At 41.4% G+C, this 137,388-nt stretch overlaps 2 protein-coding genes across 3 annotated transcripts in view; both read left to right on the top strand.

Moving 5' to 3' along the window:
- Nucleotides 1-42,788: 42,788 nt before the first annotated feature.
- atp8b1 (ATPase phospholipid transporting 8B1) lies at nucleotides 42,789-127,918 on the top strand. 2 transcript variants are annotated; one of them, XM_060935420.1, is made up of 28 exons: nucleotides 42,789-43,126; nucleotides 77,649-77,803; nucleotides 78,637-78,734; nucleotides 80,601-80,714; nucleotides 82,598-82,696; nucleotides 82,803-82,864; nucleotides 87,842-87,914; nucleotides 88,608-88,678; nucleotides 90,721-90,803; nucleotides 93,660-93,818; nucleotides 96,272-96,360; nucleotides 98,970-99,160; nucleotides 103,475-103,683; nucleotides 106,321-106,364; nucleotides 106,524-106,680; nucleotides 107,058-107,246; nucleotides 110,743-110,855; nucleotides 110,998-111,162; nucleotides 111,434-111,545; nucleotides 111,633-111,708; nucleotides 113,403-113,529; nucleotides 115,212-115,497; nucleotides 115,596-115,819; nucleotides 116,143-116,226; nucleotides 116,331-116,576; nucleotides 116,705-116,843; nucleotides 121,398-121,528; nucleotides 126,197-127,918. In XM_060935420.1, the coding sequence occupies exons 2-28, from the start codon at nucleotides 77,665-77,667 to the stop codon at nucleotides 126,416-126,418; spliced, it is 3,702 nt and encodes a 1,233-aa protein (XP_060791403.1). In that variant the 5' UTR covers nucleotides 42,789-43,126; nucleotides 77,649-77,664; the 3' UTR covers nucleotides 126,419-127,918. The 2 variants fall into 2 exon arrangements, with proteins under 2 accessions (XP_060791403.1, XP_060791404.1); XM_060935421.1 differs by lacking the exon at nucleotides 42,789-43,126 and adding an exon at nucleotides 46,076-46,132.
- Nucleotides 127,919-135,648: 7,730 nt separating this feature from the next.
- The window catches only part of dym (dymeclin), a 213,472-nt gene continuing 211,732 nt past the window's right edge, over nucleotides 135,649-137,388 (top strand). Inside the window, exon 1 of the mRNA XM_060935419.1 lies at nucleotides 135,649-135,834. The gene's annotated coding sequence lies outside the window, so the exon portion shown is untranslated. The remainder of the gene's footprint in view (nucleotides 135,835-137,388) is intronic.

The raw sequence follows: 137,388 nt of genomic DNA, 5'->3' as shown, positions 1-137,388 counted from the left end.
GAAACGTCTTCAAGACTTTTCAAGCAAGTCCAGTTGCTGTCTTCTACCAACCACAGATTACTATCAGACAGAACTGAGGATGCCTTTCGGATGAGAGGTGAAACGTCTTCAAGACTTTTCAAGCAAGTCCAGTTGCTCTCTTCTACCAACCACAGATTACTATCAGACAGAACTGAGGATGCCTTTCGGATGAGAGGTGAAACGTCTTCAAGACTTTTCAAGCAAGTCCAGTTGCTCTCTTCTACCAACCACAGATTACTATCAGACAGAACTGAGGATGCCTTTCGGATGAGAGGCGAAACGTCTTCAAGACTTTTCAAGCAAGTCCAGTTGCTCTCTTCTACCAACCACAGATTACTATCAGACAGAACTGAGGATGCCTTTCGGACGAGAGGCGAAACGTCTTCAAGACTTTTCAAGCAAGTCCAGTTGCTCTCTTCTACCAACCACAGATTACTATGTACCTGGATGACTGAGTATCTTCACAGATATGTTTCTATGCACTTTGGGATGAGTTCCCTTCACTGGTGCGGGAGTATGAGAGGACTTCCAGAAAACTGGCAGACATCTTAGCCAGAGAGGATCGTTCATTTTTTGTCAACCTGGAACGACCATCACTGAACAGAGGTGGGTGTCTATGACATCTATCAGCCACCTACAATGCAGCCATCAGCATTCTGATTCGGATTCTATGATGATCCATGAGAGGATAAATACTTGATACTCCCTATTAGACAGACAGAACTGAGGATGCCTTTCGGACGAGAGGCGAAACGTCTTCAAGACTTTTCAAGCAAGTCCAGTTGCTCTCTTCTACCAATCATAGATTACTATGTACCTGGATGACTGAGTATCTTCACAGATATGAGCCTATTATACATTCACTGGCCACTTTAAGAGGAACTTGTTCCTGATCATAAAGGTGATGATACACGGGGCAGCTCTTTGGGCAGTGTTGCCGGGCAATTGCGCATCGACACTTTCCCACTGAAATCGGGCAACATAATTTCTATCTGAACGATTTTGATCGTTTTGGGCAACTTGTTATTATTAAGCTCATCCAATCAGAGTGCTAGCAGAGAATCATATGACCACCTGAGTGAGAGCTTCTGAAAGATGGCGGCATCTCCAGCAGTGGAGCGAATAAAAAAAAAAAGACACAACTTATATCTTTTTATGGCGGTAAGTTATGTGTAAACCCAAAGTGAAAGTGGGTGGCACGGTGGCGTAGTGGTTAGCACGGTCGCCTCACAGCAAGAAGGTTCCAGGTTCGAACCCAGCGGCCAACGAGGGTCTCTCTGTGTGGAGTTTGCATGTTCTCCCCGTGTCTCCGTGGGCTTCCTCTGGGTGCTCCGGTTTCCCCCACAGTCCAAAGACATGCAGTTAGGTTGACGTGGGGTGGCCTTGGGCTGAGGTGCCCTTGAGCAAGGTACCTGACCCCTAACTGCTCCCTGGGCGCTGTGTATGGCTGCCCACTGCTCTGAGTGTGTGTGTGTTCACTGCTTCAGATGGGTTAAATGCAGAGGATGAATTTCACTGTGCTTGAAGTGTGCATGTGACAAATAAAGGTTTCTTCTTCTTCTAAAGTGGTGAATTTACCTCATCAAATGCTTAGACGTCTATTTTTATCTCCTCAGGTTGTAAAAGACATCAATTTTTTTCAGCGAAGTGCAAACTGCCGTTAGCTAACCACCACTCCGTAGAGATTGAACGGGATTTTGTTAACTAGCGGCAGTTTTTGCTAACATAGTTAGCGGAAAGTTATCGCTAGCTATGTAGGGATAACGTTAGCTCTCTTGCGTCAAGTTAAAATTGATGAGCAGCTCATGATTTTATTTTGTTTGTTTGTTTTTTTGAGTTGCTCTTACCTGATTGGTCGTTGCCCTGTGTCTCACCTAGTTGCCCATTGCCAGGCAACATTGCCCAAAAAGTTGCCCCGTGTATCATCACCTTAAGACTAAGACTCCTGTTCTTGGCTGCAGGAGTGGAACCCGATGTGGTTTTCTGCTGTTGTATGCTGAGATGCTTTTCTGCTCACCACGGTTGTAAAGAGTTGCTATGAGTTGCTATATCCTTCCTGGTGAAAACGCTCGAACCATTCTGTCCATTTTATCAACTCTGACCTCTCTTATCAACAAGGCGTTTGTTTCCACCCACAAAACTGTCGCTCCCTCACTTGATGTTTTTTTGTTTTCCACACCATTCTGTGTAGAGACTGTTGTGTGTGAAAACCCCAGGAGATCAGCAGTTTCTGAAATACTCAAACCAGCAGTCCATCTGGCTCAAACCAACACCCATGCCACAGTGAAAGAAAGTCACACTTCACTGTGAGATCACAATTTTTTCCCATTCTGATGTTTGAACCTTAACTGAAGCTCTTGATTTGTATCTGCATGATTTGATGCATCGTGCTGCTGTCAAGGGATCGGCTGATTCGAGAACGGCATCAAACAAAACAGCAGGTGGATGGATGGGTGTTTCTAATAAACTGGCTGGTGAGTGTAAATCCTCCAGCATATAAACTTGCTTTATAAATGTTTTCAGAACCTTGGAATTATAAAGGACCTGACGATTCTTATGACAATTTTTGTGTCAAGTCAGAACTTTTCGCCTTCAGATACTTTTAAGCCACATGATGATTTTGGTGTGGAAACCGCTTTCATATATTCAGTGCCAATTGCAATTACAAGGTTTTGGTTTACAGTGGGGGTGGCACGGTGGTGTAGTGGTTAGCGCTGTCGCCTCACAGCAAGAAGGTCTGGGTTTGAGCCCCGTGGCCAGCGAGGGCCTTTCTGTGCGGAGTTTGCATGTTCTCCCCGTGTCCGTGTGGGTTTCCTCCGGGTGCTCCGGTTTCCCCCACAGTCCAAAGACATGCAGGTTAGGTTAACTGGTGACTCTAAATTGACCGTAGGTGTGAATGCGAGTGTGAATGGTTGTCTGTGTCTATGTGTCAGCCCTGTGATGACCTGGCGACTTGTCCAGGGTGTACCCCGCCTTTCGCCCGTAGTCAGCTGGGATAGGCTCCAGCTTGCCTGCGACCCTGTAGAACAGGATAAAGCGGCTAGAGATAATGAGATGAGATGAATGAGATGGTTTATAGTGCTCATGAATATATAATGAAAAAGAATGAAATAGAAAGATTCAGTAATAGTCATTAGCACTATTGTATGCCAATACTTTTACTATCAAATGAGGCAAAATAGCCACATGATGATGCTTCACGAAAACACAAGACATCGTATCTAAACCCAAACTCGCTCTCGGATGTTTTCCTTGACTCCTGTTTGAAATAATAACGTGCTGCATTTATAACGCCGCTTCTAAAGGACATTTTACCACCACCCAGTGGAGGAACGTGTATGTGCCATGAGATCTTTATGCTACCTTTATGCCTCTAACCTTTCTACAAGTTCCCAGGTCAGGTGTTAGGGAAAGTCCTGTTACTCTTGCTTTCAATAAAATCCCTGTGTGTTAATCAGTGGGTGCTGGTGCTAATTTTGGTTGCCTGGGTTTGACCTGGCACTGATCTGATGTGCCATTGGAAGGCACCAGCAAGACCAACCACAACAAAGCCTAATAAACCAGCAAGCGAGTGATGACTTTCCCCCATGGAAACACTTATAACTACTAAACAGCTGTTGGAGCACACAGGCAGGCTGTTGGCTTTAATTACTAACAGATTTGCCTTTGAACTCGAGCGTTAAGCCATCACTGCTCGCTCTGGTGCAAGAGGAACCACAGACAGTCTGAGGCATGTCAAATGACCATAATAGATGGCTTAAGAATGAAAAAAACCAATAGATATAGGTTTTTTCTGGCCCTGTGATGACCTGGTGACTTATCCAGGGTATACCCCGCCTTTCGCCCGTAGTCAGCTGGGATAGGCTCCAACTTGCCTGCGACCCTGTAGAACAGGATAAAGCGGCTAGACATAATGAGATGGGATGAGAAGACAGTCAGGTCAACAGAGAAGATGTGAGAGCTAAAAAATAATATCTAGCGATGTGATATCAATAACTTTACAATGATACACAGATAATCAGGGGCAGATCCAGGAAAATGGGAAGGAGGGAGGTGGGGGGGGCGTCAACCCAGTAAGGCCAGGAGTCCGGGTGGCCCCTGGAAGCTCTGCAGATTTTAAATCCTACTTTTTTTGAAAGTAGGAACTTTCAAAACCATTTTATTATCACTGAAACTGATATTGTCAGAGTTGCAGGTATATGCGTAGAACATAATTACAACTGATATATGGTAATATTGATGAAAGTTGCATTGTCATGTAATGCATTACCACATGACGCACTACAGTATAGTACACTGACCATAAAACACTGTAGATCAATAAATTATTACGATTTTAGCAACTGCAATCTGAACTCCTGCTCAGGACATTCAGTGTACATATAAGACAGTGAATATACCCAGGTAAACTGAGGGAATGTAAGTGGCCACTTAAGACAGAGCATAATACCGAGATAACTATAAACAAAGACTGCAAGAGCTGCATGTCTATAATACAAAGTCAGTAACTGCGATCTGAGCTCCTGAATCTAATAGACTGAGATAACGATACAATGATTGTGTGAGCTGCATGTGAACAAGTCCGATAATAATAAGCCTTAGTTCCCAATCTCTCACAGACCTCACAGAAATCAAAGTGAGGCTCGTCCCCCCCAAAGGGCACGTATACCATGTACATACGCCAGGTATAGTGAGTACAGGGATACCCTATGGATGAATACGAGCAGTAACTGGACAGCCGACACATGTGTGTACGCAGTAAGCCTGCTGCAGCGTCTTATCATTTTGGCTTGTGAACATGAGTATTAACAATACCATAAGCATAAAAGGATGACACAGACCCTTTACATGTAGTCTACAGTGCAGTCTGGGAATACAGTATGTTATTATGTCGGTGCATGAAGTTCCCGCACCCTGTTAAAATCCAACAGTAGCTAGGACCTACTATTAAACATAAATTTATACCATAAACTCTTCAGCTCAGTCCCATGTAACGATTTATTTAGTTTACTTTTTTAAACTTTATTAATTAAAAAACGCCAGGCATATCCCGGTATCTGCAATACAATCAAGTCACAATTCCAAGTAGCCATGTACTAAAACTTTTTTTGTGTGTGGGGGGGGTGCTTATCCTGGCTTAAATCCACACCAGGATAGTGGCAGATGCATAGCTGCATTTAAGTGTTAAAATTTTTTGTAAGTGTTTCAAGTCTCTGTACCGCCGTGCAATCTTTCATACACGATAAACAGAAAAGTCGTAATTTAGAGTTCTTACATCTGTCTTTTTATGCAATTTGTACTTTTTTGAGACAGTGTGTGTCGTCAATATGATTTTAGTTTCTCATCCAAAATCAAGAATATGTTCTGAAAATATTAGTCACAATGGAGATCGAATCTAAGGGGCGTGTCACTCTGTAATCAGGTAATCACGTTACACAACTGTCATCGAATCTACAGTCTGGGCTAGAAAGAAATCAGCCGAAATCTCTGGTCTTTCTTCATGCAATTCTGTGCATTTTCCTTGTGACCATAGGTGGTGCTATGGCAGTGGTGGCTGGTAGTCTTTCAAACAGGGGAGGCTGGTCGGTTACGATATTTCCAGATTTTAAAAGAAAAAAGAAAAAAACACATCAATTTTGCCCATACTCTTGCCTCTGATCTGGCTGATTGTTGGCAGGGTCACAAACTGTGAAATAACAGGTTCTTTTGGCCCATTAGCCTACTGTCCAATATACATGATGGTGGGGGGGTATATTTTAAAATTTTATATTTTAAAATTGTGGCATGTTGTTTAAAAATTGATCATTATTGAAAGCAGCTCTTTGTCAGGAACCTCAGCAGTAACAGCAGAGTGTTCTGGAATAGGCACAAGCACTGACCTTGGGGAGCCAAACATAGAGCTGGGTGCCACACATTTCATTCAGTGACACTTTCCCTATATTTTACTTATTTTGACTGAGAAATGTTTTATTGACAATTTTGATAACCCTTCACTTTTAATCCAGGTCTGTAGTGTGAAATGTTCTCGGCTGTGTTTTTGTTTAAAACTGTTTTCCAAATTGTAGCTGTGTTTAATTCATATCCAGAAAAACATATATTCCAATATAATATACTCAGCATAAACATTTTAAATAGATTCTATATTTTTGGTCCATCCATGACATATTACTAAAGTAGCCTATTTACTGTTGTTGATGTGGGTCACTTGCTGTTAGCCAATTCACTTTCTCGTACCAGGAGAGCTGAAAGGAACGAGTATTATTCCCTACCTTTTTCACCAAGTCAATTTGAGGCGTTGGTCTACCCTGCTCTTTAATTTTAATTTTTTCCTCGAAAGGAAGACTGGCAAATGGCTTCGCCAAAATTAAATCAGCAATGCTTGGCATCCGTGCGCAGCTTTCTTGCTAGCTGACTAGCCCCCTCAAGTTCAAGTTCAGTCACTCAAATAAATGAAATTTCTGGAACTAAGATAGCAAACTTGACAACACTATATTTACAATGAAAATATATACAAACTAAAAAAGCTGGTAGAAACCGTATGTAATGAATGAAATCGAAATGTAAGCTGATCTCTTACAATACACCACAGCACTTGCGAATCCGCATGGGACTGAACTGAAATTCACCGCTGCCTGTCTATATTTGAAACGAGCTGTCAATCAAAGAAAATATCCGGCCACTTTCATCAATCACCAGTCTCCTCGCTGAAACTGCCATGTCCCTCCCACTGTGAGGCTTGGAGTCCGTAAGCGGGCATTTTCACAGTATTTGTCCAATAATCGTCTTGCATTTTGAGATTGAAAAGCGCATAGCTCCCAAATGCCATTGAAGTCCACTGAGGCTGGGAGTCCGTGGGACTCCATGGGTGGGCGGTTTTGCAGTATTTGTCCAATAACCGTCTTGCATTTTGATATTGAAAAGCGCAGAGCTCCCAAATGCCATTGAAGTCCACTGAGGCTGGGCTGCATCGCGCTGTCACGAGGGGGAAAAACTCACGCACACATTAGGCGAACTGGGGAAAGTTATAACGGAATGATTTCGCACTGTAGTTGGGTTGAGCACATATATTTCTATGATTCTGGATCTGAAATAGCAATGTTATAAGGTCGGCTATATAACATAAGCCTAGCGCAATTCATCCTACACGATGTTCGTCATTTTTAGAGGAGGCTGAGCCTCCCTCGTTGTCTTAGAGCAATCGCCCGTGTGCTATGGCACTCATCCATCCATTATCTGTAGCCGCTTATCCTGTCCAACAGGGTCGCAGGTAAGCTGGAGCCTATCCCAGCCGACTATGGGCGAGAGGCAGGGTACACCCTGGACAAGTCGCCAGGTCATCGCAGAGCTAACACATGGACACAGACAACCATTCACACCCACATCTATGGTCAATTTAGAGCCACCAATTATCCTAACCTGCATGCCTTTGGGGGAAACCGGAGCACCCGGAGGAAACCCACGCGGACAGCATGTAAACCCCACACAGAAAGGCCCTCGCCGGCCACTGGGCTCGAACCCAGGACCTTCTTGCTGTGATGCGACAGTGCTAACCACTACACCACCGTGCCGTCCCTCTATTGCGCTCAGGTCCAATAAATAAATAAATAAATAAATAAATAACACACTTTTGTCGAGAGCGAATGATCTAACATGGATAACATGGATGTGTCGGAAGCCTGTGTTTCTTTTTGAGTGATAAAGCTGAGAAGCCTAAACTCCCCCCACATAATGCAACACCTTTGTGTAATTTCACTTCCAAATGAAACTTGCTTTGTTGTACGGTTTTATTCTAGTCCAGAATTAAAGGGTGTAAAAGGAATAAAGCTCACGGATGCAGCAAATTACTTCTCTCACTCTAGATTTATCTCTCTCTTTCAATGCGAGGAATAAAACACTGTAGGACGTGCTGCTATAGGAAAATAATCAACAGCAGGGTGGGGTTAATATTTTGGAGGTTAATATTTTCAGTCATCCTGAAGTGTTTTATTCCTTTTATATCACAGGAACTTGCCAGTGATTACAATTTAAAAGGATGAATGCACAACATGTCGCACTTTTTACAATTTCATAGTTATATTTAATGTTGTGGAATGTCCATCAAGCAAGCTAATTCCAGTTATCACTTACATTATAACAGCGATAACATTATAATTCTTTCTTGACACTGGAGACTCCTTACATGAATATTACATAGAAAAAAAAAGCACTTTTTGTTGTTAACATGTAAATGTCACTTTAAAAAATAATAGCCTCAATGAGGCTGGAGCTCATACCAGCCACTGTTGTGTGTGAGTTTGGAATAGCTGTTGGTTTGTGATTGCAATAGCTCATCTGGCTTTTGGCTGGGCGAGCTAAAAATCCTGGGTGAGTTTCAGTTAAAAAGTCCCAAATGTCCGACAATGGCGGACAATAGATGCGTGATCGCATAAGTTCATCCAGCCTGGCCTGCGACCGGATTAGCTAAAAATTGGTTCATTGTTAAGCTTGGATGATGTGGAGAGCCATAGAGGTCCCTGTGAATTAGCTATAGAAACACTTTCTGGCCAATCAGATTAGAGAATTCAACAGAGGTATCAAAACTGATAAAATGGCCGTCATTTATTGCAGCTACTGTCTAGGAACTAAACACGCTGCACAAACTACAGCATAGTGGAAAAAAGTTTGATTTGTACCAAATTGAAACACGTGACTCTGATTTTCTTTGCACCATGCTCCTTTGGGCAGCAGTGGTACTGCACTCAGTCAGAGATGTTGATGGAAATTCGCTAAAGCTACGTAGCTGTTTTGAAACTCAAACTCCAAACAAATGCCGCCTTTCCGTTCAGCATTCACACCTTCAGCAAGTTCGACCTTCACATCTGATGATAGTGCAAAAACGTGAGCTGAGTCGAGCTGCTTCCTGAACTTTAATCCTGATTCATTGGCTGGATGTTTGTGCTCTACATTCATTTTTCTTTGCATAGTCTCGGTCACCAAAGAGACCAGATTGCTCATCTCATTATCTCTAGCCGCTTTATCCTGTTCTACAGGGTCGCAGGCAAGCTGGAGCCTATCCGAAAGGCGGGGTACACCCTGGACAAGTCGCCAGGTCATCACAGGGCTGACACATAGACACAGACAACCATTCACACTCACATTCACACCTACGGTCAATTTAGAGTCACCAGTTAACCTAACCTGCATGTCTTTGGACTGTGGGGGAAACCGGAGCACCCAGAGGAAACCCACGCGGACACGGGGAGAACATGCAAACTCCACACAGAAAGGCCCTCGCCGGCCGCGGGGCTCGAACCCAGGACCTTCTTGCTGTGAGGCGACAGCGCTAACCACTACACCACCGTGCTGCCCGAGACCAGATTTTTGCTGGATATTACAAAAAAATTAATTGACTAACCACCTTTAAAGGGGAACTGAAGGCAAATTTTTCATTCATCTCATTATCTCTAGCCGCTTTATCCTTCTACAGGGTCGCAGGCAAGCTGGAGCCTATCCCAGCTGACTACGGGCGAAAGGCGGGGTACACCCTGGACAAGTCACCAGGTCATCACAGGGCTGACACATAGACACAGACAACCATTCACACCTACAGTCAATTTAGAGTCACCAGTTAACCTAACCTGCATGTCTTTGGACTTTGGGGGAAACCGGAGCACCCGGAGGAAACCCACGTGGACACGGGGAGAACATGCCACACAGAAAGGCCCTCGCCGGCCATGGGGCTCAAACCCAGGACCTTCTTGCTGTGAGGCGACAGCGCTAACCACTACACCACCGTGCCGCCCGGCAAATTTTTTATTATCAAAATTCTATTTCTCTCATTTTATTAAATATCGGAATGCATTAATGAGCGCTATTTTGTCACTGCTATAGCAAGTTACAGTATGAGTGTTTGAAATATGCTCTGTAATATATCAGTCCGTATGTCAAAGCAATGGCCGTAAACGAGATTCGTCGAGACCTGTGCGAGACATCGTAGGACGGAAGTAAAACGTACAGCGGAAATCAAAGTGACCGACATCTGCCAACGTTGTCAAAAGATGCACACGCCCTCTTTCGAATGCTGACGTAATCAAGCTGGAAGTTTTGTTTGTTTTGATGGCAATCAGGAAAGTTTTTGAAAAAAGTAGGCAGTAATCGTCATTTAAACTTGTTTTTGTGCAATATTTCATTTGGAAAACAGTTTTCAAAATGGCGGCACTGACACCTGGCTGACACTTGACATTTCAAAGTCTCGCACAAGTCACGTGAGGATTGTGTGGATAAGCGACGCCTGCCGTGGACCAAACGAACTAAATTCAACATGGCTAAAGACCGGATAAACCGATAAGTATAATATTTAATTGCAATTAGTTGCCGATATAAGGTTACTAAAGCCGAAAACGTAATTGAATAAGACGTTAATTCAGAAATTAAGCAAGTTTAAAAATGACTTCAGTTCCCCTTTAAGGTTCTGCATATGCAAATAGAAGGTTATGTGCTCAAATCCCAAGACTGTCATACAGCCAGTTTAGCTCTTATTCCTTTTTTGCAGCGTTGTCTTCAAGTCACTAAACCTCAAGTCCGAGTCCAGTCTTGAGTCCCAAGTATTCAAGTCCAAGTCATTAAAGAACATTTTGAGTTGAGTCCGAGTCGAGTCCGATACAAATGACACACTCTCTAAAACACACTGATAGCTTGAAGTTCGAGCTTCATGATTGTAGTTCGAGGTCGTCCCTGTCGTCTCCTCAATAGTTCTTCTACATACGGAACACATAGCAGTGCATTTTTTCCCACTGCATGAGAAGTCTGTATAAGCAAAGGAGACAATCCTAGCGGCGTTCTCTCCAGGCATTTTAGCGCCATTAACGTTAGTTTGTTCCTGAACATGGCGTATGAACAGGTGAATGTGCATTCTCTTGCACAGAATTAGTATAAAAATTAATCTCATCTCATCTCATTATCTCTAGCCGCTTTATCCTTCTACAGGGTCGCAGGCAAGCTGGAGCCTATCCCAGCTGACTACAGGCGAAAGGCGGGGTACACCCTGGACAAGTCGCCAGGTCATCACAGGGCTGACACATAGACACAGACAACCATTCACACTCACATTCACACCTACGGTCAATTTAGAGTCACCAGTTAACCTAACCTGCATGTCTTTGGACTGTGGGGGAAACCGGAGCACCCGGAGGAAACCCACGCGGACACGGGGAGAACATGCAAACTCCGCACAGAAAGGCCCTCGCCGGCCACGGGGCTCGAACCCGGACCTTCTTGCTGTGAGGCGACAGCGCTAACCACTACACCACCGTGCCGCCCATAAAAATTAATGTAGATATAAATATAAATAACTTATGCCAAATTATTATGGCATGTTACAAAAAATAAAGAAAACATCCAAGTACAGTTTACAAGTCCGAATGCAGTTAATGCACGAGTCCGAGTCATCAGTGCTCAAGTCCAAGTCAAGTCACGAGTCCTTAAAATTATGACATGAGTCAGACTTGAGTACTACAAGCCTGCTTTTTTGCAGCACGTTGACGTTCCCTTGTGTCAGCAGAATTAGATTAGATTAGATTAGATTAGATTAGATTAGATTAGATTAGATTAGATTAGATTAGATAAAACGTTATTGATCCCTTTGGGCGGGTTCCCTCAGGGAAATGAATGCTGTGTTCACACTTGTACCGGTACGAAAGTGGTATAAGTGTATCAATACAAAGTATACCGGTACAGTTTAGTGCATCTGTCCACACTAGCGAGAAATGTTTGCGGTTTTCTTTCACGGTAGTTGAAATGCGCGTGCGCGAAATGTTTCCGTGGTTACCAAGTAACTTCCTTCCGAGAATATATGGCATCCGTTATTTCGAGATCTCGAGATAACAAAACCGTTATTTCATGATCTCAGCTGGATCACTGTATCTCCGTCGGTAGAGACGAAGCCGGGCCAGTCTTCTGCGGAGGTGCCGCGGACTAATTTTGAAATTATCCCTTATTAAAAGACTTAAAGCAATCCCTGATCAAAATATTGCCTTATTAGGTGATCGATTATTCCAGACATTCTAATGACCAAAGTTGCGTCTATACAGAATGAGAAATAGCCCCAAAGTCAGCATATCACAAGTCTCTTGGCGCACCTGAATGAACCATTTCTTAGCTGTTTACTCGAGATCATGAAATAATTGTTTTGTTTTCTCGAGATCTCGAAATAACAGTTTTGTTTTCTCGAATTAGTTGTGTTGTTTTCTCGAGATCCTGAATTAATTGTCGTTATCTCGGGATAACAAGGTGAATAAAAAAAAGGATTATATGAAGGGCCTCTCGCGGCTTCCGTACGGATGAAAGAACGTGTGTGTGCTTTTTGTTGTCAGTGTACAGTCTGTATTTCTGGTGGTCATTTATTCAGTCGAATCGTATAAAACGCGCGAGGCAGTTGAGAAAGAAACAAACGAATCTCCGTTCTTCACTATTTTATTCAGCGAAGACATCGATTGAGGTGTGTGACTTTGCGCATGCGCATTATATTTGTATCGATACAGAGCCGCTTCATCTGTCCACACTACAGTGAAGCGCTACAGTACCGATACTGTACCAGTACGAAACCCATACATTTGTGGGATTCGTACCGATACAGTTATACCGTTACAGTACCGGTATAGTTGCTAGTGTGGACAGGTGCTGCGGTACGAAAGTAGTTTCATATCGGTACAAAATCCCTAGTGTGGACAGGGTATCTGATTCCAGCAGCATCATTACAGATAAACAGAGAAAAGAAATAGAAAAAACTTCTAGATAAATTAAAATAAATTAAGTATTTACATATACAAATATAAAAAGAATAAGATATGGGGAAGAGAGGAAGGGGGAGGGGGTAAGGAGGGGGAGAAAGGGGGGAGGGGCACGGCGGCAGGAGAGATATTGCACATTATATTGCACATTGTCCGGTATTGCTTATTGTTAGGCTAGGCTACTGCTCCTTCCCGTCCTCTGTCCTCCTGTTACCCCTCCTCCCCCCCAGAGAGGAGTTGTACAGTCCGATAGCGTGAGGGACAAAGGAGTTTTTAAGTCTGTTCATCCTGCACTTGGGAAGAAGCATTCCGTCACTGAACAGACTCCTCTGGTTGCTGATGACGGTGTGCAGAGGGTGACTGGCATCGTCCATGATGTTCAATAGTTTGTCCATAGGCCTCTTCTCTGCCACCGTCACCAGAGAGTCCAGCTTCATGCCGACCACAGAGCCGGCCTGCCTGATCAGTTTGTCCAGCCTGGATGTGTCCTTCTTGGATGTGCTGCCCACCCAGCACACCACGGTGTAAAACAGGACACTGGCGACCACAGACTGATAGAACATCCACAGGAGTTTTCTGCAGATGTTAAAGGACCGCAGCCTTCTCAGGAAGTACAGCCTGCTCTGTCCCTTCCTGTATAAGTGTTTGGCATTGCAAGTCCAGTCCAGCTTGCTGTCCAGCCACAGCCCGAGGTACTTGTAGGAATCCACAGCCTCCACCTCGACTCCCTCGATCAGAGCTGGTCGTGACCTTGGTCTGGACCTCCCAAAGTCAATGACCAGCTCCTTGGACTTCGAGGTGTTGAGCTGCAGATGGTTCCTGTTGCAAAATGACTTATCAGCATAAATAAATGAATTATTTTATCGCTGCAAGTCTGTTCTAAGATTACATCAGGACACTGTTGTGTTTCTGCTTGTAGAGTATCATGACTGTGTTTAGCTGCTCATGAACAGGCCAATGAGAAAAAGAAGGGGTGTGCGCCCCCTGCTGGGCAAACAATAAATACTCATCTCATTATCTCTAGCCGCTTTATCCTTCTACAGGGTCGCAGGCAAGCTGGAGCCTATCCCAGCTGACTACGGGCGAAAGGCGGGGTACACCCTGGACAAGTCGCCAGGTCATCACAGGGCTGACACATAGACACAGACAACCATTCACACTCACATTCACACCTACGCTCAATTTAGAGTCACCAGTTAACCTAACCTGCATGTCTTTGGACTGTGGGGGAAACCGGAGCACCCGGAGGAAACCCACGCGGACACGGGGAGAACATGCAAACTCCACACAGAAAGGCCCTTGCCGGCCCCGGGGCTCGAACCCAGGACCTTCTTGCTGTGAGGCGACAGCGCTAACCACTACATCACCGTGCCGCCACAATAAATACTTATGAACAAATTCTTAAAACCCTGAGTGTCTACTTTCATACGAACCATTAACCTTTACTGTAAAACAAGATATCACAAATACGTTCAATGCTGAACATGTGCACCCCAAAAACAGGCAGAAGTTCCATATTTCCACAGGGAAAAAATATTTAAGCAAACTCTTAAGTCTAAACTGCTTATTTTGTACATTTTCGCATGTTGTATTTATTGCCTCAATGCTCGTAAGTCAAGGAGTGCCATTATTTTTTTCCATTCAAATACCATATATATTTTTTTTATTTTTAAATTGTCTTCCATTTGACAGCAAAGGAAGGAAAAAGAAACCCTTTTTGCTTCTTCAGTCGGTATTTTCTATCCCAAATGCATGTGTTTAAAGCTGGTTGCCAAGACTATACTGAAAAAAAGAACATCTCTGATGCATCTCCTGAAGATAAATCCGACAAGCTTGGAGCTGTGAACTACATCCAGGTGATTTACAGACTCTGATTGAGGTGCCTGTGTAATCTGTCTCTGAATACGACGGAGTTAATGTGCATAAATATCGGCACGACGTTTGGTCTGAATTCAAACGATATGAAGTTGTGTAATGTATCTATTTTTTTTCTGTTTGATCATCATATTTGTAATATTTTATAAAATGCCAATGTAATGTGTTTTTCATAGCGAGGTTTCTGATTGGTCGGTGACAAACACTGTGATGCTGAAGCTTCTGAAGGAAAGCGCTTTTTGTTAGGAAGTAATTGTTCTCTTGGGTTTTTTTTTTGTACTTAAGATGAATCACTTTTAATGGAATGAAATCACTCTGTAAGGCTGCGAAGACGAAATCCGTAACCCATCTAATCTGAAGATGGGCCGGCAGATAAAATGTTTTATCCTGTTGCTGGAATTGTACATTCTACAGCAACACTGGATTAATTCTGGTTCTGTTTTAAAATATACATAAAACCGCGATGTCCATGTGCATCATGTTTCTTTTCGAATTCAACATTATTTCAACACAACATCTCAATATAATTGTAGCATTGGTGAATATGTTTCACATCACCAGGAAGTATTTCCTGTTTAGATGGCTGAACTTGATAGATATTCTACTTGGAATTAAAAGGAAAAGGCGTAGGAAGTGCAGGAAGTTAACATTCATAACTGATAGGATTTCCTCTGTGTTTACATTTTCTTATAACTCTATCCACTAGAATGCAAAAAAAAGTTTTGATTTGTTTTCATTTTTACACTTCATATGAAGTTGTGGGGCGGCACGGTGGTGTAGTGGTTAGCGCTGTCGCCTCACAGCAAGAAGGTCCGGGTTCGAGCCCCGTGGCCGGCGAGGGCCTTTCTGTGCGGAGTTTGCATGTTCTCCCCGTGTCCACGTGGGTTTCCTCCGGGTGCTCCGGTTTCCCCCACAGTCCAAAGACATGCAGGTTAGGTTAACTGGTGACTCTAAATTGAGCGTAGGTGTGAATGTGAGTGTGAATGGTTGTCTGTGTCTATGTGTCAGCCCTGTGATGACCTGGCGACTTGTCCGGGGTGTACCCCACCTTTCGCCCGTAGTCAGCTGGGATAGGCTCCAGCTTGCCTGCGACCCTGTAGAACAGGATAAAGCGGCTAGAGGTAATGAGATGAGATATGAAGTTGTATCTTTCCATCGGCAATGTTACTGGCATGGAGATAAAAATGAAATCATGAGATAAGTCGCACTGTTCTGACTTTCATTAAACAATTTGCAAATTACAGTAACATCCATCCATTATCCGTAACCACTTATCCTGTGCAGGGCTGTGGGGCGAGCTGGAGCCTATCCCAGCTGACTACGGGCGAAAGGCGGGGTACACCCTGGACAAGTCGCCAGATCATCACAGGGCTGATACATAGACACAGACAACCATTCACACTCACATTCACACCTACGCTCAATTTAGAGTCACCAGTTAACCTAACCTGCATGTCTTTGGACTGTGGGGGAAACCGGAGCACCCGGAGGAAACCCACGCGGACACGGGGAGAACATGCAAACTCCACACAGAAAGGCCCTCGCCGGCCACGGGGCTCGAACCCAGGACCTTCTCGCTGTGAGGCGACAGCACTAACCACTACACCACCGTGCCGCGCGCATATATATATATATATATATATATATATATATTTTTTTTTTTTTTTTTTTAAGCAAAAGGGTCATCTCACACCAAATACTGACTTTATTTCATTTATTATGGATATTCATATTTATTATTATTTCATTTCGTTATTTCTAAGCCATTTTTGGTCAACAGCATTTCTTTACACATGCCTAAGACTTTTGCACACAGTACTGTATTAGTTTCTCGAAACATATATTTGTGGTTGTAATCATGTGCGTGCAAACCGAAGTGTTTAGCTCGATGTGTGGAGGCATGCTGATTGGAGATAGTCTAGATGTAGAATTTGTTTTGTCCCTAAAATGCATCCTCGGTAAAAAATTTGTGCTGCCGTCAGCCTTTTTTTTTTCCTTTTCGAAAGGGCTAGAGGGAGTGTGAGGCTCGTCCATCTGATAAAAATGGAAGCCAGACTCCCTAAAAAGTCCCAACACTACGAACGAGATTTGGGTAAACACACTCAGGCTGTAACATGAAAGCGCCCTGGGGTGATGAGTCACTCTCTCACCCCCTTTTTCTTTCTCTCTGTTGTCCCCCTCCCATGAACCACTGACCACAAGAAAGGTAAGGGGAGGATGGGGGTCGTTCTAGGACAGTTTATTTTTATTTTTTTTAAACATGCTAGTCTGAGGATAGTGTGGTGTGTGCTTTTTTTTCCAAATACAGTATATACTGCATGACAAAAAGAAAAAAGAAACTCGTGATTTTTCTTCATCTTTTTCATATCACATTGGCGAAACAAAACACTTAATGGGACGACAAAGGAAGGATGTTAATTTAAAGCTTGACACCATGTTTATTACCCTGTCCATAGAGCAATAATTAAGAGCACAAGAACAGCTGTGAGTCAGGGCAGGTGACCTCCAGCTGCATGGAGTTCATGGAGATACTTCCTGCATGCATTTCAGGCATTATTACGTGCTGGAGTTTATCACGAATCATGTGTTCACCTGGAAAGACTCAACATGGTGGACTTGGAGCTCTGAAACGTGTAATAAGTACCGTGTGAAACCAAGAGACAAGAATACAAACCATTGCTCCATCATCATCATCATCATCATCTTCTCCCTTATCCAGCGCTGTTGCCAGATCGGGGCCCATGCGGACCCTATTGATCCACATGTCATATGCATAGTTTTACACCAGATACCCTTCCTGTCGCAACCCTCCCATTTCTGGAATGGAAACAACCATTCACATACACATTCACACCAATGGACAATTTAGAGCCACCAATTATCCTAACCTGCATGTCTTTGGACTGTGGGGGAAACCGGAGCACCCGGAGGAAACCCACACAGACACAGCAAGAATATGCAAACTCCACACAGAAAGGCCCCCATCGGCCACTGGGCTCAAACCCAGAACCTCCTTGCTGTGAGGTGACAGTGCTAACCACTACACCACCGTGCCACCCAAACCATTGCTCGATATGCTGCAAAAAACTGATATCGTCATCAACAGGACTAAGAATACTCCTGTTACACACTTACTGATGTGCTCTTATAGGAAAACGAGACCGTCAGTGATGGTATAGCTCACTCCGGCCCCATCTAGTCCAGAAGGAACGGTCTAAAGTGGGCCATCTTGTGCAATAAATGTTGCAAACTATATATAGAAGCAATATCCACCCTAGGAACACCAACCTATTTGCCAGAAAGAATCCAAAATGGTGAGGAATTGACTGAGAAGAAGCGAATTTGTTGAACTGCTGTTGAATTAAGGCTTAATTAGTCCATAACTTCATTAATAATTGCAATGAAGCAAATCTGGGTAGAAGTTCTATGCACCCTAGGTACCCCTACCTTCATGCCAGAAAGAATCAAAATCAGAGAAGAATTTAGGGAGAAGAAGTGATTTGTGTAGAAACTGCTCGTTAGGGATTGATTAATTACTCCATATTTTCATTATTAATTGCAATTATGCAAATTTGGGTAGAAGCCATATGCACCCCAGGCAGACCTACCTTCCTGCCAAAAAGAATTAAAATCAGTGAAGAACTGAGACAGAAGAAGTGATTTTCGTGAAACATGGATGACGCCGGACGGACAACACATGATGGCATAAACTCATCATCTGTCGGCTGGATGAGCTAATAATCAACGACAGGGTGGAGAGATGAAGCAGAGTTCCTCTTACCACCAGAAGTTGATTATTTTCCAATAGCTGAACAAATAGCGCTATTCGTCTAATACCACATAACATCGATTTGCCAACTAGTCCGTTTGTTGTTTTTGTTTTGTTTTTTCAAATAAATTCATGTAATTCTTTTTTTTTATTTAGCCATTTACAGTTACATTTAACATTGTTAAAAAGCCCTTACAAAGCACTGACGCTGGAGACTCCTTCCATTAAGTAAGTATCTCATCACATTATCTGCTTTGTTAAAATTAAATAAGACAATTTCTAAAATGATATGAACATTTTTTCAGGCTTAGAGCAGCACATTGCTGTATTGTATAAAACCCTGTGCATTGATTAACAATCAGAACTACTGTCAGGAAATGACTCAACATTAGGGTGGTCCCGAAATGTATGGGAAAAATTTTTGTACCAAAACATTCCAACCACCCTACCATTTTTTTACATAGGCTAAAAGAAGGCAACAAGCAAAATTTCAGAAAAATTGGTTAATATTTAGAGGTGCCACACGAGGTTGCAAATCGGGTTAAGCCATTAAAGGTCCCATGGCATGAAATTTTCACTTTCTGAGGTTTTTTAACGTTAAAATGAGTTCCTCTGACCTTCTTAAGTCACCCCAGTGGCTAGAAATTTCATAATGTGTAAACCAAACTATGCCCAACATTTGAGAATGGCGTGTCAAAACGGCGCGTTGATAAGCTCTTCCCTTTACTACGTCAGCAAGGGAGATGATCCCCACGCCCCCCCTCTGGATTCCCACCCACTGTATTGGATTGCCCGCCCAGCTCAAAAGTTGCCACCAAACATGGAAGTTGCGCTGTACATGGATGTGACAACACAGAAAGGAGTCTGTTTTTACTGCCGACGGGAGAGCCCCTGAAGACGCAGTGGCTTAATTTTATTTACTTCAATAATACGCCGTCGAGTCTACCTAAGACGGTGTATGTTTGTCGGAAGCATTTTCCTGAGGAATGTTTCCACAACTTGGGACAGTACAGGGCAGGTTTTGCACATCAACTGTCACTGAAGCCTGGGTCCGTACCAAGCATCCCTGCCGCATCAGCCACAAACACCGAACAAGTAAGTGTATAACTGTTAAGTCGTTTTGCCGTGTTTTAAAATCAGTGCCACGTTAGCCTTGCAATGGCTACATTAGCTGTGCAGCTAACCGCTTCCTGCAGTTAGCCAGGTACTCTGCGCTACAAAACCAAAAAGCATGCAGCATGCTCTGTTAAACCGAGTTTAGTCTGGAAATTGACTGTAACTTATGAGCTTATGTTTTGCCGTGTTTTAAAATCGGTGCCACGTTAGCCTTGCAATGGCTACATTAGCTGTGCAGCTAACCGCTTCCTGCAGTTAGCCAGGTACTCTGCACTACAAAACCAAAAAGCATGCAGCATGCTCTGTTATAATAGCCAATCAAAACAGTTTTTACAAAGACACCCACATTCTTTTTTTTAAGTCACTCGTTCATTTTATTTGTTTGTTCAGTAAAAACCCAAACATTTGTTGAATTTATTTTATTTCCTCGCGTCGCACCTTAATGACGTCAGCGCGCGGTATTTTTCCCTTCGCGGTTTGTTCCTTCTCTCTCGCCATAGTAAGACACCCACATCCGCTTGTTCTGACCCACTGGAGGTAGCGTCACAGTGCTGTTAGCCAATCAGAGCTAACACGTTTACATGTCATGAATATTAATGATAAGACCTGCCCCCACGCTCTACCCTTCCCCGCCTCCTGCTTCTCATTAGCAAAACGACGCACTGGGAAAAGTGCTGAAATGGGGCTTTCTCCCAGGAGGCTATATCTACGTGCCGAGGGTTCATCTCGAGAAAGGCTGCGGATATAACATCCGGAAACCTCCACGAGCCCGTTTAAAGCATCAACAAACCACCATGCCATGGGACCTTTAACATTAGTTGGTGCGTAGACTGTTGCAGAGAAGATCTCAAACCCCCCAAAAAGTCACAGTTCTAGAGGGAATATGCCACTTCTATGAAAAAGAAGAGGCAGGAGGAGTTTATAGACTGATAGAAGGTTAACTTTCATGCACTAAGGGGTTCTTAAACAATGAGCACTGATCGTAATATGCTGATGAAGTTGTGAATGTTTTTCTTTCTATGTTTTTCAGATGGCTAGCAACAGTAATACAAGTAGTACCGGTGGTGCAAAGCACCAAACCAGAAAGGACGATTATGTTTGGTTAATTGGTCCCACTTCGAAGGAACTGTCTGGGAGAAAGCTTCCTTCTGCTCAGGAAGTCCTTAGTGTGTTCTTTCATCTCCACAAGATACCATAATACCGAAGGGTTTAGAAAATCACAGACAAGTAATAGCTATTGTTACTTTGAACACAGGAAGTTATATTACTGTATTGTTTGTATTAATATGAAACAATTATTAAGCCACATTATTTTATATTCTGTCTTGAGTGAAAACTTTAATGGCTTTGTGGCACCTCTAAACATTGTCCAAGCTTAACCAAATTTCGCACAATAACTTCTTTTAGGCAATGTAAAAAAAAGGTAAGGTGGTCGTAACAAAATCCTAAAAAAAAAATTTTGGGACCACCCTACTCAACACCTTCTGGGCAATCAGAATCAAGAATTCAACAAACACCAATAGACGTAGAATGTCAGATTTAATTGAGCTGAGTGTATAATAGGGACACAAACTGATCTTATTTGTGTTAATGACTCCAAAAGAAATAATCATCTGTGAATGAAATGTACCGTTACTGAACCATGTACTTAAACTCCATCTACAGTCAGGGGTGAGGAATACTTTGGGTTAATTTTGGTCAAATATAAGTTATATACTAAGATATCCCATGTATATTGTATTTCTCCATGCTAATTTAGCATTATTTGGTATATTCTGCTTCAGTTTTGTCTGGATTTTGCCAATTTAAAAGTTCAAAATCTCTTCTGGACTTGTCACGTCCCAAAATGTTTTAATGTTCCTCCTTCTAAAACTGCTAGCAAACAACCAGAAATTCTTCCAAACGCAATGAGAAAGATTGAGCAATTTAGTGATCGAGTGAATGTTTACGAGTTCTGTTTAATAGTCTGAACGTATTACAAGGGTTTTCTTACTTGAAAGAAGTCTTTTGGTTGGTAAAATATACTGTTATTGTCTTTCCTCAATGGAAACCTGTTTTTCGCACCATGGTATTCTCTTTGTGAAGAGTTCATATCTCCGCCAAGGCACATATTATCATCATCAAAATCAGATCACTTGAACACAGGATCATAATAAAGCTATCCACCAAATTTCATCCAAATCCGTTCACTACTTTTTGAGTTACGTTGGGAGACTTCCGCTAGGGCTGAGTCTATGTCAATGAGGAGACGTGGGGAGTGATTTACGTCATTTTGATAGAACACATTTTGATGAAAACATATCACGTGTCCAGTCAAATCTCCACTGGGCCATTCTGAGGAAATCAGGTTCACAAGCAATAACTACTATGCATCCATCCATCCATCCATCCATCCATCCATTATCCGTAATCGCTTATCCTGTACAGGATCACGGGCAAGCTGGAGCCTATCCCAGCTGACTATGGGCGAAAGGCAGGGTACACCCTGGACAAGTTGCCAGGTCATCGCAAGGCTGACACATAGAGACAAACAACCATTCACACTCACATTCACACCTACGGTCAATTTAGAGCCACCAATTGCTGGGTTTCAGTCACGTGACTTTTCTTAGCAGTTTTATCAGAAGTGAAATAGCCTGTGGTCTAAACGGCTGCTGTAGTGCAAACAACTAGCGATGATTTATCAGCGTACGCTCGGAATCTAGAAACCACTGCTGGCTTTAGATATATTCAGAAGATTACTATGTGCAATGGAATCGACCTCTACAGTCTGGGAAAGAAGGATGTGTCATACGATCTCGAAAACTACCCTTCAGTCGAGTTCCCCGACATCTCAAACTATCTGGTGTTGCAGACGTCCTTCTACACCGCAAAACAGATGAAAGCATGGAAGAGTATGGAGGCTTACACTTTTTTGTATCTGGCTGGGTAAAGGACCTCGGTATCAAGTCGCTGCCGAATGAATCCTGCATTGTTTTGCCCGTGTAAGTATGTTTTTTTTAAAAGCTTTTCATTCAAGTCTTTACAACAAAGTGCTAACAAACAACAGTTTGCTTGGGTCTCACTTGTGTTGGCTCTTATCTCTCAGGTAAATCATTCACAAAGATCATCAGAAACCCCTTTAAAGACCTGGATCTTAGTTAAACAAGACGGAGAAGTGATCACGGCGCATTGTAACTGTACGGCTGGGGAAGAATTTTGTCGCGACCTTCATGCATATGGACTTTGTGAGGAGGAAACAAAGAAACAGCTGGGGACTTTAGCGCTTCATGACTAATAAAAGTACCGTAAAATAACGGCACATAGCAAGGAAAGTACTTGGAAAACACTAAGGACAGAGCTGAGAGGGAAATACAAACCTTTCACCAAGTGATCACTGCAAACTCGAGCATGCTTCGACTCAGCTCCCTTCAATTTCACTGAGAGGTTCAAAAGCCACCTTTCTCCACGTCTTTTTGTGAAATCCTGGGTTCCTTCACCCTTTTTTATTAGTTCATGGGGAACCCTGAAGAAACTTTTATCAGTTTCACGGTTTGATCGATTAGAACAACCTAAAACAATGCAAGCGTAAGGCATTTTTCATGCGAGCAATGCACCTTCTCCGTACAAACGCTTTGTCAACTGAGCTTTGGTAAAGTTAAAGTTAAAGTTCTGAATAACTAATGAGGCGGATGTCATGTCACGTGAAACCCAGCAATTAACCTAACCTGCATGTCTTTGGACTGTGGGGGAAACCAGAGCACCTGGCAGAAACCCACACAGACACAGAGAGAACATGCAAACTCCATACAGAAAGGCCCCCATTGGCTGCTGGGCTCAAACCCAGAACCTTCTTGTTGTGAGGCAACAGTGCTAACCACTACACCACCGTACTGCCTAATAAGTCCTAGTATATCCATCCATTATCTCTAGCCGCTTTATCCTGTTCTACAGGGTCGCAGGCAAGCTGGAGCCTATCCCAGCTGACTACAGGCGAAAGGCGGGGTACACCCTGGACAAGTCGCCAGGTCATCACAGGGCTGACACATAGACACAGACAACCATTCACACTCGCATTCACACCTATGGTCAATTTAGAGTCACCAGTTAACCTAACCTGCATGTCTTTGGACTGTGGGGGAAACCGGAGCACCCGGAGGAAACCCACGCGGACACGGGGAGAATATGCAAACTTCGCACAGAAAGGCCCTCGCCGGCCACGGGCTTGAACCCGGACCTTCTTGCTGTGAGGCGACAGCGCTAAGCACTACACCACCGTGCCGCCGTCCTAGTATATAATAAAAATTAAATTAGGGTTGAGGGAACAGTTGTTCAGCTTTGTAAATGAAGAAATGTATGGATCCTGTCTTGTGTTCTGCTCTCGTTCGTCTCCTTCACAAATCATTTGTCTTCTAAGATTATCTTTGGTGGATTTTTTTTTTAATATCTCTAATCTTTAAGATTCGCTGAAAAAGGAAGAAATAAATTAAAGGCCCCATTATGGAGACACGAAAGAGCATTTATCCGGTCTAAAGGAAACCGGACCATACACAGTGCAAAGTGTGCTCTGAATCACTAACTTTCATCCGGGAACAGAGTGTGAATCACTGCAAATTGAGTTCATTTGATGACCCCGAGTGCTGCTTTGCCACACACTGAGCGGATGCTCTCAGGACCCTGGAAACCACAGAAACTGATTTTGCCTTTCTCAGTCTATGAGACTTCACTGAGTGTAGGTCATACTCTGTTATGAAGACTCATAAATGTCCAGCCATGAAAGCGCTGACGCTGGCGACTCCTTCCATAAACGCTCACATCTTCTGACAGAAAACTTCACAACATCAACAATTACATGTCATACAAGGTCCTGGGAATGAATCAACTTTTACTGTAATGTGTAATGACAGTACATACATTAATACAAACCTGTGATTTGCCTCACAGCTGGAACGACTGGGAGTCAGAGCTGCTGTTCAAGAAAATTCATCCACCAATCAGAATCAAGAATTCAACTTTGACAAACCAAAAATAAATTAAATAAATTCCCTGCTTGTTTTATCGATTTATAACTCATCAAAAGTACATTTGCTACAAAATATTAGTCACACAAGTCATGTTAATGTACATACATAAATATGGGCACCGACGAATATTCAGCCTCAAGAAACGTTCATTCAGCCGTATTGTCTACAACCCCGATTCCAAAAAAGTTGGGACAAAGTACAAATTGTAAATAAAAACGGAATACAATAATTTACAAATCTCAAAAACTGATATTGTATTCACAATAGAACATAGACAACATATCAAATGTCGAAAGTGAGACATTTTGAAATTTCATGCCAAATATTGGCTCATTTGAAATTTCATGACAGCAACACATCTCAAAAAAGTTGGGACAGGGGCAATAAGAGGCTGGAAAAGTTAAAAGGTACAAAAAAGGAACAGCTGGAGGACCAAATTGCAACTCATTAGGTCAATTGGCAATAGGTCATTAACATGACTGGGTATAAAAAGAGCATCTTGGAGTGGCAGCGGCTCTCAGAAGTAAAGATGGGAAGAGGATCACCAATCCCCCTAATTCTGCGCCGACAAATAGTGGAGCAATATCAGAAAGGAGTTCGACAGTGTAAAATTGCAAAGAGTTTGAACATATCATCATCTACAGTGCATAATATCATCAAAAGATTCAGAGAATCTGGAAGAATCTCTGTGTGTAAGGGTCAAGGCCGGAAAACCATACTGGGTGCCCGTGATCTTCGGGCCCTTAGACGGCACTGCATCACATACAGGCATGCTTCTGTATTGGAAATCACAAAATGGGCTCAGGAATATTTCCAGAGAACATTATCTGTGAACACAATTCACCGTGCCATCCGCCGTTGCCAGCTAAAACTCTATAGTTCAAAGAAGCCACCGTATCTAAACATGATCCAGAAGCGCAGACGTCTTCTCTGGGCCAAGGCTCAATTAAAATGGACTGTGGCAAAGTGGAAAACTGTTCTGTGGTCAGACGAATCAAAATGTGAAGTTCTTTATGGAAATCAGGGACGCCGTGTCATTCGGACTAAAGAGGAGAAGGACGACCCGAGATGTTATCAGCGCTCAGTTCAGAAGCCTGCATCTCTGATAGTATGGGGTTGCATTAGTGCGTGTGGCATGGGCAGCTTACACATCTGGAAAGACACCATCAATACTGAAAGGTATATCCAGGTTCTAGAGCAACATATGCTCCCATCCAGACGACGTCTCTTTCAGGGAAGACCTTGCATTTTCCAGCATGACAATGCCAAACCACATACTGCATCAATTACAGCATCATGGCTGCGTAGAAGAAGGGTCCGGGTACTGAACTGGCCAGCCTGCAGTCCAGATCTTTCACCCATAGAAAACATTTGGCGCATCATAAAACGGAAGATACGACAAAAAAGACCTAAGACAGTTGAGCAACTAGAATCCTACATTAGACAAGAATGGGTTAACATTCCTCTCCCTAAACTTGAGCAACTTGTCTCCTCAGTCCCCAGACGTTTACAGACTGTTGTAAAGAGAAAAGGGGATGTCTCACAGTGGGAAACATGGCCTTGTCCCAACTTTTTTGAGATGTGTTGTTGTCATGAAATTTAAAATCACCTAATTTTTCTCTTTAAATGATACATTTTCTCAGTTTAAACATCTGATATGTCATCTACGTTCTATTCTGAATTGAATATGGAATTTTGAAACTTCCACATCATTGCATTCCGTTTTTATTTACAATTTGTACTTTTTCCCAACTTTTTTGGAATCGGGGTTGTATTACGGAAATATTTTTACTCATTGTTTGAATGAATAATGGCCCATAAAGGTGTAAATACATTAGATTATATTATACACACCCATCCACCTGCTTGATGCAGTTCTCTAATCAGCCAATCCCTTGACAGCAGCACGATGCATCAAATCACGCAGAAACAAATCAAGAGCTTGAGTTATTAATGTTCACTGAATTCAAACATCAACTACGAGTTGGCCTAGTGGTTAGCGTGTCCAGCTCTTGATTGGGGGATCGTGGGTTCTACTTGCAGTCAGGGCATACCAAAGACCATCATCAAAATGGTACCGAGTGCTGCCTAGCAAGACATGATGCAATACAGATGCAAGTGAGGAAATCAAACTCTTGTGGCTACCAGAGGACCAGCCCCCCACTGTAACCATCGGTGAGAGATTGGCGCTGCACCCATACACCTCAAAGAGCTAGTTAGTACTGGGACAGGAGACTACCTGGGAAAACCAGATCGTGGCGTGAGAGGGACTTTGACTTGACTTGACTTGACTCATTCAAACATCCATCCGTTATCTATAGCTGCTTATCCTGTTCTACAGGGTCGCAGGCAAGCTGGAGCCTATCCCAGCTGACTACGGGTGAGAGGCGGGGTACACCCTGGACAAGTCGCCAGGTCATCGCAGGGCTGATACATATAGAGACATTCACGCTCACATTCACACCTACGGTCAATTTAGAGCCACCAATTAGCCTAACCCGCATGCCTTTGGACTGTGGGGGAAACCGGAGCACCCGGGGGAAACCCACGCGGACACGGCGAGAACATGCAAACTCCACACAGAAAGGCCCTCGTCGGCCACTGGGCTTGAACCCGGACCTTCTTGCTGTGAGGCGACAGCGCTAACCACTACACCACCCTCATTCAAACATCAGAATGAGAAAAATTGTGATCTCAAAGTGTGACTTTCTTTCACTGTGTTAGTTTGAGCCAGATGGACTGGTTTATTTGAGTATTTCAGAAACTGCTGATCTCCTGGGGTTTTCACAAACAACAGTCTCTACACAGAATGGTGCGAAAAACAAAAAAACATTGAGTTGAGTGAGCGACAGGTCTGTGGGTGGAAACAAACGCCTTGTTGATAAGAGAGGTCTGAGGAAAATGGCCAGATTGGTTTGAGCTTTTTTGCCAGGAAGGATACAGCAACTCTTTACAACCGTGGTGAGCAGAAAAGCATCTCAGCATGCAACAGCAGAAGAACACACTGGGGTCCACTCCTGTGAAGAACAGGAATCTTAGAATCAACAACAAGTTCCTATTAACCCATAGTTAGTGCGGTTTTAACTTCAGTGAGCTTGTCGACAGGATCTTAATAATTTAATGTTTAAATCCAATAATGCACTTTCTTAGCTTTTCTCGAAGACCTGAACAAAGTCTACAGCGTTATCATGAATGAGCTGATCTACAAAGAAGAAACTTTCAGATCTGAAAGTTTCTTTGTAGATAGTATCATTCATGGTTTAACTCCAAGCTCAAAATGCTCTGTGACTAATGCTTCCATCAATACTATCAATTGCTGGCTCATTTTTGTTATGCATAGCCTTTCCTAAAAAGAAAAAAAAAACACAGTCTGTATCTGTATCAATAGCATTTAAAAAGAATATTTAAAAAAAATCTTTGCTTTGAGTTGTTAAAAACATTTACGAGCAGTTCATTCTTGTCTGCAGTTGTTATAAATTATTTCTATCATGCTGACCATCTGGCATCTGCTCGTTTCTTTTTGTCACACCTCAAATTGCATTTTTCCCCCCACCAACAAGACCACTTACACGAATCCAGATATCTTTTTATTACTCAAACCACTTCTAACAATGGCACAAACAATCATCGTCTCCAATTTAATAAGGGTAATTATGCTTTCTCCAGACCAAAACATCAGTGATGTAATGCAGGAGAGACACGCAACATCTTCGTCACACCACAAGGATTTTCAGAAGACTCAGATTTGGACAAATAATTATGTACAAACAACAAAATTATTTAGAAAAATTATATGTACAAGCGGCGGCACGGTGGTGTAGTGGTTAGCGCTGTCGCCTCACAGCAAGAAGGTCCGGGTTCGAGCCCCGGGGCCGGCGAGGGCCTTTCTGTGCGGAGTTTGCATGTTCTCCCCGTGTCCGCGTGGGTTTCCTCCGGGTGCTCCGGTTTCCCCCACAGTCCAAAGACATGCAGGTTAGGTTAACTGGTGACTCTAAATTGACCGTAGGTGTGAATGTGAGTGTGAATGGTTGTCTGTGTCTATGTGTCAGCCCTGTGATGACCTGGCGACTTGTCCAGGGTGTACCCCGCCTTTCGCCCGTAGTCAGCTGGGATAGGCTCCAGCTTGCCTGAGACCCTGTAGAACAGGATAAAGCGGCTACAGATAATGAGATGAGATATGTACAAGCATGAACTTGTAAGGTAGAAGGACAGGTATGTAAATTACAGGTGTGAGAGCGCCATCTTGTGGTGGAAAGTATAAAACACTTCTTTGTCTTCTGGAAGAGGAATGGATGGATATAGACTGAGTTAAAGCTAGACTGCCTTTCAGATTTTTCAAGTGTAGGTCATGAAAAGAATTTTCCCTGACAGCCAGATATTTTTGTTTAGTGGACCGAAAGCTACTTAATTCGAATCACAGACTTCCAATTTTATTATTTTTTTAAAAAATAGAACAATTAATGAATTTATCTCCACATGGCCCTAAATTCTCCGCTATTTTTTCCTGCTTCACTGTGACACAATTCAAGATACTACGTCATGCATCACATGGTGGTGGTGGGCTTTCCCTGTTCGCGCAAGGCATTGTGGGACACAAAATTGAAACAGGAGAGAAAAATGGAGGACGCGAGTGTGCGAATGAAACGTGAAAGACCGACTACAGTAACGAAAAGAAAGCGAGAAGAAAAGACGTTATGTTATATACGAAGGAAAGGAAACACAGGGCCAAACTAATAAATATCGGCGCTCAGCGAGCACCTCGGTGTGATCAGCTGTTCGTTTAGCGACAGAACGATGGAACCGTCAGTGCACACTCAAAGGTAAACCTGCGCATGCGCACACACACACGGACTTCCTCTGTCTGCTTGACTGCGCGAAGCGAATGATTTCATGTACGTTATTTGCTTTAATCCCCTCAAATTAAATAACTTCCCAGCCACAGAATGGCCTGATATTTTGTGAGATATTACAGAAGTAAACATATATCACAATCACCACATTTCAGAGGGAAATAAATTTCACCGATTTTATGAAATTGAAAGGCGTTCTAGCTTTAAACCCTATAATTATTGACACCCTTCAAAAGAAGTGGCAAAAAACTGACTCGATGATATTAACATTGCACACGATGGTTCATAAAGACAACATAAAACAAACATCTGTTTTCATAAAAAAATGTAATAAATAGCCTGTATATAGGGGCGGCACGGTGGTGTAGTGGTTAGCGCTGTTGCCTCACAGCAAGAAGGTCCGGGTTCGAGCCCCGTGGCCGGCGAAGGGCCTTTCTGTGCGGAGTTTGCATGTTGTCCACGTGGGTTTCCTCCGGGTGCTCCGGTTTCCCCCACAGTCCAAAGACATGCAGGTTAGGTTAACTGGTGACTCTAAATTGAGCGTAGGTGTGAATGTGAGTGTGAATGGTTGTCTGTGTCTATGTGTCAGCCCTGTGATGACCTGGCGACTTGTCCAGGGTGTACCCCGCCTTTCGCCCGTAGTCAGCTGGGATAGGCTCCAGCTTGCCTGCGACCCTGTAGAACAGGATAAAGCGGCTAGAGATAATGAGATGAGATGAGATTATTATTGGCCAAATACCTCTGCCGGGAGGTTAACATCTGGCTTCAGATACAAACAGATGACAAATTCAAGGACAAACCAGGGGCCCTGTTCTAAATGCTCAAGGGGGCGTTTATTTACTTTTGCTGACATGATTAAGCTCTACTTCGAGAGAAGCATGACCAAATCAATCCAAACTTCTTCAGCCTGATCACCTTTATCCTATAATGACACATTTCAATCCTGATGGGCATTGTCCTTCCAGGATGACTCCGCCCGTATTCCCAGGAAATGAGGGCTGAATGGTTAGACTATCATGTAAATGATGTAAATCAGATGCACTGGCCTTCATACTCACGACATCTCGACGCAATCGAACACCTGTGGGAGTTTTTGGAGCAACATGTTAAAAGTTGAAGGCAGAGAAGAGCAGGTGAGTTTTCAGCTTGTGCTTACAGCGTTATTATACATTTATATGGTACATGTAGTGTCTATCATCCAAAGACACACCTGTGCAGAATAAATGCAAATATTCCAAAAGTGAAAGTCATTCGATTCAGGCTTTTACTTCACAATTATTCTTCTATTTAAAAGAGTATAAATGGATTTAAATATTCAACCTTCGTTCAGGTGTGTAGCTGAAAGTTGGAATTGTCAGACAGGATTTTAATTTAATATCATTAGTGAATAATTTGACTGCATGAGATCATGTTATAAAACAAGAGTTGCCAGATTGCAAGATATCCCTCTCTTTTAGGGCTTTCCCTAACCACATGGGTTAAGAAAATGACACTGGGCACAATTGTACATACAACAACGAGACATTGTCGAGATTCATTTTAATATACAAGATGTGTCATGGACTTGTTGATATCGATGTAAATAGTTACTTATGTCCTGATGATAAGACTGGAGTCAGTACACGTTCAAGTCATAATTTTTAAGTTCAAACAATACAAGGCTACAAAGGATGTTTATTTTTATTCGTTTTTTTCCAGAGAACCATTAGACTTTGGAATCGTCTGCCGAGAAATATAGTTGAAAGTAGTTCTTTAGAGACATTTAAATTTAAGGCTCTTCGATACTTAATTGATTAATCTGTCATGGTAGTTACCTCCGCCAAGGAGGTTAAAGCGTGTCTCCCTCCCGTTGAAACTTTCTGTGTTGAAAAAGACTCATATATTGACGCCATTAAACGAATAAATACCTTCAAATGGTGTATATATATTCCAAAATAAAGAAAATGAAATAGTTTTTGGACACTACCCCCCCCCCCCCCCCCCCCCCCCCAAAAAAGGCGCAGTGATAGGCCTACGAACGATCGCGAAAAAATGAGGTCACAACCCGAGGTCACGTGATCGATCTGACCTCGATATATATTTAGCTGGAGCGAAAATGGCGGAACGAAAGAAGATAGGGAGGCCAGAAAAGTTCGAAACAGATAGCGCGAGGAAAAAGGCAAGAGTGGCATATAAAGCGGCAAGATATTGTATAGACATTGGACCGGTTTCGGAAGAGTGGATACGGCGAAAGGAGGAGATGGGGATGAAAACCCATGCGGATTTCGCAGCATTTCTACTGAACAGGTACATTTTGAAGTTGAAGTTTTGTTTATATGCTCTCGAACACGAGTGTCATTCTTTTTGTCTACATGATATAACAATCTCTGTATCCACAATATATCATCTGTCTATCTTTATTCATCAAAAATAAACTATGTGTAAATTCTGATTAAGAATTACATAATCAAAGTCGTAGCCTAGTCAGTTTCAGATTGATTGGCGACTCCGCTCATTACTGATTACAAGGTATATATATAGTCTAGTGGGGGCGGCACGGTGGTGTAGTGGTTAGCACTGTCGCCTCACAGCAAGAAGGTCCTGGGTTCGAGCCCCGGGGCCGGCGAGGGCCTTTCTGTGCGGAGTTTGCATGTTCTCCCCGTGTCCGCGTGGGTTTCCTCCGGGTGCTCCGGTTTCCCCCACAGTCCAAAGACATGCAGGTTAGGTTAACTGGTGACTCTAAATTGACCGTAGGTATGAATGTGAGTGTGAATGGTTGTCTGTGTCTATGTGTCAGCCCTGTGATGACCTGGCGACTTGTCCAGGGTGTACCCCGCCTTTCGCCCGTAGTCAGCTGGGATAGGCTCCAGCTTGCCTGCGACCCTGTAGAAGGATAAAGCGGCTAGAGATAATGAGATGAGATGAGATATAGTCTAGTATTTACACTGACAGGCTGACTAACTCATCATAACTAACACGTTACATGTGATGTGCAGGGTGAACATATTTAGAAATGATTGTAATGTATCGTGTAGATACACTGATAGATTTGGTCAATCCATAGTATATATACTTAGATATTGTATTATATCTATTACTTGTGACTGCTGTTATGAATAGTTATAAATGTGGTCGATGTCACGGTTCCGCGACAGCACATGTGTTTGTTTATCGGCAGATAGTGACCTGGATCTTTACTAGGTCGGAAATGAGTGATTCGGCGCTATAGTACTACGCGGGCAAAAAGTAATCCCTTTATTCGAAAATTATTTTTTATTTCTAGTCGTTTATTTACGCTCACATTTGATCATTTATGATAATTTTCATACAAAAGAAAATACACGAAGTTTCAACGGGCGGGAGACTCGCTTTAAGTTTTCGGTAGCGTTGGTTGGTTTGTCTGTTAGCAACATTACGGAAAAAGTAATGAACGGATTGCTCTGAAATTTCTTTCGGAGGTCTGACTGGGCACAAGTAACAATCCATTAAATTTTGGCGGTGATCCGGATCACCTTCTGGATCCTGGATTTTTTAAAGGATTCTTGGCGGAGGTCTGCGCTCTCCGAGTGCTTTTCTAGTTCTGGGCATGTTTTTAATTTTTTTAGTGGTGTTTGTTTATAGCATGCATTTTTACAGTTTGTGTGTGTAGTGGTTTTGATAGTGGTTTTTACTTGATGGTTTTATATAGTAGTTTTTGTTTCACAGTTGGTATGATGTCGACTTTTACCAGCTTAATAAAGATGTAGCTGTAGAACAACAACAAATTATTATTATTATTATTATTATTATTATTATTATTATTATTATACTGTATGTTATCTATTATTTACATACAGAGATGAAATTGGTATTTGGAGGCATAATCATTTAACTTATATCTTTTATATATAATACTGTATATGTTAGTATCCTTTATGTCATATATCATATAGGTTAGTAAATGTTTTCATTATAGGCTACCTGATCAATCAGGATCAAGATTTCTCTTTATACCACAGTGCTGCTGAGTTCTATTTTGTCAGAAGGTGGCACGGTGGTGTAGTGATTAGCACTGTCGCCTCACAGCAGGAAGGTTCTGGGTTCGTGGCCGGCGAGGGCCTTTCTGTGTGGAGTTTGCATATTCTTGCCATGTCTGTGTGGGTTTCCTCCACAGTCCAAAGATATACAGGTTAGGTTAATTGGTGACTCTAAATTGAGCGTAGGCGTGAATGTGAGTGTGAATGGTTGTTGGTGTCTATGCGTCAGCCCTGCGATGACCTGGCGACTTGTCCAGGGTGTGCCCACCTCTCACCCGTAGTCAGCTGGGATAGGCTCCAGCTTGCCTGCAACCCTGTACAGGATAAGCAGTTACGGATAATGGATGGATTTTATCAGAAGGTGTCACATTTTCTGTAACCGCAGCTCTGACAGAAGTTCCATCTATGAAAGACAAATCACAAGTTGATATTAATGTGGAAGGAGTCTCCAGTGTTAGGGTTGTTTGTTTGTTTGTTTGTTTGTTTGTTTTTAATCATCTTAACTACAGTTTTATGACAAAGCAGCCCAGGGTGGTGGCTTGCTCAAGGGCACTTTAGACATTTCTACTGCTCCAGTGACTTGAACCAGTGACCTTTTGGTCCCAAAGCTGCTTCTCTAACCATTAGGTCATGGCTTGCCTTTAAATGTAACTATAAATAGACAAAAAGTACACCACGTATTGTAATAAATCAGAAAATGAAGGAGAGAAAGAGAAGTGTGAGGATGTTCAGGGAACGACTCATTTTGGTGTCCTGTTGTAGCACAACATTAAATTAAACTATAAAAGGATAAAAGTCATGAACAAATTCAATCAGTGCAATAGTCCACCTGTAAGGTGAATAAAACATTTTGGGATGTACATTTATTGAAAATTATTATACATACAGGACACTTTTTTGATGGAATGTGTTCTATTCCCTTCTAGCGTGTTTCATTCATTTAGTTTGATAGCATGCGATATTGTTAGCATATCGCTTATCCTACGTGTATTACATCACTCTACCCAATGAAGAATGAGCGTTGAATATGGTTTACAATATTGCACGGTTGTCAAGACAAAGTGACGTCACACGTCGGAGATGTAAAACTTCCGCCCTAGCGAGCAACTGGGACAATTTGTAAACAAACATGGCCGCGAGGTTTGCATCGTTAACTATGCGCGTTAAGCTTTGAACACCCAAAAGGAATGTGTATGTATTATTATTATTATAATAATACAAATAATATTGGCTGGCTTTTTTTTCATGGTCTATCAGATATATTCCATTCAGCTACTTGTCTTCGACTCATTCACCATCATGCTAGCTGAATGGAATATATCTGATAGACCATGACAAAAAAGCCAGCCAATATTATTTAATTATTTTTTTCGCGCTCCGGTTTCCATCAAATCGTGTGCTCTGATTGGCTCGCAAGCAGTCTGGAATCCTACGATCCGGACCCTGGTTACGGACCTTTGGCAACTCGTCATTTGCAACAACAGCAACAAACATAGTAGCAATTTTTGTCAACATTTATTTACACATTTCCCAGTATAGTAGCATTAATTTTACAGCATGGATAGTTCTAAATATGGTTTCCCTTTCAGGCGCTCTCATGTTCTGTTAGAATTTGGGAAAGAAAAAAATAAATATATTATTTACCAGCTTAAGGTTGGTCCGTATCGTGAAATACCATGACCTTGGCCTTGAAAATACTGACCTCGGCCCAGAGGCCGTATTTCACGATACAGACCTCCCAGCTGGTAAATTATATATATATATATAAAACATGATGTTCGTCCGTCATTTGCGACGATGACCAAGAGCATCATTTGTGACAGGTGAGACGATGTGAATGATTTACTCACTGATAAGTTGATGTGGAGGTGCGGTGGGTTCTTTAATGGCTGATGAGACCAATACGAACATGGAACTTCCTTTGGCAGATCGGGCACACAAAGATGGCATGAGCTGGCTGTGAAGAGTTGGATGATCTACTCTTCCTGCCTTGTCTCTTCAGCTACGCATCTCGGATTCTTCTCTTTTCATAAGCCAGACATCCTTGGTGGATTGCAGAGCGCCATGACGAGTGTTGTTGAGCAACCTGCTCCCAGTTGTCAGGATTTATTCCCATGTCTTTGACACTTTCAAGCTGTCCTTGAAGCGCTTCTTTGGTCCTCCACGCATTCTCTTGCCTCTGAACAGCTCACCATAGAAAAGTTTCTTGGGCAGATGACACTCATCCATGCGTGTTAGGTGGCCAGCCATATATATATATATATATATCAGGGCTCGAAATTCATATATTTTTTCACCAGTCAGCCAGACTAGTTACCTTCCAAAGTAACTAGCCAAACAGAAAATCAACTTGCCAGAATTTGTTCATGTATGAATTTTACTTCTGTCAAAAATAACACAAAAGAGAGTAGTTACCAATGTTCATGACTAATGTGCATTTATTTCAAGACCCGAGTATTCTGATGCTGGGTTGTTTTTTTTGCACACTTTACAAATTGGCATTTGCTGTTCCATGTCCTCCTCGCAATATCCAAAAAAATGCTAGATGACTGACCCCTTACTAGTTCTTTTAGGAACCAATTCGTCCACTTCCATTTTTAATTTGTTGCTGAAACTGACAGAGCTTACACGGTAGCCTATGCAACACCAGCGATTGCATGAACTGAGTCAGCGCTGTAAACCGAAGATAGAAAATCTTCCCGCAAGTTCCTTTCAGCACCGAGATGTCGCCCGGGATTGGTTGGCGAGTGCGTGACATTATTGTTTTTTTTACCCTTAGGCAGCTTCTCACGTTACTGCCTGAGGGACAGGGAGAAAACCACTGGAAAAGGTTTTAAACAAACGCAACAAACACGAAACAAACGCAAGTCGGCAGATGACCATAAAATACTCGATAGTTACGATATAATAATTATATGTATCTCACACAGAATTTTCGGAGATATATCGAGTATATTCGATATATCGCACAGCCCTAGTCTGAATCTTTGCTTCATATATATTTTTTTATTTTCAACTAGCCAGCCGGGCTGCCTAGTGACAGGAATTACCCGCCAAATGACAAATTAAGTCGCCTCGGGCGACTGGACCACCGCGAATTTCGAGCCCTGTATGTATATATATATATATATATATATATATATATATATATATATATATATATATATATATATATTTCAACTTTCACTTCAGCAGATCTTTACTGAATTGGAGATTTCACTACAACAGAACTTCAGGTGTTTATTCAGAGTTTGTATGAGTTATAATAAGAGCAGAAAAAGGAACATAAGGACAAGAAAGATAACAGGAACAAACACAAAAACATTGTCATTCCCTACATTTCTGGTCTATCTGAGAAACTCAGGAGGATCTTCTACAAACACAACATTCCGGTACATTTCAGACCCAGTAACACCCTGAAGCAGAAACTGGTCCACCCTAAGGACAGAATAGCCAGACACAAACAGGATAACGTAGTGTATGCAATTCAGTGCAGTGAGGAATGCACGGACTCGTATATTGGGGAAACAAAACAATCGCTTCACAGGCGCATGGCTCAACACAGCCTCAGGCCAGGACTCTGCAGTCTACCTTCATCTTAACAACACAGGACACTCATTTCAGGATTGCAACGTACGCATTTTAGCCAGAGAAGATCGTTGGTATGAGCGAGGAGTTAAAGAAGCCATTTTTGTCAACCTGGAACGGCCATCACTGAACAGAGATGGTGGTCTAAGACATAATTTATCAGCCACCTACAATGCAGTCCTTGGCACACTTCCCAGACAACTGAATGCACACCAAAACCCAGCTGTTTTCAGTGACTCACAGGAGAACAGAGAGAACCAACAATCCATTGATCATCCCAACGACTCTCTAGGGCCTAGAGAGTCGTTGGGATGATCAATGGATTGTTGGTGTCGTTGAGTCATCCTGTTGGCGTGGGTCACTGGGGGCTGGGTGTGAATGGCCTAGACGCTAGGCCGTTCACACCCAGCCCCCAGTGACCCACGCCAACAGGATGACTCAACGACATCTTAGGATTGCTTTTCATCCATGAGAGGATAAATACCTGAAAAGAAAGAAAGAAAGCACAACTTTATTCATCACACACTTGTGAAATTTCCTTTCTGCATTTAACCCACACATGCACACACACACGTGAGCAATGAGCGCACACACATACCCAGAGCAGTGGGGAGCAGCCATGCTAACAGCGCCCGGAGCGCAGTCGGGAGTTAGGTGCCTTGCTCAAGGCCACCCCAGCTCAAGGCCGTCCCATATTAACCTAACCACATGTCTTTGGACTGTGGGGGAAACCGGAGCACCCGGAGGAAACCCACACAGACACGGGGAGAACATGCAAACTCCACACAGAAAGGGTTCAAACCCAGAACCTTCTTGCTGTGAGGCGACCATGCTAACCACTATGCCACTATTAGTCAGACAGAACTGAAGAAGCCTTTCAGATGAGAGGTGAAACGTCTTCAAGCAAGTCCAGTTGCTCTCTTTTACCACCCACAGTTTACTATGAGGACGGCACGGTGGTGTAGTGGTTAGCGCTGTCGCCTCACAGCAAGAAGGTCCGGGTTCGAGCCCCGTGGCCGACGAGGGCCTTTCTGTGTGGAGTTTGCATGTTCTCCCCGTGTCCGTGTGGGTTTCCTCCGGGTGCTCCGGTTTCCCCCACAGTCCAAAGACATGCAGGTTAGGTTAACTGGTGACTCTAAATTGAGCGTAGGTGTGAATGTGAGTGTGAATGGTTGTCTGTGTCTATGTGTCAGCCCTGTGATGACCTGGCGACTTGTCCAGGGTGTACCCCGCCTTTCGCCCGTAGTCAGCTGGGATAGGCTCCAGCTTGCCTGCGACCCTGTAGGACAGAATAAAGCGGCTAGAGATAATGAGATGAGATGAGAAGTGTATTGCTCCTAGGCAAAAAAAACCCCTATCTTATCATGAATTATTATACGTACAGGACACTTTTTCGATGGAATAAAAACGTGTTCTATTCCCTTCTAGCAGGTTCCATTCATTTTGTTTGCCAGCATGCGATATTGTTCACACATCACTTATCCTGCATGTATTACGTCGCTGTACCCGATGGAGAATGAGCATTGAATATGGTTTACGATATTGCATGGTTGTCAAGACATGATGTCACACATCAGAGCTGATGCGGATATTCGATGAGAGAGTTTTCTGCTGAAGAATTTCTGTGTTCTCTGTGAAAGAGAAAGACATGTTGAATACTCGAAAGGCTACCAAAACTTCATTAGACAGCCTTCACACATATTCGCAAGAGAAAAACATACCAACGGAGATCAAAAAACTGGAAAAGAGACACATCAGAGACGTAAAACTACCGCACAAGCGAGCGACTGTGATCATTTGTAAACAAGCATGGCCACCAAGTTTGCTTCATCAAATACGGAAGATTTTGAAAGAATTTTGAAAGAGAAAGATGGGTTGAACACTCAAAGGCTACCAAAAAAGGATTAGATATCCTTCACAAATATTCGCAAGAGAAAAACATACAACAGGTGTGAATGTGAGTGTGAATGGTTGTCTGTGTCTGTGTGTCAGCCCTGTGATGACCTGGCGACTTGTCCAGGGTGTACCCCGCCTTTCGCCCGTAGTCAGCCGGGATAGGCTCCAGCTTGCCTGCGACCCTGTAGAACAGGATAAAGCGGCTAGAGCAGGGGTGTCAAACATATGGCCCGCTAGATGGTTTAATCCGGCCCCAGACTTGTAGCGAAAAAATTTCTAAGGATGTCAAAAAAAAGTAAATCTCTAGCCCATTCCTGTGATGACTTATGAATTTTTAAAGAAATAACCGAAATGCTCAATTCAGCCGCTAGGGGCAGCCAAAAAAAGCAGCACTGACATAAGAGATCAGGAAATAAACAGCACATTTTAGCAACGTGCCCAGATATGCTGTCTGATTCCATGAATGGCAGTCTTGCCTGTGTGAAGAATGTGTGTGTCTAGTGTGCTCATACCAAGCACACTAGACAGTGTGCTTCGTATGTAATCAACAGGTTGCAGGGCTCAAAGAATATAATATTCAGCGCCTTTATGAGACTCATCATAAAGAAAAATTTCACAATTTGTATGGACAATTAAGAAAAGAGAAGATAAATGAATTGTTAGCTGGTCTGAAGCATGTCTGTGAAGATTCTCAGTCATCCAGGTCATAGTAAACTGTGGGTGGTAGAAGAGAGCAACTGGACTTGTTTGAAGGTGGCTGATAAAAGATCTCTAGACCCCCACCTCTGTGATGGCCGTTCCAGGTTGACAAAAAAGAACGATCCTCTCTGGCCAAAATGTCCGCCAGTTCTCCGGAAGTCCTCTCATACCCCTTTTCCACCAAATCAGTTCCAGGACTGGTTTGGGGCCAGTGCTGGTGCTGGTTCACAACTCGTTCAACTTGCGAGCCAGCTGAGAACCAGTTTGCTTTTCCATAGCTCACGGTGCTAAGCGGAGCCACGTCATTACGTCGCTGTATACGTCATTACATCGCTGTATACGTCAGTTACGGCGCTACGTTTACATAAACCTTGGCGCGAATATCAAGGCAAAAACAACACGGAAGAAGCAGCAGCAGCAACAACAACAACAATAATAATAATGGATGACTTCACGTTTGTACAGCTGCGGCTTCTCGTCACTTAAAAATGGCGATCTTTCGCGGTCTTGTTATTGTTGTTGGTCTTAACAACTTCGCCCCCCCGCTGACGTAAGCGGTTCTTTCCTCTGGCCCAGCAGAGAGTTGGTGCTAGCCTGGAACTGGTTTTTCTGGCCCCAGAGCCAGTTCTTTGTCAGTGGAAACAGAAAACCCGGTTCCAAACTAAGCACTGGCCCCGAACCAGCCCTGGAACTGCTTTGGTGGAAAAGGGGTATCATACTCCCGCACCAGTCGAAGGGAACTCATCCCAAAGTGTGTAGAAACATGTCTGTGAAGATTCTCAGTCATCCAGGTCATAGTAAACTGTGGGTGGTAGAAGAGAGCAACTGGACTTGTTTGAAGATTCTTGAAAACGTTTCACCTCTCATCCGAAAGGCTTCCTCAGTTCTGTCTGACTAATAGGGAGGATCAGGTATTTATCCTCTCATGAAGAAACAGCAGTCTGCATTTACTCGCAGCCATGAGGTCAGTGATGGAGCAGTGAAAGCTAGCTACCTTATTGCAAACGAGTTGGTGCAAGCATCCAAGCCATTTTCTGATGGTGAACTTGTGAAAAAATTCATGCTGAAGGCTGCAGAAGTCGTGTGCCCTGAAAAGCAATCTGCCTTTGCCGACATTAGCGTGCGGAGTTGGTTCAGGTTGTCAGATGTAAAAATGTATTCACTCAACTGTATAAAAATAAACCAGTTGTTTGAGAGTGAAATGCATTTTATTTCAAATCCACTGGCCTCTCTGTGAATAAATGTGTAATAATCTGTGATCAGTGATTATGTAGGCTACAAATGTAGGCTGAAGCATAAAGCATAGCCTACTGAAAAAAACAATGCTAAAGATTTGGAGCTGACAAAGGTTATTTTGCAATTATTTTACTGGTCTGGCCCACTTGAGATCAGATGGGCTGTATGTGGCCCCTGAACCAAAATGAGTTTTGGGGCTAGAGATAATGAGATGAGATGAGATGAGATGAGATGACTGAGAATCTTCACAGACAAGAGTAATAACACTGGGGAACACAATTTTTGTTGAGTTAGGTCTGACAGCTGTTTTTAACAAATTTTTGGGTGCGGAATCCAAAACTGATCTCAGTTTTTCTCTATCAGGTCAAGTTTTTGAACTATAGGATCCCCATTTTCTTAAAAAATATGAAAACTACTGTACTTAACAGATATGTGCTTGTTTTATAAAAATGTACAAATATTGACATACAATGAAATATGAAAGAAACAGGCATGACTGCAATGTTTATTTAACACATGTTTTTACAAAGGATATGGCTACTGTAATTATAATTGTGTGCAAGAAGAAGAAACCTTTATTTGTCACATGCACACTTCAAGCACAGTGAAATTCATCCTCTGCATTTAACCCATCTGAAGCAGTGAACACACGCACACACTCAGACCAGTGGGCAGCCACACCCGAGCGCCCAGGGAACAGTCAGGGGTTCGGTACCTTGCTCAAGGGCACCTCAGCCCAAGGCGGTGCCATGTTAACCTAACTGCATGTCTTTGGATTGTCGGGGAAACCGGAGCACCCGGAGGAAACCCACGCAGACACGGGGAGAACATGCAAACTCCACACAGAAAGGCCCTCGCCGGCCACTGGGTTCGAACCAGGAACCTTCTTGCTGTGAGGCGACCGTGCTAACCACTACACCACCGTGCCGCCTGTGCAAGTAGTTAAGGTAAAAATCATGTTTGATGCTCCAACAATAGTCAGCCATAATATGTACAGCCCATCTACCCTGATAACGTTCTTCCATAACCTTCAAATAGTCTTACTACAGTGGAATTTTGCTTATCTGGAGGGTAAGCTCATCTCATCTAGCCGCTTTATCCTGTTCTACAGGGTCGCAGGCAAGCTGGAGCTTATCCCAGCTGACTATGGGCGAAAGGCGGGGTACACCCTGGACAAGTCGCCAGGTCATCACAGGGCTGACACATAGACACAGACAACCATTCACACTCACATTCACACCTACGCTCAATTTAGAGTCACCAGTTAACCTAACCTGCATGTCTTTGGACTGTGGGGGAAACCGGAGCACCCGGAGGAAACCCACGCGGACACGAGGAGAACATGCAAACTCCACACAGAAAGGCGCTCGCCGGCCACTGGGTTCGAACCCGGACCTTCTTGCTGTGAGGCGACAGCGCTAACCACTACACCACCGTGCCGCCCTGGAGGGTAAGCTCATCTCATCTCATTATCTCTAGCCGCTTTATCCTGTTCTACAGGGTCGCAGGCAAGCTGGAGCCTATCCCAGCTGACTACGGGCGAAAGGCGGGGTACACCCTGGACAAGTTGCCAGGTCATCACAGGGCTGACACATAGACACAGACAACCATTCACACTCACATTCACACCTACGCTCAATTTAGAGTCACCAGTTAACCTAACCTGCATGTCTTTGGACTGTGGGGGAAACCGGAGCACCCGGAGGAAACCCACCATGCAAACTCCGCACAGAAAGGCCCTCGCCGGCCACGGGGCTCGAACCTGGACCTTCTTCTTTTTTTTTTTTTTTTTTTTTTCAAATTGTGCCCCAGCAGATTATAATCTATCACTCTGGCAACCCTGGAAGGTTCTGCCTGCGTACCTGGACGCAATGTTTATAAAGCATGCGCAGATGTTTACTGCTGCTACCGTAATTACACAACGTTACAAATACACCTGACACACCGTATTTACCTGCCCACCTGTATGGTCACGTGACCGTGTTAGTTTTACTCCGCGAGCGAGTTTTTGAGCTGCATTTTTTTTCTTCCTCTGTGTGATGTGACGCGTTGCATGTTCAGAAGCAGGAACTGTGCAGACCTGACAGGGGAACATGTTCTCGTTGGTATTGTAGTCTGCCTCTGTTACACACACAAAAAAAACAAGGAAAATAGGACACCTGGTCCAGCCAGTTTTTCAGGTTTCGAGTCTCCAGAGAGAGAAAAAGAGAGAGGGAGAGAGAGAAGTCGGTTTGAAGCGGGTGGACAGCATGAACCATTAAACCCTGAATTTTTTGGTCTCCGGATGTTAAAGTTATTCATTTGAGAAAAGGTAAGCTTTGAGAAAATACTTACCTTCATTATAAATAAGCGCTTGTATTTTTTTTGTATTTGCGCATGCGCTAGAAAATGAATCCAGTACAGCACCTTTCAGGTGTGTGGTTTTTTTTTTTTTTCCTGTCTCCTTCCTGTCAGGTAAGCTAGTCCAGGTAGCATCTCCTCTCCTTCAGCGCGCACTGCATCAAAAAAGTAAAATAACTTCCCATTTTTTATCAATTTATAAACGATAACTTTTAAATAATGTATATCAGACTTGAAACAAGTTGTTTTCAGGTTATTAATTCATTAGAAACGACTTGTTTAGGTGACACTGATAGTTACCTCACACCACTTCATCTCTGTTTCAAGGATGGAGCTTTCTAGAATTTCTAAACACTAGACCACTGTAAGAAATTTATTATTATTATTATTATAGGATACAATTTTATTTTCCCAAATGATTTTTTTTTCTTCTTTACATGATGTGAAGGAAAGACTAGACAGGTATAACTCGACTAGTGTTTGTTAGTTATTTAACCTAAATAATGTGAGTTAATTAAGCTAAGGGTTGTTTTACAATCTGGGTACAAAGTTCAAATTGATTCAAACTGGTTCTTGTACCAGTTTTTAAGTGAAGGACAAGTTAAAGAACAGATTTCAGGTAATTTTTTGACGTGTGTATGGTAGTTTTGTGTAATCTGCTATAAGATGGGAGAAACAAATCAAGTGATTCTCGGAGAGGACGTGTTTTTTTTTTTTTGGACAATTCAGAATCCACTACTTCCATAGTGCTTTTAAATATAAGGCTGTAAGCTTTGTGTTAGTCGTCTGTAATATTTATGTCCCGATATCTTGACTACATTTTAGGATGAAAATAATCATTTTAGATATGCTAGTTTATATTGAAAAATTAGCTGTCTCGGAGAGGACGACTTTTTTTTTTGACACAATTACATACTAATTTGATCAAAATAGTCTGAACTTACTGGCATTCAACATTAAAACTTAACTACTGTATGTTTCCAGTGATATGGAACCAAATATTTGTTTTATGGTATAAAGAATGATTTAAGTGCATCCCTTTTGGAGCTACCTGTAGTCAAAAAAGCACTTTTTCTAAATGACACGAGTAATTTTGCTAAATATGACACACATATTGCCGTACATTCACCAAAAATAACATTATCACAATTTTTTTTTTTTGCATGGTAAATAGAGCTATCACAGGGGTACAATAAACAACCAAGTTTATTTAGTCAAGCCTTTTGATATTGAAGATAATAAGTGTTAAATGCGATTTTTAGCTTGTGTACCCTGATTGTAAAACAACCCATATAAGTTGTGGGCTTCATTATAGCATGCATCTAGTGCATGGACATGTAGGTTTTAAAAAAATGAGACACAAAGTTTAAGATTTTGAAAATAAATACTGACGTGTTGAAGAGCAAATCGGTTTAATTTAAATCTGTATTAATTTCTGGACAATTCATTTGTGTTTTTTTTTTGTTTTGTTTTTGTTTTTTTTGTCTGAGAACTTGCAACGATGAAGTAATGGTTAATTAAAGGTGTGTGTGTGTTGCATAATATGCTGATTTCCAACACACCCGGTTTCTACCTCATTTACATTTACGTCTCTTTATCCACTTCTTACAACTTGCCACTCCTATACACCCAGGTTAAAAAAGAAATCTAAAACACATGGACTCTTATTATATTTTTTGTCCTGTTTTGACATGTCAGATGTTCGTTCAGCTTTTTCTTGCTTTCCAGTTAGTTGTCATTGACAAAAAGTCAACAAGTCGTTGGTGAGCGTTCGGAAGTTTTCTCTCGTCGTGGCACATGTCTGGCCAACACCTTTATTTTCTCTCAGTATGTTATGACTGCTTTTGGTTGGAATCTTTTTTTTTTTTTTTAAATCAGTATTTCCATGTATGTGTGTCTTCCTGTCTCTGAAAAGATTACGTTAACAGATCCAGCTAGTTAAAGCTGACAAAGTTAGAGCAAGAACGTGTGTCATGTCACCTTGAAGCCTGTTTTGTTGAAATATACATCGATAAAATGAGGAAGCCATGGACAAACAGTTAGAGAAGTAGCTTTGGGAGCAAAAGGTTGCTGGTTTGATTCCCTGGGCCAACAGGAATGGCTGAAGTGCCCTTGAGCAAAGCACCTAACGGCTCCTCAGGGTTCTCTGGGTATGTTTTACGTCGCTCAGGATAAGCAATGAGCGTTTGCTTAATACCTGTAACATAATATAAAAGCTTTTTGTTTTGCAAGTCAACCTCAAGTCCAATTGTTGAATGTGCGTTATAGGAAAAACTTGTCCCCCGCCCCCAAATATTTACCAGTAGAATGGCTTTTTTTTTTCCCCCCACCAGATAAATTTTATTTGCATTCAGCCTGATCTGAAAGAAAATAATGCCAAACTTCACAACAACCGTAGTTTTTTTTGTTGTTGTTTGTTTCCTTTTAAAGACATCTTCAATAAGGTGTACTCGGGATTCTCCGGTCCCATCCGGTGATATTTATAGACAACTGGAAAGCCAAAAAAAACAGGATTAATTTATTTCTATTGTGTACTATCTTTACATGTGTGATAAATGGAGTCGTGTCGTCTGCCTGGTCGACGGCTATGTTTGAACCCCACCCTCGTCTCCTGTTTCAGCCCTACCCGGGCTCTTTCAATCTTTAATGGAGGATAGTGAAGGCAGGAAGAGACACAAGCGCACATCATGAGCTTGTTCAGATGTCAAGAAGCCATCTTTTTTTTTTAAATAAAAGACTATATCTGTACTAACTTTTCAAGAGGTCACATGTTCAAACTTTTTAAAGCAAACACGAACCCCTTTATCCAGTTGGTTTCATCCAGTTTCAGAACGCGTGTTTGCTTGCGGTGTAGGTGGGCGGGTGGGGTGATGTACATTGTAAGCCTGGCCTGTCAGAACTTGTAAAGAGTTCTCCTGGGTTTAAACACTGATCCTGATTGCTCAGATATCGGTATCACGTTCAGTATGTCAGGCACGTAAGTACTGCATTTCTGAACACCACCTACAACTTGTACAAATGAGGTGAATTAATAACATGTATAAACTGAAAACAAACAAGTGTAAGGTTGCACCAGTTTGCTTTTATCCCAAGATCAGTGAAGGGAAAAATCCTGTTCAGTCGTTCATGAGAATTGTACATACGAAGTAGACGTTAAAGTTCTAAACAATGTTAATTATTTCAGCTGAAGTTGTACTGCGTGTAATTCTTGAGTGAGTTTCAAGTTTAACCTGTCGTCTTACGTGGACAGTAAAAGTCAATTCCAAAATGCTCTTGAATAATGTCTGTTTCTATTTCTTCTATTTTGCATGCCTTCTTGATGGATTCTCAAGGGTCTTGATGATTTTAGTTTTCTATAACAGCAGCTCGAGTTTTGATTCAAATCACAGGTTTGTATTAATGCGCTTGTTCAAATGGTTTGTTCACACCAAACGTAGCGAGAGCATTAAAACAGTGTTAAAATTCACGCTGGTTGCCATGCCAACAACGCTGGCGAAGCTTGTACAACCCCGATTCCAAAAAAAGTTGGGACAAAGTACAAATTGTAAATAAAAACAGAACGCAGTAATTTACAAATCTCAAAAAGTGATATTGTATTCACAATAGAACATAGACAACATATCAAATGTCGAAAGTGAGACATTTTGAAATTTCATGCCAAATATTGGCTCATTTGAAATTTCATGACAGCAACACATCTCAAAAAAGTTGGGACAGGGGCAATAAGAGGCTGGAAAAGTTAAAGGTACAAAAAAGGAACAGCTGGAGGACCAAATTGCAACTCATTAGGTCAATTGGCAATAGGTCATTAACATGACTGGGTATAAAAAGAGCATCTTGGAGTGTCAGCGGCTCTCAGAAGTAAAGATGGGAAGAGGATCACCAATCCCCCTAATTCTGCGCCGACAAATAGTGGAGCAATATCAGAAAGGAGTTCGACAGTGTCAAATTGCAAAGAGTTTGAACACATCGTCTACAGTGCATAATATCATCAAAAGATTCAGAGAATCTGGAAGAATCTCTGTGCGTAAGGGTCAAGGCCGGAAAACCATACTGGGTGCCCGTGATCTTCGGGCCCTTAGACGGCACTGCATCACATACAGGCACGCTTCTGTATTGGAAATCACAAAATGGGCTCAGGAATATTTCCAGAGAACATTATCTGTGAACACAATTCACCGTGCCATCCGCCGTTGCCAGCTAAAACTCTATAGTTCAAAGAAGAAGCCGTATCTAAACATGATCCAGAAGCGCAGACGTCTTCTCTGGGACAAGGCTCATTTAAAATGGACTGTGGCAAAGTGGAAAACTGTTCTGTGGTCAGACGAATCAAAATTTGAAGTTCTTTATGGAAATCAGGGACACCGTGTCATTCGGACTAAAGAGGAGAAGGACGACCCAAGTTGTTATCAGCGCTCAGTTCAGAAGCCTGCATCTCTGATGGTATGGGGTTGCATTAGTGCGTGTGGCATGGGCAGCTTACACATCTGGAAAGACACCATCAATGCTGAAAGGTATATCCAGGTTCTAGAGCAACACATGCTCCCATCCAGACGATGTCTCTTTCAGGGAAGACCTTGCATTTTCCAACATGACAATGCCAAACCACATACTGCATCAATTACAGCGTCATGGCTGCGTAGAAGAAGGGTCCGGGTACTGAACTGGCCAGCCTGCAGTCCAGATCTTTCACCCATAGAAAACATTTGGCGCATCATAAAATGGAAGATACGACAAAAAAGACCTAAGACAGTTGAGCAACTAGAATCCTACATTAGACAAGAATGGGTTAACATTCCTATCCCTAAACTTGAGCAACTTGTCTCCTCAGTCCCCAGACGTTTACAGACTGTTGTAAAGAGAAAAGGGGATGTCTCACAGTGGTAAACATGGCTTTGTCCCAACTTTTTTGAGATGTGTTGTTGTCATGAAACTTAAAATCACCTAATTTTTCTCTTTAAATGATACATTTTCTCAGTTTAAACATTTGATATGTCATCTATGTTCTATTCTGAATAAAATATGGAATTTTGAAACTTCCACATCATTGCATTCCATTTTTATTTACAATTTGTACTTTGTCCCAACTTTTTTGGAATCAGGGTTGTAGATGCTCTGTGACGTAAATGAAACAGGCGGCTTGTTTGTTCGGAATGCTTCATCTTGTGAACTTTATTTCAAGGGGTAGTAAACACGTGTCAACTGGGATCTTTGTGCTGAAGAACCTCATGAAAATAATTTAAAATAAATAATCCAAAGGAAAATAATTGCTATTATGATGGCGTGTTTTGGTAAGAAAATAAATGAGCTAATTTAAAGCTATTTGTGTAGTATCTTGTGTTTAATGCTAAGTCAAATTTCAACATAGTTTGCTAGTTTTTTTTTTTTTTAAATTATTATTTTTGTCCCTGTACACAAACAGGGACGCATCATAAACGAGACGGCGTAGTTCACGCCGGCCCCGTCTAATCCAGAAGGAACGATTTAAAGAGCAAAATAAATGTTGCAAGCTATATACACTATATAGAAGCGATATCCACCCTAGGAATACTGACCTATTCGCCAGAAAGGATCCAAAACATTGATGAACTGACGGAGAAGAAGTGATTTTTGTTGAACTGCTCATTAAGGCTTAATTAGTCCATAACTTCATTAATAATTGTAATGAAGCAAATCTGGATAGAAGTTATATGCACCCTAGGTACCTGTACCTTCCTGCCAGAAAGAATCAAAATCGGAGAAGAAGCGATTTGTGTGGAAACTACTCATTAAGGCTTAATTACTCCATATCTTCATTATTAATTGCAGTTATGCAAATTTGCGTAGAAGCTACTGTATGTGCACCCCAGGCAGACCTACCTTCCTGCCAAAAAGAATAAAAATCGGTGAAGAATTGAGAGAGAAGAAGCGATTTTTGTGAAATGTGGGCAACGACGGATGGATGGATGGACAGATGGACAACACATGATGGCATGAGCTCATCGCCTGTTGGCTGCCCGCTACTGCAATTATTAATATCTCTTCCGTTGTACTTGAGCAGTTTGAACAGAACAAAAATTCTATTCGACTACGTTCTCTAAATTCTCAATTCCGGTTGGTTGCTGACGAACTCGTCATTGCTTGTTACCATAAAGTTTCCTGGACTTCAACTTTATTCTGATTCTCCACCGTCCAAGACACACCACCAACGATCTCACCGCTGCTCGCCACTGTGAGACGCTGGCCATCATACAAAATGAGCGACTTCCAGTCATTTTGAGGCTTTTGGTGCGAACATGGAGTTTGATGCTGTCATTTCTATAGTCACAGCTATTTCACAGGGACTTGTGTGGTGGATGCTTTAGATAATTGGATCAAAATGTGGAACTGTTGAGCAATTGTGGAAGGAGTCTCCAGTGTCAGTGCTTTCTAACAGTCAGACGTAAATCTTGAACTTCTCTCATAGAAGCAAAAACGAGAATCTAGTGTAGGTACAGAACGTCTAAGAACTACAACAGCCCATCTCTTTAAGAAACTACATTTCCCCATCAACCAACTTCCGTGTTGACCTACGTCATGCCTGGGCGGGATCACCAACGTCACATCCTCCAGGAAGGCATAAGTGACTCGGAAATCCGCCATATTCCCTCTTTCGGCGCCGTGAATTCAACACGGACACAAGGAGGATCGCTCGCTCCGCCGAGCAAACCCAAGAACGGACGTCTTTCTTGCAAGATCCACGATTTAACGCGATTTCTTTGTTTACCTTTGGCCACGGTAAAAATCCAGAATCGTGCGACTTTAAACTCAGCTTGAGTTACAACCAGTTTTCAGTTATTCATTATACGTACGTACGGACTGCAGCCCAAGCAGTTAAAGTTTAGAAGCGACCGGATCCTTCTAATTAAAAAGCTGTGCACATTGTCTGATCAGAGACTTTCTTTTCATCACGAGCGACCACGCGTCGGACCAAGAAATTCTCTGCGCCTCATGGAGGCCTTCACAACGGTGAAACTCCAAAAGTCTCGGAACATATCTCCATAATCTTGCTATAAGCGAGATACTGAAGTAAGACTGGCAATATTTGGGCAGAAAAACTAGTCTTAAGAATTAGCTTTATTGAAGTAGTGTGAATTTAAACTCAGGAACGGTTTAATTGTTTACACTGTAGACACGCAGCGTGTTGAATTGATTATCTATTTTGTTTTAATCTCTCAATTGTTTAATAGATAGGCTTTGCATGCTTCTCTCTCTATTCCTGGCTAACACTTTTTAATTTCATTATTACACGTATTTTGACCGCATCAAGATTTCAGTGGATTTAGTACTGTTCTAAGCTAGTGAAATTAGCCTACGGCTAATTCTTTTGTCCCATTAGCATCCAGGGCTAAGTGTATTGTCTCAAGGGAACACGTGGCGGCCCTCCTCCACACTCACATACACACCTTTTGTCTTAACTCCACGAGGTAGGATCCTTGGGCCTTAGCTAGCCACGTACAGCTAATTCTTTTGTCTAATTAGCAACCAAAGCTAACTCTCTTGTTTACTTAGAAACACATGGTCACCAGGCCTCTCACACACAAACACATCTTAGCTAGAAACTCGGAGCTAATTCTTTTCCACGTGGTGACACACATACCTCAGATAAAACACACACACACACGCTCATCAAGTATATGTTTGTATATATTTCAACTGACATTATTAATTTTTATCTTTATAATAAATTAAATTATTCTGTTAAACTGTGTCTGTGTTGCTTCCATACTCCTTGAAGTCACCCAACCTCAAAGAATTCCAAGGTGCATATAGGTTGTGTAATATGGTAAGTGATCATAATAATTTGGAATATACCATAATTTAGCTGTTTGATAATTTATTATTAAGCATCTCAATTAAAGGTATTATTAATGAGACTGATTTAATGAGATTGATCACTTAATTACCAATTGCACCTACACTAGTCTGGGAAGGACGTTTATAGCTGCTATAATGTAAGCGATAAGTTGTTTTGTGGACATTTCACAACTTTAAATGCAATTGTAAATTGGTAAAAAGTCTGACATGTCCTCCTTTGTTTAGTAAAAATTGTTCACCACCATATCGCTGATTTTCCTATAACAGCACTTTGTGTCGTATTTTATCAGGTTTTTTTCCTTTACTTGATGTTGTGATTGAGGTGTTTTGTGGTGGTGTTCTCCAATGTGCATTCTTCTTAGTCAATATTTGTAATATCCAGATGTCTTGTGTCATTATGTCACCAGCTATACTCACGTTCAGGAGATGAAGGTAACCAAATCCGAGCTCTGTGTTTCCTCCAGGTGTTAACTCAGGCCGAGTTTACTTTGCGTCTCGCTGTTGACGTGTTTCTGCTTGACGGGATCATTTGGTTGCTAAATCAGAGACACTGCTTTGAAAACAGCCCATATTTCACTGTTTTCGTGGTTTCATGTCGGGTCTCTCGCATACCCAAAAAAAAAAAAAAAGCATGAGCTGGTTTGCATACTTGCTCATGGTACAATCCTAATATATGTCTGTGACAGTTATGGAAAACAGGAGTGGAACTGCTGGGTGAGCAGCAACACACACGCGCGCGCGCACACATATATATAAATGTTATTCCAGTGGTTTTATATCTCATATTGATGGATGGAGAATTGACCTTGGTGCCTAGGTGTGTGTTTGCTTGATGTGTTGCGTCACTGTGGTTCTTTTGCGCCTATTGTTAGTTCCTTTATGGATTTTTAATTTTTTTTTTTAATGAAGCAATTAATTTTTTATTCCATTGTTATTGTGAACTGCAGGAAACGGAGAATCGTTCTCGTACATCATTGAGATTTAACGTTATGGATGCTTGTGTATGAAGGAACTCTTTTTTTTATTATCGCTGTGGTGCAAGAAGCACTGCGGTGCGATGGAGTTTCATCAGAGACGAAGATAGACAGATCTATTACAGTAGGTCTGGCCTTCAAACTCGGATCACGCTCACAGCACTACACTCAGTCTGTATGAAAACACTCCAGTGTTCTCTTCCAATTAGGCCAAATAAAAAAAATAGTGCGTTTCCGGTAACCCGACCGATCGAGAATTTCCGCGTTGAAATTGCCGACCGTAAAGTTTTTATTACAAATTTCCCTCGATATTTTAGTGTAAGCGGCGTTAGTTTGTCATAATTTTTTGTTTCAACGCATTCAAGTTGTGAAAGAAATGATAAAAAGTAAAATGTTTTGCCACTTCTATCAGCCCTCCTGCATAAACATGGAAGCGCACTTGTATACTGAAGGAGGAAGGGAAACTGAGCCGAGCCGCCATTTTGAATCCTCATTCAAGGCTGTAATGCAAATTTGCTTCCTTTTCAGTATACAAGTGCACTTCCATGGCAGGGAAAAACACTACATTTTGCTGCCTATGTAGTCCCCTATTTATACAAATAGGAGTCATTCAGGATTCAGCCATGTTTTTGCTCGGTGTTTTTGCTCGACCCAAGTTCTACAGTAGGCTAGGCTAGGCCGTCTGCTTTTAATGGAAGTAGCCTAGCCTAGGACATTATTTTCACGTTATTTCTTGATAAGGTGTTTTCACGTTATTACATGAAAATATCATGAAATATCGCTTCCGTAGATCATAACTCGAACTCTCGCGATTTTTTTTATTCGTTTAAAGATTTAAAACACTTATTATGATGTGTGGTATAAAGGATTCTGTGCCAAAATACTATTTTGTAAGATGTTTACTTGTGTTAATTTTTTCGAACAAAATGTAAAAAAAATTAAGAAAAAAAACCCCTTTCCTACCTACTGACCTTATTTTAGTATTTCATGTTACCGGAAACACACTTTTTTTTGGCCTTACATTTATATTTGTTCAAACTCTGAGTTTTTTTTTTTCTTAGAATCACTCTTTTCATTCTGTCATTTTATTTAATTATTTGTAATAATTTTCCATTTTTAACGTTTCTTTTGTTCGTTTGTTTTCTTTTATGCTGCAATAAAATATCAGGAAAATGAAACTGCATTAGTGAAGTGACTTGTTATAAGGAGTAACAGTATAGTTATAAAAGCACTGACAGCTCAGAGAAGTGTATCATGATGTTCTTGATTGCGGTGTTGGTATCGTGTCCTCATTTCACCCAGCCCGGACTTCCATATAGCACTAGATTTATGTTACCAAGCTGTCTTGTGAGGATTCGGCGTTATGTGAACAGGACCTTTGTGGTCATTCTGCGGTAAAGTGTCCGTGTTGCTTGCTACATCATGCTATTTAACTCCGTGGTCGGTGTGTCTCTTTTACTTAGTAAAATGCAGTTTTTTCCTATGGACATCACATCCAAATAACTTCAAGTCATCTGGTCAAGACTTCATGATTTGAATTTCCTGACTTGTAAAGCAAATGTGTGCAGATTTGCATCAGTCCAATGACTGGCAAAGTCGCTTGTCACTGGGCTTCTTCAGCAAGAGCTGAGTATTGTTTGATAAAAGAGGAGAATGGATATTCTCTCGGAAATCGATTTTCTGAAAAGGTTTATTGCTTGAAAGGAAAATTGAGGTCATTTTAGTGTAAAACAATTTTTTTTTAAATCTATTTGCACATTTTCTACCTCAATATTTCTAAACACAATACTTTAAATCATTAAAATTTCTTTAGGTGGACTATCCTGTCCACGGCGTGGGTTGTTTTTAAGTATCCAGGAAACAGGAAAAATGGCCAAGGAAAGGTTTTCTACAGAAGTGGTGTTTTAAAAAACTGGTTTAACTACTCATTTATTAATAAATTTCTATATATTATTTATAAAAAAAGATTAATACCCAAATATTGAACACTGAAAAAGAATCAGTGAGTCAACTCCAAAGCTTTGGGTTTGACTTTCATTTTCAGTGCCTGGGATCAGTGAGTTGACTCCAAAGCTTTGGGTTTGACTCTTTCGTTTTCAGTGCCTGGGATCAACGAGTCGACTCCAAAGCTTTGGGTTTGACTCTTTCGTTTTCAGTGCCTGGGATCAACGAGTCGACTCCAAAGCTTTGGGTTTGACTCTTTCGTTTTCAGTGCCTGGGATCAACGAGTCGACTCCAAAGCTTTGGGTTTGACTCTTTCGTTTTCAGTGCCTGGGATCAACGAGTCGACTCCAAAGCTTTGGGTTTGACTCTTTCGTTTTCAGTGCCTGGGATCAACGAGTCGACTCCAAAGCTTTGGGTTTGACTCTTTCGTTTTCAGTGCCTGGGATCAACGAGTCGACTCCAAAGCTTTGGGTTTGACTCTTTCGTTTTCAGTGCCTGGGATCAACGAGTCGACTCCAAAGCTTTGGGTTTGACTCTTTCGTTTTCAGTGCCTGGGATCAACGAGTCGACTCCAAAGCTTTGGGTTTGACTCTTTCGTTTTCAGTGCCTGGGATCAATGAGTCGACTCCAAAGCTTTGGGTTTGACTCTTTTTTTTCGTTTTCAGTGCCTGGGATCAGTGAGTCGACTCCAAAGCTTTGGGTTTGACTCTTTCGTTTTCAGTGCCTGGGATCAATGAGTTGACTCCAAAGCTTTGGGTTTGACTCTTTCGTTTTCAGTGCCTGGGATCAGTGAGTCGACTCCAAAGCTTTGGGTTTGACTCTTTTCGTTTACAGTGCCTGGGATCAACGAGTTGACTCCAAAGCTTTGGGTTTGACTCTATTAAAAAAAGAGTTTATTCTAAAAAAAATTCTGAGTACAAATCCCTGTGAATGAGCTGATATTACAGAAACAGTTACATGTTTAAAGAGATTTGAATTATCCTGGCGCTCCTGTGCAGGATCCAGAAGCTCCTGTCAGAGCTGCTACTATAGAAAAACCTTTTAATTAAAAAATCAACAACCCTGAGGTAATAACAATAATCTAAATGCTAGTAGGTGATTGCTAGTACTTTTCCTCTCCATACCTCTGCAGCATTGGCCATGAGGGAGAACCAGTTCAGCCTGTCTGTGCTCAATGACGCATTGAGATAACACATCAGAATCAGGCTTTATGCCCATCTACCCCCTTGAGAGTTTCAATTTCAGAGCAGGAGCCTGGTTTCATTCCCCCTTGGTTCCGATACCATTTCTCCAGGTGGGTCTGTGAAACTGGTTTGCTCACCCGTGTTGACTTTAGGCCATGTGCCTGAACTGTGATGGAATAACAGCACAGTTTGAGCTATAAATATGACCTCCAAGCTAAAGTGGAATAATATGAAAAACGGGTGGAAATCATTCATTCCTTTTATTCATTTTCTATACAGCTTATCCATTGAGGGTTGATGGTGAGCTGGAGCCAATCCCAGCTGATATTTGCCAAGAGGCAGGGTACACTCTGGACTAATACAGAGCGGCAGACAGCCATTCTCTCTCTCTCTCACACACACACACACACACACACACACACACACACACACACACACACACACACCCCTATGGGTAATTTAGAGTAGCCATTTGATCTAATCAGCATGTCTTTGGACTGTGGAAGGAAACCAGAGCACCCGGAGGAAACCTTCACAGGCACGAGGAGAAAACGCATATAGAAATTTGAACACGTATAGAAGTTTGAACACACAGCCCTGCTTGCTGTGAGGTGACAGTGCTAACTGTCTAAATTATTTTTGTCCACAGAACATTGGTGCGAGTTGAGCGTGGAAAAAAAATAGGCTAGTAGAAGCATAACAGCTTCCCTTTTCATGGTTGAATAAAGGCCAACATCCACTGCCTGTCATGCATCTGATCTTTCATACCCCTTTTCCACCAAATCAGTTCCAGGGCTGGTTTGGGGCTGGTGCTGGTTCACAACTCGTTCAACTTGCGAGCCAGCTGAGAACTAGTTTGCTTTTCCATAGCTCGCGGTGCTAAGGGAAGCCACATCATTACGTCGCTGCGTACGTCATTACGTCGCTGTAGACGTCAGTTACGTCGCTACGTTTGCATAAACCTTGGCACGAATATCGAAGCAAAAACAACGCGGAAGAAGCAGCAGCAACAACAATAATAATGGATGACTTCGCGTTTGTACAGCTGCTGCTTCTTGTCGCTTAAAAATGGCGATCTTTCGCGGTCTTGTTATTGTTGTTGGTCTTAACAACTCCGCCCCCCCCGCTGACGTAAGCGGTTCTTTCCTCTGGCCCAGCAGAGAGTTGGTGCTAGCCTGGAACTGGTTTTTCTGGCCCCAGAGCCAGTTCTTTGTCAGTGGAAACAGAAAACCCGGTTCCAAACTAAGCACTGGCCCCGAACCAGCCCTGGAACTGCTTTGGTGGAAAAGGGGCATCAGTGAGCTAAGTCGAATGTGACCGAATACATACAGCTACATTTATTATTGCTTATTATATCTTAATGAAAAATTCCACTCTGACAACCTGCATATTAACATTTTTTTTTAAATATAATTATATAACATAGGATCTTCAGTAGTCTGAGAGACATTATTTTATTTTAAATCTCTTTCATCAACATGTTGGTCTATATAATTTAGTAATAATACTAATAATTTATTGACTTATAGTGCACGTTACATTGAATATGCTCTCACGTGCATTACAGGAGATAAATTATAATAAAATATAGTTAGCCTGTCTTATGCCAGGGTCAAACGCTGCAACCCACATGGGCCGAACCCAAACAATAGGTTTTGCTCACTTCTATTTGGCTCGGCCCATGCAAAGCACGGCACCTGACCTGGGCTTACAATATAGAACCATAAATATTACACAAACTTCACTTAAATATATTATATACAAGCTATATCTAGCTAATGCTGTAATAGTAAAGAAAATGAAAATTGAATATGCTGTAATATAATATAAACACTAAAATAAAATTATTCAACTGGCACTTTAAACTGCAACCAGTGGTGAGTCTCAGGTCCAGGAGGATTTGAGTATTGGAGAAAGTAGTTACCCCTTAATCACCATTACTCCCAGGTCCTGGAGTGGTAGCACCTACCTGGGTTCCAGCTATGGGTTCCATAGTACATCACCAATAAGGCGCTGGCAGCAGGACGCTTTTCGGTGCAATGTGGCAGATGAACCCAACCGGGTCAATGATGCATCACTTGATGGCATGCAGAAGAGCCACTCAAATGACCAATGGATGGCATCACTCAGCAAGTCGGTTGTCACTGCAGGGCAACTTCCATACCCGTCAGGTCTGTGGCAGTTTGGTGCACCACTTGGTATCAGGTCTGGAGGTCCAGAGAGACAACACGATAGGAGCACGACATTTGTCTTACCTTGCTGTGCAAGGCGCTTCATTAGGAAAGGAGAATAGTACACGAGAGCTCATGAGGCCAGGCATTCCATGGTGGCTTGGCTGGGCCATTCGTGCTGCCACTGCAGATGGCTGTGTCACTCTGGTGCGGGTCTAACGAATCCTGATGAAGCGGTCATCATCGCTAGCGATGGACAGCCGACAGTGACAACATTCTACTGGCAACAATATGCCTCCCTGAATAGATGAGCTTTCAGTATGCGTTTAAAAGCGTTTACATTCGTGGAGTTTCGGATAAACACAGGCAAATTGTTCCATAGTTTAGGTGCTGCGACAGTAAACGATTGGTCACCCAGAGTAGCTAGGGTCCTTATATTGGGAAACTGAAGTAAGAATTTGTCGTCTGAAGATATTCACTTAGTTTCCGACATTTCGGCTAGTGCAGGGCTATTTACTGCTTTGGTTCATCTCTAAATATACAGAGTGATGCAGCAGCGCTTTAGTTTGTCCAATTCTTTTACAACCCCGATTCCAAAAAAAGTTGGGACAAAGTACAAATTGTAAATAAAAACGTAATGCAATGATGTGGAAGTTTCAAAATTCCATATTTTATTCAGAATAGAACATAGATGACATATCAAATGTTTAAACTGAGAAAATGTATCATTTAAAGAGAAAAATTAGGTGATTTTTAAATTTCATGACAACACCACATCTCAAAGTTGGGACAAGGCCATGTTTACCACTGTGAGACATCCCCTTTTCTCTTTACAACAGTCTGTAAACGTCTGGGGACTGAGGAGACAAGTTGCTCAAGTTTAGGGATAGGAATGTTAACCCATTCTTGTCTAATGTAGGATTCTAGTTGCTCAACTGTCTTAGGTCTTCTTTGTCGTATCTTCTGTTTTATGATGCGCCAAATGTTTTCTATGGGTGAAAGATCTGGACTGCAGGCTGGCCAGTTCAGTACCCGGACCCTCCTTCTACGCAGCCATGATGCTGTAATTGATGCAGTATGTGGTTTGGCATTGTCATGTTGGAAAATGCAAGGTCTTCCCTGAAAGAGACGTCGTCTGGATGGGAGCATATGTTGCTCTAGAACCTGGATATACCTTTCAGCATTGGTGGTGTCTTTCCAGATGTGTAAGCTGCCCATGCCACACGCACTAATGCAACCCCATACCATCAGAGATGCAGGCTTCTGAACTGAGCGCTGATAACAACTTGGGTCGTCCTTCTCCTCTTTAGTCCGAATGGCACGGCGTCCCTGATTTCCATAAAGAACTTCAAATTTTGATTCGTCTGACCACAGAACAGTTTTCCACTTTGCCACAGTCCATTTTAAATGAGCCTTGGCCCAGAGAAGACGTCTGCGCTTCTGGATCATGTTTAGATACGGCTTCTTTGAACTATAGAGTTTTAGCTGGCAACGGCGGATGGCACGGTGAATTGTGTTCACAGATAATGTTCTCTGGAAATATTCCTGCGCCCATTTTGTGATTTCCAATACAGAAGCATGCCTGTATGTGATGCAGTGCCGTCTAAGGGCCCGAAGATCACAGGCACCCAGTATGGTTTTCCGGCCTTGACCCTTACGCACAGAGATTCTTCCAGATTCTCTGAATCTTTTGATGATATTATGCACTGTAGATGATGTGTTCAAACTCTTTGCAATTTTACACTGTCGAACTCCTTTCTGATATTGCTCCACTATTTATCGACGCAGAATTAGGGGGATTGGTGATCCTCTTCCCATCTTTACTTCTGAGAGCCGCTGACAGTCCAAGATGCTCTTTTTATACCCAGTCATGTTAATGACCTATTGCCAATTGACCTAATGAGTTGCAATTTGGTCCTCCAGCTGTTCCTTTTTTGTACCTTTTAACTTTTCCAGCCTCTTATTGCCCCTGTCCCAACTTTTTTGAGATGTGTTGGTCATGAAATTTTAAAATGTCTCACTTTTGACATTTGATACGTTGTCTATGTTCTATTGTGAATACAATATCAGTTTTTGAGATTTGTAAATTATTGCATTCCATTTTTATTTACAATTTGTACTTTGTCCCAACTTTTTTGGAATCGGGGTTGTACTTCCTCATCAGGACAACTTTTAAAGGCTTCAAGTTTCATGCTAATTCTGTTGTCAACAGCATCACATGTTATCATCTCATAGATAACTAACTATCTGAGTCGAGTCTCTGCCGTAACGCAACACAACTGTGTCATATCACTGGAATTTTGAGTCCGGCGTTGGCACCAAATTCTTAACTACCTTTCTGTTGGAAAATGTGAAGTGAGAAAAGGATTTTGGCTTTAAGTGCCAACAGCGTACCCTGACTGGTATCAATTATTTAAGATTTTTAATTTTTTTTCCTCCTGATAAACACTATTGTAACTGCCCTAGCAACATCCTGTGTGTGTATATATAAAAGTATATGTGTGTGTGTGTGTGTGTGTGTGTGTGTGTGTATGTATATATATATATATATATATATATATATATATATATATATATATATATATAAAATTTATACACACATACATTTTTATATATATATATATATATATATATATATATATTTATATATATATATATATATATATATATATATTATATTAAAAAATAAATAAATAAATGTATGTGTATAAATTTAAAATAAAAAATAATTTGGCACCTGTTTAGACGTGAACATTGTGTAAACAGCCTTTATTAATGAAGTGTATCCTGTTAGAAAGGGAAAGAGGCAGGTGTTTGAGTTGAGAATAATGATGATGATGATGATTATTTCTGGGTGTGTTGTTTGTCGGAATCTGAAACCTGCTCCTGTTTATTACTAGCCGCATCCATTAAGAATCTTTTTGCTCCCCCCACGCTCTTTCACACAAAGCTGAAGAATGATGAGCACTTCAGGTGGCACCTGTTCTTAAATAAGCATGTCCTTCTGACTTGGGTTGGATGCTTCTTGACATTTAGCTTGTTGCTAGACTTGAAATGCACATCATCAAGCAGAACGAGTTGAACGAAACAAGGAGCAAATAGTTAATGTGCAGTTCTGGAAAGGTTGCGTAGAGTCATTTTGAAATTTGAGAATGTATTATATTTCTGAATTGTAAATTTTGTTTATTAAAATATCACGCTCAAATGTTCTCTGACTGAACGTACAGTGCTGTGCAAAAGTCTTAGGCACATGTAAAGAAATGCTGGTCCAGTGAGTGCAGTTTTATGCGGAAATGAGCTGTAGGTTTTACTGAGCATCTTCCAGAACCAGACAGTTCTTCTGGACACTTTGTCTGTCACACTCGCTTCTTCATTTTGCACCAAAACCCAGTAGCCTTCATTATGTTTTCTTTTTTAATCTGAAAAGTGCTCTCTTATGGAATATGCTGCTCAGACATTTACAAACATTTTTTTTTTCTGTGATGTTTCATTTTGTGCTGGAAAAAATATGAACGTTTGGAACTCTAAAATGTTTTTGTAATGTTTTGACTTGATAATGTAGAAATCATAAAATAGAAATCTATAACAAAGTTTGTATGAAAAAAGGGGGGCTAAGACTTTTGCACAGTACTGTATTTTTGATTGTATACATGCATCACAAATGAACTTGATGTATATGTGGACTTTTGGGATATTTTGTGTTTATGCATAATGTATTTAGAGGTGAATTAGGCAAGATTAAACAAAATCGGTCAAGATACTGTAGGTTAAGGGCAATTCTTTAGCAGGGAGGCCAAAGTTATTAAATTTATTAATGTAATTCAAGGCAAAGTGTACTGAAAGCCATATTTTAAAAATCATCACCCAAGTTATAGCAATGTTGCTTCATAGAAATCTTGGTTTGAATTTTAAGAAATAAGTTATTTTTTTCCTGATATAATTCTGTTCCTGACATTTCTTTCCTCATAAAAGATTTTGCGTTCAGAGTTAAGCATTTTAACCAATTTTGCAATGCTTTTTTTTTTTCTTTTTTTTTTGGTTAGGGTCAAAAGATGCCTCATCCAGTGTGGAATTTTTATTTAATACCATTATCTTGAGTACTGCAACTGAAAAGGTCCTACATTTTGCTGCTACCAAAGAACTACCCTTAAGTCGGTCGCTTTCAACGGCTTGAAAGCCAAGTCATAACGTTATAAACACGCAAAAATCGGCTTGTGCTTATTTATGAGAGTGATGAGTGTCTTTACTGTCCTGTTTTTCTTTATAATGAGTTCTCATGAAGTTTTCAGCTGTGGTATTTCATCATCAATAGCATTGCAGCTATAATCAGAGTTAGCTTGCGTTACACCTTTCTATAGAAATTGTTCATCAGAACTGTTACCATACCAAGCTCTCTAAGTGATAAAAACATACGGTAGCTAACGTATTGATTCACGCTATGGGATTTTTGTACCAGATGTGCTGTTTTATAGAATGCATAGAAACAGTGTTGCAAAAATATCACGCGATCTTTTGCACTGTTTTTTAACTATCAATGTAATCACCTCAGTAGCGCCCCCTATAGGATACATTTACCACTTTTAACATCTACAACTGAGACAAGTATAGATCTTCGTTCTGCCACATGAGGGGCTAATTATTATTATTATTATTATTATTATGGAAAGTGATATAGCCTAGTTATGATTACAGTAATAGCCCCTGTGTAAAATTAAAAAACTCTTGAAATTATAGAGATAAAACGCAAACACCAGATGAAAAGCAGTTTTCTTTTTTTTTTTTTCCCCCAACTGTTAAAAAAAAAAAAAAATGCATTAAACGTATCAGATTCATGTAAATAGGATTGTTTGGGTCAACAGCAAATCTCGGTTTTCATATAGTCTTGCTTTTTTTGCTTTCTTTTCTTTCATTCATTGTCAGTCTCTTCCAAGAGATGATGATCAAGGAAGGACATGTCCATAAAAATGAAAGCGCCTTCATGTAGCTTAATAATTATCCAAATCCAGTAAAAGAAACGCGTCCCCCCCCCCCCCCCCCAGCAGCTAAATGTAAGGACAGAATGTTGCCTACTGAAGTGGATGGAAAAGAAGAAATCGGGTGCGAAGAACATTTGTCCTCAGATAATTAAATAATTCTAATAATAATAATAATTTGCCATATGAAACAAGAATTCTGAATTGCTGCCATAGTTAAAGCTCAGGGTTGCCAGATTGTAACCACTGTTTGCACGTCAATCTTTTTAAACTTGTCGAAAATCAGCGAATGACATTTTGATTTGTAGTGAAAATGCGTTGATCATGCGAACACGGTTTTTGTGCAACATTTGCTTGGTGGCAGCAGCGCTAATAGTTCGTCACGTGTTTTATTGACCTTCCGAGCAGCATTTTGTGGTCTGTTGCGAAACAAATCTAGGAAACTTGTCAATAATTTACAGTTGAGGTCGTCTCCTGATGGATTCACAAGGTTCTGGATCATCTGTAGTGAGTGCCTGGAAAATGGACCATTTTGAGTTGCGTGCACATGATTTCATGTCCGATTTACAGGAACGTCCTTTGGTCCAAATTCACTTTGGTTTGTATTTCCCGGAGGCTTGGTAGTGTAATATAACTTGAAATTCATAATCTGAGCATCTGGTATGAAAAAATTTGGTGGAATGACGCATGTAAAGCCAACCACTCTGACAATTCAGAGCTTTACACAGATTGTGTTTACACACCTGTCCTGTCCATACCTAACTGTATATCCTGTTTCCAGTCAGTATTTTGTCATCTCCATACACACAAGTGTGTGTTTAGATGGGGGGGCGGGGAGAAGGCTTTTAATTTGTTGCTGTGGCGTCTGATTGTAGATTTGGACCCAAAACAGTCATTGCACAAATCGATGTGACAGAGTTCTTGATACTCCGTTTGCAGTTTCTCGTTTGAGTTTGTGTGCATAAAAGTGAAATAATCTAATGAAGTCATGATACTCTGAGAACAGACATTTTTTACATAATTTTTAGCACTTGTTCATCTAAACCTGTTTTGTGTGTGTTTCCTTGTCTGGGTGTAGTGCTGCTGCTGCTGCTATTTATCATCGCTGCTAATACACTACTATCGGCTACACTTATCCCACATAAGCTCAACTAACAAGTTTTGTCCAAATAATAAATTTTATCATTATTAAAGGAGAACTGAAGGCAAAATTTATCATCAAAGTTCTATTTCTCATTTTATGAAATATAGGAATGCATTTTTGATAGCTATTTTGTCACTGCTATAGCAAGTTATGAGTGTTTGAAATATGCTATGTAATATATATGTTATTTAGCAGCTGGGAGGTCCGTATCGTGAAATACCGTGACCGAGGTCTTGAAAGTACTGAGCGAGGTCCTCTGGGCTGAGGTCAGTATTCAAGGCCGAGGTCACGGTATTTCACCATACGGACTGACCTTAAGCTGGTAAATAATATATATATATTTTTTTTCTTTACCAAATTCTAACAGAAAACGAGAGCGCCCGAAAGGGAAAACCGAGCCGAGCCGCCATTTTGAATCCTCATTCATGGCTGTAATGCAAATTGCTTCCTCCTCGGTATACAAGTGCACTTCCATGGCAGGAAAAAAAAAAAACATTTTGCCGCCTATGTAGTGTTTGTGTGCATAAAAGTGAAATAATCCAATGAATCTATTTATACAAAATTGAGTCATTCAGGATTCAGCCATGTTTTTGCTTGGCGTTAGCAAGTTACAGGTTTTCAGCTTTCTCCTGAAATGTTTTTTCTTTTATTTCTTCTTCCTCAGGGTAGTAAAACTCGCTTTTGCTGTGAACACTGTCGTTATCGCTATCCATGATGTAAAATTAATGCTATTCTCCTGAGAAATGCTGGCAAAAATTTATAAGATTTTTGATAATCTTATAAATAAATCTTATTTAAAAAAAGGTAAATGCTGACAAATTCTACTATGTTTGTTGTTGTGAACAAGCGAGTTGCCAGAGGTCCGTAACCAGGGTCTGTAACTGGAGTCCGTATCGTAGGATATGGACCCGCTCGCCAGCCAATCAGAGCGCAGGATTTGATGGAAACTGCACCGCGAAAAAAAAAAACGTCCATATGTCAAAGCAATGGCCGTAAACGACATTCATCAAGACCTGTGCGAGACATCGTACTGAAGTAAAACGTACAGCGGAAATCAAAGTGACCAACATCTGCCAACGTTGTCAAAAGACGCGCGCGCCCTCTTTCAAATGCTGATGTAATCAAGCTGGACGTTTTGTTTATTTTCAATTGCAATCAGGAAAGTTTAAAAAAAAAAAGTAGCCAGTAATCGTCGTTTAAACTCGTTTTTGTGCAATAAATGTGACACAAGATGCTGAGTACAACACTTCACGTATCCCAGTCTCGTGAAGATCGCGCGGATAAGCGACGCCTGCCGTGGACCAAACGAACTAAATCCAACACGGCTAAAAAACGAATAGGCCGATAAGTATAATATTTAATTGCAATTAGTTGCCAATACGAGTCGCGACATAAGGTTACTAAAACCAAAAACGTAATTGAATAACACGTTAATTAAGAAATAAAGCAAGTTTTAAAAAATGTCTTCAGTTCTCCTTTAATGAATGATGATAAACTAATGTGCTTACTTTACATAAAATATGTCAAAATGCTAAGTGAGTGAAAGAGCTGTGATCAGAAACATCTGTTGGAAAACCCAAAATTGATTCTCCACATCACGATAGAGTCTCAGCTCACTACCTTTAGCTAGTTAGCTAAAATACAGTGTTAAGAGCAAGCAAGGCTATCACTTCTGGTGTGTGTGTGTGTGTGTGTGTGTGTGTGTGTGTGTGTGTGTGTGTGTGAGTGAGGCGGTTTGTATTACAGGATTGTCCAGGTGACTCTCAGCACCTCAGGAGCATCACATGATTGAACCATAAATATACCCCATTATAAAGATCACAAGGGCGGCACGGTGGTGTAGTGGTTAGCGCTGTCGCCTCACAGCAAGAAGGTCCTGGGTTCGAGCCCCGGGGCCGGCGAGGGCCTTTCTGTGTGGAGTTTGCATGTTCTCCCCGTGTCCGCGTGGGTTTCCTCCGGGTGCTCCGGTTTCCCCCACAGTCCAAAGACATGCAGGTTAGGTTAACTGGTGACTCTAAATTGACCGTAGGTGTGAATGTGAGTGTGAATGGTTGTCTGTGTCTGTGTGTCAGCCCTGTGATGACCTGGCGACTTGTCCAGGGTTTACCCCGCCTTTCGCCCGTAGTCAGCTGGGATAGGCTCCAGCTTGCCTGCGACCCTGTAGAACAGGATAAAGCGGCTAGAGATAATGAGATGAGATAAAGATCACAGTGCATTACATAAATAGCTTTTCATTAATTTCTTTAGAAAATTGTCAGGTTATTTTTATTCTATAATTATGTGCACACAAAGAGACGTATTGAGATTATACTTGGAATATTTGGACAAACACTTTATTTGCATAAAGTACATACCAGTATGCAAAGCGTGTTTTGATAATGGTGCATGTGCAGTTTTATGGGAACAGATTTAACAAAAAAAACTAGATAGAACTCGATGCCAATGGGGCCGCCTCCGCCTGGTAGACTACACGCCTTAAGTTGTGATTTGGGAATGGACATTTGACCTCACAGTAATCTTGACCTTAGACCTTTTAACCTCAAAATGTAATCAGTTCATGTTTGTCCCAAAGCGCACAAATGGTGAAAGTTTGGTGAAATTCCTTTCATTAGCCTTTGAGATATCGTGTTCACAAGGTTTCGGGACACACGGACAGACGGACAACCCGAAAACATAATGCCTCCTGCACCTTAAGGTGGCGGAGGCATAAAAAACAACTGAAGCCATCTCTCTGGACATGGGTCTGGGAATTCAGGAGGATATACACACGAGATGGAGTTACACTCAGGTGTTATACGGTTATAATTGGGTGCATGTATCCTCTCGACGGATATTTAAGAGCGTTTGTCTTGTAAATGGATATAGATCAGGATATCGAGGAGCATCTATCCTGTATATGGATATTCAGGAGAATATATCCTCTGATTGATTTGATTGTCAGTCTAAGATAAAAATCAATCAAAAGCCAAAGGATAACATCTCATCTCATTATCTGTAGCCGCTTTATCCTGTTCTACAGGGTCGCAGGCAAGCTGGAGCCTATCCCAGCTGACTACGGGCGAAAGGCGGGGTTCACCCTGGACAAGTCGCCAGGTCATCACAGGGCTGACACATAGACACAGACAGCCATTCACACTCACATTCACACCTACGGTCAATTTAGAGTCACCAGTTAACCTAACCTGCATGTCTTTGGACTGTGGGGGAAACCGGAGCACCCGGAGGAAACCCACGCGGACACGGGGAGAACATGCAAACTCCGCACAGAAAGGCCATCGCCGGCCACGGGGCTCGAACCCAGGACCTTCTTGCTGTGAGGCGACAGCGCTAACCACTACACCACCGTGCCGCCCCATTAAATACCTTTTATTCCATATTTTGTTGCCCTTTTTGTTGGGGTTTTGTTTTCGAGTAGAGTTTTTATTTCGTCCTTGGTTGGTTCAGCACAGGCTTGTAGTACTTGGGTCCAGGACTCTGACTCGAGTCCGACTCATGCCCTAATTTTAAGGACTCGTGACTTGACTTGGACTTGTGCATTAACTGCATTTGGACTCGTAAACTGGAGACGGGGGCGGCACGGTGGTGTAGTGGTTAGCGCTGTCGCCTCACAGCAAGAAGGTCCAGGTTCGAGCCCCGTGGCCGGCGAGGGCCTTTCTGTGCGGAGTTTGCATGTTCTCCCCATGTCCGCGAGTTTCCCCCACAGTCCAAAGACATGCAGGTTAGGTTAACTGGTGACTCTAAATTGACCGTAGGTGTGAATGTGAGTGTGAATGGTTGTCTGTGTCTATGTGTCAGCCCTGTGATGACCTGGCGACTTGTCCAGGGTGTACCCCGCCTTTCGCCCGTAGTCAGCCGGGATAGGCTCCAGCTTGCCTGCGACCCTGTAGAACAGGATAAAGCAGCTAGAGATGATGAGTTGAGAAACTGGAGACGAGGACACTGATTTTTTTTCTTTATTTTTTGTAACATGCAGCCATAATTTGGCATGAGATGTTTATATCTTCATTAATTTTTGTGCTAATTTCATGCAAGAGAATGCACATTCACCTGTTCATACGTCATGTTCAGGAACAAACTAACGTTAATGGCGCTAAAATGCCTGGAGAGAACACCCTTAGGATTGTCCGCTTTGCTTATACAGACTTCTTGTGCAGTGGGGAAAAAATGCACTGTTACAGTATGTGTTCCAAATGTAGAACTGTCGAGGAGACGACGGGGACAATTCGAACTTTTGTTGTCATTTGGCAAGACTCCACCCAGAGAAGGAAGTGACACGCTATGTTCATTGCCCTGTTGATAGCAGGCGGGGCTTGCTTGGTGAGTGATGAACTAACTAGTGTTAACCCTCATGTTATTTGCCCTGTTGATAGTGGGCGGGACTTGTCAGACTCCACTCGGATCAATAGTGGACTCAACTCGAAATTTTCTTTAATGACTTGAACACTGGGGACTCAACGTGTGTATATCAACTACAACACTTGTTCAGCAGCGCATGCCGCCATTTTGCTTTTCTCTACTCATGGTATATGAGCCGATAGCCTAGTAGTAGAGTAGCCAATCGGAGTACGCGATTGCTAATATCCGGTAAATATGGATATCTGTGTACGTTAGGAGTCTGTGCCCATTTATGGATATATAGATCAGGATATTTGAGAGCATTTATAATGGATATAGTTTGGGATTCTGCGATTTTATTTATTTTTTTGTCATCATGTCAAGTTTATCAGCTTTACGTTGTTCAATTGGACTTGGCTGCTTTCTGAACGTACACTTTGGAAACTTATTTTGACTGAACCCAAGCCTGTGTTTTGAATGAGCAAATGAGGTGCTTACACTAAAATGAACAAACTCTGGTGCACTGACGTTTTGCTTTCTCTAAAACGTTTACATTTCAACTTCATACAGTAAGGGTGCGAAGAGCAGATAGAATAGGAAGCTTTGGAAAAAGGAAAGACCCAACGAGGCTTTTCTGTGCTGTAAGATCACAGAGTGGTGTCACGGACAGGACAGGGGAGTTGAAGGTGGAGTGAACAGATCTGCATTCCATACATGTTTCGAATGCTGTATTCACAGATGGGAGGTTCCTGCTTCAGTTCTTTGGTTTTGTTTTCTCACAGTCACGCAGATGACCTCTGGACGCAAATCTATTCTCTCTCGTCTTGCATTTGTCCTGTGTGGCCGAAAACATAAAAATGGCTGAATATTTTAGTTCCCAGAGCTGATTATCGCTGTTAACGCCATAATTCACTGCGCCTGGATGATGAAAGACACAAATCTGATCATTTCATTTTTCCAAACCTTATACTATTAAAAATTGAAAAGGATGCATACTGTATGTAAACCGTCCAGGTGAGGAACGTAGCCCACTACAGGTGTGTAATACAAGACCGAGGGAATTACCATTTCCCATAGAAGAGCTGACATTTTCCACACTAAGAGGCTCTGTTTTCAGACTCTTGAATATTGTCTGACATTTTAGTTTTGGGTCAGTCCATGAAATGTTACTTTTCATTGGTCCGGGTTTACATAATCATTTCATCTTTAATTTCCATGATTTAAAGAAATATTTAGCAGATTATCCATAAATATTGTTTGAAGAAATAAAATAAATAAAAAAATGAAGTTTTCTTTTGAAATAAAGAAATGTGAAACATTTTCTTCCCCTGTGACTGGACACGGATGACACTTTTTTTTTTTTTGTGACATGGAATATTTGCTGACTTTGAGCTTAAATAAACCTTCATTACTTTCTGAGAATTTCAATAAAATTAGTTTCATGGTACTTGCAATTTAGTTTTACACTCGCATAATAAAGTTAAGAAGGTTCTATAAACTATTTAGCTTCGAATTCATCCACTAAAAATAGGTTGTGAACGTAACATTGTGATGTCCTACCGTGTTACGTTAGAAACCAGGCTTATAAAAAATGATAAAACGAGTCGAAATCATGATTGATGTTTTTAATATAAAGAAGAATATACTATAAAACGATGTAGGTAGAAAGAAATTTAAACAAACGGCAATAAACGAAATTATCGTTGTTTTTTCTCACATCCTAACTTGGCGTCCATTCACTTCCTGGTTCGTTCACAACCTGCGAGACCTATTTACTCAATCTAGGTCAGCTGAACTGACGCGAGATAACTTCTCGCAGGATCTCGCACACCACAACACGTGCTCTAGAGAAGCGCAGATATAAGTGTGACTAAGTAAAGTAATGAATTCAATAATCTCATTTACCCCATATAGGATGAAACGGTTTCCTGTTAATGACTGTTCAAATCTTAGAGATTTTATGAAGTTTGTGAAATACTGGTATTTCATATTTTCAGTGTTTATGATGTTGAACTAATATTTCTAATGAATTCTTATTCAGTGTTGATGTTTAAAGTAAGCAAATAAAAGCAAAAAATTGATTTTATCAATATTTTTCCTTTATTTTTAAAAGCTTGTTCGTGTCCTTGTTACATTAGCAACCGGGTAAATATTTATGGATTTTATCATACATTGTAGAGCAGGAGTTATCTTAACAACTAGGTTATATTTTCTTATACGGTCAATGCTTCATGGAAATAAAAGTTGTTTTCAGTTGTAAATTGTTTTAAGTGACTCCCTCTATGTCACATTTTGGTAACCCCATTTCATGGACTGACCCTTTTAATAAATAAGCCTTACCCGAAGTGTCATGAAAATTCAAGTATAGCGCTTTAGTTACACCGAGTACTTATTCCTCTACTCAAAATATGTATAGTGTTCAGTGATGCTAATTTAAGCCGGAACGAGAGCTCGGAAAATGCCACCTCAGTGCGTCACTTTTTTTTACATTTATGCAGAACCTGACCCGGTGAGTTGTGCTTTATTTGCATTGTTTCTCATCGCTGAAAGTTTTTAGAAGAACGCCTTTGCAGGTTAATCATATGACCGTGTGTAGGAGGCTGAGAAGAGCTGAATCATTCTGATGAAATCTTGTTTTGTGCTCCTGCTCTGTTCTGCTTGTCCTATTACACACTACTGGCAGTTTGGAGATAACGTTTGATATCAGAATCATTTCCAGTGTTGCATCATGTAAAGGTAAACATCAAGTTTGGCTGATTATCCTCGTGGTTGGCATTGCAGTGATTTAATACATTTAAAAGATCATCATCATGGGTATGTTCTGTTTGTTTGTTTGTTTTTGTTTGTTTGTTTGTTTTCTTTAACGATTACAAATTCTGATTTCAAGCAGCCTGTTTTGTTTGGTAAAGGATTATCATTTTGTACACTTTCCTTTTCAGTGTTGGATTATTTTTTCTGGGCATTTAAAGGAGAACTGAAGTCATTTTTAAACTTGCTTTATTTCTTAATTAACGTGTTATTCAAGTACATTTTCGTAACCTTGTATCATGATTCGTATCGGCAACTAATCGCAATTAAATATTATACTCCTCGGCCTGTTCGGTTTTTAGCCATGTTGAATTTGGTTCGTTCGGTCCACGGCAGGCGGCGCTTATCCACGCGATCTTCACAAGACTTGTGCGAGACTTTGAAACGTGAAGAAGTGTCAGCCAGGTGTCAGTGCCGCCATTTTGAAAACTGTTTTCCAAACGAAGTATCGCACAAAAACGAGTTTAAACGACCATTACTGCCTACTTTTTTTAACTTTCCTGATTGCTATCAAAACAAACAACTTCCAGCTTTACATCAGCATTCGAAAGAGGGCGCGCGTGTCTTTTGACAATGTTGGCAGATGTTGGTCACTTTAATTTCCGCTGTACATTTTACTTCCATCCTACGACATCTTGTACAGGTCTCAACGAATCTTGTTTACGGCCATTGCTTTGACATATGGACTGATATATATTACAGAGCATATTTCAAACACTTATAACTTGCTATAGCAGCGACAAAATAGCGATCAAAAATGCATTCCTATACTTTAATAAAATGAGAAATAGAATTTTGATGATAAAAAAATTGTCTTCGGTTCACCTTCAATAAAAATATCACAGACCACATGGCTTAAAGGTACTGTGCACTGAAATGTGTGGGTTTTTTTTTTTAAGCTGTAAACTAAATGTGATGAAACTTGTCAATGCTCATGTTAATATTGACCAAATTACCATTTTTATAAAATTCAGAATTTTATTGGATGTAAATGTCTTCAAACTCCGTCTACTGGGTAAAACCCATCCTGAATCTTGCAAGGCCAATACTGGCATAGAGAACTTTTTGGTTTTTATTCAGTTTTTATTAAAAAAAATAAATAAATAAAAATGTTAGCACCTTCTCCTCCAGCCCCGCCTGCCATAATCGAAACCCTGTAACTGATGTATTCTCCCACAATTTGCAATTTCTAACTATTATCGCTTCCCCCAAGCCTCTTGGCTCAATTACTTTCACCTGCTTCCAAGTGGCTTGTGCTCCTTTTCAATAGAAATCTTCTGTAATTGTACAATTTTCTTTTTCTTGAAAGAATGCTCATAAAGTTGTTGAACCCATCTTTCGCAGGAGTCTGTAACACTACGTTCACACTGCAGGCTGAAGTGACTCAAATCCGATTTTTTCGCCCATATGTGACCTGTATCCAATCTTTTATTGACAATATGAACGACACAGATCCGATTTTTTTTTCAAATCCGACCCAGGCCGTTTGGATATGTGGTCCTAATTCCGATTCCTATCCGATCTTTTCATATGCGACTTCAGTCTGAACCGCCAGGTCGCATTCATCCGACTTACACGTCATCAACAAGCCACAAACGTCACTATTCTGCACTGAAGTAGGTGGTGGGTCTCTTAAAAAAAAGTTACAACAACATGACGCATGACATCAATGCGACTCCGCACCCACACGTTCCTTTGAACGGAGGTTGCAGTCACTACCCCGCAGAACGCCTGAGCCAAAACCCTTGCCCTCTTCCTTCTCAACCTCCTCCTTAACATCAGGCTATTGTGCATGTTCTGGCTCCGTCGCAACAACAACTGCATCATCGCCAGGTACTCCATGCTGGCTACTGTCACACACAGGAAACTTTAGGTTACTTCCGTAAACACTGGCCATGCTCACTGCGTGTGACGTCGTTGTATCCTGCAATGCGCATACGGAACACTTTTAGGTCGCTTTTCGTTCATACTGAGGATCACATACAAGTCGCATATATTTGTTAATGTGAACGACCTTACAAAAAAATCGGAATTGAGCATTAAGCCCTGCAGTGTGAACGTAGTGTTATAGACGACTTGCAACCACGTGATCAAAATGTGCTACGTCATGAGCGTCCGCCATGATGGAGGATAAACAAAGCAACTAGGATGGTAGCTGCTGAACGCGTGTCTAAACAATGCTGAATTTTCTCAGTATTACCAAGATTTGAACGGTCGAGCGAAGATTCGATACAAAGAGAAGATGGATATGTGTGGTTTTGTCCCATATTATTTAAAGAAGTCAGACTTTTCTGAAGATAAGCTGTTTTTACTGATCATCGAGTACCCAGATATCGCGTTCTATCTGGTTCGGCTGTTGAAGAATCACGTCCGACCTTGGACAAAACATAGCCCGTTTTCTGAGTGGGTGCCCAGGCTGGATTGTTTTGATCATATAATTTTGCTGACGCTCCTAGAAGCGAAATGGTAATACACGTGTTAAAATTTTAACAAGGACTAAGTTACCCACGACAAGAGAGAACGCTCATTTTATCGCAAAATTCTAGCAACACGAAATAAAATTCTTCCATGATGATATCGAGAAAGCTTTTGAATCTCATCTGAGATAAAATGATTACTGCAAACACGAGCTGTTTTGGTTTTCGTCTCTGTTAGATCAGCCCTGTTGATGCTGTTCAGCCATGCTCGTCTCCTCTCCATACTCAGCCTCAGTTTCCTCGCCCTCTTTCCGAATCACGGACGGAATTCTAAAAAATCGGAACATGCCACGGTCATGAGTACTGTTGTGACCACAACCATATACAGCACAAAGATATGGCAGAGCTAAAAGAATGCTTAAAGCAGTGGGGGGGGGAAAAGGGTTGCGCACGCGTGATTATTTTGTCTGGAATGTCGCTTGACCCCGCATTTGTACATCCACCAACATGGCCGACATCCGGGTTTCTATTTTGCTTTGACGTTACTTGCAAGTCAAGGATATACGCCCCTTCCCGCCCCCTTTCTCTGCCCCTTGCTTACTTTTTAGCTTTTTTTTTTTCCTTCATTTTTCAGAATTATGCAGTGGGTGGAGTTAGGATCAGAGCTGGGGGTGGAGTTACACTTTAAATACAAGTACAGTTTTCATGGAAGTTGATATTTTTAAAAAATGACCATTGCAAATTTTGATATTAAGCAATTGGTCTGATGTTAAGATGTACAGAAGTTTAAAATGTTCCCTCTTTGATAGTGTTAATTTATTTTGTAGATGTTAAATAAAAATACCAATGAACTCAGTTTTTTAACTATATATTTTAATCAGAATGACAAACTAAGTTGTTGGGTTTTTTGTTTGCTTTTCCAAATCTTAAAGAAAATGCACTTTTTTTTGACAGAATTTTTGATTTTCCCTCCTTTTTCATTCCTACTTTGGTAGACATTAAATAAAAAATATCATTTTTGCATGCAACACCACAATAAAACTGGTAGTTTAAAATTTGTAATAACTATTACAAACTCAAAATGGAAACAGCTGATTTGATAACATTTTGTACTGAATCTTTTTTTTAAATATCAATTTTTATTTTACCTTTTATAGCTTTTTTTTAATGTTAAATAAAAATCAACTTTATAAAAAATAAAAATGACCTTTTTTTTATTTTAAAAAGTTGGGACACTGTGTAAAATACAATCCCGATTCCAAAAAAGTTGGGACAAAGTACAAATTGTAAATAAAAACAGAATGCAATAATTTACAAATCTCAAAAACTGATATTGTATTCACAATAGAACATAGACAACATATCAAATGTCGAAAGTGAGATATTTTGAAATTTCATGCCAAATATTGGCTCATTTGAAATTTCATGACAGCAACACATCTCAAAAAAGTTGGGACAGGGGCAATAAGAGGCTGGAAAAGTTAAAGGTACAAAAAAGGAACAGCTGGAGGACCAAATTGCAACTGATTAGGTCAATTGGCAATAGGTCATTAACATGACTGGGTATAAAAAGAGCATCTTGGAGTGGCAGCGGCTCTCAGAAGTAAAGATGGGAAGAGGATCACCAATCCCCCTAATTCTGCACCGACAAATAGTGGAGCAATATCAGAAAGGAGTTCGACAGTGTAAAATTGCAGAGAGTTTGAACATATCATCATCTACAGTGCATAATATCATCAAAAGATTCAGAGAATCTGGAAGAATCTCTGTGCGTAAGGGTCAAGGCCGGAGAAGCATACTGGGTGCCCGTGATCTTCAGGCCCTTAGACGGCACTGCATCACATACAGGCATGCTTCTGTATTGGAAATCACAAAATGGGCTCAGGAATATTTCCAGAGAACATTATCTGTGAACACGATTCACCGTGCCATCCGCCATTGCCAGCTAAAACTCTATAGTTCAAAGAAGAAGCCGTATCTAAACATGATCCAGAAGCGCCGATGTCTTCTCTGGGCCAAGGCTCATTTAAAATGGACTGTGGCAAAGTGGAAAACTGTTCTGTGGTCAGACGAATCAAAATGTGAAGTTCTTTATGGAAATCAGGGACGCCGTGTCATTCGGACTAAAGAGGAGAAGGACGACCCAAGTTGTTATCAGCGCTCAGTTCAGAAGCCTGCATCTCTGATGGTATGGGGTTGCATTAGTGCGTGTGGCATGGGCAGCTTACACATCTGGAAAGACACCATCAATGCTGAAAGGTATATCCAGGTTCTAGAGCAACATATGCTCCCATCCAGACGACGTCTCTTTCAGGGAAGACCTTGCATTTTCCAACATGACAATGCCAAACCACATACTGCATCAATTACAGCATCACGGCTGCGTAGAAGAAGGGTCCGGGTACTGAACTGGCCAGCCTGCAGTCCAGATCTTTCACCCATAGAAAACATTTGGCGCATCATAAAACAGAAGATACGACAAAAAAGACCTAAGACAGTTGAGCAACTAGAATCCTACATTAGACAAGAATGGGTTAACATTCCTCTCCCTAAACTTGAGCAACTTGTCTCCTCAGTCCCCAGACGTTTACAGACTGTTGTAAAGAGAAAAGGGGATGTCTCACAGTGGGAAACATGGCCTTGTCCCAACTTTTTTGAGATGTGGTGTTGCCATGAAATTTAAAATCACCTAATTTTTCTCTTTAAATGATACATTTTCTCAGTTTAAACATTTGATATGTCATCTATGTTCTATTCTGAATAAAATATGGAATTTTGAAACTTCCACATCATTGCATTCCGTTTTTATTTGCAATTTGTACTTTGTCCCAACTTTTTTGGAATCGGGGTTGTATAAATAAAAACAGAACGTGATTTGTAAATCATGGAAATCCTGTACTGTTTTCAATGAAATATAAAGACAACATATCAAATGTTGAAACTAATGCTCACTTTGAATTTGATGTCAGCAGTACGTTTCAAAAAAGTTGGGACAGGGATGTGTTTATCACTGTGTTGCATCACTTCTACTTTTAACAACACTCTAAATGTTTGGGAACTGAGGAAACCAACTGCTATAGTTCTGAAAGAGAAATGTTGTCCTATTCTTGCCTGATGATACACAATTTCAGTTGCTCAACAGTTTGGGATCCTTGATCATAGTTTGCACTTTATAATGTGCTAAATGTTTTAAATGGAAGACAGATCTGGATTGCAGACAGGCCAGTTTAGCACCCAGATTCCATTATGCAGTTGTACTATGTATAGACTGTGGTTTGGTATTGTCTTGCTGAAATAAACAAGGCCCTGAAAAAGATGTTGTCTGGATGAAAGCATGTTGCTACAAAACCTGTATATATCATTCAGCATTAATGATGCCTTCCCAACTGTGTAAGCTACCCATGTCATGTGCACTAATGCACCCTCATACCATCACAGATGCTGGCTTTTGAACTGTGCACTGATGAGCCGGATGGTCCCTCTCCTCTTTAGCCTGGAGGACGTGGTGTCCATGATTTTCTAAAAAGAATTTCTACTTTTGATTCGTCAGACCTTGGGACAATTTTCCACTTCACCTCAGTCCATCGTAAAAGAGCTCGGGCCCAGAGAAGGTGGCAGTGTTTGTGGATATTGTTTATATCTGGTTTTAACTTGCATTTGTGGATGTAGTAATGAACTGTTTTCACAGACGATGGTTTTCTGAAGTGTTCCTGAGCCCATACAGTGATTTGCACTACAGACACGTGTCTGCTTTTAATGCAGTGTCTCCTGAGGGCCTGAAGATCACAGGCATCCAGTGTCAGTTTTCAGCCTTGTCTCTTGCATACAGAGATTTCTCCAGATTCTCTGAATCTTTTAATGATATTCTAGACTAGAGATGATGTGATTGACAAATTCTTTGCAATTTTACATTGAGGAACGTTATTCTTAAATTGTTGCACTGTTTGCCCAAGCAGTTTTTCACAGAGCGGTGAACCCCGCCCCATCTTTACTTCTGAGAGACTCCGCCTCTCTGGGATGCTCTTTTTATACCCAATCATGTTACTGACCTGTTACCCATTAACCTAATTAATGTTTGTTTGTTTGTTTGTTTGTTTGTTTGTTTACACAACTTTTCCAGTCTTTCTTTCATTGTTCTTGTCCCAACTTTTTTGAAACCTGTTGTTGGCACTAAATTCAAAATGAGCATATATTTTTCAAAAAAACAATTTGATATGTTGTCTTTGTACTATTTTCAATTAAATATAGGGATTCCATGATTTACAAATCCTCACATTTTGTTTTTATTTATATTTTATGGCCTGACTTTTTTGTAAATGGGCTTGGGTTTATTTTTAATTTCTCCTACTTTTCCTTTCTAATTTATTTTTGTAATTTTTTTTTTTTTTAAATCCTGATTTTCCTACTTAAGACAGTACCTCTGTTTCGAAAGAGCTGATTAGATGTTTAAATTCAGAAGAATCATAAAACTGGTAAAGTGTAGAATTTAATACTTGCTCTCCTTTTTATTTTTAAATATACATTAAATAACCATCACCAAACTAATCGTTAAATAGTGTTTTTTTTTTTTTTTATATAATATAAATGCAGCACTGTTTTGTTCGTGGTAATGTATACTGTATTATGATGCATATTGTGTATCATAGAGATGTTTTCAAGCATCATGATCGAATACTAATTTGTTTGACGACTCTTCCCTCTCTTCAGCGTGTAATCGTTCAAAATGAGTCGCCGGCGTGTAGACTCTGAGGACTCCCTGACGCCCGATGATGAGGTGATGCCATACAGTGATGACGAGACTGATGACGAGTTGGAGCATGAGGATGAAGAGGTGCAGCCGAGCGTCCCGGCACCAGAACCGGGTTAGTGTCTGTTCTTATCAAGATGGAACCGAACTAATACTTCACTTGTAGAAGTTGGTAATCTGAATGAGCACCATTATTTATGAGGCAGTAACATGTAGGTAGCCTGGGAAATCCCATGCTGCTTTGCACAATCGTTCCGATCTGAAAAGACAGCATGGAAACTATGGTCTAAAGGCTCGCCTGAGTTAGGGAGCCAATCAGAGAGTGGGGAGGGGTGGAAAGACGGTGACGCGTACTACTGGACAAACGGAAGCTTGTAGTTTATTTGGGACTGTTTACGGATCACATTTAACATGGCGGCGAGCGATATGAACCAAACTTTCGATCAAGCTTTGTCTTGCACAAACGGCAGTAATCGTTCGGTGCCATTGTTTTCCTATTTTTGTTTTGCCTTCTCTTTCTCTTTCCTTCTCTTCTTTGCCCCTTCGTCGCTCTAACTACGTCACCGGGTACAACTGCCATGATTGGCCATGGGCTACGTATACACCAAATGATAGACATTCGCAACGTCCAATAAACGGCCGTTGACAATCGTAAACCACACCTCCCCTACGAGAAATTCAATAGGCGGATTCCAGACCATATTTCACTTGTGATATGGTCTGGTGTTAACCAGACTAACATGTAGGTATATTATTTATGAATTAGTGAATCATTGGTGTGGACACTGAAAAGACATGTATTGGTTCACAAAGCTTGTAGTTTTGACTGTATAATACTCAGAACTTGTGTTTTTATCAAAAATGAATTGGAATCAGTGGATTATTATTGAGAACTACAGGATCATGGAGTTTTTTTGATTCACCTTTGTATTCTTCTCTTGGTTGTAGAAGCAGGATGGAAGGTCAAAGCAAACGACAGGGAGTTCTGCAATCTTCCTGAATTCAAGAAGAAGACTGTTTTGTGCTTCAAGAAGAGCAAGTACTCTGTAAGCACACCCTTTCTGGAAATTTTACAACTTTTGTGGATTAAAAACTTAAACCTGGTTGGTTGTGAAAGAGAGATGTGATGAAATGCGTGACGTACATCAGCGGAGTGGATAGGAGAGGAATGGAGGTGCTGTTCTGGTCAAGTTTGGCTGCATTCAGAGAAGTAGGAGTGTTCAGTACAGCTCTGTGGTTTTTTTTTTTTTTTTTTTTTTTTTTGAGAAATGAACCTGCTCTGTGGGTTTGATTACTACAGAAGTTGGAAATGAACAGCACATAGAATGTGGACTCGCATGTCTGAGACCAGATTTTGATGGCTCGTGGTCTCTTCTTTCTTTTTTTCTAGCTTTCTTTTTCATTCTTCCTTAGCTTATTTCTGTCTTTCTTTCTTAGCTTTTCTTTTTCTTTACATCTTTTTCTTTCTTGCTTAGCTTCTATCTTTTCAGCTTTTCTTTTTCTTGCTTAGCTTCTTTCTTTCTTGCTTAGCTTCTTTTTATCTCTTAGCTTCTTTTTCTTTCTTTACATCTTTCTTTCTTAGCTTCTTCCTTTACATCTTTATTTCTTGCTTAGCTTCTTTCTTTGATGTTATAAATAGCCTACAAATTATTCTTCTTAAGGAAACGCACACACCAACAGGACTGATTTTGCAACAGATTTTATCAGACATCATAGTTCAGCAAGGAAGAAGAATGGCATTTTAATATGTGAAGTATGCAACTGAGATACACTTGTAGTATTTCTTATACTTGTGCATTAATTAGTAATTCTGTGTAATAGGGTGCCTCAGTTGCCCTCACTTTTTCATAAAATCTGATGCATTTTTGTTCGGGTGTTCCTTTTCACCAATAAAGACAGCCTGTAAAATTTTTTGACCGTATTCAAAAGTCTAATGGTGGCACCATGAGGTTCATTTTTTGCCAAAAAACACTTATTTTATGTTTTCGCGTAAGGTTTGAATCACAATGTTGGACTCCGTTTATTGATTTCTTGTGAGCCAGAGATCATGTTAAGAACCTTTGCAAGGGATTGAGAAGCATTAATGTGATTCATAATACATTTGTATTGTTTAAAAGTAGTTGAACAATGATTCAATGAACAGCTAAAACTCAAACTGTGCTTGATAATATATTTAGAATATGTACTAAAAATGTGCATCTAAGATATTTGGTATACTCTATAAGGTGCCATAATGTTTCATGAAAAGTGATCGAAATTGTGTCATAAAAGTCATAAAACAGCAGCTTTTTCCATAACTTTGAGCTCCTGGTGCCACCATTAAACTTTTGAATTGTGTCAAAATATTTCACCCAGTGTGTTTTCTTACCAAAAGGAACATAAAAACAAAACTGCATCATGATCGGAGGAACTTTTCATTTTTAGGGGGCAACTGATGCACTCTACTGTGTAAGGAGCTTTCAAGCACAAAGACTTTTTTTTTTTTTGTCGTTGACCCTCCATATAAAACGCGCTCTCGTATTCCAAGCCATGAACAGATTTTCACAGCACTAAGGTCATTACGTATCTGTCCGTCTGGAGTCTGACAGAAAGACGGACAGGGAGTGACCATGTTTCCTGTTCAACGGGAATGTTCTACCACTTCCTTGATCACTTACTGTCCTCAGTAATCGTGCTGACACTCTAACTCTGACTCAGCTGTATCAGGAACAGCTCAGGAGAGGTCACTCACGCGTCTGTGACGCAGACGTAGTAAAGTCAGAGCAGTTTGTGATCTTTAAGTTGACTCGTCTGATCTGAGCTCCCATTTCCTTAAAGCTCTAATTTATATCCAAACACGTAAGAGAACAATATCTCCTGATGTAGAATTATGTCATGTTTTGTGACATTTGTGTTCTTTTTTGTTTTACCAGGGAAATGCAATCAAGACCTATAAGTACAATTTCTTCACCTTCCTGCCCCTGAATCTGTTTGAGCAATTTAAAAGAGCAGCCAACTTCTACTTCCTCGTCTTGCTGATCCTGCAGGTATGCAGCAAATCCGCACTTAACAAAGAAGAGTTGGCTTTTGATTATCAGTGAGTCAGCCTTAGAAGTCAAAATTAGCCAGAGTGAAAATTTGAGAACTTGTCCAGTCTCAATTATCCTTTCCACATTCACTGGATATGAGCAATCGTGCACTCTGATTGGCTACTCTACTACTAGGTTATCAGCTCATATGCCGTGAGTAGAGAAAAACAAAAGGGCGGAGCGTGTTGCAGAACCAACTGAGGATGAAAACTTGAAAACAAAACCTCAAAAAAAAAGCAACAAAATATGGAATGGAAGTATTTAATGGTAAGAATGGTTTGTTTTTTTGTTTGTTTGATTTATTTATTTATTTATTTATTTATTTATTTATTTTTTGAAGACTTATCGCATTTTTCACAACTAGCTCCTGTCATTTTGCAGGTTTGTTTACATTCTAAGTGGAAATGATTTTGTCGGACGTTTTGTATAAAGTTTTTTTTTTTTTTTTTTTTTTTAATGGATCAAATTTGCAAAAAATAAAACTGCTGTTTCTCAAAATCCAGTGAATACGGGTAGAATAAAACAGTTATTCCACTCAATCTCCGTGCTACGCGTCTCATCGGTTATCAGCTCATGTACGACTCGATTTCATGGAATAACTGTAAAATATTTTAAATTAATTAGAAGACTGTTTCTCCCTCTTGCAAATTCATAACTAAATTTTGACTCAGGTGGTGTTTACATTAGACCGTATCCGTCTCGTTTTCGTCGCGGATGCACTGTCCGTGCACATTAAAACGCTGGGAAACGACTCCACAGGCGGAACAACTTGAATCCGCCAGGGCCCACGTATTCAACCCAGTTCGTATCTGATCCGGTGCTGTGTAAACATTGAGGAACGAGGAAACGCTGTGCTGAGCTCTAGCTGACGTCGTCATTGGACAACGTCACTGTGACATCCACCTTCCTGATTTGCTGGCGTTGGGATCGCACACACAGCGGCTCAGTCCCGAATCACTGCTCGTGCGCTTCACTCGCGCACTCTGTGAGCTGCGCAGGGCCGGAGTGCGCACCCTCCAGAGGGCACTCGCTGTTCAGGGCGGAGTGATTTGGAGCGCAGGAGGAAGCGCTGAGCCACACTGAGGTTTATTTACACATTTCAACTTATTTACCTCCTTCAGGCGCTTAAACTCAGTGAGAACATGAACATCACGGCCAGGTGTGTTTATCTGCTGGAGAAGGTGTTCGCTTGCCATCCTTCCACTTGCAAGTGGTGAGTGACTTGCGCATGCCCGATATGCACTGGGATCATGTGACGTGCCGTCTAATTAGTCATGTGATTAGCATATCCGTGTATTGGCGTTGCTGTGTGCACGTGAATCGTGTATGGGCGTTGCTGTGTGCACACGAGTCGTTTTAAAAACGTTAATCTGATGATCCGCTGATACGGTCTAATGTAAACACCACCTCAGTTTGTGTAAAAAATTTGCAAAGTCTTAGCATTTGTAGCTTTTCTTACAACCTTGTTTATATGAGGAGATTGACATCACATCACATTGTCCTCCTTTGTTAGAATTTGTACAAATTCTTCATATATCCAAGATGGATGGTAGCAAGACAGCAGAAAAAAAAAAATTTGAGTCATAAAGGATTTTGCTAAAGGAGTTAGCTGAAGGATTTCTGATTAGTTCCCATCTGGAATAAGGAATAATTTTCATTAATGGTCCTTAAAAGGTTATTTACTCTACGTATAGTAATGAAGTACAGTAGCTTCTGCTTTTCTTAAAGCACATAGAAGTCTTTACAGCTTTAAGGTCTTGGAAATATTAAATTCATGTCAGAGTTTTGTACGAGACACAGTGAGCGGTAGAATAGTAACATCTTTCCTGCGTTGTACACAGATCATCCCAGAAATCTCCACACTACCCTGGTACACCACGTTGGTGCCCCTGGTGTTGGTGCTTGGCATCACTGCCATCAAAGATCTGATGGATGACCTGGTAAGTTGCTGCATGTGTTGGTTTTTTTTAATGTCTATAAACAGGTTTTATATCCAAGAGATGAAGCTTTGGCATGTTTTGATGAAGTTCTCCATTTTGCTCACAGGCTCGCCACAGACTGGACAAAGAGATCAACAACCGAAAGTGTGACGTGCTCCTCAATGGCAGGTTGGTTACTAAGAACTCAGGAACTCGCTCACTATTTAGGAGAAAGATAAGTCCAGTTGGCAGCTCCAGAATTATTGGCACCCTGGGCAAAGGTTAGGGGTAAAATGCTTTGTGATTGATTAGGTTAATCTCCAAAGTCCCATCACAATGTCACACATCCTCCACCATACTTAACACATTTGTTCCCCCCCCCCATGGTGAACCTACCTTATGTGCTTGTTGCCATAAAGCTCTACTTTTCTCTCATCTGACCACAGAACCTGCTTTTCAGTAACATTTAACAAACTCCAGAGGCTTAAATTTGTGGTTAGACTTCCTTCTGTTACACTTTCTCAGTAGATTGTTGGCATGGTGGTGTCTTATCATAGCTTTGGACATATGATGACCTCAGAATGCTGCAAACCTTCATCTGTGATACCTCTTTAACCATCCTCATCAGTGTCCATGGGCCAAAATACACTTGTGTTCTTTAGAGCTCTTTTACAGTTCTTTTGCACTTCTTCTTAAAGGTGACCTATGATACCCCTTTACCACAAGTTGACACAGTGACTACGTTTACATGCACATCCAAATCGAGCTGCTGTCGGTAATCGAGCTGAAGGTCCCAGCAGGGTGCCGGAGAAATCCAATCCTACATGCACACAATGAAATCAGGCTATTGTGTGAGGTGCATTGTGCACCCGAGCCACAGGTGGCGCAACATGCCCCATCGTGTTGGTACACTTCCGGTTGTCGTCATGAAGAAGAGCTATTCAAGAGTGTAAACAAAGTTATCAGTTCCGTGTTCTCCATTGCGCGTTTTTCTCCCGTCCATGAATTTTAATATATTCAACTCCTTAAGCTGAATGAGCATGAACTCTGTCTCCTCATTGCTCCAGAAGTGCACGTTTCTGCTTGCCTGTGGCAGTGGGGGCGTGGTCAAGCGCCGGTCTGTGACAGGAGGGCGGAGCCAGGGAAGGTGAGTGGCAGAATCACTTCACCCGACGGTAATCAACCTGTGTTTGTGTGTCTTCCCAGTAACCGCGCCCTATTTAAGGAGGCAGAGGGGAGAGCTCATCCCGGGACTAGAACACCGCGCGCGCGTGTGTGTGTTTTTCTCTCAAGAATAAAAGTAGGCTGTTAAACTGAAAAGTCTGACAATAAAAAGCCTATTAGTACCAGAAGCTTTGTCCTGCCGTCCTCTGTGCTCCACCCACACTTCAGAGAGCTCTACATCGCCATTTTCTCTTCTTCGTTTGTTCCTCCTGACCTCTTCTGCTGCTCGCTACTACTGTTGTCATGCCGACCGAGGCTGTTGTGTTTCCCGCTTGTGGTCTCGTCACTCGTCACTTCCGGAAGTAGCTCGACAACTAGCTCGATAGGGTATACATGCACAAAGTAGCTCGGCAGAAATCGCATAAACTAGGTCGTGTAGCTCGATTCCGAGAAATCAAGTTCGGTTCAATTTCAGCCGAGTTAAGGTGTATACATGGCATTTTGAACTTCGATTTCAGTCGAGCAACGGCAGAAATTCGATTCTCTCTATGTGCATGTAAACGTAGTGAGTGAAAGCACCATAGCTCTTCTCACTCCTCCATCTAAACAGTCCTGTTCAAAATGGCTAGTTTGAGGAACAACCTGTTCCTATATATATATATATATATATATATATATATATATATATATATATATATATATATATATATATGAGTGAGCCACTGCTCTCTTCCCTCCCTCCCCACCAGCCAATCAGGTAACACTTTTCCTCATGAATATTCATTCACAAACACAGTTCTCAAACTGTGAGTGGAGATACTCAGATGACGGGGCGGTGTAATTCTTTCTGAAAGTCTTGGGTTTCACGTGGTGTCACATCCGCCTCATTAGTTGTTCAAAACTTTAGCTGATAGTCTACCAAAGCTCAGTTGACAGTGTTCGTATGGAGAAGGTGCATTGCTCGCATGAAAAATGCCTTAACGCTTGTGGTGTTTTAGGTTGATCAAACCATGAAACTAATAAGTTTCTTCAGGGTTCCGTGTGAACCAATAAAGTGTGAAGAAACAGGATTTCACAAAAAGGTGTTGAGAAAGGTGGCTTTTGAACCTCTCCGTGAAATCGAAGGGAGCCGATTCGAAGCATGCTCGAGTTTGAAAGTGATCACTTGGTGAAAGGTTTGTATTTCCCTCTCAGCTCTGTCCTTAGTGTTTTCCAAGTACTTTTCTTGCCATGTCGTTATTTTACGGTACTTTTTTTTTTTAGTCATGAAGCGCTAAAGTCCCCAGCTGTTTCTTTGTTCACTCCTCACAAAGTCCATATGCATGAAGGTCACAACAAAATTCTTCCCCAGCCATACAGTTACAATGCGCCGTGATCACTTCTCCGTCTTGTTTAACTAAGATCCAGGTCTTTAAAGGGGTTTCTGATGATCTTTGTGAATGATTTACCTGAGAGATAAGAGCCAACACAAGTGAGACCCAAGCAAACTGTTTGTTTACACTTCAACTTGCAGCGCTTTGTTGTAAAGAGGCGAACGAAAAACTTTTAAAAGAAAACATGCTTACACGGGCAAAAACAATACAGGATTCATTCGGCAGCGACTTGATACCGAGATCCTTTACCCAACCGCATACAAAAAAAAGTTGCAAGCCTCCATACTCTTCCACGCTTTCATCTGTTTTGCGGTGTAGAAGGACGTCTGCATCACCAGATAGTTGGAGATGTCGGGGAACTCGACTGAAGGGTAGTTTTTGAGATTGTAAGACAAATCCTTCTTTCCCAGACTGTAGGGGTCGATTCCATTGCACATAGTAATCTTCTGAATATATCTAAACCGAGCAGTGGCTTCTAGATTATGAGGATACTCCTGATAAGTTATTGCTAGTTGTTTGCACTACGGCAGCCGTTTTGGTTTGCTAGACCACCAGCTGTTTTACCGGAAGTGAAATCGCTAAGAAAAATCACGTGACCTGAAACCCAAGAATTGGTAGAGCAGAAGAAACTGACTGGGTGTTTTATTGCAGAGTTGGTACATTTGGTCGACGCTCCAGATACCCAAATGTATATGCACAAGCACCAAAAGTGAGTTTTTCATAGAATGTCCCCTTGAAGCAGCTATGGCCATTGAGATGTTGGCCAACCTTTTTTTTTTTTTTAAATAGTTTTTGCTTGATTTTATGAAGATCGACATGCTTTTATCTCATTTAATTTGTATATTCTTTTAGCCGCCTCGTGGTGACAAATGACAAACAAAGGATGACTAAGGATTTTTGTCCTCGTGTTTATACTCTAGTGAGTGAAGATGACAGTTTGCGTTTCTAAACGCTCAGGAGAAGTTTAAAAAAAAGTGTGTACACAACACACACACACACACACACACACATGTGTGTGTGTATATATATATATATATATATATATATATATATATATATATATATATATATATATATATATATGGGAACCTCCATCAGTTATATTATGTTCATAAGAATGTCTCAGGGTACCAATAGTTTATTCATTTCAGGTGGCTTGACCTGTTTTAAGCCCATCTGATTGTGTATATGATATAAATTATTAAATGATTTTAATTGAATTATTATAAATGGTCATGTAATTATTCCTTTTCACTAAAGATTGCATTTTGTGGAATTTTTAATGCCCTGATAAATAAAATGAATTGACAGAGCATTTTGTATTCTTGTTTCTATATTGCCTATTTTGGATGGGGCTTTAAGTATTTATTTTTCTTAAAGTAAATTTACTTCAATTAAAGATTAGATTTCTCTCACATTTTCATTAAACTAATCAACCCTAGGGACCATTCCTCCCACCCAGCTTTACACATGGTGCCAAAAATTCTGGGACTGACTGTAATCACCTTTCTTTATAATTGGTAAAACAGTTTGTTTGCATGGTAGCCGCGGGGTCTTAAAAGTCTTAGTCTTAAATTTAATATTCCAAAATTAAGGCCTTAAAAAGTCTTAAATTGCTTTGCCCAAGTCTTAATTTTTTAAACAAAGGTCTTAAATTTACTCATACTATTCTACAATGTGAAAACGTGGGTTTTGAGTAACATCAGTGAATTTCTTGGAGTATGCGCAAAGAAAGAAACAATATTGATACATTTTCGCGCCGGCGCAATCGTTGGAGTCTGTGGTGGAGAGGAGACTCCGCGAATCGCAGCATGGGGAAGTGTCGTTTTAATCAGCAGTGGCTTTCAGATGAAAGATATCGTGATTGGGTGAGGGAGGTTCCTGGAAGCGACGTTGAACCAAGATGCTGTGTTTGTCGAAAGACCTTCAAGTTGTCCACTATAGGTCATTTCGCTTTAGAGTCTCACATGAAGAGCTTAAAGCACATTGCATCTGCCCTCCACCGCCACCAGCCCATCGCTCAGTTCTGCACGGTTCAATCTCCAAATGCACCTGGAGTTGGCACTAGCACCACTGTCGAACGTCAGCAGCATCAGCCAAGCCAGACATCATCGGCAAGGCTAGCAACAACACAAGGGCCGAGCAGTGGCACGATGGGTGTCGGTGGAACCCCGACACTTCGGGCAGAGGTGCTCTGGATTTTAAAAACAGTTACGGAACACCACTCGTACAGCTCGAATGAGGGCATAAGCGAACTCTTTAAGGCTATGTTCCCAAACTCGGAAGTCGCTACAACATTCTCCTGTGGAAAAAAACAAAACGTCTTGCATAACAAAATTCAGTCTTGCTTGTCTTGAATGTGAAGATTTGACAAGCAATGCACATAATGACTTTTAAGTATATAACTTTTATAATAAAAGTATTTTTACTTGAAACATTTGTCATTATTGGGAATTTGATCTGGTGTTCTACGACCGCATAATGGGTGCGATGTACAGTAGGTCTTAATTCTCATTTAAGTGGTCTTAAAAAGGTCTTGGTCTTAAATTTATGGTGGTCAAACCTGGGGAAACCCTGGTTTGTAACTTTGCATCCTTTCATATATCTAAGCTGTTTTATTTAACTTCAGATTTCAGGAGGCCAAGTGGATGGATATTCAAGTTGGTGATGTGATCCGATTAAAGAAGAACGACTTCATTCCTGTAAGACTCTTCAATCACTAAGAATAAACGAGTTGTAGGATCTGCTGCAGCCTTTTTTTTTTTTTTTTTTTTTTTTAAATCTCAAAGTCCAATACTCTTCTTCTTTTTCTCCTTTTGGCTGCTCCCGATTAGGGATCTCCACAGCGGATCTTTCGTCTCCATTGCTCCCTGTCTTCCGCATCCTTCTCTACCACACCTGCCACTTTCATGTCCTCTCTCACCACATCCATGTATCTCCTCTTTGGCCTTCCTCGTTTTCGTGTGAGCTCCATCCTCAACATTCTCCTTCCCACATGCTCTGCATCTCAGTCTCATCTCTCTTAGCTTCATTCCCAAGCTCTCCACATGTGCTGTCCCTCCAACCTCCCATCGCAAACCTTAACATCCTCAACTCCGCCACCTCCAACTTTGCGTCCTGTCTCTTCGTTAAGGGTACGGTCTCCAATCCATACATAACAGCTGGTCTCACTACTCTCTTATACCGTACAGCTTACCTTTCACTTTTGCTGGGACTTTCCGATCACAAATGACTCCCGAAATCCTTCTCCAACTGCTCCACCCTGCCTGCACTCTCTCTCTCTCACTTCAAAGTCCAGTACTATTTGTGTTATTTTCATTCACATTTTCTTTGTTTCTACACCTGCTTGCTTATTTCATCCCTGATTTCATTTTGATTTCGTTTGCCTCACATAGGCTGACGTTTTGTTATTGTCCACCTCTGAGCCAAACAGCCTGTGTTATGTAGAGACAGCAGAACTGGACGGGTAAGAATCTCCTGCTTATGTTCATTTTCGTTTGCAAATCCATACCTTTTTTTCCTTTGTTTGCAAATCGGCTTTGTTCATCCCAAAGGTACACACTGTGTAAAAGGCACTTTGTCATCCATATGTGCTATCAAAAATCTAGATTTACAAAGCTTAATGGCATTTCACACGTTTGCATTCTTGGTCATATGAATGACTCTGTTAAGATCTCTATTAAGAACGACTCTGACTCTGTTAAGAACGACTGACTTTGTTCTTAATGGAGTCATTTTTAATGACTGACTCTGTTAATAATAATAATACTGATGCTGTTAAGAACAATACTGACTTTGTTCTTAATGGAGTCATTTTTAATGACTGACTCTGTTAATAATAATAATACTGATGCTGTTAAGAACAATACTGACTTTGTTCTTAATGGAGTCATTTTTAACGACTCTGACTCCGTTAAGAACGACTCCGACTTTGTTCTTAATGGAGTCATTTTTAATGACTGACTATCATCTCATCTCATTATCTCTAGCCGCTTTATCCTTCTACAGGGTCGCAGGCAAGCTGGAGCCTATCCCAGCTGACTACGAGCGAAAGGCGGGGTACACCCTGGACAAGTCGCCAGGTTATCGCAGGGCTGACACAGAGACACAGACAACCATTCACACTCACATTCACACCTACGCTCAATTTAGAGTCACCAGTTAACCTAACCTGCATGTCTTTGGACTGTGGGGGAAACCGGAGCACCCGGAGGAAACCCACGCGGACACGGGGAGAACATGCAAACTCCACACAGAAAGGCCCTCGCCGGCCACGGGGCTCGAACCCGGACCTTCTTGCTGTGAGGCGACAGCGCTAACCACTACATCACCGTGCCGCCCCATGACTGACTCTGTTAATAATAATAATAATAATACTGATGCTGTTAAGAACAGTACTGACTTTGTTCTTCATGGAGTCCTTTTTAACGACTCCGACTCTGTTAAGAACGACTCTGACTTTCTTAACGGAGTCCTTTTTAATGACTCCGACTCCGTTAAGAACAGAGTCGGAGTCATTTTTAACAGAGTCCTTTTTAACGACTCTGACTCTGTTAAGAACGACTCTGACTTTGTTCTTAAGGGAGTCATTTTTAACAGAGCTGACTCCAGTAAGAACGACTCTGACTCCAATAAGAAGAACCTTGACTCCTGTTAAGAATATCTTCATTAAATACAACTCTAAGAACGACTGTTTGCAATGATTATTGAAGAAAGGCTGCGAGTCCATTAAGATTGATTTGGATTGTGTTAAGAACGACTCTGTTAAGTCGACCTCGCTCTCTGATAAGCATAACTCTGTTAAGAATGGTATTACACTGAAAATGGTATACACTTTAAATAAAATAATTTGCATCATTTCTGACACCTGTGTAGAGTATTACAAAGGTGTTATTTCACAAGTTTATGCCTCGTTGCTTAAACAACACGTGAAGCGGTGTAATAAAATATTTGTGAAAAGTGAATCATCTTATTTAAGATTGCACACAAGGACACTGAGAAATGAAAGGCAATTTTATAATATAGAAATCTTTAATATATAAATTTTCTATATAGTACTTAAACCTGGTATTATATGATTTGACGTATTTATACAGCATTGCTACTTAAGCAACACGTGTACTCGCACTGATCTTGGCCAAATGGATAAATGTTTGGTTTGAGGGTGTTTTAGATATTCAACAAAGCCAAAAGTAAATCTTGCGTGCGCGCATGCACACACCTACCTGTCATTCTCCCCTGCTTTTTAAATGGCCAGTGTTTTAGTGTAGTATTTCACAATTCCTTTCTACTCCATGTGATCCTGAACAGTCAATATTTATATTATCTTTGGTTTCACTAATGAGACAGAAACTCAGTTCAGTATTCATAACCTTTAAAAAAGTGGACGGCAGCAGTTTACAGTCGTCACGCATCAGAAAACCACTCATTAATGAATGAGTCATAAACCGTAATACCGAGCCTGTTTAATGGACTGACTTTTTATTTAATTTTTTTTTTGTTCTCCAGAGAGACTAATCTGAAGTTTAAGATGGGTTTGAAGGTGACGCATGAGAGGCTGCAGGAGGAGAACCAGCTGGCGAATTTTGATGGTAAACACAACTCTGGATCAGAGCAATTCCAGCGTTATGGACGTGACACTTGAACTCAAAATGGCAACAAATGACCCAGTGCATGTTTTATTGTCTCCCAGTATTTAAACAGGTGTTGCATATTTTAAGGCTGTACCATACTGGAGAAGTGATAGAACAAGAACAATTCCCATAGTACATCTAGGGCATGCCAGAAAATGCCAATAAAAGATGCGTTATGGACGTGACAGAAAAAGTATCACTTTTCTTGGGTGACTGTACATTTTTATCAAACTCAGTGAAATTGTAAACCTAATGTCGAAATGGAGATATCCATTTGATAGAGGGGTCCAAGGTGAATATTAAAAAAATCTTTGTTTAAAATATTTTGTATTTCATGCAGAGTTTCGGAAGGAAAAGTCAGCGTTATGGATGTGACGAAATTCCGTTATGGATGTGACGCGTCTGAAATAGACATGGCATATGTTTAGAAAATCAGCAATTTAACCACCATAACCCTTTGAAAAACTCTCTAAATATCAGCTAAAACTATCAAAGTTCTTAAATAATATTTAGGATGGCTATTGTTTTGCTGTTTTGTGGATTTTAGCATACATTTCTGTGGCTTGTGGCAATAATATAGAATTGTACATGATCATAGTTGATTTTAGCTTGGGTTTTACATTATAAGAAAGAAAGACTGACAGTGACATATTAGGTTGGTTACAAATTGGTTCAACTTATTCACATCTGTAAAATACAGGCCTAGGTGATATCTCTGGGAGTGGTTTTGATGTATTACATGTTGCTTTATTTTTGCATGGTGAGGTTGACATTTACATGGAATTGCCCATATGCTTGTTTTGCTGGCGCATCAATCAATAAGTGGAATGAAGTGTCTGTCTATGCACCTTAAAGTGCCATTTCCACCATTGGATGTATTCTTTGGCATAAAATACAATATATTTTGACAACATATATAAATGGTATCACTAGACAGAGAAATCTTTTAGCTTCAAAATGATATATCAAACATAATTTTTTGACAACGACAAGTATATTAATTTTGCGACCAAAGTCACCTACCCTTTTAATTTCCACGCGTGATGTCATCGGCAGGTTCCCCTTCTTGTGTACCGTGTGACGTGGCACATATCAGCAATGGCGGATAGAACGCGATAAAAATAATACCAGTAAACCTAGCTAATACCAATAAATCTAGCTAACTGAAAGATTAACTCAAAATTCTTCGCAATTTTTTTGGCCCCCATATACGAGGAGAAATGACTCTCTCACTTCGGGGGTTTCCTGGTCTAAAAATAGACCGACACGTAGTACACAAGAAGGGGAACCTGCCGATGACATCACGTTTCACTACCGCGCGGAAATTAAAAGGGTAGGTGACTTTGGTCGCAAAATTAATATACTTGCCATTGTCAAATTATGTTTGATATATCATTTTGAAGCTAAAAGATTTCTCTGTCTAGTCATTTTGTCATAAAATATATTGTATTTTATGCCAAAGAATACATCCAATGGTGGAATGGCACTTTAATATGACTAATTAGCTTGTCTGGCCATGAGGCCGAGGAGTTGTTGCCACATGTTGTCCACAATTCAGTTAAATCGTATGTCCTTCGTCGGTTCTCCACGGATTTCCGTTCTGATTGTTTTGTCTGAAAGAACTCCTCACTCTGCACAAAACTTGGTGGTTGTTTTGTCAAATTATTTGCTTACGAGTTACTAATTAGGTCAAATTAACGAATTTTCCAGGCTTTTCAATAGAATTGTATCTCCTCTCTGATTTCTCATCCGACTCCAGTTCTGATCGATGTTTTGGGTAGATCTTCCCATGAGGAGCAGAACTTTTAATTTTTGTGTTGTAAACAATTTGTTTATAACTTTGTTTATTTTCAGTTAAATCGTATCTCCTCCCTTGATTCTCAATGGATTTCAGTTCTGATTGTTTTATTTGAAAGAACTTGACCTTCTGCACAGCACTCGGTTGTTGTATCGTCAAATTTTTGCTAACGAAATGCTAATTAGGTCAACTTAACGAATTTTGGAACTTCTCATTAGAATTGTATCTCCTCTCGCAGTTCTCACCCAATTTCAGTTCTGATTGATGTTTTGGGTCGAGCTTCCCTCAGGGAGCAAAACTTGGTCATCTGTTTGCTTGTTGATTTTCTTGTTGTAAACAGTTTGTTTACAACTTTGTTTATTTTCAGTTAAATCGTATCTCCTCCATCAGTTCTGGGGTGGGTTTCCTAAAAGCCTCTGAACACCTAAGAGCATCTTAACTAGGAGAGAGAGCATTCATTGTGCTGCTCGCGCTACCATTTAACGATGATATTTGTGCTACGATGCTCAGGCCAGATTGATTGATTGTTTCATTTGAAAGAACTAGTCCTTCTGCACAAAACTTGGTCATTGTTTTGTCAATTTTTTGCTAACAAATTGCTAATTCGGTCAACTTGACACATTTTCTCCTGACTAGAATTGTATCCCCTCTCTCATTTATCATGCAAATTCAGTTCTGATCGACGTTTTGGATCGATCTTACCTCTGGGAACAAAACTTAGTCCTTTGTTGATCTTCCTGTTGTAAACAGTTTGTCATGGAGGTTGGTTCTGTCTCACATTGTCACATTTCCGTTCTGTTTGATGTTATGGTTGTTTTAAGCCAAGCCAGATGATCTACTACGTCCTTGACGTTCTGGTTTATATTAATGTGACTGTTAAGACTCTGCTGTAATGGTGTGTGTGACCAAGTCAGCTGAGAATAGATGGGTTATGGCACTAATCCATGTTTTATCCTAAAGCATCTTGTACCGTGTGTCTCATATCTCATTTTTTTGTCTTTGCACCTGTCTTGCAGCTATGATTCTTTGCGAGGAACCAAATAACCGCTTGGATAAGTTCATGGGCACGATGAGGTGGAAGAACGACGCATACCCACTAGAACTGGATAACATGCTGCTGAGAGGATGCAAGGTTCGCAACACGGAGGAAAGCCGCGGACTCGTTATATTTGCAGGTTTGGATTACTTACACTGAAAAGAAGTGCAGAGACAGAAATATGGCTTCCTGATCTGTCTTAACATCTCAACAGCCAGCTGATGTACTTAGTGACCGAGTTATTTTATCATATAACCTTCTTTTTTTAACTAACATGCATCGTGGAAAACAACGAACAACGGTGTGCGACAAACAAACCAACTTTTCTTTGATTGACAGCAAACCATTGATATGCTGAACCACCTTTGCACAACTTTGAATTCTCTAAAATACAGCTAGCTTTACTATTTTCTTGAAATGTACTACTAAAGGAAGGCTGTCTGCCTGTTCATCTGTGCAAATCGACACGGCTGGACGCACTTTGCACATGGATTGGTGACACCCCAGAGGGGCCCAAGACGACATTTTTGATTTTCCAAAACACAGGATTAGTGCTAATCCAACAAACTATTCATTTTATATCCTCACGCTAATACACTGCGCGCAGCCTCTGCGGGGAATCCCCTCCCCGACTCGCCTGAGAGTTTCGATTGTACACGACCTCGCAATCGGCGCTCCTGACCGGAGGCTTCCGCTAGGGCCGAGTCTGTCACTGAGGAGACGCGGGGAGCGATTTACGTCATTTTGACAAAACACAGTGTAAACATACTGTATATATCACATCACATCACATGCATCCACTCAGCTCTCCGCTGGGCCTTCGAGACCTGTTATACAAAGGTATTTGACGTTCGATTCCCTGTCATTAATGGTGCAATTCCTCGACGCTGGGCCTTCTAGATCTGTGTGGTAAGCAGCACACGGTAACTCTAACTGTTATCGGCTTACAGGGTGTTACTTGTAAATTGCTATATGGTATTAAAGGAGAACTGAAGTCATTTTTAAACTTGCTTTATTTCTTAATTAACATGTTATTCAGTTACGTTTTCAGTTTTAGTAACCTTATATCATGACTCGTATTGGCTACTAATTGCAGTTACATATAATACTTATCGGCCTATTTGGTTTTTAGCTGTGTTGAATTTAGTTTGTTTGGTCCACGGTAGGTGTCGCTGATCCACGTGATCTTCACAAGACTTGTGCAAGACTTCGAAACGTAAAGACGTGTCAGCCAGGTGTCAGCGCCACCATTTTGAAAACTGTTTTCCAAACGAAATATTGCGCAAAAACGAGTTTAAATGACGATTACTGCCTACTTTTTTCAAACTTTCCTGATTGCTATCAAAACAAACAAAACTTCCGGCTTGATTACGTCAGCATTCGAAAGAGGGCGTGCGCGTCTTTTGACAACGTTGGCAGATGCCGGTCACTTTGATTTTCGCTGTACATCTTACTTCCGTCCTACGACGTCTCATACAGGTCTCAACGAATCTCGTTTACGGCCATTGCTTTGACATACGGGCTGATGTATTATGTAGCATATTTCAAACATAACTTGCTATAGCGATGACAAAATAGCGATCAAAAATGCATTCCGATATTTATTTAATAAAATGAGAAATAGAATTTTGATCATAAAAAATTTGCCTTCAGTTCTCCTTTAATATGCATCATTCAGTTGAAAGCAGTCTATTAGGTTAGCTCCTTAATTGTTTATAAGCATGCTGATACGGCAGCAGGAAGTGGGTCATAGATCCATCATACAGTATAAACTCTCTTCCTGAACATAAAGCTTCACTTATTATCAGGTTAACGGTCTCTGTGAATCCATTGTTTATACTCCAATGTGCAAACGTTACGGTAGCGGCTCACGTTACGTTTGATCCCTGACTCCTCGGGTGCACTGCCCAATTCCAAACAGCTGTATGACCAAACCCTAGAACCAAGACAGCCCGTGTGAAGACCATTCAAAGGAAATCCGGTTCACGGGCAAGAACTACTTGTGAAAACGATTTTAAGAGAATATCATTAGTAAAAGTCAGTTCAAACTCGGGTCAGCTCATGAAGACAGCGTCCGTACAAGCCTATTACCGTAAGTTTACACAAAAGAACTTCTTGATTTGAAAACAAAATGATCGAGTCAGTTCAAACTTCATCTGATGATGATTTGATAACTTTTTTTTTTTCCCCAGAATAATGGATGACACGAGCACCTGGAAGAACAAGACTTTGTATATTTATTACATCAGTGTTTGAAAAGTGGTCCGGGGCCACATATGGCTTTTTCCAGACCGGATTCAAAACTCAAAAATCCGTATCTGCCCTGTCACATGACTTTTTTTTTTTTTTTTCCCCCAGCGGTTTTATTAAGTGTGCACATGGGCCCGTACGGGTCATATGATGTAATTTATTGACTACAGACGCAAGGTGTCGTGTATTCAAGTCATTTGATTATGTTGAGCGGTGTTTGCAAATAAATTCAGCTCACATACTTTCATTTTAAATGATCAGGTTAAGCAGTTCATGCCAAAAAAAAAAAATTGTGCCTAGATAATTAGTTATTACAAACTTGTGTTCTTATTTCTTCTGCAGGAGCGGACACTAAGATCATGAGGAATGGTGGAAAGACCAGGTTCAAACGTACCAAGATAGATTATCTGATGAATTACATGGTGTACACGGTAAGACATCGTAACGTAACCGCAATGCTGTTCTCTGAACCTGGATTTCTTTAGTTCTGTTTGTTGATTAAATTCAATAATTGTAATCCAAAGAGACATATATGAGAGCGAGACACACGAGACAGAGAGAGACGAGCGAGACATAAGAGGATGAGAGAGAGCGAGCGAGAGAGAGACACATGAGAGAGATAGACACACGAGTGATCAAGACGCATGCGAGAGAGACGCAAGCGTGAGAAAGAGAGACATGAGAGGGTGAGAGAGACGAGGGAGAGAGAGAGAGACACGAGCTCAAGAGAGAAAGACATGAGCGAGCGAGAGACATGTGAGAGAGACATGAGTGCAAGTGAGACACACGAGCGCGAGAGAGACGCACACGAGCAAGCAAGACACATGCGAGAGAGACATGAGCGCGAGAGAGACGCACATGAGCACGAGAGAGACAGACATGAGAGGGAGGGAGAGAGAGAGAGACACGAGCTCGAGAGAGAAAGACATGAGTGAGCGAGAGACATGAGAGAGACGTGAGTGCAAGTGAGACACACGAGCGCAAGAGAGACGCACACAAGCAAGCAAGACACATGCGAGAGAGACATGAGCGCGAGAGAGACATGCAAGAGAGACGCACATGAGCGCGAGAGAGACAGACATGAGAGGGAGAGAGAGAGACACACATGAATGAGGGTGGGAGAGAGAGAGACACACGAGCTCGAGAGAGAAAGACATGAGCGAGCGAGAGAGACGTGAGTGCAAGTGAGACACACGAGCGCGAGAGAGATGCACACGAGCAAGCAAGACACATGCGAGAGAGACATGAGCGCGAGAGAGACATGTGAGAGAGACGCACATGAGCACGAGAGAGACAGACATGAGAGGGAGAGAGAGAGAGAGACACATGAATGAGCGTGAGGGAGACGAGAGAGAGAGAGAGACACACACGAGCTCGAGAGAGAAAGACATGAGCAAGCGAGAGACATGCGAGAGAGACGTGAGTGCAAGTGAGACACACGAGCGCGAGAGAGACGCACACGAGCAAGCAAGACACATGCGAGAGAGACATGAGCGCGAGAGAGACATGCGAGAGAGACGCACGTGAGCACGAGAGAGATAGACATGAGAGGGAGAGAGAGAGACACACATGAATGAGTGTGAGAGAGAGATGAGTGAAAGGAGACACCTAGAACAGCTGTAGATGCAAAGGAAGGATCATGTCCCGTTGTATTAAAGGAAAAGGCAACTTTTGTACAAAATCACCACAAATAGATAGATAAATATATAAAGTAATCGATCATGGAATTTATAGAGAAAGAACAGACCGCATAACAGTATCTTTTAACTTTTAATAATATGGGCTTGCGCTGAGCTCAGCGAAGATGCATTCCACCATATTGATCTACTGCGTGACGTCATGCGGCCCACCACTGAAAAGAACTCTTCAGTGCTTCATGGTAATAAGGTAAAAAACCAGTACAACCGCTTCTTCAAAGTTTCACCAAATGGTTTTATTTATGCAACTTAAAGCTCATAATACTGTATAACTTTGGTTGAGTAAAAACACGGAGCAAAAACATGGCTGAATCCTGAATGACTCCTATTTGGATTTGTCCTACCAAGCCTACTGCGCATGCGTGAAGCGGCTCGGCTCGGTTTTCCCTTTCGGGCGCTCTCGTTTTCTGTTAGAATTTGGTAAAGAAAAAAAAAAAATTATTTACCAGCTTACCGGGTCCATGAACATAAATCTGACAGCTGACAAGGTCGGGATATAAACGAATCGAATACAAGCCACCCGCCGGGACTCCTAATCACAGTGATCTGCTTGTAAACACTGTTTTCATGGGCCCAGTGACGTCACAGATCAGAGGGAGGCGCATTAACGAAAGATTCTGATTGGTTTATAGTTGCCCCCAATCTCAAAATGGCTGACTCCTCCAACTTCGACTCCTCTGTGTCAATTCATGATTTCAAAGTTAAAAATATTTTTTCATGTTCGATATATAACAGAAATAATTAACGGAATTGATTACGTATATGTTTTTCTCCTATTACACACCTGGTTTTGTACAAAAGTTGCCTTTTCCTTTAACGCCTGTGATTGTGGATTGGGATGTTTGAGGACAGATGGACGTGTGATGCTGAGGTGTCTGTAAACTTTTTGACCACGTAGTGCATGCGGTTAAGAAAATTTCCATCCTGTTACTTTTTGAAAGAATGCTGTTAGCTTTTGGTTATGACATGATTTTGAAGTCCCATTCATTAGGATGTTGATCTAGTAAACCATGTCCTGTTATTGTCTTAAACTTCACAGAACCACGGATGGGTTTATATTTTCACTCGCACTCATAACATAGCGTAATGTAGTTTAATCATTTGGCATGGATTTCCGCATACAGGATTTGGAAATGTACTTGAGTTAGAGATTATAAGCACTTTTTTGGGGGAGTTCAGTGTTAATGGTGTAACAGTGTAACTTCAAACTTCTGTCATCTTCCTGCATTTCCTGGTTAAGATCATGAACAAGTTCAGCTGAAAACCCTTTTCCTCTCTGCTTATTGCATGCAATTAATGTTATAAAAAGAGAGTAAACTGGCTGTTGTCTTGGTCATGTGTAGATCTTTGTGATGCTGATCCTGATCTGCGCCGGCCTGGCGATCGGACACTCGTTCTGGTACGGGGAAATCGGCTCGAAGGCCTGGTATCTGTACGATGGCCTAAACCAGACGGCACCCTACAGGGGCTTCCTCACCTTCTGGGGTTACATCATCGTCCTCAACACTATGGTGCCCATCTCACTCTACGTTAGGTAAATATATTTATTTTAGATTTTACATGTGAAATTGAAGAAGGAGGATATTAACATTTGATGTACAACTCCAATTCCAAAAAAGTTGGGACAAAATACAAATTGTAAATAAAAACGGAATGCAATAATTTACAAATCTCAAAAACTGATATTGTATTCACAGTAAAGAGCATAGACAACATATCAAATGTCGAAAGTGGGACATTTTGAAATTTCATGCCAAATATTGGCTCATTTGAAATTTCATGACAGCAACACATCTCAAAAAAGTTGGGACAGGGGCAATAAGAGGCTGGAAAAGTTAAAGGTACAAAAAAAGGAACAGCTGGAGGACCAAATTGCAACTGATTAGGTCAATTGGCAATAGGTCATTAACATGACTGGGTATAAAAAGAGCATCTTGGAGTGGCAGCGGCTCTCAGAAGTAAAGATGGGAAGAGGATCACCAATCCCCCTAATTCTGCACCGACAAATAGTGGAGCAATATCAGAAAGGAGTTCGACAGTGTAAAATTGCAAAGAGTTTGAACACATCATCTACAGTGCATAATATCATCAAAAGATTCAGAGAATCTGGAAGAATCTCTGTGCGTAAGGGTCAAGGCCGGAAAACCATACTGGGTGCCCGTGATCTTCGGGCCCTTAGACGGCACTGCATCACATACAGGCATGCTTCTGTATTGGAAATCACAAAATGGGCTCAGGAATATTTCCAGAGAACATTATCTGTGGACACAATTCACCGTGCCATCCGCCGTTGCCAGGTAAAACTCTATTAGTTCAAAGAAGAAGCCGTATCTAAACATGATCCAGAAGCGCAGACGTCTTCTCTGGGCCAAGGCTCATTTAAAATGGACTGTGGCAAAGTGGAAAACTGTTCTGTGGTCAGACGAATCAAAATTTGAAGTTCTTTATGGAAATCAGGGACGCCGTGTCATTCGGACTAAAGAGGAGAAGGACGACCCGAGTTGTTATCAGCGCTCAGTTCAGAAGCCTGCATCTCTGATGGTATGGGGTTGCATTAGTGCGTGTGGCATGGGCAGCTTACACATCTGGAAAGACACCATCAATGCTGAAAGGTATATCCAGGTTCTAGAGCAACATATGCTCCCATCCAGACGACGTCTCTTTCAGGGAAGACCTTGCATTTTCCAACATGACAATGCCAAACCACATACTGCATCAATTACAGCATCATGGCTGCGTAGAAGAAGGGTCCGGGTACTGAACTGGCCAGCCTGCAGTCCAGATCTTTCACCCATAGAAAACATTTGGCGCATCATAAAACGGAAGATACGACAAAAAAAAGACCTAAGACAGTTGAGCAACTAGAATCCTACATTAGACAAGAATGGGTTAACATTCCTGTCCCTAAACTTGAGCAACTTGTCTCCTCAGTCCCCAGACGTTTACAGACTGTTGTAAAGAGAAAAGGGGATGTCTCACAGTGGTAAACATGGCCTTGTCCCAACTTTTTTGAGATGTGTTGTTGTCATGAAATTTAAAATCACCTAATTTTTCTCTTTAAATGATACATTTTCTCAGTTTAAACATTTGATATGTCATCTATGTTCTATTCTGAATAAAATATGGAATTTTGAAACTTCCACATCATTGCATTCCGTTTTTATTTACAATTTGTACTTTGTCCCAACTTTTTTGGAATCGGGGTTGTAAATGTTCATAAATAATAAATGCTGAACGTAGACACACTTGTGAATTCTTCACTGCCGTGTTCAAGTGCGATCTGAAGGAAGGTCAAGGAAAATGTTTATCTAGAATATTCTCTGGTTGGTTTTTCGAATGACGTCTTGTTCATGAAGCAGTGACATTTCATTTCTAACAATTTTTTAAAATATACTTTTTTTTAATAAAGAAATTATAAAATGGATGGACCAGGTTCCTTTTCTCCTTTTAAAACCCACAAGGTGTGTAAACTTTTGCAGGCACATGGACAGTAACATAATGGCGCTAACACAACATTAAGCATAACTATAAACAAATAAAACGTATGATGTGTTGTTGATTAGTAATTAACAATTACTTGCCGAAGGTGAAGTGTGAATAACAGTGAATAATAACCTCGACTTCAACTCGGTTATTATTCACGGAGCCTGAGGTGGATAATTGCTTTAGTATAAATACACAGGTGATTTATTTTTTAAAAAATCTTAATTTTTCAGTCTTCAAAAGCGGCACGTAAATGTCATAATGGTGCGGCGCAGGCTTGTTACTTATCTACACCGAGTCACATAAAATACTTTGTTTTGAAATTGATAAAATAAATTACAATTCCACCTTCCCTTTGAACAGTTTTAGACCAAACTTCGTAGCATCTTTAATGCTTTTAGGAACAGCGTTTTCTTTCATCATTTATGGTGACAAAGTGATCGGTCGCCATTTTGCCAAGTCGCTCAAGGTGATCATCAAGAAATAGTCTGAATTTCTCAACCAATCAGCGCATGATTTCCTATAATCACCTCCGTTTTTATGTTAAATAAAAATAATTCAAGTTGGAAAGTCGTATAAGAAGAATCGGACACTTGAGGATGATGTACAAAATTATTATGCATGCAGGACCCGTTTTCGATGGAATAAAAACATGTTCGATTCCCTTCTAGCAGGTTTCATTCATTTGGTTTGGTAGCATACAATATTGTTAGCGTATCGTTTATTGCACGTGTATTATGTCACTCTACCCAATGGAGAATGAGCATTGAATGAATATGGTTTACGATATTGCATGGTTGTCAAGACAACATGACGTCACACGTCAGAGATGTAAAACTTCCACACTAGTGAGCGACTGTGACGATTTGTAAACAAACATGGCCGCCAGGTTTACTTCGTTAAAGCAATACGGCCTTTCGATTTCATAAAATCGGTGTTTAGTTCCCTCTAAAATTTGGCCATTGTGATACATGTTTATTTTTGTAATATCTTAAAAACAGGCCATTCTGTGGCTGGGAAGTTATTTAATTTGAGGGGATTCCTGAGCAAATAATGTGCATGAAATCGCTCGCTTCACGCAGTCAAGCAGGCAGAGGAAGTCCATGTGTGTGCGCATGCGCAGGTTTCCCTTTGAGCGCGCACTGACAGTTCCATCATTCTGTCACTAAACGAACAGCTGATCACACCGAGGTGCTCGCTGAGCGCCGATATTTATTAGTTTGGTCCTGCATTTCCTTTCCCTCGCAATACAGCGTCTTTTCTTCTCGCTTTCCATTAGTCAGTCTTCCATGTTTCATTTGCACACTCAGGTCCTCCATGTTCCTCTCCTGTTTCAAATTTGTATCCCACAATGCCTTGCACGAACGGGGAAAGCCCACCACGTCATGTATGACGTAGTATCTTGACATGAGGCAAGGAAAAAATAGCGGAGAATTTAGGGCCAAGGGGGCTCTAAATGAATTAATTGTTCTTTTAGGAAAAAAAAGTAATAAAACCGGAAGTCTGTGATTCGAATTCAGTAGCTTTGGGTCAACTAAAAAAAAAAAAAATTGGGGTGTGTGTGTGTGTCTGAAAGGCAGTATAGCTTTAAATATGGAAGATTTTGAGAGAATTTTGAAAGAGAAAGATGCATTGAACACCCAAAAGGAATGTCTCATCTCATTATCTCTAGCCGCTTTATCCTGTTCTACAGGGTCGCAGGCAAGCTGGAGCCTATCCCAGCTGACTACGGGCGAAAGGCGGGGTACACCCTGGACAAGTCGCCAGGTCATCACAGGGCTGACACATAGACACAGACAACCATTCACACTCACATTCACACCTACGCTCAATTTAGAGTCACCAGTTAACCTAACCTGCATGTCTTTGGACTGTGGGGGAAACCGGAGCACCCGGAGGAAACCCACGTGGACACGGGGAGAACATGCAAACTCCGCACAGAAAGGCCCTCGCCGGCCACGGGGCTCAAACCCGGACCTTCTTGCTGTGAGGCGACAGCGCTAACCACTACACCACCGTGCCGCCCAAAAGGAATGTATTATTATTATAATAATAATAATAATAATAATAGCGGCTGGCTTTTTTTTCATGGTATATCAGATGTATTCCATTCAGCTACTCGTCTTCAACTCGTTCAGTATCATGCTAGCTGAATGGAATATATCTGATATACCATGAAAAAAAGCCAGCCAATATTATTTAAATGATCTCCACTTCATCACACCACCACCCCATTGTTGATTATTTTCCTATAACATCACACCCAAAACGTGTTTTATTGCTTACATATTGCTGAGCCCTAATGTCTGATCTTCTTTTTTTTTTTTCTTCTTTTTTTCCTCCCATCCCTCTATCTCACGCTCAGTGTGGAGGTGATCCGTCTGGGTCAGAGTAAGTTCATAAACTGGGATCTACAGATGTACTATGCTGAGAAGGACACGCCAGCCAAGGCTCGAACCACCACCCTGAACGAGCAGCTCGGCCAGATCGAGTACATCTTCTCGGACAAGACGGGCACTCTCACACAAAACATCATGGCCTTCAAGAAGTGCAACATCAGCGGGCGCACATTTGGTAAGAGTATTGAAGCATCAGCAAGGGATTAAATGCTTTAATACTTCTGTGTTTGATAAGCGCTGTTGGTCACGCAGCTGAGTGATAATTCCTCTTGAACTCCGAGAGCCGGGACACCTTGCTGATGCCATGTAAGCTCACAGTTCAAGAGCTTCTGGAAAGGCAAACAGGAACCTTTTATTTGCCGAGTATAAATTATTCAAAGGAATAAGACACTGCTGCTTGATGTAGTAAATGTCAAGCGTAGGGCAGTGTGTGCACACTTACCTCATCCTCAGCCTGCTCAGACCTGCACAGTGTTTACAGTAAATGAAGGTCAGTTTGCAAAGCTTAACTCGAGTTTGAGCTTAATAAGACGCTTCATCCCTGGATCTCGGGTCACGTGTGGTTGTTTGGGCCTTGGGGTATTTGTCACGATATGTTTAAGGGGGATGGGTATTTGAGATACTGTCGCACACTAGTAATATTGTGTCTCTTTGCAGGACAGTTCGTCCGGCTAAAGTTTGAGTAATTCAGTTACCACTGATTGAGTCACAGATACCCCTTTTCCACCAAATCAGTTCCAGGGCTGGTTCGGGGCCAGTGCTGGTTCACAACTCGTTCAACTTGCGAGCCAGCTGAGAACCAGTTTGCTTTTCCATAGGTCGCGGTGCTAAGGGAAGCCACGTCAGTTACGTCGCTGTATATGTCAGTTACGTCGCTACGTTTGCATAAACCTTGGCGCGAATATCGAAGCAAAAACAACGCCGAAGCAGCAGCAGCAGCAACAACAACAATAATAATGGATGACTTTGCGTTTGTACAGCTGCTGCTTCTCGTCGCTTAAAAATGGCAGTCTTTCGCGGTCTTGCGATTGTTGTTGGTCTTAACAACTCCGCCCTCCCCGCTGACGTAAGCGGTTCTTTCCTCTGGCCCAGCAGAGAGTTGGTGCTAGCCTGGAACCGGTTTTTCTGGCCCCAGAGCCAGTTCTTTGTCAGTGGAAACAGAAAACCCGGTTCCAAACTAAGCACTGGCCCCGAACCAGCCCTGGAACTGCTTTGGTGGAAAAGGGGCAATAATCACAAGAGGTCAAACAATTAAATTATTCCACAAAATCGAGTCGTACATGAGCTGATGGCTGACGAGGCGCGTAGCACTGAGTCATCTATAAGCCATGTACGACGAGATTGAGTGGAATAAGTGTTTTATTCTATCGATATTCACTGGATTTTGAGAAACAGAGCATTTTTATTTTTTGCAAATTCGATCAATAAAAACTTTTATACAAAACGTGCGACAAAATGTAAACAAACCAGCGAAATGACGGGAGCAGTTTGTAAAAAAATGTGATAATTTTTGAAAAATTTTAAAAAAATACATTCTTACCATTAAACTTATTTCATATTTTGTTTATTCCATATTTTGTTGGGTTTGGGTTTTTTTTGTGTGTGTATTTTTGGGGGTTTTGTTTTTGGGTAGTGTTTTTATTTCATCCTCAGTTGGTTCAGCACAGGCTTGTAGTACTTGAGTCCAGGACTCGAACTTGAGTCTAACTCGTGTCCTAATTTTAAGGACTCGTGATTTGACTTGGACTTGAGCACTGATGACTCGGACTTGAAATCGTGCATTAACTGCATTCAGACTCATAAATTGGAGACGAGGACTCGGATTTTTTCTTTATTTTTTGTAAATTCGATCAATAAAAACTTTTATACAAAATCTCATCTCATCTCATTATCTCTAGCCGCTTTATCCTTCTACAGGGTCGCAGGCAAGCTGGAGCCTATCCCAGCTGACTACGGGCGGAAGGCGGGGTACACCCTGGACAAGACGCCAGGTCATCACAGGGCTGACACATAGACACAGACAACCATTCACACTCACATTCACACCTACGCTCAATTTAGAGTCACCAGTTAACCTAACCTGCATGTCTTTGGACTGTGGGGGAAACCGGAGCACCCGGAGGAAACCCACGCGGACACGGGGAGAACATGCAAACTCCACACAGAAAGGCCCTCGCCGGCCCTGGGGCTCGAACCCAGGACCTTCTTGCTGTGAGGCGACAGCGCTAACCACTACACCACTGTGCCGCCCCCTTTTATACAAAATATCCAACAAAATCTTTTCCTCTTAGAATGTAAACAACCCAGTGAAATGACGGGAGCAATTTGTGAAAAATGGCATAATTCTTGAAAAAAAAAAGTTCTTACTATCAAATACTTTCATTCCTTTTTTTTTTTTTTGGAGTTTTGTTTTCGAGTAGAGTTTTTATTTCGACCTTGGTTGGTTCAGCAACATGTTCATTTCTTCTTTTTTCGGATTTTTTGCCGGTTGGTAAACCAACTTAAAGGTGCATTACTGCCACCAACTGGCCTGGAGTGTGGAACAGGAGATTATTTTTTGGGGGGTGGGGCACTATATTCTTTTAGCTATTTTTGTCTCTTTTAAACACTTGATGATAGAGTGATGTCTCGGACTTGATGCGCGCCGCCATTTTGTTTTTCTCTACTCCCGGTATATGAGCTGATTATCCTAGTAGTAGAGTAACCAATCAGAGTGCACGATTGCTCATATCCAGTGAATGTGGATAGAATAATAATGTTTATCAGCTGAGCTTTATGCAGTAACATGGCTTTTTTTTTATCTGATCTACAGGAAATCCAACAAATAAAGACGGGGTGGCCCTGGACCGTGCAAATGTACTGACCATCTCATTACTTTCCTACTACTGAGTTTACAATAAGTTTAAAAATCTTCGCAAAGGGATTTGTAACTTGTTAGTACCTTTTTACATTGTACTCTGTTTGGAAAAGCCATTTTGGAGACTCATGGTTATTTGAATCGTCTCTGTCCTGCAGCCTGTTGACTTCAGATGGAACACATATGTGGACAGAAAGTTCCAGTTCTTCGACAGTGAACTCGTTTCTCTCATCCGCTCAAAAAAGGACCCGGTCGTGCTGGAGTTCTTCAAGCTGCTCTCACTTTGCCACACTGTTATGGTGGAACAGAAGGATGGTGAGAAAGTCATTAACGTTTAAAAATCTGTTAAAACGATTTTACGCTTTTACTCAGTTCTGTACAGACACTATGCTTGAGCTCTGGAGATGGTGCAAGGTTTTAAAAAGGAGATGTTCCAGGGATACAGTAATGTTCCTTGGTCGCATTTTCAGTGTTCTTCACAACATTCTATCATTACGTTACATTAATGGTGTTTAGCAGATGCTCTTATCCAGACCTCAGCCATTCCTGCTGGTCCAGGGACTCAAACCGGCCACCTTTTGATCCCAAAGCTGCTTCTCTAACCATTAGGCTATGGCTTCCCCATCAGGTCAGATATTTGTGAAAGTGACTGTGATGCGTCTGATTGTAACGATGATGGCGTTCTTTCTCAGGCGATCTGGTGTACCAGGCTGCGTCTCCAGATGAAGGTGCTTTGGTCACAGCGGCTCGCTGTTTTGGCTTTGTGTTCCTGTCGCGTACGCAGGACTCCATCACCATCAGTGAGTTGGGAAAGGAGACCACGTACGAGGTGCTCGCTCTCCTCGACTTCAACAGCGACCGAAAGCGCATGTCTGTCATCTGTGAGTGCTCCACGTATACATACTACTCGTCCTTTTTTTGTTTTTTTAAATAAACATGTTTTAAATACGATATACTGTACTCCTTGCTGGCTCACTCAGTACTGCTGCTACTACTACTTCTCTTTATAGCTTCTTTATCTGCTCCTTTTCTCACTCGTTTGCACTGTTGCATCTTCAGTGACACTGACAACTTCAACACTTCCGTCCTTTTAAGTGCTCTGCAAAACTTGTTGGTTTTTTAGCGCCCACGGTCGGTTCTGCTCTCGAACACCTTTTGCATACTGCCGTGTTGGTATGATTTGACTTGCCAGGCTTATTTGCTTTAAAGCCCAAGTATTTTCACAGCACTTGAGCTGTTGTCCTCATCAACCCACACCAGCCACAAGCACCGAGAGCCTGCTGTATCTGTAGCTCGTAGATTAAAATCACTGTAAACGTGAAACAACGGCTGTTTTAGGGGCAGAGCCATGATTTTCTTGGATCTTAAGAAACAACCGGAGCTGGAAGATCTCATTGCAGAATCTGACTTGGTAAAATGTTATTGCGTTTTGTATCACAGCGCTTATTCATTTTAATTTTCAGCTCCGATGGGTCAGAATGCATTTTGATAACAGCAGCACTGATAATAGTTCTGGCTGTTGTTTCTATGGGAACGGCTTGCGTGGTGGACGCACCACATACAGTAAACAGGCTAACAAAAGGTCTTTATTTGTTTATCTGTTGACGTTCTCTGTCAGGAGATGCTCATTTAGCATGTCTGCAAGGAGTCTCCGGTGTCAGCACTTTAAAGCTAGACTGCCTTTCAGATTTTTCAAGTGTAGGTCATAAAAGAATTTTCCTCGTCACCCAATTATGAATTTGAATTGCAGACTTTCAATTTTATTAGTTTTTTTTTTTTAAATAGAACAATTAATGAATTTATCTCCACATGGCCCTAAATTCTCCGCTATTTTTTCCTGCTTCACCATGACCCAATTCAAGATACTACGTCATGCATCACATGGTGGTGGGCTTTCCCTGTTCGCGCAAGGCGTTGTGGGATACAAATTTGAAACAGGAGAGAAAAATGGAGGACGTGAGTGTGTGAATGAAACGTGAAAGACCGACTAGAGTAACGGAAAGAAAGCGAGAAGAAAAGACGTTATGTTCTATACAAAGGAAAGGAAACGCAGGACCAAACTAATAAATATCGGCGCTCAGCGAGCACCTCGGTGCGATCAGCTGTTCGTTTAGCGTCAGAACGATGGAACAGTCAGTGCACGCTCAAAGGTAAACCTGTGCATGCGCACGCACACACGGACTTCCTCTGTCTGCTTGACTGCACAAAGCGAGCGATTTCACGCATGTTATTTGTAGGGATGTCCCGATCCGATCACGTGATCGGAAATCGGGCCCGATCACATGGTTTCAGACTCGATCGGAATCGGGCATTGCCTCCCGATCAGGGATCGGATATATATCTATATAATATATTCTCATTTTTAACACATCAATAGCTATGCGTTGGCACAGAGTGAGACCAGACCTCTTGTCTCAACACAGCAACATAAACGCGTGCGGCATGACATCACTTTGTAGCGGAGACGCTATTGGTTATTGGCTGCCTGTTGCCGGCAAAGTTGAACACGGAAGCAGTTCGAAGCGGAAAGCAAAGCATGAGATCATTTTTTTTTTCGTTGGATGACAAAAGAAACGGGCTCAAACCTGAAAGGGTAGAAATGCTTGTTTTCATCAAGAAAAACGTTCATTTCCTTAATTGAAATTACTGTACACCACTGTGAGATGCATTCTTAAAAGCAAATTACCGGCACTGTGGCACTTTATTTTTTTTATTTGTATACATTCCTGCCAGGTATTTTAAGGTTATTTTTTTTAATTTGTTATTTATTGTTCAAACTGCCTCGCGTAAGTGCTCTGTTTGCTAACAGAGTTGTTGGATGTTAAAATAAGGTGTTAAATAAAAAATGAGGAACATCCTGGATCCGTTTCTTTCCTCGTCTTTATTTTTTATGGATTATAAGAAGTATCGGATCGGGACTCGGTATCGGCAGATACTCAAAATCAAATGATCGGTATCGGATCGGAGGGCAAAAAAACCTGATCGGGACATCCCTAGTTATTTGCTTTAATCCCATCAAATTAAATAACTTCCCAGCCACAGAATGGCCTGATATTTTGTGAGATATTACAGAAATAAACATACATCACAATGACCACATTTCAGACGGAACTAAATTTCAACGATTTTATGAAATCGAAAGACCTTCTATCGTTAAGTCAGAGGTCAAGCTGTAAGATTTCCACCATGATCAAGTTTTCAAGTCTTACGCTTTGTGATTTCTAGGTCACTTGACAAGCTATATATGTTTTTTATATTTAGGATATCATTTCATTTATATTTGTGTTCTTTTATTTGATTTACATATGATATTTTAAGTGCATTTGCTTATGTATGCATACAAAATGCGTTATTTTAGTAATAAACATTATTAATCTCATTATCTGTAGCCGCTTTATCCTGTTCTACAGGGTCGCAGAGAAGCTGGAGCTTATCCCAGCTGACTACGGGCGAAAGGTGGGGTACACCCTGGACAAGTCGCCAGGTTATCACAGGGCTGACACATAGACACAGACAACCATTCACACTCACATTCACACCTACGGTCAATTTAGAGTCACCAGTTAACCTAACCTGCATGTCTTTGGACTGTGGGGGAAACCGGAGCACCCGGAGGAAACCCACGCGGACACGGGGAGAACATGCAAACTCCGCACAGAAAGGCCCTCGCCGGCCCCGGGGCTCGAACCCGGACCTTCTTGCTGTGAGGCGACAGCGCTAACCACTACACCACTGTGCCGCCAACATTATTATTATTATGGGCCAAGGAGCAATTGATTTAGCTTTTGATGCAGATCCAGGATTTTTTTTTTTTGTCTGTTCCCAATGTAACGCAAAAAGTAGTGAATGTATTTGGATGAAATTTGGTGGACAGTTTTAGTATTATCCTCAGTTCAAATGATGTGAGTTTGATGTAGATATGTGGCTAGGCGGAGGTATGCGCTCTACCGTGTGCCCTTCTACTTAATTATTTTTTTCCATTACAGCATACCCTCAAGTGTTTCGTTCCTTGCATAAAACATAAAAGCCAATGTACCAGTAAGCAAATCTGTTCTTATTACACCAGTTTATCAGGAGGTGTTTCCAGTTTACATACTCAAAGAGCAGGATTTCTTGATTGTGCTAAAACTAGTCATGTCTGTCTCTTTGTTTGTTGAAATGTTGCATCATTGAGAGGAGGCGGGGCTTCTGCTGTGTATAAATGATAGTCCAATAAAAGAACAAGTAGGAAAAAAACCTCTTGGATCGAATCAAAACTGTGGAACTTGATTGTAAACCTTACTGTTCTAGTTAACTGTGCAGATATGATGTGTATTAAAGTATTGCTAATTTTGTGAATAAACATGTGAATACTCTGGGGGTTTTTTTTCTGTCCAGTGAGGCTTCCAGATGGACGTATCCGGTTATACTGTAAGGGAGCCGACACAGTGATCTACCAGCGCCTTAGTCCTGACTCCCAACACAAAGAAACCACAGAAGAAGCCCTGGGTGTGAGTGTGCTCTCTCATTCATTATAGATAAAATAATACTGTGTATAGTTGACCTTTCAAGTCCGAGATGATAAGAGCAAATTAGCAATGTCTAGAACAGAAGATCAAGACTGAGGCTGTGAAATTTGACTTGGTTTTGTAGATTTTTGCCAATGAGACTCTGCGCACATTGTGTTTGTGCTACAAAGACATCACCAACAGCGAGTTTGACTCTTGGGTTCAGCAGCACAAGGAGGCCAGCGTGGCCATGACCGACCGTGAGGAGGCTCTGGACGCCGTCTACGAGCTCATCGAGACAAACCTGATGGTAAACATGTTGCTTTGAATTTTTCTAGCCTGGATTTTGTGCATCAAACTTTGCACAGATGCATTGCGCTTGCTTGTTTGCTTGGATCATGAGGCATTACGAAATGTAATTATGAAGCTGTGTAATTTTGAAAATTAGCAGCACACTTTTGATTCTCCACTACGACATGTTTGTTAATGATTGTGTGCTTCAGATTGATTTGATTTTCCTCCGGCGTGAAAGAGCTTACCTTTTCAGTAGGACGTAATTTACATGATTTCTTTTTGTGTAGCTGATTGGCGCGACAGCCATTGAAGACAAGCTTCAAGATGGAGTTCCTGAGACTATCGCCAACCTGGCCAAGGCTGAGATCAAAATTTGGGTTCTTACTGGGGACAAGAAAGGTTGGTGTCCAGGGAAGAGAGAATTTATGGAAAGTGTTTTTTAGTAAAGTGTAACTTGAGCCATTAATGTCTATCCTGGTTTAACAGAGACTGCCGAGAACATTGGATACTCTTGTGAGCTGCTGACAGATGACATGACTATTCACTATGGAGAGGATGTAAAGTAAGCTTCCTGAGGGTCTATTACTCTGTGTGTGTAAGAAAGAAATGTCTTACCTACAGTGGTGCTTGAAAGTTTGTGAACCCTTCAGAATTTTCTATATTTCTGCATAAATATGACCTAAAACATCAGATTTTCACACAAGTCCTAAAAGTAGATAAAGAGAACCCAATTAAACAAATGAGGCAACAATATTACACTTGGTCATTTATTTATTGAGGAAAATAATCCAATATTACATATCTGTGAGTAGCAAAAGTATGTGAACCTTTGCTTTCAGTATCTGGTGTGACCCCCTTATGCAGCAATAACTGCAACTAAACGTTTCCAGTAACTGTTGATCAGTCCTGCACACCGGCTTGGAGGAATTTTAGCCCGTTCCTCCGTACAGAACAGCTTCAACTCTGGGATGTTGGTGGGTTTCCTCACATGAACTGCTCACTTCAGGTCCTCCCACAACATTTTGATTGGATTAAGGTCAGGACTTTGACTTGGCCATTCCAAAACATTAACTTTATTCTTCTTTAACCATTCTTTGGTAGAACAACTTGTGTGCTTAGGGTCGTTGTCTTGCTGCATGACCCACCTTCTCTTGAGATTCAGTTCATGGACAGATGTCCTGACATTTTCCTTTAGAATTCGCTGGTATAATTCAGAATTCATTGTTCCATCAATGATGGCAAGCTGTCCTGGACCAGATGCAGCAAAACAGGCCCAAACCATGATACTCCTACCACCATGTTTCACAGATGGGATAAGGTTCTTATGTTGGAATGCAGTGTTTTCCTTTCTCCAAACATAACGCTTCTCATTTAAACCAAAAAGTTCTATTTTGGTCTCATCTCTCCACAAAACATTTTTCCAATAGCCTTCTGGCTTGTCCACGTGATCTGTAGCAAACTGCAGACAAGCAGCAATGTTCTTTCTGGAGAGCAGAGGCTTTCTCCTTGCAACCCTGCCATGCACACCATTGTTGTTCAGTGTTTTCCTGATGGTGGACTCATGAACATTGACATTATCCAATTTGAGAGAGGCCTTCAGTTGCTTAGAAGTTACCCTGGGGTCCTTTGTGACCTCACCGACTATTACACGCCTTGCTCTTGGAGTGATCTTTGTTGGTCGACCACTCCTGGGGAGGGTAACAATGGTCTTGAATTTCCTCCATTTGTATACAATCTGTCTGACTGTGGATTGGTGGAGTCCAAACTCTTTAGAGATGGTTTTGTAACCTTTTCCAGCCTGATGAGCATCAACAACGCTTTTTCTGAGGTCCTCAGAAATCTCCTTTGTTCGTGCCATGATACACTTCCACAAACATGTGTTGTGAAGATCAGACTTTGATAGATCCCTGTTCTTTAAATAAAACAGGGTGCCCACTCACACCTGATTGTCATCCCATTGATTGAAAACACCTGACTCTAATTTCAGCTTCAAATTAACTGCTAATCCTAGAGGTTCACATACTTTTGCCACTCACAGATATGTAATATTGGATCATTTTCCTCAAAAATAAATGACCAAGTATAATATTTTTGTCTCGTTTGTTTAACTGGGTTCTCTTTATCTACTTTTAGGACTTGTGTGAAAATCTTATGATGTTTTAGTCATATTTATGCAGAAAGATAGAAAATTCTAAAGGGTTCACAAACTTTCAAGCACCACTGTATATTGCCATTTCTGTCTTTTCCTCTGTATAGTCAGAAGTTATCAGACAGACAGGCAAAGCGGAGGAACGAGACTGGAGAGGCGCGCAAAAACAAAACACCGGAGCCATTTTTCCCTGGAACTGGCAAGAACGCTCTCATCATTACAGGAGGTTGGCTGGTAAGAGGACACATTTCATTCAGCACGTCCCAATGTTTCTTCGGCTCTGGACGTTGACCGTCGTTCTCTCAATCCGGTTTAATCCTTTCACCACTGCAGACCGATATTCCAGTCACACTAGAGTAGGGAAACCCCTTCTGGAAAAAAGTTACACAGTGGTGAAAGGGTTAAAAAGATTTTGTCGTTACTCATGCTGCTTTTCCACCATGCGGCTTCATGCTCTGAACACACAAAAAACATTACAAACTCTCCATAATTGAAGGTAAATGATCGAGTGGGAGAGCGACGGAAAGCAAGAGACCAAGCAACTTTTGAGAGAGACAGAGAAAGAAAAATTTAAAACGGAGATACAGATGGGCAAACAGAAAAGCGGAGAGAGACCGGCAGAGAGCACAAGTGAGATATAGACAGGAAAAAAAAAGAGAGAGAGAGAGAGAGAGAGAGAAACACAGAGGGAAAATTAAAGATGTATGACGAAAGACAGAGAGAAACAGGAGGACCAGTGCAGAGAGAGAGAGAGACAAAGCAAGAAACAGAAAAAGACAATGAAACCGACATGAACAGAGAAATGGGGAGATGGACACAGAGAAAAGAGCGAGATTAACAGAGAGGCAGAGACAGACAGAAATGGATGGACAGACACAGGCAGAGAAAAGACAGACGAACAGAGAAATGGATGGGGAGAAACCTAGATGGACAGAATGTACAGACTTGGACTAAACCACACCTCACGTGTTGCAATGCAGAAGTAGTTGTGTAATAATTTATTAATTCAACTCTCAAAATGTGAAAACTGATTCCTAGAAATGTTTGCGTGTTGCTGGGAGACCAAACAAGCATCAACACTGATCACCACTCACTCTCTCTCTCTCGCGCTCTCTCTCTGTCTGTCTGTCTGTCTGTCTGTCTCTCTGTCTGTCTCTCTCCCCCTCTGTCTGTGTGTCTGTCTGACTCTCTCTGTCGGTCTGTGTCTCTCTCTCTCTCCCTGTCTGTCTGTGTGTCTCTCTCTCTCTCTCTCTCTCTCTCTCTCTCTCTCTCTCTCTCGGTCTGCCTGCCTGTGTGTCTGTCTCTGTCTGTGTGTCTGTCTCTCTCCCCCTCTGTCTGTGTGTCTGTCTGACACTCTCTGTCGGTCTGTGTGTCTCTTTCCCTGTCTGTCTGTGTGTCTCTCTCTGTGTCTGCCTGTGTGTGTGTCTCTCTCTCTCTCTGTGTCGGTCTGTCTGTGTCTCTCCTTCTATGTCTCTCTCTCTCGGTCTGCCTGCCTGTGTGTCTGTCTGTCCATCTCTCTCTCTCTCTCTCTCTCTCTCTCTCTCTCTCTGTTGGTCTGTGTCTCTCCCTCTGTCTTTCTCTCTCTTGGTCTGCCTGCCTGTGTGTCTGTCTCTCTCCCCCTCTGTCTGTGTGTCTGTCTGACACTCTCTGTCGGTCTGTGTCTCTTTCCCTGTCTGTCTGTGTGTCTGTCTCTGTGTCTGCTTGTGTGTGTGTGTCTCTCTCTCTCTCTCTCTCTCTCTCTCTCTCTCTCTCTCTCTGTGTCGGTCTGTCTCTCTCTCTCTCTGTCGGTCTGTGTCTCTCCCTCTATGTCTCTCTCTCTCGGTCTGCCTGCCTGTGTGTCTGTCTGTCCATCTCTCTCTCTCTCTCTCTCTCTCTCTCTCTCTCTCTCTCTCTCTCTCCTTTGCCTTTATCTGCAGAATGAAATTCTGTACGAGAAGAAGAAGAAGCGTCGTCGTTTGCGTCTGCGTCGTCTCGGGAAGCGCGTCCCTCCTGTCAGCCCTCAAGACGGCCAACCCATGAATGACTGGGAGAAGGAAATGAGGCAGCGTGACTTTGTGGACATGGCCTGTGAGTGTGGCGCTGTCATCTGCTGCCGTGTCACCCCCAAACAGAAGGCCAACGTGGTGAGCCTGGTGAAGCGCTACAAGAAGGCCGTCACTCTGTCCATCGGCGACGGAGCCAACGACGTCAACATGATCAAGAGTGAGTAGCTAAAGAAGAGTTCAGGATCTTAAACGGCAGCGCCAAAGGAATTATACGATCTGTAACACTGCTTTTCTTTTCTATTTTCCGCGGTGCAGCTGCAGACATTGGCGTGGGCATCAGCGGGCAGGAAGGCATGCAGGCAGTGATGTCCAGCGACTACGCTCTCGCTCAGTTCCGCTACCTCCAGCGCCTCCTGCTGGTGCACGGTCGCTGGTCCTACATCCGCATGTGCAAGTTCTTGCGCTTCTTCTTTTACAAGAACTTCGCCTTCACCCTGGTTCACTTTTGGTACTCGTTCTTCAGTGGATACTCCGCCCAGGTGAGGGACGAAATGTGAAATTCAGTATTTGCAGAGGCTTCCTAGGACTTGAAGATCACATCAGATCAGGGGTTTTCGGAGATGAGCAACAATTTGATGATGACTCATTAAATACACCTTATTAAGTTAATTATCAGATCTAGAAGGTGTGTGGAGATCATTAAATCTCAGTACACCATCAAGCGTCCCCCTTCCCCCGCCTTTACTTGCTGTTCTGGTTCTGTACAGTCAATTTGTATGTAGAAATGTTTAATTCTATTCATTTTGCTTGTTTGTGCACCCTACGTCATGACTTTGTAATTGACTGGCATTTTATGTGTTAGATTGCCTTTGAAGACTGGTTCATCACCCTTTACAACGTGTTGTATAGCAGTTTACCCGTCCTCCTTGTTGGACTGCTGGATCAGGTGATGATTTATTGACTGACCGCTTAATCCTACCTATAAATACCTCTTCCATAAAAAGAGATCTCCTTTCCAGCTCAAATATTTCCTTTACGTCTCCTGTCCAGGACGTGAACGACAAATTGAGTTTGCGCTTTCCGAGGTTGTATCTTCCGGGTCAGCAAGGGTCGCTGTTTAATTACAAGAACTTCTTCATCAGTCTCTTTAATGGCATCTTCACGTCCCTCATGATCTTCTTCATCCCATATGGAGCCTTTTTACAGACGATGGGTCAGGATGGAGAGGCGCCGTCTGATTACCAATCCTTCGCTGTGGTCACTGCATCCTCGCTTATCATGATAGTCAACTTGCAGGTATCTGATCCTGAAATTAAATGGACTGAACATTTTTGGTGACTAGCAGTCCAGAAACATTAATGTTCATCACCCTTGGTTTGTTGTTTGCTCATAACCTGATGCCATTTCCTGTTTTCGTTGACCAGATCTCCTTGGACACCTCGTACTGGACGTTTGTGAACTGCTTTGCTGTCTTGGGAAGTATAGCGATTTACTTCGGCGTCATGTTCGACATACAGAGTGCAGGAATACACGTCATCTTCCCATCGTACTTCAAATTCACTGGTGTGTAACATTCCTTGTAATAGGCATATCAAGTGACAATTCAATCCAAATTGTTTGAAATGAATTGGTCTCAGTGAATTCGAAATTGAATGCAGAACAACATACTTTTTACAGAATTAAAATGTGTATCCGTTCTTGAGATATTACAAATCAAAGATTGAAGAAACGGCTTAATTTTTAGAAAACTGCCGTAGTATTCTGTATGAGGATCACATGATCCAAAATGGGCCTCATTAACCAATGAGATCAAATGTTTTTTTTTCTTAATTTTTTTTTCAAGATATTTACATCGAAATTGGCAGCACATATATGGTTGTATACTGAATACAAAGTTTGAAAAATTAATTTTAAAAATTATGCAAATTAGTATTAATTATTAGCCTGGCAAGCCAGACTAAATGTGAATATTTAGTCTGGCCTCGATCCGTAGACATTTCCGACGGGGGTGGGTAGGGACAACCCGCTGTCTTTCAAACTGTCTCTGTGCGTATAGGCCAACGCTCTGACCAATCAGCGCAACAGTGACTGTGACGTAGTCAGAGCGACAGTAAGCAGTGGGGGAGGCCTTGAAATAAATAATTTTTCAAAATGCGTATTAATTAATAAACAGGTTCTAGATATTAAGAAGTTTGGAGATAATGACCACAAGTTTGGAGTCTGTACCACATACTTAACATACACTCTCTTATTTTTTCCAAGTGTTTTTCAAGGGTTTGCTTAAACTGTTTTTGAGAGTTTTTATTTAGTGGTGTTTGGTGAAATAATTTCCCTTAAATTTAAAATAATGGGAAAATAAGAAACAATCAAAAAGTAATGTTTCAAAGCTGGTTATTAATTCTTCGTACTGCACAAACTAGCCCCATCCTTTTGGCTACGAGCGGAGCCAGCTGGTAGATCAGACTTTTGCCATAGCCGGTCGGCAAAACAGCGAAAACGTCCTTCTTGAAAAGGAATGAGCGGAGAGCCTCTTCCTGCTCATGTTTCAACGAAAACTCCAAGTCTAATTCTTCTAAAACTGATTCCAAAGCGGAGTCAAACGCGCGCTGTTCACTAGCCGTAGCCATCTTTCCTGCTGCGCTTTCTCCAGTGTCGCGCAGCTTTGTCGTCACTCCTGCAAAAGCCCACCCAAAGAATCCAAACAAAAACCTTGCGTTGTGATTGGCGGGCACGATTTGATGCCCGGGGTGTTTTTGTTTATATGGTGCGAGGCTAGACCTACTCGCTAGGCAAAAATATTTTTGGCCGCTCGGCGGGTGGGTCTAGTTTACTAGGCTAATTAATTATGCTAATTGGGCAAAAACATTAAATCGATACACTCTCCTTCAAAGTTTCACCAAATGGTTTTATTTGTGCAATATAACTCCCATTTATACATCACAAAGGAAGAGAAATCAACGTTAATTACAAAAATACAATTATAAAATGTGCATAAATAAGCACTGAATGTCTCACATCTACCATTCTCTATCAAAATAAAAAGTAATAAAAGATTATTTCTAATCCCCTCTTTGTGCTCTGTAGGCCTTTGTATTTCTCAAAAGTAGGGCCTGCTAGTGTTTATATGAAAGGATATAAATGATTATTTCAATGAATATTCACAGCTTTCAAGGCGAACCTCGAAAAAACTGTCTGATCCACATCCAGTAAACAATTCACATTAACTGAATTGAAATTGACACTCGCGTTTCTGACTTCTGATTTTTTTTTTTTTTAAATCTCATTCCGACCATTAAGATCTCAATATTTTTCATCAAAACAACTCCAGTTATATTCTGAAATAGTTATTTATTGACATGAATCAGTTTGATTAAAAAAATAAGTAGGTAAAGCTATGAAAAATCACTTCAAAGTCTCCTGTGAATCATAACATCAAAACTAGCAGATGGAAAATTTTGCTGAAATCTTCATCAGAAACAGTGAGAGCGAGAGAACATCCCTATAAAAGTTAGCTGATTGATAGTCACGAGTAATCCAGTCGGAAACTGATTGAGAGAGAGAGCCTGACTGCTTTCCCGTGACTCAAAAAGAAAAGCACCAGCAGTTCCCCGACGTCACGCGAGCAAAGTTTTTACTCTGTTGTACCAACTTCAACCTGCTGTTACTCCCAAAGTACTGAACAAATCTTAACCAGATACATTTCTTTGGAAAGTAGAAATTATAAACTTTTTAATGATAGAATTAAAATAGATAGAAAATATTCAAGAGTTAAGCAGTGGCAGATTTGGAAACTTAGATGAGCGTCTGCATGGATAGTTTTCACAGCACAGCCAGCCAGCGAGCGTCTGATACGCCCACTTGTAATGGCGTGTGTGTAAAATGCTCAGTGGTTGTGGGATGGATACAGAATGGTTGACTTGGGCTCAATGTTTTGTCTTATCAAACATAAGGGGAAAAAAAACAACACAAGGCATGCTGTCATTGGAAACTAATCAACAATGTGTTGGTATTAATCTTAATTTAATATATGACACTTTCTTCCATACAAATCCTGTTGGTTTACTACTGTTTGCTGCTATGGAAATGACGGTGGATTAGAATGAGCATGTTACTATAAAACTTAAAGGAGAACTGAAGGCAATTTTTTTTTATTATCGTCGCTGCTATAGCAAGTTATGAGTGTTTGAAATATGCTCTGTAATATATCAGTCCGTATGTCAAAGCAATGGCTGTAAATGAGATTCGTCGAGACCTGTGCGAGACATCGTAGGACGGTATGGAATCAATTTTGTGCCAAAATGTTCATACAATACTTTTGAAATATCAAACAAAAACGACAAATCAAAATACAAAAAAACAAAAAAAGTCAATTTTTTTAGACTGGCAAACAAATTATTCATGTAATCGTGCAAAATATCAGTCTATTACTCTTTGGAAACCTTTTATTTTTGTTCCGCGTCTTTCTCAGTTTTGTTTGACGTAATTTATTTTGGTTGCGATTCCAGCGTTCTCGTTTGCGCTCCCTGACTTTTTGCTTGCAGTTTTGGCACAAACTTCACGTGTGGGTGGGCTGTCCAGGAATGCATTCCCATTGGGTAACTTGTGTTTGACTGACAGCTACGCTCAGTGATTCCCTCGGAAGCTGTTGCGGCCATTTCCTACTTGGATTCTGGCGGACTGTTTGACGAGTGACCGATCCATTGACGGTAAACAAGGATCGAGTGGACTTCATTGGCAACGATGATATTGAATTAATTCAACAAAGTGTAAGTGCGGAAAAATTTGTTGTATGTGTTGCAGTAGTACACATTATGCAGGCGTGTTTAACGTTAGCAAGACAGCTATTATATTGGGTAGGGGAGCTAAGGCTAACATTTGACTTGCCACGAAACACCTGCATAATGTGCACTACTGCAACACATACAACACATTTGTCCCGTACTTACGCTTTGTTGAATTAATTCAATATTATAGTCGCCACTGAAGTCCACTCGATCCTTGTTTACCGTCAATGGATCGGTCACTCGTCAAACAGTCCGCCAGAATCCGAGTAGGAAATGGCCGCAACAGCTTCCGGGGGAATGGCTGAGCGTAGCTGTCAGTCAAACACAAGTTACCCAATGGGAATGCATTCCTGGACAGCCCACCCACACGTGACGTTTGTGCCAAAACTGCAAGCAAAAAGTCAGGGAGCGCAAACGAGAACGCTGGAATCGCAACCAAAATAAATTACGTCAAACAAAACTGAGAAAGACGCGGAACAAAAATAAAAGGTTTCTGAAGAGTAATAGACTGATATTTTGCACGATTACACGAATAATTTGTTTGCCAGTCTAAAAAAATTGACATTTGATTTGTCGTTTTTGTTTGATATTTCAAAAGTATTGTATGAACATTTTGGCACAAAATTGATTCCATAGGACGGAAGTAAAACGTACAGCGGAAATCAAAGCGACCGACATCTGCCAACGTTGTCGCGTGCCCTCTTTCGAATGCTGACGTAATCAAGCCAGAAGTTTTGTTTGTTTTGATAGCAATCAGGAAAGTTTGAAAAAAGTAGGCAGTAATCGTTATTTAAACTCGTTTTTGTGCAATATTTCGTTTGGAAAACAGTTTTCAAAATGGCGGCGCTGACACTTCTTCACGTTTCGAGGTCTCGCACAAGTCTCATGAAGATCGCGCAGATAAGCGACGCCTGCCGTGGACCGAACGAACTAAATTCAACATGGCTAAAAACCGAATAGGCCGATAAGTATAATATTTACTTACGATTAGCTGCCAATATGAGTCATGATATAAGGTTACTAAAACCGAAAACGTAACTGAATAACATGTTAATTAAGAAATAAAGCAAGTTTAAAAATGACTTCAGTTCCCCTTTAATCAACACCTTCTGACTAATTGGATGAATTCATTCAACAAACATCCTGCTCTTGGTATTTCCTTTTGATGTGGTACGTTTTAAAGCACTCAGAGGAAATAATGTGGATGTGAGCAAGAACACATTAACTGTGTTATTTATTAACTACACAGTTTGCATTCAATATAAGGGTTGGTTAGAGTAGACCACATTATAAATGGTGGTTGTTTTTTTTTTTTTTTTCCCCCCTCCCACAGGTGTCGCTGCTAATGCACTTCGCCAACCGTATCTGTGGCTCACCATCATTCTAACGGTGGGCACCAGCCTCCTGCCGACCATCTGTACCCAGTTCCTCTGCAAGACCATCTGGCCTACCGTCGGAGACAAGGTACGGGATTAACCTGATGTTCAAATACACAGCTTGAGGATACTGAACTGAGGAGACCGTAGCAATAACGCTACGTTCACACTGCAAGGCTTAATGCTCAATTCCGATTTTTTTGTGAAATCCGATTTTTTTTGTGAGGTCATTCACATTAACAAATATATGCGACTTGTATGTGATCCTCAGTATGAACGAAAAGCGACCTAAAAGTGTTCCGCATGCGCATTGCAGGATACGACGACGTCACACGCAGTGAGCATGGCCAGTGTTTACGGAAGTAAAACCGCCCGGTTGCGGTATGACCCATCCAATCTAGCTTGAATAGCTGCATCCCCCCAAATGGAAATCAGCTCCCTAACCTCTGCGTCCTTCCATTGAGAAGATTCAGAACCTTCACAGCCCGAAGCGTCCCTCGCATTGATGTCATGCACAGAGGCGCAGATACGTTTTTTGAACTGGGAGGGACAAAAAACTGGGGGGGACAAAGCTGCCAGCAAACCAACCCCGATATGCCTGTCAAACTTGTTGTGGGTTACCATAGCAACCAAGCTCGAGCTCGCAACCTGTGCAGTCTGCGCAGCTCAACCAACCGAATATCAGTCTTTGTTTTATGTGAGTTGTTGCAACTATGTATACACTGCTGTGCACCTCAATAAACCGAATGGTAATTAGTCTTTTGATTTTTACGTGAGGTTTGCCTTATGCAAAGTGGGGGGGACCGAACGAAGTGAATTTAAATCTGGGCGGGACGAGTCCCCCCCTCTATCTGCGCCCGTGATTATGCGCCATGTTGTTGTAACTTTTTCTGAGAGACCCGCCGCCTACTTCAACGCAGAATAGTGACGTTTGTGGCTTGTTGATAACGTGTAAGTCGGATGAATGCGACCTGGCGGTTCAGACTGAAGTCGCATATGAAAAGAGCGGATAGGAATCGGAATTAGGACCACATATCCAAACAGCCTAGGTTGGATTTGAAAAAATCGGATCTGTGTCGTTCATATTGTCAATAAAAGATCGGATACAGGTCACATATGGGCGAAAAGATCGGATTTGAGTCACTTCAGCCTGCAGTGTGAACGTAGCCTAAATCCTATTCTGCAGGTCTTCTGCGTTTTACCGCATTCTTCACAGTTAAAGGACATTTGTTTCTAGTCTAATCTCTATGAGCAGAATAAACACTTTGAAGCATGCTGTTATTGGGAAAAACAGCAACCGAAGGAATACTGCTTCATCACAATACCTTATCATTGATTGATTTTTTTTTTTTCCTATAACAGCATATCCGGAGGTGCTTTATTTCTTATTCACTGTCTCATGAAAGTATGTTTCATGTAGCTTTAGAAGTCAGAATTGTAGTTCAGGTGGATGTTAGGGTTCTCCCAGTCAGAATGGTCAACTTCTCGCTCGAGACCAATGCCCTCGTGCCACCCAGACGGCTGGGGGTTAGTCGCCAAGAAAGACAGGAACCCCACAAAGTAGTTCACATCTTTATTCGCAAGTTCCCCTCCCATTGGTGACACGAAGGAAATGGTCCCGAGATTAATTATTATGGGTTTATGGGTCATAAAGCGTGCTCTTCCCGTGACAGCTTATTCACGAGGATAACCAATCTTCCCGTAAACAAACTACGAGGATCACCAAATAAAATCATCCCGTAAACAAACTACGAGGATCACCAAATAAAATCTTCTTCCCGTGCCTTTACACGAGGATAACCAAAAAAATAAACAACTGGGTTTATTTTTTTTTTCTGATACTACCAACCAGGTGGAAGTCCCCCTCAACTTAATCAATTAAAAGAGACCCCTTACCTGATTGGAAGTATCCCCGTACGGGCCACCAAATTGAAAGGGTTTCCCCAGCTGGAACGGTCAACTTCTCAAGACCAATGCCCTCGTGCCACCTGCAGAATTCTGGGGCGAGAAAACTGTGAATAAACAGCAGTGAAACCGATCTCTGGTTCTCTGTTTTTTTGCGGTGTTTTTTCGCCCCAGAATTCTGCAGGTGGCACGAGGGCATTGGTCTCGAGAAGTTGACCGTTCCAGCTGGGGGAACCCTTTCAGTGGAATTTTTTTTAACCTAGGTTAGAATTTTTAACCCAGTTCATAATTATACCCCTGCTCTGAAGGAGGGGGGTATACTGGTTTACCTCTGTACGTATTTCCGTCCGTCCAAAACGCTCTTTTTCTCAACAACCACAAATCATAGCCACTTGGTACCGAACTTCAGCTTGGGGTTCTATACCGTGTGTACCATTTTCAGGTCTGTCGCACATCGACTTCCTGTTTACCGACTGAATGTATTTACAAAACATGTATAGCGTGGATTTTGACGCTATTTCAAGAAGCAGAACGACAGCTTACCAGGATGCTGTTTGAAATCCCTGGGGAGAGACACGGCTCTTTACTTACTTGTTTCAGGGTTAATTATTTGTTGGACAAGTCAACATTCATAATAAGTGTCCTGTTCCTTCGATTGCTTGCGTTCTGATATGAGCGGGGGGGGGATACGGAAGTGAGCAGTAGCTCACAGTTGATCTTGTTTGCTACTTGTATTAGGGAGACTTACTATATCTAGGGTTAGGATTTGGGAAGACTTTTTGTGTTTTAAACTACTTTGTCGCTGGTCTAGTGGTTAAGGTGTTGGGTTAAGAATCAGAAGGTTCTGAGTTTGAATCCCAGTTAAGTATGAAAAAAGATATTTTAAAAAATGTTAACTACGTAGATAGGAATGGACAGACAGGAGGAAATACTAGGTAGGTGTAGATGGAAGTAAGAGAGACAAAAGAAGTGATGGAAAATCCCTTTTAAGGATCTTAGATGATCCAAATTTTTACCTAGGCTGGAAATGATAAACTTTTGGATAAAAATTTTAACCCAGGTCAAAAATCAATCACTTCAGTTGAATTTTTTTATTTTTATTTTCATTTTTAATCTGTAACACAGCCATTCAGTCAAAAATTCCGTGATTGCTTATATGTGGAAGATGGAGATTGAAAATGCTTGGAGTAGTTCTTATGTTTCAGGCTAACACACAAGGGTATTAAGTAGTCAAGATCAAGATATATTTTATTTGTCCCGAAGGAAATTTGTCTTGGACAAACACATAGCTGCCACAGAACATCCAACACGACATTGACAATTTCATACGAATGATGACAATACACATAAAGATGCATAAAATACATAAAGTGCACTACCTAAAGTGCAAACCCAAAGTGCATCCAACGTGCCTCTCCAAACTTACATACACACATGCGCACACACACACACACATGCCCACACATGCGCGCACACACACCATTACAGGACAGCAACACCAGTTAACGGCCTGAGTTCAGAAGATTCACCGATATTGGAATGAAAGAAAATTTGTACCTATTCAAAAACCTTTTTCTACTTTTAACTGGGACTCTGTATCGTCTGCCAGAGGGCAACAGCTCAAACTCTGAATGTAATACGTGAGAGGGATCTTCAATTATTTTTCCTGCCAATTTGAGTACAGACTCCTCATATATTTCTTGAGTGGTGGGGTGCTCCCTCACCCCCACCACCTTGAGTGCTGAGCGAGTCAGTCTATTAATTTGGGACTTCAGTTTTACAGTTAAATTCCCAAACCAAACAGTAATTCCATAGCGTAGTACACTCTCAACAACTGCATGATAAAAAAGTAACAATATTCTCTGTTGTGCACCAAACACCCTTAGCCTACGTAGAAAGTGTAGTCTCTGTTCAATCCTAGCACACACATTTTTAACATGAACACTCCAGGACAAATTATTGTCGATATAAACACCCAAATATTATTATTATTATTATTATTATATATAATATCATTATTATTCGCTCATCTGGCCATGAGGCCAATGAGCTGTTGCCATGGCGTGGCATCCGTCTGTCTGTCCGTCGTCCACAATTCAGTTAAATCGCGTCTCCTTAGTCAGTTCTCCATGGATTTCCATTCCGATTTGTTTTATTTGAAAGAACTCATCAGTCCACACACAACTTGGTCATTGTTTTGTCAAATCTTTTTGCTAATGAGTTACTAATTAGGCCAAATTAACAAATTTTCCAGACCTCTCACTAGAATTTTATCTCCTCTCGATTTCTCATCCGATTTCAGTTCTGATCTGTTTTGGGTAGATCTTCCCTCGAGGAACAAAACTTGGTCATTTGTTGATTTTCCTGTTCTAAACAAATTGTTTACAACTTTTATTTTCTGTTAAATCATGTCTCGTCCCTCAGTTCTCAACGGGTTTCAGTTCTGATTGTTTTATTTGAAAGAACTTGGACCTTCTGCACAAAACTTGGTCGTCGTATTGTCAAATTTTTGCCAACAAATTACTAATCAGGTCAACTTAACTTGACAAATTTTCTCTTGACTAGAATTGTATCTCCTCTGTCATTGATCATGCGAATTCAGTTCTGATTGGTTTCGGGTCGATCTTCACTCGGAACAAAATTTAGTCCATTGTCGATTTTCCTGTTGTAAACAATTTGTTATGGAGGTCTGGTCCTGTTTCACATCGTCACGTTTCAGTTCTGTTTGATGTTTTGGTAGTCGTGATTGTTTTGATGGCAGGCCAGGTGAGCCCCTACATCCTTGATGTTCTGGTTTAGTTGGTTGCACTTGATCACTTTCTCTCTGTATCATCTGTGTTTCCACCTGTAGGTTCTTCGAAACAGGAAGAAGTACGAGATGGAGGAAGAGCAGAAGAAGAGGGTCCCTACTTTCCAACGTGGTGGTCGCTCACGCCGCTCTGCGTATGCCTTCTCTCACTCCCGAGGTTACGCCGATCTCATCGCTTCGGGCCGGAGTATCCGCCAGAAGCCACGGAGGCACACGGATGTTAGGCAGACCATCAGGGAGGAACCCATAGCCGAAAACTTGTGAGACGTTTGACCTTGAGATGACATGACGTGTGTGACACGTTTTTGAAAAGGTTAAAGGTTGTTTTCCATTTTGGCTTTTAAACCGCGAGTCCCAGGACCATTCGATCGGCCCTTCTTTCCATTGAAAATGAAACCGAGCCCAAGGAAAAGAAAGTAGGGAGGGTCGCTGAGGGACTTGAGAAGATCTCTACGGCATGATTTCGAATTAGCTATAAAAGAGCAGAATGAGCCAGTGAGAACGTTTACACAAAGGGAAATGAGGGAGAGTTTCTCCCACTCACTCAAAAACCAATACTGGTTTTAAAAAGCGTACACTGTGTATGACAAACTAGATATCTCAGGATTTTATCTTTCTACTTTTTTTTTTTTAAGAAGGTGCATTATATAGGAAGTTAACTCATTAAAAGATGGAAAAAAGATAATTACTTAAACATGACTAATGTCTGTTGCTGCATTTAATAGGATTATAATGTTCAAAAAAAAAAAAAGTCTGCTCATTCCATTATCACTAAACTGTAGCTTCATATTTCTCATCTTCACCCATATTGTACATGAAAAGAGCCATTATCTTTTTTCTACCTAAAATGCTAGGAATATTATTATATATTACTACACACTACACTAACACACGGACTATAGGATAAAATTTTGTACCGTGGAAACGTTCCGACATAATGCGCCTTTAAACACTTATTTATCGCCTTAAACTCGGCCTCGCACATCCTAACCAAGGTCGTGCTCTGTTTCTTTCTCAGTCGTAACGTACGGTAATGACCTGCAGCTTCATCGAGGCAGAGAAGGACCTCATGATATAATGTCTCTTAATTTATATCTGTTTGTGAAATATTTTTCATCTATCACATGAATCTTGAGTGTAAAGCTTGAATTTTTACCGCTTTTCTCTGCATGATGGATTCTGCTCAAACACGCTTTTTTTTTTTTTTGTGCGTTAAGGGATGACTGGGTGTATGTGGGATGCCCTCCAGGTGGAGAACTTGTGAATAATGTTTACACTAACGTTACCACTTTTAAACGTCCGTCTCTTCTATTTGAGATCAGCTCTGATCAGAATGGTGTCATTTTCTTCACACGCAATGTGACTAGTGTTTGTCTTTTTCTTTCCTTCCTTGTTTGTTTTGTGTCAAACATTTCCCACACAGCCTAGAATTCTCTTTCTGAACCATCAATTTATTCAGACCCAGTTAGGAATATCTTTGCATTGTTCATGAAAGTTGTTAGTTGGGGGGAAAGTGTCTATTTTTAACAACAACAAAAAAAGAGAACTGTTGCGTATTTAACCTTAATCTGCCATAATAGATGATTATTTGTTATGTCTTTTTAACACTGCTGTTTTCAGAAGGGGAAAAAGTGCCTGAATGGCCAGCAACACCAGTGCCGTATGCTTTAAAAAGGAAAAAAAGCTGCATTTTACACAATGTTGTTTTTAATGTATTGTAATATACTTTGTACAAATAACTATAAATAAAGGTGTACAAATGGACTTTGTCTTGCATCCCAGAATGAGAAAAAAGGTACCAAACTGTGTCTATACTTGTTCTCATCACTGAAGGGGACATGGGATATTATTATTATTATTATTATTATTATTAATTTATTTATTATTACAGTTGTGCTCATAAGTTTACATACCCTGGCAGAATCTATGATTCTTTGACCATTTTTCAGAGAATATGAATGATAACACAAAAATATCTTTTCCACTCATGCTTAGTGGTTGGGTGAAACCATTTATTGTCAAACGACTGTGTTTTCTCTTTTTAAATCATAACTAGACAGGGACACTCTAACGAGTGCAAACCCCGCCTTTTCCCTATTAAAATACATTGGGTGAAAATTTCGAAGTTCTGCCATGACCTTGACCTTTGACCTCCAAAATTTAATGGTTTCCTTCCTGGGTGATTGGCAACACATGTACAAAATTTGGTCCAAATCGATCCATTGGTTCTTGAGATATCTTGCAGACACACAGACAGACAGACAGATATACACACACACACACAGACTGACGCAGGTGAAAATAATAACCCCTCCGACTACTGTCGGCGGGGTTAATGACAACAGAAACTACCCAAATGACCCTGATCAAAAGTTCACATACCCTGCTAATTTTGGCCTGATAACTTGCACAGAAGTTGACACAAATGGGTTTGAATGGCTACTGAAGGTAGCATCCTCACCTGTGATCTGTTTGCTTGTAATCAGTGTGTGCGCATAAAAGCTGAGTGAGTTTCTGGGATCCAGACAGACTCTCGCATCTTTCATCCAGCCACTGACATTTCTGGATTCTGAGTCATGGGGAAAGCAAAAGAATTGTCAACGGATCTACGGGAAAAGGTAGTTGAACTGTATAAAACAGGAAAGGGATACAAAAAGATATATCCACGGAATTGATGATGCCAGTCAGCAGTGTTCAAACTGTGATTAACAAATGGAAAATCAGGGGCTCTGTTAAAACCAAACCACGGTCAGGTAGACCAACAAAAATTTACACCAAACAGCACAGAGACGAGCCTCAAAACTTCTGGAACAAGGTAATTTGGAGTGATGAGACCAAAATTGAACTTTTTGGCCACAACCATAAACGTTACATTTGGAGAGGTGTCAACAAGGCCTATGATGAAAGCAACACCATTCCTACTGTAAAGCACGGAGGTGGATCGCTCATGTTTTGGGGATGTGTGAGCTACAAAGGCACAGGAAACTTGGTCACAGTTGAAGGAAAGATGAATGCAGCACGTTATCAGCAAATACTGGAGGCAAATTTGCACTCATCAGCCCGGAAGCTGCGCATGGGACGTACTTGGACGTTCCAACATGACAACGATCCAAAACACAAGGCCAAGTCGACCTGTCATTGGCTACAGCAGAACAAAGTGAAGGTTCTGGAGTGGCCATCTCAGTCTCCTGACCTCAATATCATTGAGCCACTCTGGGAAGATCTCAAGCGTGCAGTTCATGCAAGACAGCCCAGGAATTTACAGGAACTGGAGGCTTTTTGCCAAGAAGAATGGGTAGCTTTACCATCTGAGAAAATAAAGAGCCTCATCCACAACTACCACAAAAGACTTCAGGCTGTCATTGATGTTAGAGGGGGCAATATACGGTATTAAGTACTGGGGTATGTAAACTTTTGATCAGGGTCATTTGGATGTTTTTTGTTGTCATTATGATTTAAAAATAGAAAACACAGTTGTTAATCAATAAATGGCTTCACCCAACCACTAACATGAGTGGGGGGAAAAAGTTTTTGTGTTATCGTTCGTATTCTCTGAAAAAAGGCCAAGAAAGCAAAAATTCTGCCAGGGTATGTAAACTTATGAGCACAACTGTATTTTCTACCAGATTTACCTTTTAAAGCTATAATTTTAAGATGAGAGAAAATCTCCTCCTCCTGTCCTCCGTATCTTCTTCTGTCGCAAACCATCCTCATGTCACCACAACTCCCATCTCCAGCATTCTTTTCCCTGGATCCTCTCCTCCGTACGTCTCCAAACCATCTCAATCTCACCTCTCTTACTTTGTCTCCAAGCCGTCCTACATGTCCCCGTGTCCATCTAATATACCGACTCATTTCTAATCCTGTCCAACTTTGTCACTCCCAATGAGAGTCTCAACATCTTCAACTGTTCTGCCTCCTGTCTTTTTGTCTCCAAACCGTACAACATATCGCTGCTCTTACTACTGTACTGTACACTTTTACTCTTGCTGGCAACCTTCTGTCACAAATCACTCCTGATGCTCTCCTCCATCTCGGTCCATTCCAACCTGCTTGCTCGCTCCTTCACTGTCCATTACTTTGTACAGTTGACCCCAGATATTTGAACTCATCTGCTTGGACCACCTCCATTCCTTGTCGCTGTACCAATCCACTATCTTCACCCTCATTCTCTCACACACACACGTACTCCTCCATCTTGCTCCTCCTCACTTTCATTCCCCTTCTCTCTAGATCAGGGGTGGGCAATTATTTTTTCCATGGGGCCACATGAGAAGCAGAAAATTTAGTGGAGGGCCGGACCAAAAGGCTGAACTAAATTCTGCATGATATTAATTGTATTTCTTTATATAAAGCAGTAAATAACATTGTTTTTACAAGCTGCTAAGACTGGTAAGAGTGTGGAAAAAACGAGGTTGCCTTACAAAAAAATTCATTTATTTAATCAAATTTCCCAAAACAATGGTTAACAAAATGTGAACGTTTGTACCATTTTTTTTTCAGTCACATTCATGCCAAAACACAATAAAGACATCACAATATTGTCTTTCTGCTCCAAATATCAAGCAAGATACATCGTATAATAATGATGCCGTGTCGATTCGGTGTAGGTATCAGATCTACAGATCGACTCGGGCTCCGGCGCCTGCTGGTGACATCACACTATGTGATTGGCTGGACCGTTTGAAGGATGACGTACAAGTTTGTGGTTGGTCTGGACAAATTACGGAAGTAGTTATCGCGGGATTAGGTTTCGTGGGATTTCGTGTCATGTTCATGTCGCGCGCATTGCGTTTTTGTTGAACACAACTTCAAAATAAAAGCAATGCACATTCAGTCCATGCATGAGGGAAAATTAGAAAATAGGTTTATTTTGTAATTTCTAATTAACCTTACGCGGGCCGGTCAGAATGAACCAAAGGGCCGGATGCGGCCCGCGAGCTGTAAAATGCCCAGGTCTGCTCTAGTGCATACGTCAATGTCTCTATCTTAAGATAAAATAAAACTTTATTGATCCCTGTATGGGGAAATTCATGTGTTTTTATAGCAGTGCCAAGTAGAAGAAAAGTAAGAAAGTGAACAATAAAAGTAATTTAAAAAACCCCAACGCAATATAGAATATATACAAAATGTTTGTGAAGATACTCAGTCATCCAGGTACATAGTAATCTGTGGTTGGTAGAAAAGAGCAACTGGACTTGCTTGAAGATTCTTGAAGACGTTTCGCCTCTCATCCGAAAGGCTTCCTCAGTTCTGTCTGACTCTGTTCAGTGATGGTCGTTCTGGCCAAGACATCTTAGCCAGAGAGGATCGTTCATTTTTGTCAACCTGGAACGACCATCACTGAAGAGAGTCAGACAGAACTGAGGAAGCCTTTCAGATGAGAGGCGAAACGTCTTCAAGAATCTTCAAGCAAGTCCAGTTGCTCTCTTCTACCAACCACAGATATACAAAACGTTACAGTTGAGACATTTAGCAGATGCTCTTATCCAGACCAAGGTACAACATACCCAGAGCAGTCAGGGGTTAAATGCCTTGATCAAGGGCACTTCAGCCATTCCTGCTCGTCCAGGGAATTGAACTGGCCACTTTTTGGTCCCAAAGCTGCTTCTCTAACCATTAGGCCATGGCGTCCCCATAGAATATTCTACAATACATACAGTCGTGTTCAAAATGATACGGTAGCAGCGTGTTTAAAAATGTGAGTAAAGCTCAAAATCCTTATAATAGTTTTTATTTCCATGCATTGGGAACACTGCACATTATATTCTACTGTACATCAAAGCATGAAGAAAAATGTATCAATGTTTTAATTACTTTACCGAAAATGAATATAGCAGTGTCTGCATTTTATTACAAACTCATATTTACTGTATAAGCTGAAGAAATCTTTAGGATTTAGCATTCCTGTGAATCGCTAAACTAATATTTAGTTGTATAACCATGGTTTCTGAGAACTGCTTCACATCTGCGTTGCATGGAGTTGACCAACTTCTAGCACCTGTGAACAGGTATTCCAGCCCAGGATGATTTGACAACATTCCACAATTCCTCTGCATGTCTTGGTTTTGCCTCAGAAACAGCATTTTTGATGTCACCGCACAAGTTTTCTATCGGATTAAGGTCGGGGGATTGGGCTGGCCATTCTATAAGTAATTTTGTTGGTCTGGAACCAAGATGCTGCTCGCTTACTGGTGTGTTTGGGGTCGTTGTCTTGTTGAAACACCCATTTCAAGAGCATTTCCTCTTCAGCATAAGGCAACATGACCTCTTCAAGTATTTTGATATATGCAAACTGATCCATGATCCCTGGTATGCGATAAATAGGCCCAACATCATAGTAAGAGAAACATCCCCATATCATGATGCTTGCACCACCATGCTTCACTGTCTTCAGAGTCTACTGTGGCTTGAATTCAGTGTCTGGGGGTCGTCTGAAAAACTGTCTGCGGCCCTTGGACCCAAAAAGAACAATTTTACTTTCATCAGTCCGCAAAATGTTTCTCTATTTCTCTTTAGGCCAGTCAGTGTGTTCTTTGGCAAATTGTATCCTCTTCAGCACGTCGGGACTTTGCGAGGGCTTCTTGCCGATAGATTAGCTTCACACAGGCGTCTTCTAATTGTCACAGTACTCACAGGTAACTTCAGACCATCTTTGATCACTCTGGAGCTGATCATTGGCTGAGTCTTTGCCATTCTGGCTATTCTTCGATCCATTCGAATGGTAGTCTTCCGTTTTCTTCCACGTCTCTCTGGCTTTGCTGTCCATTTTAAAGCACTGGAGATCATTTTAGCTGAGCAGCCCATCATTTTCTGCACTTCTTTACAGTATACGTTTTACCTCTCCAATCAATGTTTTAATCAAAGCACGCTGTTCTTCTGAACAATGTCTGGAACGACCCATGTTTCTCAGGTTTTCAGAGAGAAATGGATGTACAACATGTGCTGGCTTCATCCTTAAATTAGGGCCACCTGACTGACATCTGTTTTTTCACAGAATGAATGATCTCACTAATTAAACTCCACACTGCTATTATTTTGAACACGCCCCTTTCACTTAATTATTCAATTACACAGACTCGGGAGCATGCATATCATGAATGTTGGGTTTGTTGGTTTTCTATGACTCTACTACACCTACTGGTAAATTATTTGCCATGTAGTAATAGAATTTCTACCAAAAACAGTGATTAGTCATGTTGGACTGCTATTATTTTGAACATAACTGTATACTATATTATTATTATACATGCAGGACACTTTTTTGATGGAACAAAAACATGTGTTCTATTCCCTTCTAGCAGGTTTCATTCATTTGGTTTGATAGCATGCAATATTGTTAGCATATTGCTTATCCTACGTGTATTGTGTCACTCTACCCAGCAGAGAATGAGCGTTGGATATGGTTTACCAGTGGCGTGCACAGATAGACACGAGGTGGTGCTCAAGCACCTGCCCCTCTGCCCTCTGTCCAAAAAAGTGCCCTTTTGAATTTTTTTTTTTTTTTACAGTTTACTGAGGCCAATGTCGACATGATCTTTTAGAAAAGCCGCGGCATTAAAAGCGTGTGTGAAAATAATGTCCCGATGTGTGCCCCCTCCGCACACACACCGGACCTCTGTCTCTCTTGCTCTGTCACGTGAACAAGCGTGCAGTGCATTCAATGTGAGGTTGCAGCAGCATAGCGTCCTGGAAGCCACGGCCTTGTCGTAGCGCAGACAACACATCGGGCAGTCAGTCAGCTCTTCCCCTGCCCCACCAGCCAGGTAACACATGAATCGAGTGAAAATGTATTGTTTGCCCTCTAAGCCCAAGCTGTAATTATTTTGTCGTGAAGTAGCCCGTCGCATACAGAAACAACTGCACATAAGTATTATATTTTTTGCTAGACCATTTTCAGATTTAGGAAAACAAAAATTTCTTTTTCTATTTTGTTCAACTAGAGATTCCTGGCAGGCGGCACGGTGGTGTAGTGGTTAGCGCTGTCGCCTCACAGCAAGAAGGTCCTGGGTTCGAGCCCCGGGGCCGGCGAGGGCCTTTCTGTGTGGAGTTTGCATGTTCTCCCCGTGTCCGCGTGGGTTTCCTCCGGGTGCTCCGGTTTCCCCCACAGTCCAAAGACATGCAGGTTAGGTTAACTGGTGACTCTAAATTGACCGTAGGTGTGAGTGTGAATGGTTGTCTGTGTCTATGTGTCAGCCCTGTGATGACCTGGCGACTTGTCCAGGGTGTACCCCGCCTTTCGCCCGTAGTCAGCTGGGATAGGCTCCAGCTCGCCTGCGACCCTGTAGAAGGATAAAGCGGCTACAGATAATGAGAATGAATGAGATGAGAGATTCCTGGCAAAGTCAAAAAGCCTTGATGTAATAAATTAACATTAAGTGGTTGTTTTACACCTTTAAAAACTAAAACGGGTCAATGGCGACCCGAACACAAGAGGAGGGTTAAATCTCAGACTTTTATAATAAGGTGTTCCACATGCGCAAAAAAGTGCCCTTTTTTCCCCTCAGAGCACTTGCCCCCCAAAATGTCTGTGCACGCCACTGTGGTTTACGATATTGCATGGATGTCAAGACAACATGACATCACACGTCGGAGACGTAAAACTTTCGTGATCACGAGTGACTGACAATTTGTAAACAAACATGGCTGCCAGGTCTCATCTCATCTCATCATCTCTAGCCGCTTTATCCTGTTCTACAGGGTCGCAGGCAAGCTGGAGCCTATCCCAGCTGACTACGGGCGAAAGGCGGGGTACACCCTGGACAAGTCGCCAGGTCATCACAGGGCTGACACATAGACACAGACAACCATTCACACTCACACTCACGGTCAATTTAGAGTCACCAGTTAACCTAACCTGCATGTCTTTGGACTGTGGGGGAAACCGGAGCACCCGGAGGAAACCCACGCGGACACGGGGAGAACATGCAAACTCCACACAGAAAGGCCCTCGCCGGCCACGGGGCTCAAACCCGGACCTTCTTGCTGTGAGGCGACAGCGCTAACCACTACACCACCTTGCCGCCATTGTTTCCTGAGATGGGTTAACAGTTTTTTGGAAATGCTTTCTTTGATTTAATGTTGGAAAATTATTATTTTTTTAACTATACAAGGTATAGTTAAAAAAATTCATCCATGTACTGTTTTTACTTGTTTTATTTTCCCAGAACATACAAATATTTTTTAAAGCATACTGATTATTTTATTTTAAACTAATAGCAGCTTTCAGACTGACCACAGAGACAGCTTTTTGCTTTTTCAATCGATTAAAATTGTAGAATAACATTCCACGCATGCGCAAAGGGCGTGTTGCGTCACGTTACAATCATGCAGTCCATATGAGAATTCCCAAAAAGTCGTCTCACAAGTCCCGCCTTCAGCGATATGATTGGCTGATAACTCATAAGCTGTTTTATTATTGGCTAAGACTTGTTCATTATCCAATCACAGTGAGGGAGGCGGGTGTAATAAAAATAAAAATACTAAAGCTTCACGTTCAGCTGTATGGTCGCTGGGCGACGTGGACGGCACGTCAAAGTGTTAGCTTGCGAATGTTAGCTCACAAGCTAATCTGACTAGTGAATATTCCTTCCTGTGAATAAAATAAATACGCGTTTCGACACAAAGAGCTGCCAGAAAGGATATTTTTAACAAGAGGTGTCAAAGCCGCCATTTTGTAGGTGAGTTAGCGGTTTTAAAACTCCTTTAGCCGGCTTGCTAGGTAGCTATGCTAACTCCGAATCTGCGTAGTGTCCAGGTTAGCTGGTGCTAAGTGTAGCTATGCTAAGTATCTGCAATTGTGCAATATTCTTTCCCGTGGGACAACTTAAATAACGTACATAATGAAAGTGTTTTTTTTATTAATTGTTTATCTTTTTGTATTTTTTTTTTAAAGCTAGCTAGCTTTAGGGTAACTCGCTAGCTGTCTCTGTCACTACCAGGATTTAGCTTGCAAGTAAGTTTTCAAACTAAAATGACTTCCTGGTTGAAAAGTGTCACTGTTTTTTTTTCTTTAAACTAACATGTTTTGCATAATTTGGGTAATGTTAGTCTTTCATGTCCGCTTCGAATCAGTAGTTGGTGTTTAATAGTGCAGCTTTAAGACTTCAGGCATTTTTAGAACGAGTCGGCTTCAGTTATTAAATAGTGCGTAATGACGTCATTACGACGTTCTTGCTTTTCATTGGTTGTTCGGTTATACTGTATTTAGTGCTGTCAACAAAATAACACCATGACACTTGATCGTTTAGCTTCATTTTTTTTTTAAATTAATCAGAATCAGAACCAGAATCAAGTTTATTGCCAAGTACATTTGGACAATTTGTTGGTGCTAAACAAGGCGACTGGATTTGCTTGAAATCCTTGAAGACGTTTCACCTCCCATCCGAAAGGCATCTTTGGTTCTGTCTGAGTTCCAGGTATTTATCCTCTAGTGGACCAAAAGCAACCCTAAGGAGAATCATCGAGATCATATGGGTCGTTGACCCTCTCCGTCATCCTGTAGGTTGTTGGGTGTGAACGCTGTGAGCGGTCTAGTGGGTCGTGGATTTGCTTGAAATCCTTGAAGACGTTTCACCTCCCATCCGAAAGACTTCTTTGGTTCTGTCTGAGTTTTTTTTTTTTAAACTTTATTTATCGAGGGTGGCATAAAATATCACATGATAATATACATATGGCCCTCAAACAAAATGAATGAGAAACAGAAAAAGTAAACTATACGTAACTACAATTAAAATAAATAAAAAACTCACGCAAATTACAAAAGTTGGTTGATACGAATGCTCTTTAGCATTCCTCTAAAAGTGCTAAGTGATGAACATTCCTTAAAAGTAGCTGGGAGACTGTTCCAGAGTTTTGCTGCGCTGAAAATTACCGATCTTTGCCCAAAGGCTTTTTTAACTTTAGGTAAAATTAAATTTTTGCTTGAGCTATTCCTTGTATTTCTACTGTGGACAGTTCTGAATTGAACAAATTTATCACTGATGTATGTTGGTAATAAACCATTGATAGCTTTGAAAACAATCTTCACTTTTGATCTAGCTACTCGTTCATCAAATGGAGTGAACGAGTTCCAGGTATTTAGTCTCTAGTGGACCAAAAGCAACCCTAAGGAGAATCATTGCGGTCATATGGGTCGTTGACCCTCTCCGTCATCCTGTAGGTTGTTGGGTGTGAACGCTGTGAGCAGCCTAGAGGATCGTGGCTTTGCTTGAAATCCTTGAAGACGTTTCACC

This window comes from Neoarius graeffei, chromosome 12 (assembly GCF_027579695.1).
Source record: "Neoarius graeffei isolate fNeoGra1 chromosome 12, fNeoGra1.pri, whole genome shotgun sequence".
NCBI classification, from domain to species: domain Eukaryota; kingdom Metazoa; phylum Chordata; class Actinopteri; order Siluriformes; family Ariidae; genus Neoarius; species Neoarius graeffei.
The sequence above is the reverse complement of the archived record's forward strand: the minus strand, read 5'-3'. Positions and strand labels throughout refer to the sequence as shown.

Excerpts from the sequence above, each read along its gene's own strand:
- atp8b1 (XM_060935420.1), top strand. The coding sequence starts at position 77,665 with ATGAGTCGCCGGCGTGTAGACTCTGAGGACTCCCTGACGCCCGATGAT. Across the intron at positions 96,361-98,969 it reads TGAATTACATGGTGTACACG|ATCTTTGTGATGCTGATCCT; the intron begins GTAAGACATCGT and ends GGTCATGTGTAG. Across the intron at positions 107,247-110,742 it reads AAAGCGCATGTCTGTCATCT|TGAGGCTTCCAGATGGACGT; the intron begins GTGAGTGCTCCA and ends TTTTCTGTCCAG.